At 40.5% G+C, this 144,179-nt stretch overlaps 7 protein-coding genes across 10 annotated transcripts; all 7 read left to right on the top strand.

The window, feature by feature from the left end:
* The first annotated feature begins 20,110 nt into the window (after positions 1-20,110).
* frmpd3 (FERM and PDZ domain containing 3) lies at positions 20,111-71,023 on the top strand. The gene is made up of 16 exons (XM_042493447.1): positions 20,111-20,147; positions 52,415-52,527; positions 53,611-53,765; positions 53,924-54,026; positions 54,318-54,363; positions 55,060-55,164; positions 59,403-59,510; positions 62,130-62,261; positions 63,229-63,348; positions 63,681-63,817; positions 64,367-64,493; positions 64,924-65,013; positions 65,270-65,449; positions 65,675-65,843; positions 66,525-67,409; positions 68,131-71,023. Exons 2-16 carry the CDS (start codon positions 52,487-52,489, stop codon positions 70,929-70,931), a joined length of 5,199 nt encoding a protein of 1,732 aa, XP_042349381.1. The 5' UTR covers positions 20,111-20,147; positions 52,415-52,486; the 3' UTR covers positions 70,932-71,023.
* Positions 71,024-76,286: 5,263 nt separating this feature from the next.
* On the top strand, positions 76,287-80,974 carry prps1b (phosphoribosyl pyrophosphate synthetase 1B). Of its 2 annotated transcripts, none has more exons than XM_042493691.1 (7): positions 76,287-76,601; positions 77,023-77,206; positions 77,931-78,029; positions 78,263-78,387; positions 78,567-78,740; positions 78,951-79,110; positions 79,852-80,974. In XM_042493691.1, the coding sequence occupies exons 1-7, from the start codon at positions 76,480-76,482 to the stop codon at positions 79,942-79,944; spliced, it is 957 nt and encodes a 318-aa protein (XP_042349625.1). In that variant the 5' UTR covers positions 76,287-76,479; the 3' UTR covers positions 79,945-80,974. The 2 variants fall into 2 exon arrangements, with proteins under 2 accessions (XP_042349625.1, XP_042349624.1); XM_042493690.1 differs by having other exon boundaries at positions 77,023-77,212.
* A 1,132-nt stretch (positions 80,975-82,106) lies between these two features.
* LOC121947730 (solute carrier family 25 member 53-like) lies at positions 82,107-83,237 on the top strand. Its single transcript, XM_042492819.1, has 2 exons — positions 82,107-82,181; positions 82,352-83,237. Exon 2 carries the CDS (start codon positions 82,359-82,361, stop codon positions 83,235-83,237), a length of 879 nt encoding a protein of 292 aa, XP_042348753.1. The 5' UTR covers positions 82,107-82,181; positions 82,352-82,358.
* A 1,875-nt stretch (positions 83,238-85,112) lies between these two features.
* On the top strand, positions 85,113-90,227 carry tmsb1 (thymosin beta 1). The gene is made up of 7 exons (XM_042493799.1): positions 85,113-85,217; positions 85,737-85,851; positions 86,941-86,972; positions 87,414-87,513; positions 87,812-87,843; positions 88,175-88,274; positions 89,766-90,227. The coding sequence occupies exons 2-7, from the start codon at positions 85,749-85,751 to the stop codon at positions 89,801-89,803; spliced, it is 405 nt and encodes a 134-aa protein (XP_042349733.1). The 5' UTR covers positions 85,113-85,217; positions 85,737-85,748; the 3' UTR covers positions 89,804-90,227.
* Positions 90,228-94,936: 4,709 nt separating this feature from the next.
* Positions 94,937-109,564, top strand: zgc:66447 (SLAIN motif-containing protein-like). Of its 3 annotated transcripts, none has more exons than XM_042493289.1 (9): positions 94,937-95,078; positions 96,160-96,806; positions 100,499-100,635; positions 103,098-103,220; positions 105,712-105,852; positions 106,086-106,415; positions 106,557-106,700; positions 108,159-108,444; positions 108,557-109,564. In XM_042493289.1, exons 2-9 carry the CDS (start codon positions 96,169-96,171, stop codon positions 108,609-108,611), a joined length of 1,854 nt encoding a protein of 617 aa, XP_042349223.1. In that variant the 5' UTR covers positions 94,937-95,078; positions 96,160-96,168; the 3' UTR covers positions 108,612-109,564. The 3 variants fall into 3 exon arrangements, with proteins under 3 accessions (XP_042349223.1, XP_042349224.1, XP_042349222.1); XM_042493290.1 differs by having other exon boundaries at positions 94,937-95,202; positions 106,560-106,700; XM_042493288.1 differs by having other exon boundaries at positions 94,937-95,202.
* Positions 109,565-110,854: 1,290 nt separating this feature from the next.
* znf711 (zinc finger protein 711) lies at positions 110,855-118,619 on the top strand. The gene is made up of 8 exons (XM_042493408.1): positions 110,855-111,004; positions 112,656-112,737; positions 112,860-112,958; positions 113,290-114,150; positions 114,766-114,912; positions 115,019-115,198; positions 115,490-115,624; positions 115,735-118,619. Exons 3-8 carry the CDS (start codon positions 112,880-112,882, stop codon positions 116,913-116,915), a joined length of 2,583 nt encoding a protein of 860 aa, XP_042349342.1. The 5' UTR covers positions 110,855-111,004; positions 112,656-112,737; positions 112,860-112,879; the 3' UTR covers positions 116,916-118,619.
* A 5,379-nt stretch (positions 118,620-123,998) lies between these two features.
* kctd12b (potassium channel tetramerisation domain containing 12b) lies at positions 123,999-140,499 on the top strand. Its single transcript, XM_042493217.1, has 2 exons — positions 123,999-125,553; positions 139,922-140,499. The coding sequence occupies exons 1-2, from the start codon at positions 124,710-124,712 to the stop codon at positions 140,497-140,499; spliced, it is 1,422 nt and encodes a 473-aa protein (XP_042349151.1). The 5' UTR covers positions 123,999-124,709.
* Positions 140,500-144,179: the final 3,680 nt, after the last annotated feature.

Below are 144,179 nucleotides of genomic sequence, written 5' to 3'. Positions count from 1 at the left end.
GCAATGAGATTGTTACATCACAGAGAAGTGTACCACTAACCACCCAGCAAAATTTGAATGATTAAAAAAAAAATCAAAGTACACAAAGTATACAAAATTAGGTTTAAAAATCGTGAAAAATATTGTGAAGAAATTAGATGTATTCTTTGCTCTGAGACACAAGAGGCATGTCCACTGAAGGAACTGAAAAAAAGCACAGGATGCTGCAAAGCAATAAACCCTGTTAGCAACTAATGCTAGCACAAAGCACACAGCCACAGCTGTGAGCAGGAGCTCCCTGCAGGTCAGGTAGCAGATTCAGGCTAAAAGACTAAGAGGTATGTTAGTGACAGCTATTTTGCTCATGTTATTATGACTGTGGCATTTAACATATTTATTCATGTATTTATTGACTGAATGAGCTACAAGATCTTGTTGAATGAAGTGTAATGAGCATACAAGATCACACTGATGATGCTATGCATACTACAGGGTGTCCCACACATTCATTAATTCGTAGCAGCCAGCCACAATTAAAACATCTGCCGCCACATATTGATTTTATATCTTTGGAATTGGACCATTTATCAGGAGCACTATTAGAGTTTATATACCATTTGATCAGCTGATGCACCACAACCTCCACGTGCAGAGTGCACTCTGGGTACAGACTGAGCAGCAGAACGTCAAACTTTACCCTTTATTGTGCTTGGGCCAAAAGCTTGCTTTTCTTGCCTCTCGGCAGCTGCTCCTCTAATCCATCGAGCTGATTTGATCAGCTCTGACCACAACGACAGATCAGTTACCCACCATGCAACTCCAACACCTCAGATTGCCGCTGAGGAAAGAGTTGCGCTTGCACTGTGTTCCAGGACCGTAAAAAACATCCCAATTTAGATTGAACACACAAAATGGTGAAGGAAAATGCAAGATAAAAACAAGATAAAAAATAAAATAAAATAAAAAAAGTACACTGACTTAAAACATCACAGATTACAGGTAAAAAGGATTTAATTTTATGTTACTTAATATTTAAATACCTGAGCAAATTGTCATTTAGACTGTGTTGTTCAGTATAAAAGCGCTCCTCCTCAGCATTAGCCTGATCGACTGTTCACTTATGAAGAATAAGTCAGGCTTTTCTGTAGTCAAGGGCATAGAGACTGCATCGCCACCTGATGAGGAGAAACTGGTGCGTGATAACAGCCAGTCATTAAACACAAACAGAGCTAATCTCCTCATTATGCCACTGTTACATTGACTGACTCTTAACCTACGCCACCGCTGCAGACAAAAACAGCCACAGCAATGTGAGGATTAAAGTTATCCTATAGCTTTAGTGACAGGCTTTTTTTCTTCACTTATTCTAGTGGTTAGGCTCTCTGAGTACAAACCATTTCATTTCAGATGGAGAGCAGCACTGAGTCATTAAGTCCTCTCAGTGCGTCAGCACATGAAGATCTCTTCAGAGTTATCAGTGAGGATACATCATCTTGTTGAATTGAGAACAATTTCCTGAAATGGAAAGCGAAGGCTTCTCATTCTCATTACGCAGTAGTGACGGTCCTCGGTATCATACCTCATTAACATAACTCTCTCTACATCTACTTGCTGTACTCCATTTTATTTCATTTGACCGGAGATATGTAAAAGTTATAAATAGACTTTGTCATGTAATCTTACTGTTGTTGGGTTTTTTTTCTTTTATTGTGAGTCTGACCTTCATTCTTTGTCCGTATATTAAAACTTATTTCTGTTTTGTGGCCTAATCTGCGAAAGGAAAGCAAAATATGCATATAACACTCTTTTTATATATTTTTTAGCTAAGTTAGACTACCATATTAGAGATAACAATATATTTTGTGATTACTTTTGATTAAATAGTTAAAGAAGAAAAGAAAACAATATTTGCTGATTATGGGACTGTACCAGAGTTGCAAAGGTGGAGAGAGCAAGGCTGCATCTCATATTTCATATATTCTCTGCACATGGTAAAGCACAACTTTATGACTGACTACAAAAAATTAAAGCCATTGAAGCCATAACAACAATTTATCTCTTAGGGAAGGCTGAAATAAAATCTGCAGTTAAAAAAAAATAAAACACCCTCCACTACTAACCACGGTTCCGTTTGTCTGTGACTAAGGAAATCAAAAACAATGCATTCTTACACAGTGACTCAGTATGTGCATCATCATGTTAGAGAAGCCTGTTTTTGCAGTGACTTTGTTTTGCTGCATTAGCACTGTCTATTGTGACGCTTAGAGATCAGTCATGGTTGTTACATTATCCATGGCGACTGGCCAAGTATATGATCCACTGTTAACAATTATTGAGTCTGATAGGCTCAATCAAAAAGCATATTTCTTAATGACACTAACAGAACAGGTTCCAGTTTAAGTTAAGTTTTAGTCTAAATGCTGCTCCTTGAATTATAATATAAAATCTATTCAAGAATCCTTTCTGTGAATTTTCAGTGTGCACAACAGTTAAAAAGGTCCGCAGATTGTGTTTCTGTGACCCTCTCTGTGTAATAGTTTTCTCTGGATGACTAGCTAGATGGCCTCGAGCTCTTCAGTGGGCCAAATCTGTTATGATGCAATGCTTTTACCACTTTCCCTTGAGACTTGACTTTTAAAGAGTTCAAAGCAGTGCCCTTTGAAGTATAAAGTATTAAGTTCTAGTTTATGTTACAGAGCTACTCAAGTTTACACTGTGGTGCTGTACAGTATGTCAGTGGACTCATGTTCCCAGTGTGCTGAGGGCCACCTGAAGGTTTCTAAATTTAAATACATAATTAATACATTTATGGAAGTGCATGCAGGCTAGTCTGAGTCCTATGTCAAAAGTCCTTGTTGTTTTATTTCATATTTAGTCAACCTCATTCCATTGTTTTGTCAAGATTTTATCAACAAAAGCTCTGAGCATTTGCCTTATCTTAGTCAAAGAAAGCCGTAACTATTTTAGTTTTAGTCCATGAAAACTGTTGACTGTTGACTTTAGTCATCAGATTAAATTGAACATTTCTGTCAATCCTTTCCAACCAAAACTAATTTTTTTTGTCAGTTTAGTCATTTCACATAAGATTTTATGTGATCTTTTTTTTTTATAAAAAACAAATGATAAATGACTAAGTGTGCAGCTTTGTAATAACTGTCTGCTCCGGATGTCTGATGGTATTAATTTAAGAATAGATCCAGACATTAAGCATATTCTTATTTGCATATTTACTTTGAACCAGCACAGGGCCAGAAACACTACTCTGAGCTAGTATTTAACAATGAGAGCTGTACATACAATATGTGCTAAAGGGAAACTACTTTCCATTTTCAAAATTCATGCATGTTAATGCTATGATCTAAGGCAGTTCAAAAAATCTTAGTAAGCATGAACAACTCTCCAAAATCCCAAGTGCTAAAAGTCAAATTTTTGATATCATGTGGTATAAAGTCTGGAGCTGCTCCAAAGACAATGAGTGGTAAAAATATTTTACAGATGACAATGAGAGCACCCAGTTTCGAGTTTTGAGAATATGGGTACATTTTCTGTTTATGAACTGAAAACATTACAACAGAATTAAGATCATTTGGGTGTAATAACAAGTTACAAATTAAAAACAAAGAAAACAAAGATTCTGTGGGTCCGCAAAATAAAGGCTCTCTTCGTAGTCTTGTTGGAGTGGCTCCTGGCATCAGCTTTGAGACGTACCTCTCTGATTTCTGGCTTTGAGAGAGAGAGTAGCTCATGTTCACAAATATTAATTTAACTTTACTAGACCATGGAAAAAATATATTGGAGTTCAACTTGAAGTTATTCTGAGTCCCCCTCACTGTGCTGATTGTGTGCTGCTAGTGTAGTACATGCAGCACATGATGTGGGACTACTGCTGCATTGAAAAATTTAAAAAACAAAAAACAAAAAAATATATATATTCAAGAGAGACTTTAATTGTTTTTACTTTTACATGACATATTAGTCTCATCTTTTTTGTCAAAAATATTGCATACTGATACAGTCACAGTTATTAAGAGACGTTGGTTTCCTCTCATCATCATCTCATCTTAATCATAGTGAAAAGGTCGTTGGCAAAGTCAGTTTTTATTAAAAAAATTAATACAGATTCAGGTAGCGTAGATGGCTAGACTTATATGGGTTGAATAACCATCAATTATAAGTTCGAAGGGACAACAAACAGACTCTAGCAGATCCATGACAGAAAGGAATCAATGCAAAAAATAAGACACCCACAAGTATAAACTTTCACTCCCACATGTACGCACTGTTTTTGTTGCTTGAGTGCAGGCTTGTGAAGTTTATCTCATCCTACTCGGCCTCTGCATGTTTGTTTTCCATCATAATCTAAAAATACTATAAATATTTTGCAATTGGCCTGTTTGCACCCCATAAAGATATCAAATCTTTAGCATACTAACTTTGATATGTGTGGGTGAAAATTAAAAACTGAAGCGTTCCAAAATCCTGATAAGCTCTATCAGCCACTGTGTTATTAAAGCAAAACTCATCATGTTCCCACTATGTTTCTCATCTATTGCATATTTTTACTGCAGAAACATTATTTCAGGGATTGCTGGAGTATTAACAAACAAAAGTTTTTGTGGAAACTAGATATTATATGACCTAAAAGCTCGAGAAATATACACTGCAGATATATAGAGTTCCCCAGAAATTAGTCCTAAAACACGGAAATAAGTTATCATTTCAGCACCTCCGGTTCCCTCACCCTGAAAACAATGGGGTTTTTTTTAATGGGTTTTTGGTTAGAAGCCTGAAATAAGGTCTGTGGTTAACACAAGCTTAAGAGGCTTTCACATTTTGTTCTACAAAATAAAATTCATCAGTATATACCCCACTTGCGAACTGTAGTTTGTATATAGCCTAATGTTAGCGTTTTACAACTGGCAATTACATTTTGGCTTCAAAAATTGGAAAATGGACGTTCATTTGTGAAGAATATTTTGTAGAACAGAATGTGCAAGTATCATAAACATTTGTTTGCCTATTTTCTGCAATGATCCAAAATCCAATGGAAAAATCCTATAGGCTTTTTGAAGAGGGAACCATAGCAAAGCTAACTTCAGCATCAGTCCGTCTGAAAAATGTCATCCCTGGGGCTCTCTAAAAGCCCTTATTTCCAACATAATTTCTTGTTTTATAAGAAAGAAGGTTAAGGGTGATAAAGATATAGAGAAGCAGAAGTGTAACTGATGCATTTAAAGCTATGTGTTCAGTGATATGACATGATGATAAATAGCCTGCACCTCAAGATCACCCAAACTAACTAAACTTTATGGTTTGCAGCACTCAGTGTAGCAAATGAGTGAGTAACTCTATTTTGAAAACCAGTCAAAGGTTAAGCCGATCATTTGTAATCAAAAGAGTTTTTTTGATTACTCCAAATTATAATTGCAAATCACCAGCAGTTGGATGCGGCTTTCTTCTATAACGCGGTGCTTTGTTGTAAGCCACAGCAAAGTACAGCGTGAATAATAGTCATTTTCTCGGCACAGAGTATCTAAGTGGTGGTGGTGCGGGGGTTTATTTTGGGCAGTGGTTGACATTATAAGAGAAAAGGGGAGAGTGCACTGAAAGAAATGATTAGTCACAGGTGTTCTGGCTGCTGACGTAAACTCCTTATGCTGGTCACAGGGTACGCTCATGTAATATAGGACAGATACAGAGCTGAGATGAGTGGGCTGTGAAAGATACTATGATGTATGCACTTTTACCTGTTATGTTTAGATTAAATATTTCATAGAAAGTGCTTCTGGACTTTTCATTGGCTTTCATAAACGTGGACAATGATTTTTCCTCTCTCCTCTATATTTACCTGTTGAAATGTGTGCTCTTTATGAAATATCATTACAGATGAATGTAACAGTACTCTGGCAGTTGGACAAAAACTACCTACTAAAGCAAAGCAATGCCAGAGTCTCTCATTTCTAAAAAAAAAAAAAAAAAAATCAATAAAAGCAATACCCTTACAATTGTTTTTATTGGACCATGATTGATTACGGACTGTTCTAAAACTAAACCTATCTAATAAAGTTGGCTTTCCTAAGTGCTCTAAACAATTAGCTATGAGGAACAATACAGCATACAATACAACTACAGTATATATTACTGTTAGTTGAGATGTATTCGTTCACAGTTTTGTTGTGTCAAAGCGGAAGTTGGGAGCATTGTGGTGGTTTAATTTCGTGTCCATATTATTTAATGTTTTTTTTGCTGAATTAGCTTGTAAAATGGCAATATTCTTTTAGAATTTATCTTTACATTTTTATTACTAGGGTGTTCTGTTTAATGTCATTAGAAGCTTTGAGATTTCCATGAGGTCAAGCATTTTCCCTGATGAAGGTTAAAAGACCAAAAGCTTGGCTTTTTCATTAAATAAATACACGGACTATAGCGCGCAGAGTCTTTCCTTCTCAAGATTTAAATGGGTACTCAAGCAATTTAGTATAACACTTCAATAAAGTTAGAGGACCCACAAGAGACAGATTAAATACGAATGGTCAAAATAGGAGCAGCAGAGCCAGAGATTTCCTGGCTTTAAGTGCCAAGTATGAGTCAAGCTCAAAATACAGTAGATCTTACGATCCCCAACTCAATGACATCTCATTTGACCCTCCCCGCTGCTAAATTATCAATTTTCAAACCTTCAAACTCCAGAACTCAAACCACACAACATATTCTCATAGAGGGTTTGGATGATGTCTTACAAATTAGTGTCCCACAAATGATGTTACATATTTAACGTATAGTTATGTAATTAACATGCATTTACTGTGATTAGGTTGAGAAAAGGAAACATGATGAAGGCATGCTCTGAAATGACTCAAACCTCACACCAGACTTCACATGGTTCCAAGCACCTGTCTCCTAGGAAAAGTCCTGTGTTTTTTGATCCATCCAACCACCCCAAAGTACCTTCTAATAAACCACTCGCTATTGTTTTATCTTTACTCCCATCAGGGCATTGGTCATGTGACTGCAGCCTCACAAAATGTCCATTATGTATGAATTTCTGGCTCATCATTACATGGGATATGTACAAATTCTGATGCATTACTTTTTATAGAAAATAGCTGTCCTGAGAAGTAATCTATTGTTCTGGTCTTCTTGCACCTTAGCATTGAGTATTGCGTTCCATGACCCATGTTTGTCAAAAACGAAAAATTTTAGCTGAGGATCTCGTGTTTTGTATGAAACATCTTGAGTAACAAGAAACCATGGCTGTTAAATGAATGCAGTGGAGTAAAGAGTACAATATTTTCCTCTGACTTGTACTAAGTACTTAAGTACAGTATTTGAGTAAACGTACTGATTTTCCTTTAGTCAGAAGAAGATATTACAGATGCCAAAAATGTGAGCACAAAAGTTATTTGTTTTGATTTCAAATGGAAAGAGGTTGAAATGGATAAAACTGCACTGCTTTATCTCGCAACACCGTTTTGTTTGCAATTTATAATATCTCTTGGGATGCTAAAAGCGGATGTGGGATCTGATATTTTCTTCCAGATCTACAATTTGAATAGCCAAGGCTTAAACCTCAAGCTTTTTTGTTATTTTGCTGTGTTGTGTTTAGACACAAACAAGCACAAGAGAAGCTCTGAATCTCAAGGCCTGCAGGGGACAACACAAAATAAATTATTAATTCTTCAGACTCAAACTGAGCCTTACTTTTATTTCTTAAAATCAAATAAACAAGCTGCTGTTAGCTGTTCAATCTTAAGAACATCCTGCTGATTAGACAGTAAAACAACAAGATGATTTAAAACACGTCATTTGCTTTCATGTGGAAAGGTGTTTATTTGGATCCCCATATGTTGTTAGCTTGACAACAACTGACTTCATGATGTTATTATTAAGTTAGGTACACTGAGGACCAAGCCAGAACCAACAATTATCTTGGTAATTTGGATAATTCCAAAGACAAGTGAATATCAGGTGTCCCAAGACAGCAGCCAATTTTACCTTATCTCTGAGATGTGCAAGGAATTAGAAAGTGGTAATCATCTAAAGACCTCCCAACAGCATCACACACACAGACTCTCACACACTTTATTCTGACGAAAGGCTACATTAATTAGTTGCCTACCTCCTTGTTCAATGTTCTCCTTTCGGCCCTCTTTTCCCTCTGTATTCATTAGGCAATCATGTATGACTGTCCTGAGGTGTAAACATCATGCTGCAAAGTAAATCATCATAATGAGCCGAGGAAGGTATATGCAGCTGGCTCAGGGGAAAAGAGTCTGTATAGCTTCTGTACATTACCGGTGAGCACTGTTAGTTATTCGTGAGTACAATGTATTTAAAAGGCTAATGGAGCATATAGTATAAGGAGATAATACTCATGTTGCTGTAGTCGTCCGCTTATAAAATAGGATGCAGCGAGTATCATCTGATCTGTGCTGTTTTAAAAAAAGAAATACATAAAACACCAGCAGCTTAGGGTTTTGTGACATTTCCTTTTCACTAGTAAACCGGATTTACATCCAGAGAAAGGGGGTGTTGCTTAAACAGTTGATGTTGTTTTGACATTGTGAGGCTTGTGTAGAGCACTGGTGGTCCCCAAGGAGTAACATGTATTACTGGGAGGGAGGAGGATGCCAAGGACATAATGTTTTCAACCTTGTCTTTAAATGTTGGTCAGCAAGATATCTAAAAACTGTATTTAGAGATTTCAATTAAATTTGGTGAAAGACTAGGCCATTAGCCATGGAACATATCATATCTATAGGCTAGCAGTATTTACAAACCACTTTATGTTTGGGTACATAACTCCTGAACTATGAGCCACAGGATCCTGTATTTCTTGCTTTAAGACAAATTTATCACTATACTTAAACATACTAATATAAATCTGTAAAACAATTTTACAGTCAATCTAACACCAACTAAATTGTGTAAATGATTAAGATGAGACCTTAAAAAACAAGTAATTTGTTTTTTGATATCTCATACCATTTTACAAACAGTTGCCAAATCTTATAGTTGTGGCCCATCTGACATAAACTGCCTGTCTTTTAACAGGCTGAGCGACAGCAACTAAATTTGGATGAGATACACACCAATCAGGCAAAATATTACAAACACTAACAGCTAAAGTGGATAACAGGACAATGCTCCATGCCACACCACAACAATTGCAATGGCAAGAGGAACATGACAAAGAGCTCACAGCATCAACCCGGCCTCCCAATTTCCCCAAATCCCCATCTGATCTGCGGAAAGTGTTGTAACAAGTCCAATCCTTGGAGGACCCACCGCGCAGTACAAACCATTCAAAGAGTCTGCCGCCAACACTCTGATGACACCTCAGGACACTTCAGAGGTTCAGGGAGACCCCACTGTGGATCATTTGTGAGAACAGTCTGTGACACAGCCATTATGTTGGAATAGGTCTTTCAATCATCAGTTAATCACTAACTTCGTTTTTTTTATGGTTTGATGAAGGGCAAGCGGTATAGAGTATTTGTTGAAAAAGCTACTGCTGAAATTAAATTTGATGAGAGTGGAAAGAGTGCAATAAAGGTGAGGTATAAACCCAAAACAGTGAGCTTAAAGATGCTAAAATGCTGAGAGAGATAGCAAAGTCACTTAATAATTCTCTGTGGGTTCAACACTGTGAGGTACGCCTTTCATATTACACATAAAGAAGTACTGATAAAAGTATTGATATAATCTGCCCATAGCATAACCCTCTTGTATAGTGCATATTATGGTGAATTTCTGAATTAAAATGCAGATAAAACCTTTTGAATTATTGCATATTGCTAAAATAACAGGTTTAGAGGGTTGTAGAATTCTTGAGTGCTTTCTATTTTTTTCTTTTGATATGAAGATACTGTACAATAAAATCATTTTAAACAGGGATCTACAAATCTCTTGTATGCAACTCAGATATAATCAGAATGACATATTGGTGGAAGTTACGACTCTAATAGGTTCAACAATTACTATACTGTCACACTAAAATACTAAATATATTTCGGTGATATGAGCTGCTTTACATTCTCGTCATTACTTCTCAATTATTTATGTTTCACACTCCTAACACAGTCATTTCCAGTGGCTCCTCCACAGAGTGCTTTTCTGCATATTTGCAAATAAAGTCCACTCTCTCTCATCCAATTTCCACAGACACTTGTGGTGCCTGCAGACCTGTCAACCTCTCACTCCCACAGCGAGCAAAAACTGGCTGCAGAGAACGACCCCTGGGGACTAACTATCTTAATTAGCAAGTATTCCTTTTTCCAAAGTGAAGCATGCCACAGCAGAGGGCACCATGAGAAAAGGCCAACCCGCAGCTTTCCATTAAAAGCTTAAAGGGGTTAGGAGCTAGCAAGAACATCTAACAGCGGGATGATCAAAGACTTGAACACAAATCAATGTGTATTGTACACATGTGAGCACACACATACTGTACAAATGTGTGTGCTGATGTGCACAGGCACATACACATACAGTACGGATTCACAGGCTTGTATTAAGTTGAAACCATTTATGCTTGAAAAGCAGCTGGGCCACTGAGATATCACTGTGTCTGGACACTTCAGCAGGTTTATTATGGATATCCAAATTCAAATAGCTTTCACTTTTCTCCCCTCACATGCATCCAACAGTCCCATCGGCCACAGCCATGGCGTTATCCAGTAGAAGAAAAAAGCCAAAGCACCTGCTCTTATGACCACAGAGCCTTTGAAGGCATTAGGATGCATATTGACAATACAGAACCCATGGGCAATTACTGGCCTTATCTTCCTGCCTGACAAACAGTTTGCTTCATTACAGGCTTTTAGCTGACACCTTACCTCAGCCTTCCCCATTGAATCATCACTGCTAATGCAAAAAATGAAATGGCTAAGAGGTTTGTTAAATATATCTGAATTGTTTAACCATAATTTTCCTCCTTGATAGTCCCTTTAAAGCTTCCATTAGTGAGTGGATGCAGTGAATGACAATTGAAGAAAGGACTTTGGGGGATGCAGAGGAGGAGGAATATTTAATGCACTAACTTCTGAAGGAAAGCGAAGAGGTGGTAGTTTAAAATTATTTCAAGTATATGACAATTACTAGAAATAAAGTGGACACTCTTTCCAGCCTAACCATGTGAAAATAATTTCCACAAAAAGATTGCAGTTTTGTTTTTTATTGGTTGATTCATTTATTTCTTTGTGTCATAAAAAATATCCTGAGCATATAAAATAGATCATGCCAAATTCCAGAGGAACTAATTTCAGCAGCAGGTTGTGGCTGCATATCTTGATTAAAGAAACACTCAAATGTTTGTCTATGTATGTTTGGGTTTAACAGGGAAATTCTTTAAAGTAAGGGCGCTTGTTTTCCTCCTTTCTCACCCATCTAGGATGTCCTAGAGATAATAGTGTAGTCTAACACTCATGGCACATGGACGTGGTAACAAACGTCTGCCGCAGCATGTCTGCCGCAGCATGCCCGCAGCAGCGCTCGTCCACTGTAATCAACTAAAGCTGCTACACTGTCAACCAAAGCAACATTGTGTGGCTCTTCTCTAGTCTTCCGTAGCTGGTCTATAAAAATCAAGTACAATCTGGTTAAAATTAATCAAAATGAATACCTCATTATGCCAGAGGCAATGTGAAATAGCACAGCAACCTTGTGGGTGTTTTTTCATTTCACATTAAAATAAATCAATCAAATCGATGCATCATGTTGTTAAAGCGATTCAGTTAATTAATTCAGTGCCTGTTAATATAGCCTCTGCCTCCAACTATTGCATAAACAACTGCAATATTAGTTGGCAAAACTCAATATGCACACAGTGGAACTGGCAGCAACCACACACTACAAAGACGGAGTCTGTGTAGCAGGTAAAATACCCAGCTCTGCCTTGCCTACATGATGCGTCATGTCTGTGCCCCATGTATTTTGGATATAATTCTGTGGATGGCTTCCACTGAAAAAACACTCAGTGATGACGTGCAGGCATGTAGTCGTTCATTCACCACGTTTGCTATCCATTCTGTTGAAACAGTCTGCGGAGAGATGCTGTCCACGGTGCTAAAACGCATTCACCAGAGAGTTGCGGTTCATGGTACTGTAACGCATTCACCGGAGTGTGCTGTCCATGGTGCTGAAACACATTTAACATAAAGATGCTCTCGATGGTGCTGAAAAGCATTCATCAAAGAGGGACTGTCCATTGTGCTAAAATACGTTCACCTATGAAATGCTGTCTATGGGTCTGAAATTCATTCACCAGAGAGATGCAGTCCACGATGCTGAAACATCTCTGCCAGGCAGTTTGCTATCCATAGAGCGAGAACATATTTACCAGTGAAATGCTCTGAAGTACGTTCACTAAAGAGATGCTGTCCATGGTGCTGAAACATGTTCACTAGGCAGTTTGCTGTCGGTGGTGCCATAACATCATTACCAATGAAATTCTGTCAATGGTGCTGAAATACATTCACTAAAGAGATGCTGTCCATGGTGCTGAAGTGCATACATTACACAGTTTGCTGTCTGTGGTGCTGAAACACATTCAACTGTAAAATGTTGTCCATGGATATGGTTATTTTTTAATGTGGCTCTAGCGTGTCCATTGTGTCCACTGTGTCCACTGTGTTGACTGTGTTCACTGTGTCCACTGTGTCCACTGTGTCCACTGTGTCTGTCTCTGTCTGTCTACTAACAACAAGTGACTTAATATTTTGGTCTGGTCTTAACAGTCCATCTCAGCTCTCATTCAGCAGAATGAGTTTCCTTATCTTCTCCTTATTTTCCTCTTTTTGGTTACAAATTAAGGTTCAGGCTGATGAGCTAATAAGCTCTAATTACTGATGACAGCTAATTCTATATGCCATGAGACATCTCATGATGTTACCATAGTAACACAGTGGGTGCTAGACTTGTGGGTGTAGTGTTGATATAGGGATGTTGTGTGCAATATGCGATCCATTAATTAACTATGACAAAAATCTGAAAATGTTCAAAGATAATAGTATTCTCCTGGCTTTGAGCATTTTCATTTTGCCCAAACCCTGGTTGACCTTGTTTGAATGTAAAATGGACAGCGGCATAATTTTGTGGATACTGTAAGCATCAGGTGTATGTGATATGATCAGACTTCTAAGAGAACACAGAGTCAAGGCTGTGTTTGCCCTGGCCACAGAGATAACCTCAGTGGAGAGGTGTGAAGGAGAAGGAAGCATAGGAGTGAAGGTGCAGACAGACACTGTTTGCACAGGACAAATAAGAAGTGTTACAATGTGTGTCCAGGGACAGGGGGGTAAAGAATGCAGAGACGATAATGCCAGAGAAAAGTCTGGATGAAATGGACAAAGGGTCAGGCTCTGTTTACTGAAAATACATGTTGGAAGATGGATGAATAGCAGAAGGAGATTAACTTTAAAGTAAAGGGAGATGAGTGAGTGGAAAAAAGGAGGATTAGCATCATTTACTTGAGAGGAGGAAACTGGGGAAAAAGAGGGATGAGATTAAGGGACAGAAAGGTGAGGGGCCTTCTAAACATTAGGATATGGATAATTCATGTCACCAGGTGGTGAAATGACTTGACTATCTGCCTCTTTCAGAATTTAGCAAAGCAAAGGACGAGCTTTGCACATTTTGAAATCAGTTGGCTGAACGTGAAACTAATTACATTTCACCTGCCTTGAAGCAAATGTCTTCTTAGAAGACAAAAACATTACACAAACAAAGAGATCAATCAGGGCCGTTGAAGAAAAGAACTAAACAATGACGTTAAACCTTGGATTTGGAGATTCATATACAAACATGCTAATATTTTTTTTTTTTTTAATCACTTAAGTCAACATTCTGTGGATGTTGTTTACTTCTTCAAGTTGCACTCCTCATGTCTCCCTTCATAGTTTTTCTCTAACTTTACATTTGCTTTAAAAGGTGATTTCTTCAGAGAACAAACAAATGCATTGAGTAAAAACTCAAGCCTGTGTATGCAGGAGATCAACCTCCTAATCCTGACTGAGTCTTAGTAGGAAAGTAAAATATTAGTTTGGACTACTAAAAATCTGTACCCTGATTATCTTGATCCCAGATCTTTACCATGAACTTTATTATGTGTAGCAAGCGCAATACCATTGTAACTGTAACAATGAAACATCTTGTTGACATGTGTATCTAAGCATATATGCCACAACCCACAGCAAAAGAGATTCTTTCAGTAATTTCTTGTCAATAAAAGTCAGTGGCTGTATGCTTGAGCGATGGAGTGGTAGCCTGTTTTCCAATAATGAACATGTGTTCCATTCAACTACAGCCTCCAGCAAATACAATTTTATAGACTTTTCTAGACATCAGTGATGCCATTCATAATGCAAGTGGAATGACTAATGAATGTGAGACAGGTAAAAACAATTATGATAACCATATTATTTTGGGGGACTGACAAGCTAAAAGAAAAGATGGAAGATACATAGGGCAAAATATAAAGGGGTGTGTCACTGGTAATAAAAACTATGTCAGAATTTTATTGTGATGCAGTCAAGCTTCATAGGTTGGAGCTCAGCGTTGCAACAAAGTTATCGTTCAGTAGCCGGAAGCATTATATGTACCAGAATGTCTGACTTTTTCCTTTACAATGTCAATAAGGTGCCATGAAAATACAGAAATAAAAAATTGGAAGCTTCTTTACCCTTTTCATACGTTTTAAGAAGCAATTCTTATTTTAAAATTACTGTGCTGTATTTTTACATGGTAATAAATATACATCTCCAGCTTCTAATTGTGGTTTTTTTCTTTGTCTCTCTCTCTCCCTGAATCAGTATCGGTGGATTAGTGAATGCCACTGGGTGTTATGCGAATGCTAAGAGGTCAACAATGTATTCATATTTCCACAGATCTGTGAATTGTTACCCCCCTTGCGTACAGCATTTCTGCATATTCTATCCACTCTTTTGTCCAGCTCTGTGTTGTGTAAGTGCTCTTTTGACACTTTCAGCTAAAAAAAGCCACAGTGTCTCCGGACACACAGATCCGCCTTGGTGTCCGTAGCGGTTAGTGAATCTAATTTGGTACTATGGTATTAGATGCTGGTCCCTGCTATGTACAAGCTAATGAAACATTTAGACATACTATTACAGGAAGCACCACTGGGCCTTGTTGGCGCTAATTAATATCCTCCTACTTTTATGTCAGATCTGATTCTTAACTTGGATTCTACATTGTAAAAAAATCCTCCTGGGTCAGTTGTAAGCAGCAGTGGGAGACGGTTATGTATGCGTTCTCCAGGTTCCAACGTGGCTCCATCTTGTTGTGCCTCCTGCGACCAGAGCTGCAGGCAGTCTGTTTTTGAAATGTCCTTTTTGTGCAATTATAAAATAAATGTGGATGTTTTTTGAGCCCATTAAAACTGGAACACTGTGCTCGGCAGGAGCAGAGTATCAGTCAGTCTGTATTTAGAAAAGTGTGATGAAATATTAAATAAGGGCATGCTTCAGAGATTGGAGTGTCATTACTTAGCTCAACATCATATCATGAGATGTACACTTGATAACACACACTTCTACATCAATACATAAACAATAACAAGAAAAAATATTTAAAAAATAATGGGATTTAACGGTTCAAAAAAAGTGTAAAAGACAGTGGTGTCATGGTACAGTGCATTTTTGATACACCAAAAACGTAGAAATGCCAGAGAAATGTCTTTGATTTTCTAGTGTAGTCTATTTTTTTTATGTTATTTTAAGTGACCCATCTTCTTGGGAGTCTTTTTAGCATCACGCAAAACAAAAACAGCTCCTTGTAACATCTATAGTATTGAGATTATTGTATAATTATTTATTTTGTACTATTTTGTAGTATTATTTCCTTCTTCTATCTCTTTCTATTTTTCTGGACATAACAATATGAATATTTTTACATATAGTTATATAGCTTATAGTTTATGTATAGTTATATATAGCTCAATCTATTTAGCAATAAAAGTGAATCAATTATTTTTCAATAACTAATGGAGAAGGGGCAGGATTTAATAATTTTGTATTTCTTTCCACTCCTTTTCGGATATGTCTGTATATGTGTGTATATTTATATGTTCATTCTTTCCTTTCCTGTTTTTATGTTTGTTTTTCATGTTCGAAATAAATTTCAATTCATCCATTCATTTGTTATAAATAAATACAAACAAAAAAGACAGCTCTGTTTCTGAAATGCCAGAGATTTTTTTTATGTATTTAAACAAACATCATAATTTGGAGAAAAATAAACTTGTTTTTTGGTACAAGGCAGGTCGGACTGAAACAGGCTCCTGACAGAATATTGTAGAGGGGCTTTATTACATTAAGCATGTCTGTAAAGCCTGTATTTTAAACTACAGAGTTGGGTTTAACATCTGTGGCTAAAAATGTACCAATCACCACTGTGATTTCTTTGTCCCTGAATCAGTTAGGAGTGGCTGCCTAAATGCTGGAGGATTAACTGGAGCTTGTCGTGTATGTGTTGCTCCTTGTTTTTGTCCAGTTCCACCTACTATATTACCACAGATGTAGCCTACTGTCATGTAGCAGATGTGACAATTCGGTGTTTTTTAAGAACCACTCTCGGCTTCGCCCTTATAAGTCAAAGCAAACTAAAGTGGCTGCAAATGCCAAACCTGTAGGTTATGGGAGGATCTTCTATTTCTGGTCTATTAATGGTGTAACTAACCATCTTGCAAAGGGTTAGCTTAGTGTAGCGTGCCTCCAAGTGTGTCTCATGGGAGAAGAATGTAGTGTTTTGGGGTTTGGGAGGGGCAGACAGCTTGTTGCCTGTTACATTGTGTGGGCTGCCTTGTTGAGGGCAGAGGCATTGACAACATAAGTTCAACATAATAATAAAGTATAAAGTAATAAAAGCCATCATACAGCAGGAATCCTCAAACATGCAATGAGTACTGAGATTGGGTAAAAACAAGTAATATACAGATAATTATACATTCTAGAAACACAGAAATACCTAGACAGATATTTATCCATCATTAGTCTCCATAATATTAATCATCACTGTCATAGCAGGAATTACTAGGGACATCATGTTTCAGTCACTATGGACATCATCACCTTAGCTATAAAAGAACAAGACATTTCCCCCACAGAAGGACACTGTTACTGCCCAGTTTCAGCCACAACCTGAGAGAAGATAGAAAGAAGACCCACACACTGCAGACTAACTTATTACTTCACTCCTACTCAAACAAACAGACATGCAGCAACATGAATAAACAGGGTCACACAGATCAAGAAAGTAGGACACCGAGACTAAAATTGCATTGGCAAGAACCTGAACCTGTGAAATAACGATAACACTGGAGTTAAACATTACTATATGAAGGGAATGACTCGCCCACAGTAACTGGGCAAAGCTTGAAGGAAGGCTAGTAGCACTGTGGTCCAATATTTTTATGAGTGGGCTGCTGTTTTAAAGCTCACATGCATGCACAGCTCACATGTAAGCACACACTTGATACGATACACACTCCTGACAGAGGTTTATTCCAGCTGTCAAGGTGGCAGTAATGTGCCAACAAGGGCAGAGAGTAAACGCGGGTTCCTACAGCTTACGGCAAGGTAAATTTGAGACTTTTTATAATGTTTTTTTTTTTTTTTTTATACCACTGGGAATTAAATTGAAAAGCTATAGCACAATAATCAAAATTGAAGGGAAAAAAACATGAACTGACATATCTGATATTCCAAGAACATTGTGCAGAAAAGGTCGTCTACTCCCTAATTTGACATGAATGGCTGGTGTTCTGTAGCCATTTTTATACACGCTAGTACCTTCTGTGTATGCGTCTATATGAATGTTCTTCGAAGATCTGTTGCTATGGACCCTGGTGCTGCTATTGGAGATAGTGTTAGAGACGAGGGTAGAACAGAGCTGGAAAATACCTGCTGTTTGTTGCTGTGTTTTTTTGCCGATTTTACATGTTGGATTCCACTTCCTTTATTCCCAAGAAGTTTTTTAAAAAAAAAAAAAAAAAGACTTTTGCATAAAATACACAGAGCCTTGTATGCGTTTCCTTGCGCTGGTTTCAGTCATGTAGTGAAAGCAAAATTTCTTTGAATTTGCATTTTCCCATTTCATCCAGGTTACAGTGACAGCCAACTAGCAGACAGTGAATCCTAGTTTTAAAAAGTAGATGTTACCAGTTATTTTGAGATTTCACAATGCAATGACAAAAATATAATTCATGAAATGTTATGTTCCATGTGTTAGCAGTTTTAAGCCTTTTAAAGATTGACTTAAGATATTTTAATAGCAATTAAGCCTTTATTTTTAGATCTTTGAGCTCTGCCTCTGCTGTGTTTATGTACTCGAAAATACCTCTGAATTTTGAGAGGGAAAACAGAATTTCCCAAAATGATACAAAGGGGACAAACACACACATACACACACACACACACACACACACAAACACACACACACACACACACACAAAGCCACACAGAAAAAACTTGGAAAGTCAGAGTCAGCTACCACCATACACAGATTGCAATTCTACAAGAAACATGAATGTAATGTGAATGAATGTGAATGTAAACAACAAGAAAACTCCTCAGAGCACCTCTAAGTTTGTCCAAATATTTGCAAATAGTTGATATGCTTTACCCACACATGCAGAAGTACATCACAATATCACTCCCAGTGATACAGCAGTCAAGTTTGATTCAACACGTGTGTGCATTACTACCAACAGACTTGTGCAATGTGTCAAGTTGGTCAAGTCGGTCCACTGTTTGCTTTCAATACACAGCCTTCAGTCTGGTTATTGAGGTTATTTAGTCAGTTGACTTGGTATATTCTGTTCAATCACAAAGTAAATTGGTGGCAAATGAAAGAATCTTAAAGGAGGGTGATATGCTTAGGGCAAATGAGGTTAATGAGTGTGGCTTCAGTTGCAATAAAAAATATAATCGAAGACAGACACACTGTGCCAAAACAAATGAGAGATCGATAATGTTATGCATTAATGCCCTGACACCAATCCGTGCCCAGAATGTAACAATCTGTGTGAGCATTTAAGGGGTCAAGCACACAGGTTCAGTTTTTTCTTATCCTGTGATAACGTAGAACAGGGGCCTGGAAAAAAAAAAGACTTTGAACCATGAAAGTATGCAAACAGTTTGATAAACATCAAGTGAGTTATTTAAGTGAGGGTCAGCTCCCTCTTCTGAAAGTTTGCTTGTGATCTCATTTCTAATTACAGCAATCTTATATTTTAAGAAAACTTGAAGTCATCAGCAAGAGAGAGCAGTCATTACGAACTACAGCGGCACAAAAAAGAAAATTCAGCATTCAGCCTCATGAAATCTGCATTTTGACTGCTCAGAGTCCACATGAATTATTTGTTTATTAGTTTATGATCACTCCGTGCAAAACAGACTTCATGCCTATAGTCATTTAATCTCCAGTTTTAATAAGCTATAAACTACAGCACTGGGTTTTTGAGTTGTTAGCAATCAAATTAAAAGAGTGTGAAACAAGGTGGTGTTCAAAATGCTGATACTACAATATCAAGGGTGCCGCAATTTGAACAGAAGCAGCACAAACATCCACCTGTGAATCTGAATTTCAGCAAAACAGCTGGTTTAGATATTTATATTATATTTAAAGATATTTAATATTACATATTTCTACCTTGACAGCAGAACTCACAAGGTAATTTGTGTTTAGCTCTACAGGACATGGACGCACTGAACAGTGATATCACTCCAAAACCTGAGCTTCTGTAATTAATGGATTTAAGAATGAATCTTACAAATTAATAAATATTTAAGCTAAATAAAACCGCTGCGCCGACTTCACTCACCCACACACTATTATTCTTAATAGTATTTAAATATGTCTCACAGTTTTTAAATATAAATCTATTATTCAAGGGACTTTCTATATATTATTTAACATTTTTGCTTAATTTTTACCTGTTTTACAGGGCCATTTTAAGTACCAACACTGATGCTGAGCAGCTACTTGTTATTCAGCATCTACTTTGATGAGCACTCAACTCTTGTGTTTTTGTGTCTCTCAACAGGAAAACACCCCACGGACCAGTCGCCTGTGTGTGTGCGTGAGCACATGTGGGAGACCCCTGCTTAAAAATAAAAAAACAACTCCTGTCCACCAGTCAGCATTCAGAGATCGTAAGTAGACTTTTAAACCTTCCCTTTTCTCCAAGGTTTTTATGAGCCAAAGCTGTACATGGTTTCCGAAGGATACTCGTGCTAATATCACACTGTGAGATCATTTATACAGTAGAAAAAAAGCTAAACCCAATTCAAAGCTATAAGGACTATTAGAAAGAACATGAATCATACGAAAAAAAGATTTTCGACTTCTTCCGCTTCAGTTTGATCTAACAAAAGGATATAAAACCTAATCTTACAAGGATTAAATGATAAATCCTTTATCAATGCGAGCCATAGGCAAAAGCTATACAGTTAAATTGTGCTTAAATGCATAACCTCTTTCTCGCTGACTGATCATTCTGCTTTAATAGGCCGTTTAAAATAAGTCACGCATAATTATTCCCAGTGCTTTACCCTCTAACCTTCTCACTCTCTCTCTCTCTTAAAAAGAGACATAACTTATATCCTGTTAGAGGTTACAAACTCTGTCTTGGTAGGAAGCCTCTGTTGTCATGATATTGCAGTGAAGGTATGATCAAGCAGGTAGCAGCAGTCTCTGTGTGTGTGTATGTGTATGTGTATGTGTATATGTATGTGTGTGAGTGTGAGTGTGAGTGTGAGTGTGAGTGTGTGTGTGTGTGTGTGTCTGTGTGTGTGTGTGTGTCCTCTGCAGCTTTTGCTCACATCTGCAATTCTGCATTGATTCCATGCCAGTGAGCAGAGAGCTGATGCAGAGTGGAGGGTTCTCTGTTATAGCCAGGTACATCAGCCAATGGCTATTGCCATAACGGGATGTGTGTGAGGGGGTTTAATAATGCTGCAGAGTAAATGACTGCAGTCAATACAGTATCATCAAATGTGCTGCAGTCATAAGCAATTATGTGGAAATGTACTGTTTATTTGCAATTAATGCTACAATAATTATTACTGATATTTTTGTTTGTTTTAGAATGAGGTATAGCCTATTGAAGCATTGTTTCTTTATTGTGTTAAGCAAAGTGGAATTGAAACTAGTTTGCAAAAAGAAAATACTAGTCAACAATTGGAATCTTTCCTTAATTAGCATATAAAAGACAATGTTCAGACATCAAAAACATGCTGTTTATGCCCACAGCGCTTTGGGATTACAATCAACTCATGGGCCCAGTTATTCTCAGAGAGGTGGCCACTTATGCTTGTTAGGACCCCCTCAGTGCAGAATCACTGCCGCATATTTCATCACCTTGCTTTTCAACATATTAACATAGGTCGAGAAGCGGGTAAAACTGAGATGGAAAAGCCTGCAGTGCTTCTATTTCAGCTGAGAGTGGGTAACATGCTGAGCTGATATTTACAACATCTTTGGGAGATGTTAAGATTGTAAACGTGCCATCAGGAGCTGTCAAAAAAAAAAAAAACATTCACATCCCCAGTGGCTGGAGTTCTGTGTAAATGTGTCATTTTATTTCTGCTGATGAATTAATTACACTTCCTATACAGACTGCAGTTCTCAAGCATGCTAACATGCTGATGTTTAGCAGCTGTAATGTTAACCGCATTGACCATTAATCACCATTAATTTAATAATTTGATAATTAGCATTAAATATACTACAGCTAAGTTTGGTTGGCGTTAGTTTTGCAGGTAAACCATGAGCTTTTTTTAGTCTGGAGCAACTGGACTGATGGACTAACAAACAGAAAAACATATCCCAGAAACACTATAAAGTTTAATTTAAAGGTACAATTCATACCCAAATTAAAAAAAAAAAACACATATTTTCCACTTACCTGTAGTGCTATTCATTGATTTATTTATCGCTTCTCTTTGGTACAAACTACTGAGTGTTGGAGATGTTGGCCATAGAAATGTCTGTTTTCTCTCAAATTGAATGGAACTAGATGACACTTGGCTCATGGTGCTTAAAGCACACATGCACACAAAGAAACAAACAACCAAAACAAAAAACTCCATGGCAGCAACAAGTTACACAAGATAATCAACAGATTTTGTTGCGAGCAGCTTCATATAGACACTACTTTCTTTCTACAAAAATACACCCTCAAAACATTTCACTGCGCAGAGAGAAGTGTGCATCTACTGCTAGCTCACTGAACACTGAACTAGTTAACGTTACAGCTCAAGGTGGACACTGTTAATGTTTACAAATTACGCTGTCATGAGCACAAGCCCTCAGCTATGAGTAGATGCACATTTCCTTCTGCACAGTGATGTGATTTGGGGTTGTGGTTTGGTAGAAAGAAAACAGTTCCTACATGAAATTGCTCACAACAAGGTCTGTCGATTATCTTGAGTAACTGGGTCATGATTTCTTATAAGAATAATTTCTGTTGAGTTTTTCAAATGCATTTTTTGGCACTTAAGCACCACAAGCTGAGTGCTATCTATGTCCATTATATTAAAGCGAAAGCAGACAACTCTGCGGCCGATATCTGCAACACTTGGCAACTCACACCAAAACAATCCAGACTCAGAAATAGCACAAAAGGTAAGAGGAAAATTGTGTAATTTTGATCTAAGGGTGAACTGTTCCTTTTGATGAGAAGCAAATACATAGACTTTTCCCTCTAACTGCACAGCTGCATATTGTTGCATTCCAAAACAAAAGTGCCCCTCCTAAATATCTTAGTGCCGCTGGAGGACCATTTCACCATTTCAGAGAGGTTTAAGTAAACTGTGCTGAGTGGAGGAGGCCACAGAGGAGCTGGTGCACCAGGGATAGACAACATAGATGCAGCACAAAAAAACCCTCTGTGATCTGCCAGGGGGGAATATAAACAGTTAAGCATATGGAAGGGGCTGCTATCACAGGCAGAGAGAGGGGAGTTTGTTTTTCACCTGCATCTCTACGTGTGTGGTATGCATATGATGCTTTTGCGGGAACATTTCTGATCTGTTACCTTCAATGATTTATGAATGCATGTAAATGCATACTATTGAAAAAGAGGAAATACTTCTTACATACTTCGCAGACACCTAATCACATGCAAATGTGGCTAAGCTGGAATGTATTGGACTCTTACCTTACACTTTCCGCACTCTATTTCTTAATAAATGAATCAGACTGATAACTCTGGGAGAAATGGATAAACAGACAGTAACCAGGACTCCACAGAGGCGTTAAATTATTTGAGCCACCCTGAGACAGGTTAGAGATCTGCTCAGAGGCTGTACATTTTCCAAAGATAGATGCACTTTAATACAGTGAAACTGCTGTTAAACATTGAGTCACAGTCTCAAACAGCTATCCCCTCCGGTTAAGAGGTCTCTTTTTCTCTGTTACTGATATGGGAGCTGACCTGATTCAATGGCTGTATTGATCAAATTGATTAAATAACAGTCTGCCGTTTGACTTTATTCTGTGGAGATCTCACTTTTCAAGGAGCTGAGCTCTGCTGCAGGACCGCAATGCATTTCCCTGCTGTACAGACTCCAGACACCCTGCTCAAAGTTGTTAGAGCCGACATCAGTCAGACAAGCCCATCAAAGGCCAGTCTGGTATCCTAGTGGGGAGCATTTACCAGTCCAAAACCAGCAGACTGATCCTCAACCTCTGCTAGATTCCTCTTATCTAGACACCGTGACCTCTTGTCTCGCTTCATCCCTGACCTCTCTGTGCATCTCCTGCACCTGACATTTACTTAAGGGCTGCACCTCTACTTCTCCCTCCCTCAGTTTTCAGTGGATACAACTTGTTTTTCTTTTTCTTGCTCTTTGCAGTTGAATATTCTGTGATGGTGAGCTTACAGCAGCCATCAAACACGATGGATTTTTCTTATCTCTGGCCCCTTGAGTGGAGAGGCTCTGAGGCCCCTTGCATGTCTTTCTTCTCCAGTTCAGATAGAGAGATGCCAGCCTCTTTGGGGGCGTGAACACAGCTGAGCTTATGCCAACATGTTGATATCAAGAACTGCTGTAAATATTGAAGCAGAGATTGCTGTTGCTAATCATCGCTGGCAAAACGGTGAAATTGCAATCAGTCGATCACAGGTAGACAGCGCCTTTTTTTTTTTTTTGAAAAGCTGACTGAATTTAGGCCAGGTCTTATTCTGTAATCCTCCTCTTGATCTCAGCGGGATCTTCACACTCAGATAAAGGCGGGATGTGTGTGAGGATGCCGCTTACTCGTGTGTGTGTGTGTGTTTGTGTGTCTTACAAGTGTACATCAGTGTGTGTGATCGTCTCCAGACTCATCAACATGGTGCTCGTCTCCTGTCACAACACTGTCTGGCAATGAGCGGCTCTGTCACACTGGGTGACACAGCACTCCAATTAATCACAGGGAAGGACCACTAATGAAGTCATTATGTATTCTGAGAGTTTCATCTTGACAACCACTTTTCCCACTAAAGGAATGACTGATACAGAAATACATGTGAAAGACTTGGGGCATAGTGGTAATGGATTTACAAAAATGGTTTTGACAAGTAAAATGCAGCTCCGAAGAGGACGTGGTGGACATTAAGTTTTACTTCATCTCTACAAGTGCTTAATTTCCCCTTTTCTGCTACCAGTGTTATTAATTTTGGTCTCACCTTTCAAATATCAGTTAAGAGTTTCTTGCTTTTCTTTTAATGGGTCTAAGTACAAAGTGCTGAAGTACCACTTTCACCTTCAAAACTACAGTACATCATGATCAGAGTTAAATTTGTGTCCTTCTGTCTTTGTTCATGTTGCAATATCCACATCAGACCGTCAGTTTAGGCTGCTCACACCAGTAATGCAATTTATAAACCTCTATACATTCAGTACCATCATATACAAATGTTGAATGAACCTGTGTTCATGTGCTGTCGGACTAATGGAGAAAATGATTTCTCCACTAATAGAATTCATGTGAACGCCGCCTCAAATCAGAGCAACACCTCAGAGAGCAGAGAACAACATAAAATGACCTAAATTAGTGAGAAAAGTTATTCCTCAGCATTAGTCTACTGTTATGTCCCAGTGTGACTCCAATTTCCAATTACAAGAAAGGCCAGTTATACAGTAGTTATCAGAAATCAAAGTTAGCAGTTTATCTCAAACATCAGAGTTGAGCCATGACCACAACAATAAACAAAAGTTAATATTTTCAACCCTAAACTTTTTATGCAAAAAAAATTAAACAAAAGACAAGCTTCCAACTTGAGCTCCTAAACAATCTGAAATGAGAGAAAACATGGCAATGACAAACAAAAAAGGGCTCTCACTCGTACTAAACAGCTTTAAAGTGCTCTTACATTTACAGTGACAAAAAAGGAACAACTGAATATTAACAAACTGATAGCACTACAAAGTTTCAAGCCTAAATAAAACACAAACTGGTAAAACGACTTTTCTACAGCTAATACGTTTATTAAAAAAATTATCAACATACAAAATGACCCTGGATAGTAATATAGGTAAAGCAATACTTTAATAGTTTTAGGGGATGTACTGGTGTAGCAACAAATCTGGGGCAATATCTGACTGTAATATAAAGCTTCAAAATGTTGCCACCTTTTCTTAATGTTTCCCAACTCTGGAAATGAGACCTGAAGAGCACGTGAATGCAGTATAAGTTTGAAAAGTTTTAGAATTTTGGCACAACCAGAAGAAAATATCACAAAAGGTCCCCTCCTCTTAAACACTGATTTAATTAAAAATTGGAGTGGACTTTACTGATCAAGGAACAAAGGAGGGGTAATATTGTTTGATGATATTAAGTGAGAATCTGAATACATACTATATTTTGGCAGTGAGATTTTGGTATTTCGATTTAGATTTAAGAAAGATGTGTATATATTAAATGGAGAAATAAACAGTATTCCCGACTGAAGACCGGTAATTAAAAAACAATCATATTTAATCACTATAAATGATCTCCACGGTGCAAAAATAGTCTTTTCTGTTTGTTTTTTGTTTGGTGTTTCTGAGTTAAATAAAATCATGCTGTATTCCCCAAGCAACCACTTCTTAAGTTGGTCCAATGGGATGTAGGTTTCCAAGACTTAAAGAAGAAGAATGTGCTCTTATGAAGAGTACAGGCTGAATGCATGAACACTAGAATGAATTACAGCTCTGTCCTGTCTACAAACTTCTCTAAGAAGTTGATCCAATAATCTCTGAATTTGGCATGCAGTGTCTTTGGAAACTCAAGACTTAAAGTTATTAAATGACTGTTGGCACTCATAATCGTTTAGCTGCCGTGAGCAAAACAAAATGAGCCTGAACTTTTAGAAGCAAAGTTCAATCTTCAAAACACTTGACACAACTGGCCACAACTTGTAATCCTCCCTTTAGCATACCAAATTTCCAGAATGTTCAAATGTAAATGCCACTTCGCTAATCAGTACTCATCGCTCTATGGTACTTTTCTTAATTCAATATTTTAGGCAGTTTTGTAAAATGATGCAAAATGCAGCAACGCCCGGCCTATACAAATCACTACACTGCTGACTTGCCTCACAGTTCCCATGGTGCTTGGACCTGCCAAATGCTATTCGTGGCTACATATTATTTAACTCCTTGGAAATCAGCAGCTTGACGGCGCGCAGGGACGCCCACACATACATACACACATTCATATGCATGTGTGTGTACATAACAAAGAGATGGCACAAGAGAGAGAGAGAGAGAGACAGACAGGGAGAGAGAGAGAGAGAGACAGACAGACAGAGATAGAGAGAGAGAGACAGACAGACAGAGATAGAGAGAGAGAGACAGACAGACAGAGAGAGAGACAGAGAGAGAGACAGAGAGAGAGAGACAGACAGACAGAAAGAGAGAGACAGACAGACAGAAAGAGAGAGAGACGGACAGAGAGAGAGAGAGAGACAGACAGACAGACAGACAGAAAGAGAGAGAGACGGACGGACAGGCAGACAGACAGACAGACAGACAGAGATAGAGAGAGAGAGACAGACAGACAGAAAGAGAGAGATAGACAGACAGAAAGAGAGAGAGACGAACAGAGAGAGAGACAGAGAGAGAGAGACAGACAGACAGAAAGAGAGAGAGAGACAAACAGAGAGAGAGACAGAGAGAGACAGACAGACAGACAGAAAGAGAGAGAGACGGACAGACAGACAGACAGACAGACAGAGATAGAGAGAGAGAGACAGACAGACAGAAAGAGAGAGACAGACAGACAGAAAGAGAGAGAGACGAACAGAGAGAGAGACAGAGAGAGAGAGACAGACAGACAGAAAGAGAGAGAGACGGACAGAGAGAGAGAGAGAGAGAGACAGACAGACAGACAGACAGAAAGAGAGAGAGACGGACAAATCCTAGACAGATTTATTGTAGTAGAACGCAAAGAAGATAAAGATTATGGATGGAGCTGCATACATGCTGAGATGCCAAACACACACACACACACAGATGCCTTTTTTCTTCTAAATCAATCATGTTATTTCTCAAGTGATGCCATGTGACATGTACTTTAATAGGACAAGCAGAGCAGCCTTGCACAGGTCATCTGCATCCCACCGTATTTTACATCACTATGCATACATGTGCACATCAGTATGTTCATGTACGTGAACTGAGCACAGCTGAATAAATAAACCAAGCTTTACACAAATCCCAAATCACAATAAATGTCATTAGCATTTCTATGCTTAACTGTGAATTCAAGGACATGCATCGAATTAACCGATGTAAGCCTCCAGGTACAGTATGTGTTGCTAGAGTGACATATCTTCACACTGTTGTTCATTTCTGCAAAAGATAAAGGATGAGCAAAAGAGAAAGAGAGAGAAAAAGAGTGACAGAGAATAGAAAGACCAGCATGGTAAGAGGATGATGTTGGTGTAGAGCTACATGCAGATGTAGTCTTGAGGGTTCGTGCAGTGTATCGTCTTACTCATAACCTGTCCTCGCTCCTCAGCCTTCAGGCTTACAGCTGCTGCACTGTGGAAATGACACTTTGCTCCATGCTCAACAGGTTGCTATGGTGATCACCAACCTGAGGAATATGTAAATTACAACCTACCGAGTCCACAGGTATTTTAGAAAAGAAAGAAAAGTGAGATGCCATTATGGTTTGTAAAATAATGATGGAATGGATTCGATTAACTCCCCGATAGTCCTTTGAAACAACACTGCGTAAAGTTGTGACGTCAAATGTGATGAGTAAAGGGATTTTTACATTATGAGTTGAAATGATGAGATGCTTAATCTACTGGCAGGACATGTATCACAAAATTTTGATGTGTGATTAATAATTTTTTAAGCAAAATAATATTTCATAAGATAAATACTGCTTGTAACTTCCCCAATGTGAATATTTGCTATTTTGAAAGTAAGTTATTATAGTAACCTGAATATCTTTGGGTTTGGGGGCTTTTGATTAGATCAAATAAGCAATCTGAAGATGGAAACTTGGGCTCATTGTTTTTGGATTTGCCTTGAGATTAATTGATCATAAAAATGTTTGCATGTTTTTAGTGTGCAACCAAAATATTAAGTCTGTATTAAGGCTCTGTTCAGAGTTACACAACAAAAACAAGTGGATATCAAAGATAGAGTGTGTTTCTATAAGAATAATAATGAGAGAAAAAGTCATGAAGCAATTTAAAATTTCAGTGCAATATCCTCAGTATGCCTAATAGCATAAGGAGGTTTAAAAGGATAGTTTGGGATTTTTGAAGTGGGGCTGTATGTGATACTACTTATGTATAGTCAGTGTATTACATACAGTAGCTGGTGGTCGAAGTGCCCCGTCTGTTTCTGCAATCCGGAAGTGTGCTGACCACCAGCTACCGTATGTAATACACTGACTATACATAAGAATCTTATACAGCCCCACTTCAAAAATCCCAAACTATGGCTTTAATGTATCCACACAAACTATTCAACAATAAGGATTGCCCTTTTTCCTGTCATGCTAATAAATCTAGCAACTCACTTGCCTAGTAAAAAAGAATTAAACACATTATTTAAACACATTATTATTTTATTCTGGAGCTGATGATGGAAGGAGCTAAAGAATGAGCCATCTTGCTTCCCTCTCATGTCATGTTGCACATGCTCAGTAGCGATCCTGCACTCGTTAGAAAATGGCGGTTGGTAAAGACAAAGTTTATGAGCTGAATGGCAAGCGAGGAAGGGGAAATGTTTCGAAAAATGCACATGTAATGATAGTGAGTAGTAATCTGACTAAGTGTGAAAAAACTGAGACATGTCTCAGGGTCTCCTCTCAGGCTGATCACCATGTTTTGTAAATGGATAACCATTGTCACAATGTACTCCTTTACACTAAAAGAAAGCAAAACATTTGCAGGTGTTGTTATGTATAATTTGGTATGTGGCTTATTAACTAAAATGGGTTTGACAGCCCTGACCTAATGGATAACAGAATTTATGTAGGGGGAAGTAAAAATTGACCTCTGCCAGGTAGATTCCTGATCCACTTGCCTGACTAGTCAAAAAAAAAACAAAACAAATTAACACTGAACCCTAACTACTGTTCCCATGTAACACAGAAACACATTTTGGGCTTTCATATATATTCATGCCTAAAGACTTTTCATCCTGGATTCATTATTCTGTTTGCCTGTGTGCTCCTTCTCACACAGACACACACACATGCTTGTGCACGTGTGTGTGTGATGTAAAAGCTTTCTGGAGCATGAAATAAGCTTTCCAGGGGAACAGTGAAGACGAGAGGGGCCGATGTCCCTTGCTATTTCTTAATTAAGTACACGCAACTCTCATCTTAAAAATCGTAAATGTCACCTCAGAGCTTCTGGCTACCGTTCCCCTCCTTCCTCTTGGTTATGGCTCTTAAGTAAAATGCTGGCGCAATCTGAGTGATGCAGCAGCACTTGGCTATACTCTTAATAAGACACTCTGGGTGAAGGGCTCTGTCGCTACAGCGGGTCATTCATTATTTTGTAATCCCAACAAAAAACTCAAGAATGCAATTTTGTTCCTAATGTCTCAGTGGGGAAAAAGCAGTGTATCAACTGTCACAACATTTCCCAAGAGTTTCTCTTCCAAACATGTAAATAGATTCTCTTTCTTCTCTCTCCCTCCCTCTGCCTCTATATCGCACTCAAGGAGGTGTGATGTTGTTGCGAGTGATGTGTGTGTGTGTGTGTGTGTGTGTGTGTGCTCATGTGCGTGATGTGCTCTGGACTGTGATGAGCCGAGAGGAGGCAGCTCAGCGATAAGAAACATATCAGTGTTCAGCACCTGCCTTCCTGCCTGCCTGCCTCCTTACTGACTGACTACACAAGCAGATTGCATGTGGAGTCCCCTCTCATTGTCACAGCTAAAAAAAATCCCCCAAACTAATGATGAAATAAAGTGAGAGACTTTGAGACTCTGTTTTGCCGATGAATGCATTTTGTCCACGTGTGCAGCGAAAAATTAACCACATCAAACAAATTTTAGTTGAAACAGAAATTTCATCACTTCTTGTTCTGACGTGAGATCAATCCTGAGGAAAGATGTGTGTAGTCGTGAAGGTGTGGCTTTGAAGATGAAGCAGCCCCTAGCCTCAAAAACAAACATTTTTGTCGGAACCCTACAAGCCTCAGTACATTTGTCACTGTGTAACAAAAAGCTGCAGTAATTTTGCTGACAGGTAAGCTTCTGTGAGGACTGTTAGACGCCTTTCAGCTTGTTTTACCCACCCTGTAATGGCCCTGCCAACACGGATCGTGTGTCCCAATACATACAGCTGCTTTTATTGGGACACAGTAAATATCTTGTGTCTTTTCTGTAGCACCTAACCAATTACCTTGAATGGTTCGTAAGCACATATTCCATCTTTGTGGCAACTTTGTGCTCACTTTGGTTTGGTTTGTGTCTGTAGCTCAGTGAAGCCACAGAGAGGCTATCAATGTCATTTAGTACACAGTATCACAATGCACAGTTGTTGATTTTCTTAATGAAATCAGACGATCAGATGAAAAGGCTTGAGCAGCATATGCTTGCATGCCTGTAAACATCTCCGTCTTCAGACATTGCTACGGCTCACACCAATCACAGTGTCTAATTGTATCAGCGTAAAACAATATTCCAAGCATAACTTCTCATGTTAAATTTTGCAAACCATAAACAAAGTCATCTAATTTACTCACCCGATCTCTGACTTCCCTGCCGTTCATTCCTTTCTCCAAACAACCAAACACAAAATGCTGTATCGTAACCTCTCAGTGCCCCTGTCACAACACCACCACTTTGCAATCAACTTTGCTTTCTCAAACTTCACACACATGGCTGAGCACACGCTATCACACAGCGTTGCTGAAGAGGGAGAAGAGACGAGCTGTGACAGGCCCGGGGCCTTGAGGAGAGAGGCGAGGAGCAGCCAGGGAGCACCTCTAAGCCACTTAACACCTTCGGGACATTCACAAGTCCTCTACAAAGATGTGCAACATAATATTGAATGTTAGATGTGTCATTAGCGGCATCTTCTATCACCCTACGACAGCCTTTGCACCTAATTGTAGAAAGATGAGTGCATTTAAGAGTGTCATAAAAGAAATAGGGAAGGACAAACTAACATTCCTAAGTCAAAGAACAACCGAAATTACAACACAGTGACAAGCTTACAGAAAACAGACGTATGCTTATTATCTGTGACTAATTAGACTATATTTCTCCTTTTCTCACCCTCACCGTCATGACACAAATGTTCCCCAGTGCACTGTAGGCTCAGTGAACCACTTCTTATGCAGTACAGATGATTTCGTGGGTTGTACCCTTGAAATGGTCCTCCTAAAAGTTCGATATGAAAGACCACCCAGAGCATTACTTCCAATCTTGTTGATTATCTCCACATTCATATCGATTATCACGTGGTTCCCTCCCCCGTCATACTCAGTTATCACTCTGTGGTTGCTGATATGGAGCTACATTATTGATCGCAGCCCATTAACAGGGATAAAAGTGCACAGTTGCCGCCTGATTCATCACAACTCATGGGGGAGCCATCACTCAGTGGGCCACCTACACTTGCAACTGGAATAAACATCCGTCCACAGGTACACTTCACATCGGGTGCCTTCAATAAAACGAATTCTCAGAGTTATTAAATCATACAAGAGCATAAATGCTGCTGGACTCTTCCCAAAGCAGAGCTGAACGGTGACAGGGGGTGTACTTTTTTGGTGAAAAACAAAAAGGAAAAATTATATGACATGCTGTCTTTTGAAGATCTTTATACAGTAGTCTGCTTTCCCCATTAATTGTACTGGATGAATGACTATAGAATTATTAACAAAATTCAATGTGCCATTTTGCATCACCAGCTGGAACAACAAATAAACATTTGGTGGTGAAATGGTCAATAAATAATTGCTGCAGAGGGACATTGCCATTGATCGGAAGCAGTGGCTCGGCGCAAAGAGAAATTCATTGAGCATACTTATTTACTCTTTGTAGGATATCAAGGAACCGTTTTTTCACATATTGAACACCCTGACTAATGCTAGCAAACGAATTACACATGACAATGACAACCGCAACCACAACTGCAAGCAGTCAGCGGTTCTGCTTCACCGTAGCAGTCAAGCTCTTTTAGATACGTGCACCACAGCCGGCTACATATTCCTCTCTCCTCTCCTCTGCCTAGGGTGCATTAAATGGATTAAAGCACTAAGAGCAGCCAAGCATATATTCATTTCCTCCACACTGAGAGTGAGAGCAGTAGACAGCAGACAGAATATTATGGAGTGTCACAGTCCCTGGACCATCTCGCCAGATCAAAGATGGAAGATTGAAATAGAGAACAGAAGAAGATACAATCTTCTTCATTAAGCAGCTTTGATGCAGTATTGTTTGTTTGCTTTTTATCCGACATATGCAGGAGCTACCACACTCATATGGAGGAACAGATATGAGCAACTATGTATTCTAACATAATGGGAAAAAAATGTGGTATAAGCAAAAATATATTTCTTTAGACAACTTTTGGTTGTGGTTCTACGTCATGAATTAAAGCTAAGCGCCCTGACACACCAAGGAAACTGTCATTGATCAGTCAGCATTGGGCCTTTGGTGAGTGTCTGTCACCCTAGTTTCATTGTGTTGTGCAGTGTTGGCACTAGTCAGCTTTTTAAAGGCCGATTCAGCACTCTGAATTAACGTAGAGGTTGCGGAGCCTGTCAATGATTGAAATGACTGTGATTGGCAGTTCAACTCAGTACACGAGAAGACAAACGGAAGTGAGGAAGGCAAAAAACAAAGTCAAGTGGACATCAAAACAAATTTGTTACTTAAGGAAAGATTATTTTTAGCCATTGAGCTTTAAAGCAAAAACAGTTTAGAACTGTCTGTGTCATTGTTTGCTGGCACACAGTAAATATCCTTTGTTATTTCACCATCAGGTTGGGTTGTTGATGTGCTAACTGTCTAACTAGCATCTTGAATGGTCTCCCAGATCCCCTTTTTGAATGCTGAATACAGAGTACTGCCTCCTGCTGGTATGGAGAGTTATTTCCTCTCACAAAGCTGCAGAACATAAATGCTGGTTGGCTGCTGACTGTAGTCTTTGTGGTGTGTTCAAGTGCAATTTTCGGCCAAGACACAGGTGACGTGAGGCGACACAACAGTCAGCATTCACCATCACTAGTTGTTAACATAAGTTAGAAACAAAAGCAGGCCTATGTTGTGTATAAAGTCTGTGGGCTGAATATTTTTCTGCAAGACTGATCAAATTAAATCTGCAAAAACTGGGGACCTCTGTTAGAATAAAGTCACTGTAACAGCACAGGATTTAATCTAATCACTCAACTCTCCGACCGCCACCTGATTTAAACCTTGATTATCTCCACTTATTGTTCTGTTACAATACACAAGCTCTTACACTCAGCAATAAGTAATAAAGAGCAGGTGGCTATGGATGGTTGGGCAACAGAGATTTGGGTTTGTGTCCTGGTCCCCATGTGTGATTAGTGTTAGGGCAGTTTCATGCCAACCACACAACAATGAATAGATTGTGTGAGGAAGAATGCATAATGAAAGGCAACAAACAACACTGCAGTATTCTGCTGTGCTTGAGATTTTCTACTTAAGTATGGGTAGATTCAGAGAGAAGAGTAACAAAACTCAGAGAATTCAGAAATGCACAAAATTAACTTTTCCACCATTCTCCCCCTAAGCAGTGTTTGTCGTCATAACCTCTGCCTCCTGTCAAATAACAATGCAGATGGATGGGTGTTTTGGAGCTCGGTGTATTTGATGTCGATGCTACTTTCGGCAAAACCTGTAAAATATGTGTAATGTGGGCTACCGGTCAGTAAGGCAGCTGCCTGAGTGAGAACAGCTGATCGCTGCATTGGAAGTAATGGCCTCAAGCAACATTTTGGGCTTAGAGTGAAATTCACATTAAGCTCCTAAAACACTTGGTTAAGGTCAGGCAGAGATCTTGGTTAAATATTGAAAACATCCCGTGTCTGAAACTGAATCAAGATCACAATCTTTTCACTGACATTAACTCAGTGCTTTGAGCAAACCTAACCATAAAATTGCTTGTGTTTTATTGGCCTGGAGTGGATATTGTGAGGGAAAACAAATTAATTAGAATATCTATTTCAACATAAAGTGAAATGATGATAGTACAGAAGAGATGATGCAGCACCACTGTTCCAGACAGCCCTCCAGCCACAATAGATGCTGAATAATACACCCAAAAGGCACCCATAAAGGTTGTTGATTTAATAATTAATAAAACATTTGAATTTGTAGATAAATGGAAAGATGCGGTTCTGAAAACAACCGTGGCAGCACATTAGAAAACCTAAAAAAGAACAAAAGCCACATAGTCACTGTACAGTGCTGGACTTTGGTCCGAGCTGAGGCAGGGGAGGAGTGCGGCCTGGCTGAACCCAAGCAGACAGGCAGCAGGGGCATGGTAGCTCAGCAGGCCAGATAATTACACACCCTGATGGAGCGGCCACTTGGTATTCTCTGCACACCCACTAAAACATACCAGCACTAGATAAGTCAGTAGTAAGGGAGTGAGACTGAGGGGAAGAAAGGGTGGGGAGAGCTGCTTCAGAAGCTCCCAGACCAGCCAGACCCAGACGGCAGGGAGGCTGCGTTACAAATCAACCGCTTACTGCGCTCTCAACACGCTATGCTAAACGCTGTGTAAATAATATCAAAATCTTATTTAACTCAGTGATGTATATTCTTCAGAATGAGTGCAATCGCCTCGTCATGTCAACAAACTTGAGCGCTCTCCGGGGAAAAAGCAGTAATGACAAAGAAAGAAGATGCACCTCAGTGATTAATGTGATATTGGGGCAGAGCAGGGAGGTCAGACTGGATATTGTGGGTAATGAAGTGTGGCAATGGTGAATCCACACCTTGTCATTATTACATGTAAATGAGAGATATGGGCAAAACTGTTGTACTAACTGTTGTTGAAGCAAAGCTCATTTAATAGTCTCTCTTCAGCTCCTTATTTTGCTGTTAAATACAGAGGAACATCCCTTTGTGTGCAGTTAGGCACAATGCATGAATTAATATTACAGAGAGAGAGTTTGTGGAAATGCATCTGAGTCAGAATATTTGTTTACACTGTGTGATGCATAGCTGAATGTTAGTCAGGCACACAAATATAGAAAATGGGAGGGTGTGAGAAAGGAGCGCACACTGCAGGCAAAGAGCACTTTATTGGTAGTCACAAAAGGGCGGAGCTGGGAGGGGCATGCGGGTGATATCTCATGGGTGGCAGCAATGGGAGGAGGAGGGGGGAGTCAGCCGCACTGTATTTGGTAGAGAATGAGTGTCACTCTGTGTCGTTCCGCTGTCAGGCGAGCTGCTGAGAGCTGTGTGCTTCACTGAAGGGTGACAGCAAAGAGACACAGCCGCACTGCTGCTGTCACGGCCACTCTGCCTCTTAGTTTTCAGCTGTGGGCAGCTGGTTGGTGGAACTGGCTGCAGGCTGCTGGACATGAGTGGCTTATCATGTCATTTTCACTACGTAAGTGAAAGCTAAAGCCAACTATTCGCTAATGGGTTCATTTACACAACCATTTGCACAAAAAATATGGAAGAGGCTGGAATTAATTTAGTAAAGGTCAGGTGTATTAGCCCGTGGTGGGAGCATGGTCGCAATGCCAACACTTAAAACTTCTGTCTTACTTACAGTAACTTGAAAGGTTAGGTCAGGTAAATAACAAGAAATAGATCAGGAATGAAAGTTAAAGCAGGTACACAATCTGTACAGTGTAGAGTCCCCGTCAGAGCCTAGGCGGGTTGGTAGACTTTAGGGAGAGAATAATGCTACGGGGGCCTGACTTTCTCCTTTCAGCTCCTGACTGATGAATCAAATGTAGTCAAGTGGAACCTCCCCAGCCTGAGAACATAGATTCAAAATAACCAGCCTGGGAAACTGCATCTCCTTGCTATCTAAGACGGATTATTGAACTATGACGGGTGGTTTTTTTTCTCTCCCTGCGCTGCTTTATCACTTAGGAAGTATTCCACGTTGCTTATTTCTCTGCTCCAGATTTCATTTTACATATTTCTGTTTTACTGCCCTGCAGCCTTATTTAGTTTTTAAACTAATTCTCTATCACTGCTCTACACTATAATTTAAAAGTAAGCAAGCACACCCAAGTACATGCATACACACACACGGAGAAGTGTTGGTGTTAAGATATTTAACAGATAAAGGGTTAAATGCATGTAAGCATATTATTTAATCAGGTTTAATTCAATAATACAGCATTATTTGTTAGTTGTTCCTCCTTTTCATTTCTTTTTAATTCATGTTCAACAAGCAAACATCTGACTCAGCATGTCCCACAGGGTAACAGGGGAATTGTTCTCTGTGTCTGCTTCTCATTTATACTGTATGTGCTTCAACTTTAGCAGTCTGCCATGTCATGGATGGGTAAAGTGGACTAAAATGTATGGTTAATAGGAAAGCCTCTGTGGCATTCGCCAAACCCCAGTGCTATGGAGATGCAGCTCTACACTTGGCAGCTTCAACCTCCCTCATGTAACAGCCCACTCTTCTTACTGGAACTTATATGCAGCTTATAGTCAACCAGATCTCAGTCTCAACTCGGCAAATACATACACATGGTCAGTGGCCACTGGCGTCAGATACTGACACATGGAGAGAAACCAGGCAGCTTGTTTTTTGATGCTCCAAGCGACTGCTGTACAATAAAGAGCAGGAAGGCCCGCATACAATGAGCAGGAGGACAACTGCATGGATCATGTCCCATGTGAAATCAAAAGTCAATCAAGTTATTTTAATAACAACATAGTGTGTAATTTATAATATACTACAGGGATTCCCACACATTCATCTTTTTATGGCGGCCTGCCATGATTGAACATCTGCCGCTACCTATTGATTTTATATTTTTGGAGCCAGACCGTTCAATTAGGAGCACTATTGGAATATATATACAGTTCGCTTATTCATTCACCACACTCTTGGCTCAGATAGCAACTGTACACCAGACGCAGTGAAAGTAAAACTTAACCATTCATTGTGCTGGGTCTGAAATTCTGCAGCACCTGCTCCTCTCGTCCGTCGATCTCATCAGCTCTGAGCAGATCGACAGATCAGTTTTCTATACAACAACTCAAACTCCTCAAACAGCAGCTGCGGCAATGACCAGTTTCACCTGTGATGCATTCACAGACTCACAAAAACATCAGAATTTAGAGAGGGAGCACTGAATGATAAAAAAAAGGGACACAAGCACACAAGAGAGCCGCCCACCCGCCCCCTTCGCCAAACATACATTCCAATTCTGTGTGAAACACTGTATTACGCTAGGGATGTCTGTAATGACACATCACATTAGTAAAAAACATATTTATCTTAAGCCAAACCATAATGTTTTTGTCAAAACCTGCAATGTAATTTTGTTGTCTCAACCTATGGAAGTGAACCTAAAAACAATGTTCCTTACCAACATTCTGAGTTTATTTTGACAAGAGGCTGTACATGTTTAACAAGCAAAAACCATGCATTTCTTGTGAAAATGTACATTTATTTTAAAGAGACAGAATGCATGTGTGCGCATAAATTGATATGTTGTCCTTTACATCCAAAACTGACACTGGAGGGATATCAGAACGTCATGGCTTGATGTGTCAGGCCACTGATCAAGCATTGGTATTTGGCGAGTTTTTATGTGGACAGGGAGTATGGCATTAAATAATATATTTCAGGTATTCAGACTATTTTTGATTAATTGCCAAATGCGTAAAAAGAATAAAATCTGAATTTGGAATGTTAAAGTCTCTTGTTCCCGGCATCAGATCATTATACAGTGGCTCAGGTTTAAATGCTGAACTCTGGAGCTTCGGAAAGTGACTGATTTAATAATAATAAAATATAGTTATGAGGGCAAAGCAGTCGAACAAAAACAGGAAGAATGCCGACACCGCTTTGGCTTTCACCAGACAGCACCGTCATGTTTGCCCTAATATTTATGACCTCTACAGAGATACCGCAGTCTCTGGACAGCATTAAAGCCTGCCCCTTGCCCTCTATAAATATTTTCTTTATGGCCAGGGAAGTGAGGGAAAGTCGTAACAAGCTATTACATGGATGAGCTGCATTTCTTATCCTCATCCTCTTTTTATCAACCAAGATCCTGCTCAGTGACCTGCAGAGACCGTCAGAGCCGAACATCTGTTTGGCTAACCTCCTCCACCCATCTTTCCTCAGTGACCGATCGGCTCTTAACCACCGTGCTGATCCATCACAGCTCACTGTCCCTTCTCTCCATATCTGCCTGTCTGTTCGTCTGTACGCCGGAGAGAAGGCCAGGCTATTGATCTCTACTCAATGAAGCAGGCTCAAGGTCTTTAGAGCAAAGCTATGTTTTAACTTACTCTTGCTGAAGGAGAAATCTGCTGTCAGACAAAGTTTTGCTACAGTGCGACAAGGTCTGTGCTGAGCTGTGGGGGCCCGCTCTCAGTATTAATGGTGCAGCTTCGAAGAACTGAATTATGTCCTGAACTTGAACTGAACGTAAAGCAATCACACACAAAAACACACCCAATAACTATGCTCAGGGACTATGTCTATGATCAACAACAGCTGGTTTACAGCAGCCTGTGGCGGCTAAATTAGAAACAAGGTATCATTGTATCACTACAGGGACTGACAGTGTCTCTGTTTGCCTAGCGGAGTCAACAGTTTACAGGGCTGCAATTATTTTCTGTACTAATTAATCTGCCAATTATTTTCTTGAGTAACTGATTAATCATTTGATCTAGAACAGCCAAGAATATAGTCATAATTCTCCTGTTCTGTCCTTCTAACAGTACAAACCCAAAAGATATCCAGTTTAGTGTTGGACTGATGGACAATGCCACCGTTCATCATCAATGGTTCAGTCATCGACCACTGAGCATGACATTGTAATTTAAAAGCCCCAGCCCCTCTGTCTCCACCAACACCAGGATGTAGTGGCGCCAATGGCAATCATTGCATGCTTATAACGTAATCTGATTTATCTACCAGAACTGTAAGCTGCCAGACAGGTGAACAGCAATTGTCACCTTGTTTTTAACATTATATAAACATCACAGGTTCAGGGAGGAAGGTCAAAAAGTGACAAAGCACCAGTCTGAGTAAGTTAATTTTACTTAAGAGGCTTTAACACATAAAAAAGTCATAGTGTAGTATGAAATCCAAAACAGTAGGGAAATGTTATGGTATATTATGTTTTCCAAAATGGCATGAAAACATCTTTGTATAGTATGTCATCAGAAATATCATAAAAAAGTCATAGGATAGTATGACATTCAAAAATAACAAAAAAATCATAGTATGGTATGCCGTCAAAAAGTCATAAATATTTCATAGTATAGTTTGCCATTAAAACCTTCATCAAAACTTAATATAGGATTTTATCAAAACTATAAAAAAAAAAGTCATAGTATATTATATTGTCCAAAATAGCATACCATAGTGTATATGACATAAAACAGCATCATCATGTAGTGTGTCCTATAAAGTGCAAAAAAGTAATAGTACAGTATGTCGAGAAAAGGTTTTTAAAAATTTCATGGTATAGTAAAGTGAGAAAACAGATGCAGAGGCAAAGGGAAGACAAGATGGACGAGCTAATAATGGTAATGTTTGGAGTCCGCTAGAAACTTACAAGAACAGCCATAAGAAAAATTGTGCCTGGGTTAACTTTTTCACCAAACTGCAGATGACTGGTAAATTATCAAAATATGTAGAAATCTTTCAGTGTTTTTCATTGTTTTGAAAAAGTATGCAGCTACAAGCTAGTTTGTACCTCTGCCAGTGTTCAGTGGAGCACCTGCCTTTTATCACAGCCACGGATGGTGGTGGCAGTAGCCACTTTTAAAAACGCTTTACCTTTTGGGGGAACGCTCTTGGAGGAAAGTGGTTTTCAGTGCAGTTACCGTGCAGTGCTGTGAAAGCCCATACAATGCATACAATACTCCACCTTCCACCTTCTCTTACCTTCTGTCTGTCTCTCTCTCTCTGTGTGTCTGTCTCTCTCTCTCTGTGTCTGTCTCTCTCAAACACAAACACACTCCTTCCTTACTGTCTCTGTCCTTGTCTCTGTCCTCAGTTCTAACAGTTTGGCTACTACAATGCATAAAGTTCGCAGTGCGTGGGTCAGGTCGGGTTCTACAACAATGTCATCATCATCACAATGTTTTAATGTGGACATTGTAATATGCCAACTTGGTGGATATCGCTCAGACATAATTTAGTCCATAACAATATATGACAGATTCTACCAGCAAATATTCACATTTGGGAAGCTATAACAAATTATTTATTGATGTTTTGCTTGAAATGACATAAATATTAGTAGATTATCAAAATTTATTACATTATTGCTAATTAAAATTAATTTTCTGTCAACCCAGCTAATTGACTAATTACCTTACTGTTTCAGCTCTATTTACCTTCATCTACGAGAAGACATGATGCAAACTCTAGAGACTTCCCTATGCTTGATGATAGATCAATTTGAAAACTGCATATTTTTACCTTGTGAATGTAAGAAAATGGTTAATAAAGCCAATTAGAAATCCCCAGAGCCAAGGTGGCATATTCTAATAACTGGTTTTCAGCAGACAGTCGAAAGCCCCATGGTATTCATACACATAAATAAGTAAAACATTGAATCCTCACACTGCAGAAGCTGGATAATGAGAATGGTTGCTTGAAAGTTCCTTCAAAGACTGAGCCGATTAAAGGATTATTAAATTAGTTGTCAGTAAATTTAGATTGATTGACCATTTAATCACTTCAGCCCTACATGGCCCACAACAAATGCCAAAAAATATTTTTTAAATTTTAAATTAATTATTTTGTGATCAGAGTAAAATAAGAGTAGACACAGCAAGTAAAAGTCAATATAAGAGACTCAGACCAGACACTGACATACAGAGCATGGTGGTGTCACTCCAACCTTTGGTCCCTTCAGAACGTCTGGCGCCAGCTTATGGCTACTCTTTAGCAGAGAGGTTGTGGGGTTAATCTGGTCTGCAGACTGTGCACTCTGGTAGGTGGGATATTAATTTCCATGTTGTGTAGAAGGTCATGTGATGCAATGATCACATGAATGCTACAGAAGTGACTCAGAGGAGCAGCTACATTAAAGAGCAACAGGTCACCCAAATCCTGTATGGTGGAACCAAGAAGGTCTTCAAACATTGACCAAGCAGAGGTTGCTTTTCATCATGGTTTTTTATATCAGGATGTGCCTGACAGAGATCACAGGAGAGTGACAGGGTGCCAACTTCTGAGTTTTAGCCAATGTCTCGATTGTCTGATCATGTCTTTAGGCTCATTCAGTTCTTGCAGATCTACAAGAAAGCTCAGACACAAAGGTCTTGTCAACCACAGCATGAAAAATGTTGAATCAGTAAAGGCAGTACAAAAGATCTCTAGCCTTTATCACAGTAAAGAAATAGAGGTCATTTTAAGCACTCTCTGTGGATACATGTGAATAAATCACTGATGTGTGACAGTCGTAGAATCACCTGTTTATACTGTTCAGATAAAACTGTAGGACGTAGCATAATAAAGCCTGTCTGCCATCATTCATCTTCATTTGTCTTAGTCGAGGTGCTAACAAAAACAGAGTAAATCAGAGAGGAGGAAAGAGAGATGTGGAGGGAGTTCAGTCCAGGTAAGCACGATCCGTGTGTTAACAGAACCACAGTTTCATCTGAAATCTGTTTTCAGAAGGAGGGTTTGTTTTCCATGTTTGCATTTCTACTTAATGGAATCTGGAGAGGAAAGTGAAATTATGGGCTGTATCCTCCTCAAGGTTGTGAACTCCATTGTGAAGTAGTCACATCTACTCCAAACCCCATTCACCTTTTCAGATCCTTCTTAACCTTTGCTTTAATCACCTGCACCTCCAAGACTATCTTACTCTCTCATAGATTAACATCTTGGAGAGACGCACGATAAACAAAACACCCAAAGGAAATATCACTCCTTTGTGATGTCATTAACTTTTTTTCTAAGTTTGCCGTTGTACGTCAAGAGGTAGTCTGCTTTGGTCATTTCCACACTTACCGAGTAGGGGTCCTGAGGAACCCTAGTGATGCAGCAGTGTCTTGTTGCCAGTTTGTAACACTGGTTCTGGATGTCAACCCCCACTAGGGGTCGCCAAAGCCAAGGACCAAGGACTTCTTATAAGAAAACTTTTTATAAAAATATATTGTTGGCCTAAATCTCAGCTTTTCATTAATTTCTGCGAACAAAACTATATTAAATTGAAATTTCTTAAAGTTTAGATTTTTATTTAAGATATAAACTTAATAAGATATAAACATGATAAGGAAATGGTGAAAACCTGAACACAAGCTCACAGAGCTTTCACTCTCTACTAAACAGCCTTGTCCTGCAGGTAAGACAACTAAGGAGTTAACAGAACAATGCCCAAGTATTAGAAAGAAAAAAAGCACAGAATTTATCAAAAACAAGCCAATTAAGTTTGTACGACTTTAAAAATAAAAATATACATAATATTGTTTCAAAAATCATGTAAAAAGTCCCTCAAACATCAGGAATACTCATCTCTGATGCCACATTCACAGGATTCATCTGCTAAAAATGTATCCCAATTGCTCTTTTTACACAAACTTTCTGCAGTTATTGTTTACATAGTTTGGGTTGATTGTAGAGTTTTATCTTCTTTGACTATTCATTGTTTTATTTATTGGCATTATTTTGATTATAACTGATTTGAATATAACTCAACCTTCACTCAGGTGCACAAACCAGCCTTTAACCTTGAAAGACATAGTTATTTCACATGTATCATTATAATTATTAGTAGTGACTGATATGAAAATTCATAACGTGATAACATTTTTAGCCATATTGCCCCGCTCTAAATACAATAAGATCATCTGTACATCAGTTTGTGCCTTTTAAAACACAAATGTGTACTTATTTTTACCAAATCTTTTCTTTCAATTAAGCTGCCTCCTCAATCTTCCTACGTAAAAATCATTGCGAAGGTACAATCATGTATCTGCTCAGAGACACTACGCAAAAAACAAATCCACACTCTCATAAGAACATATATATACAAGTAGGCAGTGCCATGCATACACACCTGTGTGGCTGTAAATACACATTTTAGTGAGACTAAGCAACATCTGGTACACATCTGACATAACAACCTTTTTGTCACTGAGTGATAACCAAATGAACTATTCCAACCCTTCAGGCGTACTGGCTCAACATTGGACAGAACAAATAAAGTAAGTGGCTAATTGTTTGACACAAGACAGGTAAAGAGCTCAACAACTGAGTCAATTGTCTGTAAACATTCAGCAGACATCTTCCACACAAATTACATCCTGAAGAGCCGATCCCCTCTCTCCTTTCTGCATCAATCACCACTCAAGCTGTTGCTTTTGCCCACAGCCACAATCCATTTTCAAACAGGCAGCCAGCTTTGGCTGAAGTAGAGAGGCTAGGTGGTGACAGACGGATAGTCAGGCAGTGACAGAGGGGTGGAGGGGGAGCGAGATTAAACAAAGAGAAACAGTATAGGTAGGCAACAAGCTCAGAGAGTGAAAGTGAGAAACCAGTAAGCAGCACTTTCTAAACGGAAGCCATCTGGCCCGACAAGGGAGGTCATTTGTGTGAAGAGAGGAAAGGATGCAGCCATGCTAGCAGGCAGACCAGCAGGTGACCACAGCCAGATACAAACAGAGAGATGGGTCCTGCAGCTGCGCAAATCTTTGTGTCTGTATCTGTATTTCATATGACAGGAATGACAATTGGGTGGAACAAGCAAGCAGCCAGCATGTCAAGTGAGGCTTAAAGAGATGGAGTTTGTATTGTTTACCTGGTAGTGGGGATAAGAGAGGTTGGCTGGAGAATCTACCTGCAAGAGTGGGAAAAATTGGGAAAAGCAGATTAGATGTGAGATAAATTGAGGAATCACTCAATGTGTATGCATGAGTGTCAAAGGTGTCAAAAGTATATGACTGAATTTGCATAAAACTGCATAGTACAGAAAGGACGGAAGAAGAAGGATTTGCAAAAAAGACGGAAAAGCAATGTTAGCCACTTCCAATTTTCGTCAAAGGACTGCCTAAGGTTTTATATGATCCAATCCTGGAGATAAAATACACAATGAGAAGTTTATCAGTAAGGATGTTCAGGACTGACTTTTATATATCAGCTTTCACTTTCCCCACAGAATAAATTGTCTGTGTTGTCCTGCAGGATTTCGGCGGGATTGGCCAGGGCAGCCTGCAGTGACAGAAAGGATTAGGCCCAATGCCGATGGCTTCATTTGATTGGCTCTCTCAGTGCAAAGGCCTGTCTGTCACCACAAACCACAAATCCTTTCAAAAAAATAACACAAATATTTTTGTTTTATCGTAGCCAGCAATTGAAAACAGATTGAAGACAGTGGCGACAATGCTGCCAGATTGACTTTCATGTTTGCAGCTTCCTAGAGGCCAGACATGTGACAGGCAGAGTATCTTTGTCCAGGAAGGCTCATTTCACAGTACACTAGGGGAGATTATTGTGTCGCCTCTTTCATAATCCTAACAGGATTTTTGCAGATTCAAGGATTTGCTACATTTGATACGAAATGTTGGCAGCCTGCACTCTAGCTTGACAGAGGATTTTTCAGTGATTGAATGGAAAGTATGAGTATGCATCATGACTTACATACATATGTATGTAAAATTAGATATCGCAGTAATTGATACTGAAAGATGCACCATCTTTACGCTGCATTATCTTTTCTAGTGATTGCTGTCCAATTTTTTTTTCAGTCATGATTAGGATGCATCTTGTCATGCAGCAGATTAAAGCATTAACAAGTTGCTTAGATCAGAATTTCCTTCCATAACCTTCTCCTGCATAAGAAGACAGCAAATCTGTCTTGGACATATGCAGACATCGACTGCTACACATCAGCTATTAAGCACTGCCATTGGCTTGATCATGCTCTTATGTGTATTTGTTTAATTTGTCTGTATCAGCAGCTAACAAATAAGTGTGGAAATCACCAGAGGCCCCCCAGCTACAATATTATCACAATACAATATTATTGGGATTAATAATGTATTGTAATATGTTGAGTATTGTTATAAAACTAAACTTGCACAACACTGCAAATGCTCTGATAAAGGCTTTGTGCCGAAACGTGCAAGCATTTGTTTATATTGATGTGAAGCAAATAAATAAGTGAAATGAGAGTATTTTGTCTTCCTTGACTTAAAGACTTCAGATGTGCTACCGTTTCAATTTTCTGGAATAAGCTACTAGATTTGAGTTTTGGCACTCCACTGAGAATCCCAATGCTGAAGCACTACCTCTTTTTCTAAATATTGTGATAAAATATAGTGACATTTATTACATTTTTTAACTGCAATTCATGTCCCCAAATTCCTTTTGGGACTTGTCAACATCTGTTTTATCTAACAGATAAAGTTGTCAGTCTCTCACTTCATTTTTATTGCAGTAAGGTGTACCTATTGGACTGAATAGCAAGTTATTTCATTATTCTATTATGCTAAATGTTTAAATTGTATTTGTAAATCAATAATTTCTATAATAAAAAAAATCTATACTTGCCATCTGTGTATTGATAGGATATTGCCACACAAAAATATAGCGATATTATGCTTTATCAGTTTTTCTCCTCACCTCTACTTCATGCATATAGTACACATTTGGCTAGTAATTAGTCTAGTTTTAAATAGGAAAAATATTATTTGTTTTTGGATAATTCTCGTGTGTGCATTGTTATAATGTGAATTTCAACAGATTGTATGTCTGCTGTGTTTCAGACACCACTGATGTAACACACATTTTTGATTACTATTTGAACCGAAGTTGAAGAAAACACTCTGAGTTAAGGGCATGCTTAACTCAGGATCACTATAATAAATTGCTCATGTGTGCAACGTGTATGGCACGACTGCTTGTATATTCATGTCATCCGACACTGTCCTCTTTAACTGTCTGGCTATATTCCAGTGCGGGTAATTCATCACTAAGCCCTTGACCATGGTCAAGCATCAAAGAAAATACTATCGCCCTGATTGATTGCAGTTTCTGATTGGACTTGAAAGAAATTACCTTGTAGTGACTTTGAGGGTACCTTTTTGGATATTAATCAATTTGCACAAAAATCCTTATTCTTTATTTATTAAATGACTAGCTATAGACCATTTATGACTATGTTTGACTGTTTCTTTGTGTTTCTTAGCCAATGTGAAACAGCAACTGCTGTCAAAATGGATGTCAAGTTTACAGGCACACTAGCAGCTCTGTGAGGCTTTACTTAGACAAAGCAATGCTGTTACACTAACATTATCTCTATCTCTGCTAACATTGAGCTCACATGCTCATAAAGACTATACTAACATGCAGATGTTTTGCAGATTAAAGTTTACTATGTTTACCATCCAGTTTAGCATGTTAGCATGATAACATTTGCTAATTAGCAGAGGTGTGAAGTCATTGTTTTGCAAGACACAAGAAAGTCTCAAGTCTTTGCCCGAAGTCGGGTTGCAAGTGATTTTTTCTAGTTGAGTCTAAAGTCATCAAATGTATGACATGAGTCTAACTCTAACGGACTCACACCTTGGCTAAATAACAATAAACATAAAGTATAACTAAGGCTGATGTTAAAATCAATAATTTCAGGTATTTGGTCATAAATCACAGGATTGGGAGAAAATAAATAAAATCTTGAACAGATGATGGTGCAATACATCAGCTAAGGAGGTCACCGACGTTTTCAGGAATAATTGTCTGAAGACCATGACTGTAAGTAAGCAGTCAATTGACCAACACTGGCGTGGATAAAACCTTGTTGGCTCTCTGAGTAGCTGTAACCATAACAGGCCTGTAAAACTTACTGCCATGACTGCTGCCACACAAAGCTTCAGCTTACATGATCAAAAGTAATAAAAGTCTACTCAGAGCAGTTTTCTAACATGGTTCCAACACAAATTAAGCAACAGAGCTGTATACAACTACAGTAACGAAAACTCCTCGAGGGAAAACCAATATTGGATTGAATTGACAAAATGCCAGCGCTGATGCTGATGTATTCTTATGTTCATGAATTATTTAGCCAGCTGGAGGATATAATTTCAGCCTGTTCATCTGTCTGTCTGTCATAAATAATCACTGAGATAGTTCTCACCTATTGTCTGGCTTTTCAAGGCAATGATCCAATAACATACAGTCACTTACGACTCTCCTCAATTTCCAATTAGCGCTGCACAACTCCCAAGTTTCTGCAGTTGATTCCATCTCTGATTCAAATTACAATTTATAATTCAGGCTTTTAAAAGACGCATCTAATCAGAGAGATTAACAATTAGTGCAACAGTAAAATAAGTGAAAATTCCTCAAGCATCAACAGGGTAAGTAGCCAGATAATTCAGTGTGCAATGTGGAAGTGCTATGCTAATTGTCACTGGAATTGACTCTTCAATTCCTATTAAACCATAATTAAGAATCTACATTCAAGACGTAGCATCCAAAAGGCTAAGCCGCAGCCACTGCATGTGGGAATAGGCTAAACTAATTAAGTCTGAATAATGTTGCACAAGCAGAAATAACATTGCATTCATTTACCCTAAATGCATAAATCAGTGTTGTCGAGCTCAATGTCCTCCATATGAGTTCGCCCGTTGATGAGTTAGCCATTTCAATAAATAGGCTATATACAGTTCTTCATATTCTCCAACAATATTCCCTATTAATGCCTTTAATGAAACTTATAAATGCTTAGTTGACCAGGCATGACATTTATATCTCTTTAAGCATGTGTATCACCAAGGTCTCAGCAAGATTTCTAGAGGCTTTATTTGTATTAAAGGATTTATGTAATTTTGAATAGATATTTTCTGTGGTTAATGTGAGACAGATGCACAATGAAATAAGCTGCTCTTCAGCATCTGCAGCGTCCTCTATTAAGCAAGGATCACATTAATTATTTCAACAAGGTGTAAACACGCCCAACAACAACTTAAGTGCAGTTCTGATAATAAATTTAACTGAAAATTAAGCTAAATTTATAGTGGAAAAACAGCTGAGCAAACTGAGCAAAGTGCATTGGCTGGCAGCACGGACTGTAAGTGCAGCACAATGCAGGACAGCTACGAGAGGCAACTTATTCACCCTCTTTTCAATGGTTCTCAGTGGTATGTCTAATTTTCATGCAGCTTTCAAGCTTTACTATTTGTATTCAAAATAGCTAAGATGTCCTTCATCTTTGCTCTCAGACTAAACTAATTTGCCGTCTTTCACGGCAAATTTCCTGCAGAGCCCATTCAGTTTCCACAGTAGCTGCAGCAGCTACAGGCTGTTGCACTCTTCACCATTTCAGTTCCACAAAAACATTTAAACATTTTTGAATGGGCTTCATTTATGTAATTCTATTTAACAAAGAACATTTGACCATTAGTTATTTTTTCTGTTTTAGACATAAGGAATCTGGGTTTCATCTCAGACTTAATTCTCAAATAATGTGACAATCTGCCCATGACAGGAAAAGAGAAAAAGAAAAAGCCAAACAAGAAAGAGAAATTAAAGTTTAGCATTGGATTAGCTGAGCTTATTTAATTATTATTATTACTTTTATTCTTGTCTCATCTTGTTTGGGAGTAGACGCGTATACAAACACTGCAGATGTATACCAACTTGTTTTATTTCTCTTATTTCTCTAACAGCTTTCGTATAAATTATGGCTTTCGTATAAATTATTATTATTATATCATACACTGAGCTGCCAATTATTAGGAACACATTTCAGCTACATTTTAGTTAAAAAAATATGCTAAAACTCTTTATGTTGCTTATCATACTTATCTCTCAGTGTTTTTAAAAAAATGTTAGAAACATGGCATAAACACAAACTACAGTCTTCAGCATTAGAGTTGCATCAACATCTCTCAAGTAAATGATAAACCTTAGATTTCTGACAAATTATTGGTTTGAGGCTGGGCTGGGCATCATTTAAAAAAATGTCTATACCAGTACAAATACCAATACCCTTAAAATGATACTAATACAAACAGAGTACTTCATTTGATACCTTTTTTTCCTAATTTATTTGATACCCATCATGTGAATGGAAGCGTTCTATTGCATTAAATGCCACCATATCTCACAGAAGAATAGACGCATACTTTCGAACGTTTTGGTGGCACCTCAGCTACCAAATCTGTTTAAAAACACCGCACTCGCCTTCACCACAACATAGCCTGTACAGGTTGCAGCTGTTTCAGAAGGGGGCCAATCACATATCGTATGAAATCGAAGAATGCTGGAAGTGATTGGCTGCAAGCAAAACCATTCAAAAAGTCTTTTTTTTCTCGCTCTAGGTACAAAAGGGATTGAATGAAGGTATTGTTTGACTTGAAAAGTTTCAATACTACCTGTTACTGGGTTATTTCGGTCGATACCTTCAAGGAAATTTTGGTAATATTCAGTACAGACACCAAGCCTTAGTTGTAGCTGTACCCAATAAACTGGAAGCTGGTTATAAAGATGCAGAGACTGACTGACTACTTGACTGCCTGACCGGCTTCGTCCCTCACTCCGTCACACTGTAACTGAAACTATTCAGTAATGTTGCTGTGTGAAACGCAGCGTCCCTCCAAGCTAATGATAGCCCCATTAGAATGCAGGCCCGGGAGGATAATAAGTGAAAGGTCATTCTTCGTGGACCCTGAGGCCTGGTGAGCTGCTGCACACTGGGACACTGGAGGAAGAGCAGGTATGTGATGCCGTGACCTCTGGCGCCCGAGGAAATGTTGGCATCTGGCCACAGTGGCTGCGGGGTGATCGGAGAGCAGTCACATCACTATTCTCATCCACCCACTATCGCTCTGTCCACCCGAGCTTCAACGAGCAACGGAGAGCTGTAGTCATAGCAACGGGCAGGCCTGCCGATGCCCTTGGGGATCATTTCTTGACAGAATTCCTTGGTGTCCTCTCTCAGTAAAAGGTCTGCCCCTCTGCTGAATGGCTGTTTATCTTTGCAGACGTGCAAGCTTCAGTGTCCCCCGGCTACCTTCATCGCTCTCCCTTCTGTTCACTTCCTCCTCACCACTTATTTTGAATGTCAAAACTCTAAATTAACTGTAGACTTTAAAGCTGTAAATCCACAAAGCCACAGGGCAAAAACAAACAGAGGAGGACGCATTTCTGTTTCTGATCCACGCATGCTTGTGTAACAACGATGTTGGTGGCACTGCACAAGTTCTAGCTATAGTTGAGTTTTCATATTTGGTCTTGATACATACAAAAAGACTCATAATGCAACAAAGGCTCTATGGATATTGGACAAAGTTTAAGTGTAGGCTTTTCTCAACAAGGATTTTTCTATAGTCTCCTTGCTAAGGTCAAATCTTGGCTTCTCTGTACTTGAGAAGAGGTGCTGAGGAGCTACTGTCAATTCATAAATAACACATACCTGATGAACGGCTCGTCACTGGCACCTCCTTGAGGATCCAACAGAATGAGTGTCCTTCCAGCAACTGGAGAAGGAGACAGATGGCGGCAACAGGAAGACATTAGAAAGAAGGAGAATAAATGGGGAGAGAAGGTGCACTGTCAGAATCCATTGGGAGAATCAAAGGAGAAAATAATCATTCTCAATCAAAAACATCTAATCCTTTTCAGAGGCAGAACCAGCTGGTGCAGCGCCATTTGTCACTGCTGTGCACCTTTGATACAGACAGATGATCCTTTGTAAGTTAGCTGAATATTGAATACAGAGATTTTTATTCAAATCTAATCTTTTTAAATGATTAGATAATTGAAATTCAAAGCACACGTAGCATAATGGATTTTTAGTCATGGACTGAGCTCAATATGAAGCCTATCTACAATGCATCAAGCCTCATCTGATACCATGATACAAGGTAGAGATCAGTAATGCATCGCTGGAATTGTAAATGAGCCATGCTCCCCCATAAGCCACTGTTATCAGAAACAACAAGTGACAAGAATATGAATCCGAACTATTGACGATTGTGACTCAGCCCCCTGTTACTGACAGTTTGTTCTCTGCCTGTGGCACTCAGAAAGGTATTTGCACTCAAGTTTATCCCTGCATAATAATCAACAGTGCTGCCGTGGTCTTTTTCTGTGTCTCTGTTTTAGCTCATCTGCACCAGTAACATCACAATCAGTGTCTCATCTTTAGTCAGCGATCACGAGTCCTGGATCACAGCTATCAGCCTAAATATCTGGCTCTCTTTCCCCTCACACAATCATTTCTTCCCTTTTTTGTTTAGTCATTTTTCTGCCACAAACATGGAAACCCACGTGCTACATACATATTGGCACTCAGTCTTTCGGTAATCTTGCTCTCACTGCCTCCCACACAGGCATCTGTAAAAGAGCATGTGTGGTTAACAGCAGTTGCTTGGTCCACAGTGAGAAAGGCTGGCATATTCAGAGACCTTAACGTCTTACATATTCTTGTGCATTATGTTATAGGTCGCTGATAATTGCCGTTTTTCTAAATGCAGGCCTCAAATGTCAGATGCTTTTAGCAACGCAATTGCCTTCATTTTTGCTTTCAGCTTGTGCATTTTTTCACAACAATACAGAACCTTGTGAGAAGCAAAATCTAACTTGTTGACACTGGAAGGTGTCTGAGATTGTAATCTTAAATGTTACATATTTCACCTCCACATCTAACATTTTATTGTTCTGTGCAGCAGCGTTCCAAGTTGCACTTAGACAAGTTGTGGTTTCAACACAGAAAAACCTACAAAAGAGTATTTTGGCATCCTTAAGGGAAAACAGGGTATCTTATTTCTATGCTTGCATCCTTTGTGTCCTCCTTTCTATTGTGCAGGTGAATGATTGCGGAACAGAGAGCGGCCTTTGCAGTGCGACCCTGTCCCATGCTGCTCCCTCCTCTCAGGGGATGGCCAAGGTCCAGGATGGACACACGAACGCATGTGACAGGTACACAGTGCAACACCTGACCTTGACACTTGTTTTCTCTGCACAGAGAGAATATTCCACTAGAATTACAGCCTTGTGTTTGTATGCCTCTGCAAACCTGTCATGTTGCGATTACAGTTTACAACATTGTCTGTAAAAACATGGATGCTTCACACACATCTTCAACCCGGCAGCGCAAAAGATCTATAGCTTCAGCACAATTTCAAGGTGGACACCCACGATATGTGCCACCAATTCAGTATCTGACCCAGATGTGGCCAGTAAAGTGTTTTTGCTGAATATTATGATGTCACAGTTAAGTTGAGCTTTGACCTCTTGGATATGAAATGTCATTACTTCATCATTTTATCCTATTAGACATTTGTGTAAAATATTGTCATAATTAGCCTACAAATTATTGAGTCATGGAAAAAACATGTTTTATAAGGTCACAGTGACCTTGACCTTTGACCACCAAATTCTAATCAGTTCATCCTTAAGTCCAAATGGACTTTTGTGCCAAATATGAGGAAATTCCCTCAAGGCCTTCTAAAGATATTGTGTTCACGAGAAGGAGACTGAAGCAAGCTCACAGTGACCTTGATCTTCAGCCAACTAATTCTAATAATTTAATTCTTGGGTCAAAGTGGATGTGTATGCCAAATATGAAGAAATTCTCTCATGGTATTTTTGATATCACATTCACAAGAAGGCAACATACAAGGTCACAGTGACCTTGAACCTTGACCTTTTGACCACCAAATTCTAATCACTTCATTTTTGACTCAAAATGGACATTTGTGCCAAATTTGCTAAAATTCCCTCTAGGTATTGTTGAGATATCGCGTTCATGAGTGAGACAGATGAGGTCACATTGACCTTGAACTCTAATATATGACCACCACAATCTTATCAGTTAATCATTGAGTCCATGTGAACTTTTGTGCTAAATTTAAAGAAAATCCTTCACGGTGTTCTTCTTCTTGGACTGACAACCCGAAAACATTGCCTCCAACCACAGCTATCGCTGGTGTGGGGGCATAAAAAATGCATGTGGATATTTATTTGTGTTAATATTTATGAATGTGTCCGTGTGCTCTGCAGCTCTGAAATGTTAGAGGAGAGCCAAGATGGTATGGACAGTGGTACCCTAAGTCCTGCCTCAGCTCGACACGTCACCATCCAACGCCACCCGACTCAAGGCTTCGGCTTCATTGCAGGCAGCCAGAGGCCTGTCATTGTACGCTCCGTCTCTGCTGGTTAGTGTGTGTGTGTGTGTGTGTGTGTGTGTGTGTGTGTGTGTGTGTGTGTGACTAAATGTGAGAAGGAGATCCTATGTTGACACAAATTAAACTTTCCTTTTTTACTGCGTGTATATGACTTTGTATGCTGGCTGTGTGTTCCATCTGATCCCTAGACGGCCCCTCCTTTGGCAAGCTTCTCCCTGGAGACCAGATCTTGGCTATTAACGAGGAGACGGTGAGCGACGCGCCCCGAGAGAGAGTCATAGACCTTGTAAGGTAACATCCTTTACTGTCCCAGGAGGGAGGGAGAGGGAGGGGGAGGGCCAGGGGAACAGCAACACTGGTAGGTGGAAGTAAAGAGGACATGGGTGAAGAGGGTGGATCAAAAGGAACCAACTGCTTATTATTGCCAGTGATGCGTTACATCAACACAAACCAGAGGATGAGAGTCCTTCTACAGCTGAAGGACAATGAGGATATAGCAGATACAAACTGGCAAAGCTCTTCAAATGCTGTGCTGTCCATGGCGTTATCTAACCCAGTCCACTCTCTGTTGTCTTTCCATAGACGCTGCAAAGACACTATAGTTCTCACTGTGCTGCAGCCCCATCAGGTAGTACAATGGGACACTCACTCTCTTTCATGTTGCTCTCCCTCAGGATTTCTCTTACTCTTTATCAGTCTTAACACTTTTTCTGTCACTCTGAATCATACAGAAACGCTGTATAGTATTCTGTTTCAACAGTGCACACTAATGCAGTGCAGACATACATTAGTATTCATAGCTATGCCTACACATTAAGGTATCTTTTTCTGGTAACCCCTTTCAGAGCAGCTCCACAGTAGGCACATAAACACATACACGAGACCTTATTCAATAAAAATTGTGTGTGCATCCATCCATAGAGAGGAAATAGAAATTTATTTAGCTGACAAGCTAAACTGGATATTTTTAGAAGATGAAATACTGATATTAAAATGCAAATAGATTCAACTCTGATTTATTTTTTATAATTTGGTAGCTCCTATATTCATATGCAACGGTTCTGCAGGGATTTTCCAATGTGTTGGCTCTAACATCTTTATTGTGCTCAGACCACCAAGCACAACAATTGAATAAATAATTAAACTTTTAGCAGGTGAGTTTCATGTTAAAAGCAGGTCTTCAGTTGTCGCATTGCAGCAGCATTAGCGGGCTCTCTAACACACATCTCTTAAGCACTGGCAGTCACAGGAGCTTTTCTTTCATTGATGTCTCTTCTTTCAAGCTGTTTCACGAGTTCCTCTCACTCCCTCTTCTTATCCTCAGTCACCTAAGTCTGCCTTCATAAGTGCAGCCAAAAAGGCCCGCCTGCGAACCAACCCGCCTAAAGTGCGCTTTTCAGAGCAAGTGTCCATCAGCGACCCAGACTCAGTAAGTTCAACTAGTCGTGTCTCTCTGTGACACGTGCATGCAAACACATGCTGTTACCCTGAGCATCTCGCTCCCGCTGCACATTTCTTTTGTTTGATCAGCAAGCGCAAAAGCCTCAAGTATCCTCTGTCTATCCTAATATGAGTCTGAGCCATACCGTGTGTATGTTTGAGCCTTTGGCCTATTGGTTTGGCCTGGAATAAATTGCTTTCCTGACTGATTTTTGACATGATTTTTATTTTATTTCATATTTTATATTAATCATAGAAAAAAAACATTTAATAATTACTTTAAAAAGGTAGGGTGGTTTTTCTGCTCACAATGAAGGTGCATTTTGCCACAGAGAATATGGGGTGGGATGAAAATACAGTGGTACACAAGCTGTCACCTGTTCCCACACATTAGGTAGACAAAATAACAGTTTATTTCGCAGCTCTTTATTCAGAATACATTATTTTGAGATATTGGGGGGAGAGGGTACTGTAGATTTGTTTTTTGTTTTTTTTGCTAAATGAAGAGCAAAGTCTAAAGAAACATAAAAGATTTATTATGCAGGAGTTTCCTAAAAAACAACGTAGAGACATTATACAAAAGCAATCCCTCTTGATCATCACTTATGACTCACTAAAAGTGTGTGGTGTTGCATTTATCTGCAAAAACTGTCTTCAGCCTCTGTTTTCTTATTTTCTTCTGACTTGCTGTTTTCAGGACGTTTTCTGGGCACAGCATGCAGATTAAGTTGAGACTTTATAGAAAGGTAGCAACTGGGTGCCAGATCATCAAAGAGTAAAGCTGCGTTCATACAGAATCCCGCAGACAGCAAACCAGATGTCATTTTCGTGAACGAGAACAGGACAGTAAAATTAGGTGAGGCCAGCAGAGAATACCAGCATTGTAGATGGCATTGTTGTCCAAAGTTAAGAAATTTTAACTTTCGGCTGTCATTCGAAAAGGAATTTTCAACCAGACATTGCGGACAAAACATGGCCGATCTGGACAATGAAAAGTATTTATTTTGGTGCAGTAACACCCTGAACTGTATGATCAAAAATTTTAATTCTACCAAGATACAAGAAAAGCGGACATATGGCAGGCGATCAGTGCTGAGCTAGGTGGACTAATTTTCTTTACATTTCAAGGGGAATTTAACAATAATTTAAAGTTTGCAATAGAATATGAAGAAAATGCTTCCTTTTATGGCTATGTAAATTGTTACAATAATGAGTGCACACATTACATTTTCCAATTAAAGTTTGATTATGGCGTTTACATGATGGAATAGTTGGGTCTGGGTGTGTTTGTCTGATTTCGAGAAATTCAATTTAGTCCGATTTCAGTCGGACTAACATCATTACATGTATTTTAAAAGTCCAGTTTTTGGTCTGACTAATGTATAATTTGACTTTTTCTAACATCATGTAAATGTACTGACTGGCTTTTTTTTAAAAAGAAAGTATACAATTCAGCACCTCTCCACACAAGTATTTTCAGTATAGTACCTTATCTCTTGTGTTTAATCAAGGATCTAGGGAGGTAAGGGTTAAGGGGGGTTACACTATAAATAAAGTGGGAGGCAAAAGATAATAAGCAACAGACAATCAATAAAGAATCAGAAGTTGGAGCACAGGGTATTTCATCATTCTATTTTCTATTTACACTTAATGGAGGAAGGTAGCGAGCGGGATTGCTCATCACATGGACCACCAGGTCTCTGATAACCTTTGGACAAAGCCAATGCAGAGTGCTGGGCAGACAGCCTTGAACTCGCTTTTCATTACTACTGATTTAACCATCCACTCTACCCTGGCAGTACAGGTCGTCAGCATCATGAGAACCCTGAGGTTTCCTTTATGAGATCTAAATTAAGGTGCTCTCACAAACTAGCAAAGGCCATCAGTTCTATTTATGGCTTGAGCTATACTATAGGAGGGCTGAACAGGGTCTCCTCTCTTTGGAGCTGTGTCCACCAAAGTGTTTTTTTTTCTGAGGCCAGTGTATTTTTTTAATTATTTGCAATTGTAGCACTGCATATATCCATTATGCTACAAATGTCAGTGGTGTGACGAGGTGCCAAGCATCTTCTCAGTGATGAGCACTGCACGTTTGGTGTTTTTTCCTGAGCGCTGAGGCGTGACAAATGTTCAACTTTGGGTAAAACATTATGCTCCGTTTTGCTGGCCATCCACTTACAGTGGAGGCGGGGCGGGACATACACAAAAAGACCAACCATCACATCTTACAGGGACAAGTTCTGAAAAACAATGAAAAGGAGGAGAAATATGTCAATATGCTGCACACACCAATAAGCCAAAACAATTAAACCACTGGCTTGCAAAGTTCAAAGGATTTCATTACAATGTATGACCCACTCCAGCCCTCGAGACACCACTGCAGGCCACTAACACCCGCTCAGGGCATCAACACCTCATGATGGCAATGGCCCCCCAGCAGGACAATGCAACATAACACACCACCAAAACTGTTCAGGAATGGCCCGAAAATGGTGACAAGGAGCTCAAGGCATCAATCTGACCTCCAAAGTCCCCAGATCCCAATCTGACTGAGCATGTGTGAGACTTGCTGGTACCCCAGAAGTATCCCTGATCCACAGTGGGGCCTCATTGGATCAGACTTCGCTCTGACCTGACACAGAACCTTAGAGGGTTTCCAGTGGTGTCTGGCACCAGGGTGTTAGCAGCCGATCCTCTGAGTCTTGTGGGGTATGACCTGACAAACCAAAGTAACTCAGGTGAAAAAATGCTGTGCCTTCTCAGCACTCTTTTGTGCTCCCAGCTGGGCATTTCCTGACGATCTTCAGGCATTTTCAGCTAAAAAAAAAAAAACGCTTTGGTGAACACAAGGCCTTGCTCAACTAATCTCCCACCCTGTTTCTCTCTTAGAATGTGAATCCATTTGAACATGATTGGCAAAGATCAGATGTTCCTGCCACTACCCCCCAAGGCAAGGCAAGACATTTCTAATCAGGAGCCACAGGCTGCTATTGATCATCTGAAGACTTACCAGTGTTGGCCTTAAAGCCTGGTGTTTGAGAAAAATAAATGGGGAAAGAGATAAGGCCATGGCAATGAGCTGTGATGTTCCTCTCCTAAAAGTTTCCCTGCATGTGACAAATCCGCTCCAGCTCTCCCTCACTAACAAGAACAAAGGTAGTGGCTCGTGATGGGAAGTGATAGACCTGTTTGTGGCATCTTTTCACTGGTTCACCCTCGCTTTAATGCTGCAGTATGGAAAAAGATCTGTTGACTCATAACTCAGGCTTTAGTCGCTTCCAATCTGCACAAAAGAACAGCTTGTTGGGCCTTCTGAATACTTAAGTTCTCCAAAAACAGACTGCCGGGCATCTGCTGTGGACACAGCTCTCCATTTCAACTAAATGCATTTTCTGAGATATATTGTTGTAATAAATCCACATCCCTTTACTGTCATGAGTAATGTCTGCCTACAGTTCTTACAATGCCCTCCATCAGATAAAAAAACAGAAAGAGGAAAAAGATAAGGATTGATTTTGTTTTGGCTCGGAATTATGGTGTAATTCATTTGGGCTGCATCCTTGCTACATGTCACATTAAACCCTTAGGTCTATCTTATCACATTAAGAAACCTTTTCCTCTGATCACAACGGCAGTTCTTTGAAACTACATAATGGGAACTGAATCATTTGCTTAAAAAGCCCTCAGCAAGATTAAAAAACGGGGGATGGGGGGGGAGGGTGTCTGTCACATCACATCACATCCTAGCAAGAATGAGCTGAACTGCATATTATAACTTTTCTTCTAACGAGGGCTTTGAGTAAAAGCAGTAACCTTGAATCAGGCCTCTCCTCCACTCACGAAACTCTGTAGTGAATGCTTTCACTCCAACCACCCAACTTTATTGCATGGCATACATATTGAATGGATAGACTGGAGACACTGAATAAGCCCATCTTTGATCCTGATACAATGCATAGGGTGGGCATCCTGAGGCAGAGTTTTGCTTCCTCTCAGTCTGTCCAGAGTTCAGTTAAAGTACCCCTCCATTGTTCACATCTTCGTTTCTTAACACTCCTCCTAAAGCGCCTCCTTCTTTTTCATTTGTCTTGTCTCAGTAGCAAAGCACAGACCTGCAATTACAGCTGTGTTTGTATTGTACAAATAAATACATGTTGGCACATTCTCACACATACCATCATTTTTCTTCACTAAACCAAAGCTGTTTTCTCCCTCAATCTCTTTCAGACAATGCTCAAGGACGACTCCTTGCTACTCATACCAAATGTGCTGAAGGTGTTCTTGGAGAATGGACAGATTAAGTCCTTTACATTTGATAGCCGTACCACTGTTAGGGTATGTATTCACTGCAGTTGTGCACATGGAAAAGGCAACTGAATTTCAACATCTGTGTGATTTTTGCTGCCACCAGCAGCTCTATAGCTCACTTTGTTGGTTGATCAGTCCACAAACGTTTCCCCACTCTGGCCATATTTTTGCCCTAGGAGACTGATATTTAACATGGAGGTCATGTGTGTGTATGTGTGTGAAACTGTGTGTTAGTGTTCATGTCAACTGGCTAAAAGGGGGCCATGGCAATTAGGGATGTAACAGTACATTGATCTGGATCTATATATTTATTCAATGATCAACTATCCAATATCATCGATGGAAAGTAAAAACATTAATAAATCATCCTCAAGACACACCTTTATTTTCAAAATTCCTTTGGCATGTCTGTGTCACCATTGCTGCCAAAGCACACGTCCTTGCTAAACATTTAATGGTGCTTGCACCATTGCACCAAGAAAAAGACAAGAGAATACTTACTGATATCATCACATATTAATCGCAGGCACCTCAGTTAAATCGAATCAAAATCACATTGTGGTAGACTTTATGATATCGGCAAGTACCGCATTGTGTCCAAAGAATGTGCATAATATTGTGTCGCAGTTTAAACTTATGATCTACACCCTGGTGATAATGGGAGTTGCCTATCGCAATAGGTATATAACTTCCAAATCGATTAACAGACTTCCTTGAGATATTGTGGAAATATTGATCATGAGCCAAAGGACAGGTCAGATTAACTGATCATGCCAACAGGCAAAAAGGGGCAACACACAGATGCATGTGTGTACATGGTTGCAGCTATTGCAAATTCACACTTGTTGTATTAAGCCGTCATAGTCCAGTCTGTAATGATTAACCCTCAGGTAATTATCAGTTCTATGTAGGATTTCAGAGACAACTTTACTGTTTTTGTTCACTCTCCCCATTCTCATCAGTGGCATTTTTCAACAAAAAAAACCCTCTGAAGATTAACTGTACCGTGCCAGCCCAGTATCTGAACATAGTGGAGCATTTAGCAGCTGACAAGCTGAATTTCTCAGGGGCTGTTAAAGACCAAAGCACAGCTAGACAGGAGTGACTCCAAATTAATGATAGCGTAATTAAGAAATGTTTGCTAACACACACCTTAATAAGGTGATAATGTCAAGGTTGTGTTTTCAGCTTGATGCACTGCCAAAAGTTGGCTAAAAAAATAATTACTCTAGGTTTAATATTTATTCTATTAGAAATAAACAAAACATGACGATTTCTGATTATTTTCTTAGGATTTTTAACATTGTGTAACAAGGATTGAGGCAGAGCTTCATATTAAGTGTTTATCAACCCCGGCAAACATGATTTCCTACATATTATCAAGGTCTGTAACACATAAATTAACTACAAATGCTTCAGTCCTCAGTTTGAAGTTTATACATATAACAAGTGTTTTTTGAGAGAATGAATAGAAATCTTTAATTCTAATTAATCTTTAAGAATTTGAAAATCTAGATGATGAAAATCTAGATGTTATGTAATCAAGACAGTATAGCAACAAATAAATTCAATCAAGCAGAGGTCATTTGTGTCTTAATGTCAGCCTCTAAGATGAGTCTGACATCTCTGAGCAGACTCATTAAACAGACTCTATTAGATTTCACAAATCTCTCCTGTGCTCTTGGAGGGAGAGTGAGGAAGGAGAGGAGAAACACGGCAGCACTTTAAAGGGGAGATGGAGGAAGCTAACTCCTGTCAGCCTAATTAAATGGAATTTCAGCATAATAAGAAGGCCCAGATCAATAAAACAATGCCACAGATTAAATCAATTCCACAACAGGATGCCCAGTTATATGCCTATTAGACTGTCTGTCAACTAAAGAAGCTTTCCTGCAGTATTTTAGGCTACAATCTATAGCATTCTGTAGCTTCCCCAGGTGGCGTTTAAAGCAAACCGCACAGGTCAATACAGTTAAAACTGCTTATCCCTGTCTTTCAGAGACAGCTGTTGCATAGGTTACATCAAGCAGTGTCAATTAAATTGCTTGCAGACTGCAAACCATTAGTGTACTTACTTTAAAGCTCTTAATGAGCCTCCATACTTAGTCTTACAGGCAAACTATGGCAACAAATCACTACAATAGAATCCTTTTTAATGTCCATGTCTCTAATATATTAAGAGGGCAAAGAAATAATGAAACCTTATCCTCAAGCATAGCCCAGGGTATGATGTGATAAACTGTGACTTTCCCCTCAGACTGTGTTCTCAGTACGTTTTAGAAAGAGGATATGAGAAAAGCTCTAAATCAGTATTCACAGATACTGATCTACACAAGAGCTAACGTTTGCCCTGCACACACCAACATACAGAGATTTTTTTTTTTTTTAAATAGGATGCAATGCACTGTGCAGGATAAAGAATATCTGGACCTATCCTCAGCACAAAATGACAAATATAGTATCAAGGTAAAGAGCCAAAACAGATCACAAGGATATCAATTTGACAACAATTCTATACAAACACAAAGTGAATATGGGGTGGAAAATAGCCTCCATACATCAAATATATATATTTTGCTAGAGAATGCATTCTTACTGTGGAAATGTACTTCAATGTCTAATCGGTTTTCTCATCTCTTCTTCCAGGATGTGATCTCCTCCCTGCAAGACCGCCTCTCACTGCGCTACATTGAGCACTTTGCCTTGGTGCTGGAGGCAGGTGGTCTGGACCAGAATCAGAAGTTGCAGCTGCTGCAGGACAACCAGCCCCTGACACATGTAAGAAATCAAAATAGGGCAATTAGTGTAAGATTTGTGTCAAAAAAACCAAAACAAAAAAGACTGAATTGATATATGTGTTTGTGGGATATACACAGCCTAGTCAAACAATGAAAACACTTGAATAACATTGATCATTTTGTTACCATGCAATGTTGTGCTGTTATGATGTTGTGTAGTGGGCTCCCTAGCAAGAAAATGCACCATCCCAAACGGCAAAAAATCCTCTGGAATCACCCGAGGAATGTAACAAAACTCTCAAGGCATTGACCTGGCCACCCCTGGAAAGTAAACAGCACAGAACTGATACCTAAGGCATAAAATATTTCCACAAGTCAGATGATTCTGAACACTGAAACTGGGATTTTGGGGTCTAAATCACGTCTGTTTCAGCGCAAAATTATTTTGTATTCATACTTTGATTTTCAGAATGCAAAATACCCTCTTCACCTATGTAAATTTACATTCAGGGTTCCCACACATTTTCATAGGCAAAATTTCAAAACTTTTCTATGACTTTTCAAGGACCCCTAATAATTTGTTTTTCTTGACCAGTGGTTTGTTGTTGTTGTTGTTGTTGTTACATATATGACTCAATGTTCAAACATAATTCAAACATAATTTCAGCTATAAATGAGGGAAGAAACAACGCAAGGAGAAAAATAAATGTACGGTGGTCAACAAAACTTTGTTACGTCGACAGCTACAGAAAATAAATTTGTCCTTATACAAGATTATCTATCAGAGATTACTGTAACAATGTCTGTAATCATAACCCAATTCCATGACTTTTCTAAAACTTTCAATTTTTTTTACTAATTCCATGACTTTTCCAGGCCTTGAAAATATGATATTTTATGACTTTTCCAGGTGTTCTATGACCATGGGAACCCTGTACACAATGATATGTGTGACTGATGCCAAAGATATAGCTGGTTATCTATCTGATATTGTCGTATTCCCTCAGGTGGTGCATAGAACCTATTTCCAAGGGATGAAGTGTCTGTTCCGCATCTGCTTCTTCCCCAAGGACCCTGCAGACCTGCTGAGGAGAGACCCTGCTGCATTTGAGTACCTCTATATACAGGTACTGGATTAAAGGGGGTTTAAAAGGATGTCACTCAACCTCATGACACTGTTGGAGAGCTTTCTCCTTGAAGAGCAAGGGCTTTGCCTTCTTCAACTGATTTTACAGTTATAAAAGTTATATACATCCAAGTCAGGCTTTAGACATGATGACCCTGTGGCAAGCTCTCCAAAAAAGCTTTCACATTAACTGATATCCAACAGTCTTATGAATTTTGGAAGCCGTCCCTGGCAATTAAACTAATGATTCGACCTACAAAAGAAGTCCAGTCTTTTAAGAGTGTTGTTTGCAATCAACTGTGTACAAAACAACATTTCAACATGTCCTTACAGAGTCGCAATGACGTCATCAAGGAGCGTTTTGGCATGGACTGGAAATCTGACATCACATTACGATTGGCTGCGCTCCATATCTACATCACTGTGTCCTCCGCGCGGCCCAATCAGAAGATCTCTCTCAAGCATGTCGAGTAAGTCCGAAAACTAAGTTCGCTTCCAAATGAACATGTGAGAAATTACACACAAGAATTGAAGTATTGCATTTCTTGCCTCATTAACAATTCTGTATACCATATCAGCAAGTCCCAGAGTGAAGTTTGTTCATTCAATAATGTCTAATTGATTAATAATTAATCCCAATAGTATTAAAAACTCAAATTACTCAAGGATCATTTTCCCGGGGTCATTATGAGAGAAAGAAATCCATTGCTTTGTGAAATTACATCTCTCCCTCAATTTGCTCATTTACACTTCAAAACCTCAACCTTGCAAGTAATTAGCTTCTGCCATCACAAGCAGGGAAGCAGAACAGATCCACTGTGCCTTTAATAGACACAGGGTGGCCATGACAAGCTGGGGGTTAAACATGATGTAAGTTAGGCTCATTGTGTCTTCCAGTGGTACGATGAAAATTCGTCCTTTAAGTTATGACATGTTTCCCTGGACTCTGAATAACTACTCCTCTGTCGTTTTCCCTTGTGTCTAAACTCTTCCATTTCACCCCTTGCTCTTGATTACAGAAAAGAGTGGGGACTGGAGCCTTTCCTTCCCCTCACTTTACTCCCAACAGTCAAGGAGAAGAATGTGTGCAAGAGTCTGTCTCAGTTGCTGAAGACCTACCAGCATCCACCACCATCGGGCAACAAGGTTCCTCCATCTAAAAAATGTCAACACTAAGTATTCATTGTAACTATTTCCACGACTGAAATATTAAGGCATTTCTTTGTAGATGATTGTACTGCGTTTGTTTATACTGCTATTATAATACACTTGTAAGCATTGCAAATGTATACAGATCTCTCGCCAAACTGCCACACTCTTGATGACTATGAACATTTAAATCTCAACAGTTCGCTGATTCTGTAGAGATTTTAATTTATTGTATTCTATGGTTGTGTCTGCTTGATAACTAGTCATTTTTATTAGGACAAGTCCTTCATTTCTATAGATGGAACTGTTGCATAAGACCTGATGATCCACATCTGTGGCTCAACAGTGTCCCCAAGAGGACATAGGAAATGCTGCAGGAGGACTCCTCTCAGATATGAGCTTTTCTTGTTTATCATTCTGTTGACAGGTCCCTCCACTCCAAGGAAAGCTGCAGTACATGCGTGTACTCAATGACCTCCCACCTTTTGGTGGAATACTGTTCCACACTGTTGGACTGGTAATACATTTTTGAATCTTTGTGTATAAGAATACAGAAGGCATGCATCTCTTCTACTTAATAGAATGGTCCATTCATTTTCTTTATGTCTTCAAAGCTGTGCATGTAGTCAAAAAAGAAACATGCTTTTTAAATGCATTGAATTAACAATTTAAGGAAATTGTGGATTTTGAAAGTCTTTAAAAAAAAGTATTTGACGTTTCAATATATTGTAGTAAGTGTAGGTAATTAGCTTTAAACTTCTTGTGTTCTCCAGGATGAGAAACAATCAGCTACAACACTACTGGTGGGTCCTCGCCATGGCATTAGTCATGTGATTGACCTGAAAAACAACCTCACAACAGTTCTAGCCGAGTTCAGTCGGGTTGCCAAGATCCAGCTGTACCGAGAGAGCCAGGGAGTGGCTCGTGTGGAGGTGACAATCCATGAGGCCAAGGTATTACAATAACATGGTCTTCAAAGATGCGCACTCTCTGATAATCCCGAGACACAGACCATTATGCTGGAAGGAAAATATGTATTTTACATGCAATCTCTTTAGAGATTCCATTTTAAATGTATAAATGCTAAAATTATAGAGAACAAAACTGCTTTGTAAATTCTATTTCATCAGGTCATTACAAAATGAGCAGGCAATGCTCATTGCCTGTCTTCTAAATAGTCTCCTAATTCCCCTCCCTCCCACCCACTGCAGCCCCTGGTCCTGCTCATGGAATGGCCTGATGCCAGTAACTTTGCATGCCTCATCTCTGGCTACTACAAGCTGTTTGTAGATCCAAAACGGACCATCTACTTCCGGACCCCTGGTCAGTCTCAACTGACCAAGGCAGGTATGTTACAAGGCTTTTTGATCTATAAAGATCCATTTGGAACAAATGGTCTGATATACACTCTATACTCTATTGTTTACTTAGGAGCTTAGGATGAAACATTCATATCACCCATTTAGAGTTGTACAAGTGTCTTTCTTTCAGCATCATATTGCATGTCAGGCAATATTTGGTAATGTTCATTATATGTTCTCCCTACATGGACATTGATCTGCTTCTTCATTGGCTGAAACCATTACCTGTAGTAACCAGGTTATTCTGGAACTACCATCCCATGGCGCCCTCTGCTGTCTCTCCTCTCATCTCAACTGTGATTCATTAGAATGGGATTCTTCATATTTCTTTTTACCAAGATAGAATAATGTGGAATTTTACAGTTATTTTGGTTTTTTTTTTTTAACTGCAATCATAAATATTCTGTTCAAACATGAACAGATCCTCTGCCATCTGCTGTCTCAACCCGAAGTCCACATAAATGAAGGATCATCATATCATCACATTCCACAAGAATCTAACCTCCAACCTTAAACAAACTTCAAATTTCAACATCCATCTCTGAAATAACAAATAATCCCCATGTAACCACCAGCTGTCGCCTCTGCTTTCCCATCTGGATCTTCTCTATCCCCACTAGTTTTTAACACCTCAAACTTTCCACTGCTCTGACAATTCTATCCTCAGATTACAGAAGCTCCCACCATGCTCACCCACGTTCTGGGGCAACCAGCTTGCCAAGTGGAGGGCGCCGAGGGGACGAGAGGGAAAGCTCACACAGGGAGTCAGGGTCCTCAAGGGCCCTAGTTCCAGCAGAGCCTCAGCATCTCGGCCTATGTCATGTCCACCTTCGAGAACAACAACAATTTCAAGAACTCCAAACACACGCTGAAGCTGAACTCGACATCAATGAAAACTTCATTTCCCATGAGCCCCCTGGGCGGCCCCGCACAAAGTCAGATCCTACACAACATAGTACAGAGGAAATTGCTGGGGTTTTAGAGAGCCCAGTAGTGGAGAATGCAGGATTCAGAATCCGAGCCCAAACAATGGGCCAATCCCAGAAAAACTCCCGATACTTCTGTGACTCCTGTAAAGCCAGGCATAGAGCTGAGGGTCTGTCAGCAGCAGCAAACAGTAGTGGGAGCTCGGGGAAACACTGCTCCAGTGCTTGTGCCTCTCGAGATGGAGGCGCTGTTGACCTTATGGCCCTGCCGCCCCCAGGGAATGAAGAGGAGGATGAGGCAGATGGTGGTGGAGAGAAACTGCAACCACCACCACCTGCTATTGCTGCCCCACCACCTGGCTTCAGGGACAACAGCTCAGATGAGGATGACCCAAAGAGAGGGAGGAAGGCTCGAACCAGTGCCAGCCCAGGGGTTGCCTCTGTGAAGCTGGCCCAAGCCAAGGGAGATGTGCCTGTGACATTAATTGATAATGTGGCCACAAGAACAGTGCGAGATCATGCCCAGGAGCTTGATGATGCTCTGGTGTCAACCTTACAGGCACTAGAGGCTTTGGCAGCCTCTGAGGACTACCCCCATCACCCACAACAGCCAACACAGACTGCAGGTCAACAGCCTCAGTCATCCCATGGCCCACATCTCACACGAAAAATTAACAGTAGTACTGATCCAATAAAGTTTACAGTTTTTTATCCACATTTAACAAATTTATGTAATACAGCTGTACATCAGTTTTTGTTATCTTTTGAAATGAAAAGAAAATCCTTCAATCTTAATTCTGTGGTAGCAACGCATGTGTAATAACTGCATAAACAGCATATAATTAAGATAGAAGGTTCAAGACAACCTCCTATAGGACGCTGGGCAAATTTACCAACAACCCAAAATAGAATATTAAAGTCGAGCTGAAAATTTTATGCACCATGGAAGCAACATAAACAATATCCAATAATTACACAATGTGATATGTATTTGAAAGATAAATGTCAACTTAATCATTTAGATAGTATGGTCATATAACAGGAAACGTGCTAGTCATCTGCATGCAAAACCTATAGTTCTTTAAAGCTGGATAAGGTAAGCCCAGTGGTGTATATCAGTTTGAAAGGTGGATATAAATATGACCCTGAAGGACTGGTTTTGGGAGCAAATTAAATCTATTTCAAAATTATTTTTTTGCTATTTTACAATCAAGATGAGTCCACTCAATGGCAAATGTCTGTTTGATTACTGAATGACACCAGTATGACATTTTAATATCTCTGTGTAAATTATGTATGTTGTTTTATGATTATCCTAACAATGTGCTGTGTTGCTTTCCTCCTCAGGGCTGATTGTCTTAGCTGCCATTACACCTGAGTCATCATTGGACTCAGGCCATGAAACCAACTCCTCTGAATTGACAGATGTTTCTGAGATGGTGTCAGCTATGAAGCAGAACCAGAACCAGGCCTATCTGTTGGCTCACCATATCAACAAAGAACGTATCCTCTGCCGCCGTGACTTTCCCCTGGCTATCCCTGGCTGCACTGCAAAGACCATAGGGACTGGGGCCTTCTCTGTGGGTCAAATTCGTGCTGGCTGTCCACCCAAGCAAGTAATCCTTAGCAAGACGGTTCCCTTTAAAGTTAGTCCCGGTCAAGACTCTGCAGTACTCAGTGTTGTGACAGAGCAGGGGGGCAATCAAGACACTGCTCAGACTGAACAGAAAGGAGAAATGAAAGCAAACTCTGAGTCCACCAAAGCAAACACCCCTGATCCCCCTTCTAAATTACCTGAAGAACTTAAAGTGTCTGGTGCTTCACTGACAGCTCGAGTCAGTAAAGATCAGAAGTTATCAAATTCTTCTGGGGAGACACAAAATGTTTCCGAGGGTATAAAGGGGAAGACAACATCACCTCTGAATACAGATCCTAGCAACAAAGCCTTACCTATACTCCTACCTATGGACAGAACTGCCTCTGCCAAGATTTCTCCTACTATTATGTGCCAAGATGCCAAGACTGCCTCTAGTGAGACCATGAAGCCTTCAAGCTCTACAGAACTTCTGCCAGTTGACGACCTTTTCTGCACATGCCCAGTGCAACAGGAGCCTGGGCCTCAACTAAGACTTAAAGACCCACAGGTTCAGAAGATAGTGGTATTTCAATCCTCCTCCCCCACAGATGATGAGCGTCTTCGGGCCAAAGGCCTCCAGATTGCTAACAGTAAAGAAAATGCAGTGAGAGTAGGAGCAGATCCTAGTTTGGCAAAACCCAGCCCTCAAATACAAACCAAGTACTCCCCTCGTTTGCCCGTAAAAGCAGAGAGAAAAGAGGCAGCTGACAGCAAGACTGAGGGTGCCCAGGGCAAATCCCACCCTGAGCCTCAGAAATGCCCCATAAAAACCTTACCCATTTTAGATGATCTAACAACACCTAGCCCTTCTGTAGATAAGGTATCCACTCTCCCAGCAAGAGACTCAAAGAAGCAAGGCACTGGTAAGGGGAAGTCCCAGCGCAGTGCCCCTTTCTTGAGCTTCAGAAACCTTCTTTCAGCAACCTTCCCAGCAAGAATGCGAAGAGAAACAGATGAGCGAAGGGCTCAGTTGCAGAAAGTCCGCCAGTATGAACTAGAGTTCTTAGAGGAGCTGCTGAAACCCAAGTCATCCCAGGGAGAATTTTTGCCCCAGGGATCCTCACCTGTGCCCTCAGGCACTCCTTGTGCCTGCCAGCTCCGCACCAGTCCTGTCTTAAAGGCACCAGGTATTTCCAGGGAGCAGCGGCGCAGCTGTGACTGTAAGCGAATGTGTCGAGGCATGCGACTACCTGACACACCAGTTGGCTCTTCAACAGAGACACAACACAGAGGCAGAACTATCTCGAAGACCCCACCTGCAGTCTCCGAAGTCCCTCATGCACAAGGTGGCACAAGGAGACCTCAGACCTTAGAGATCAAGACCACACGAATACGCTCTACCAGCCTTGAGTCAAGAGAGCCGAGGGGAGAGCATGGTTCCTGCTTGCCCACCTGTACTTCTCAAACAGATTGCATGGGAGCGCCACAATACAAGAAGCTCCAGAGGCGATACAGCATTGGAGAGCTGGATAACAGTACTAGTACACCTGTGTATGCAGAGGTGAGGCCCAAAGCCAAGAGTCTAGAGAAGGAGATGGAGAGAGTGAGGGCCACAGGGCTGAGGCTCCCTACCCCAGTAGAGCCAGTCCACACTCAGTCCCATCAGGTAGAGGGGAAAGGGAAAAAGGGTGTGTTTTTCATTCAGGGAGAGGAGCTACTGCGTGAAAGCAAAGAAGGGACTAACGAGGTGCTGCTGACCCTGCCCAGTGAAGACAGTGATGACAAGGATAAATGCTGCTCATTCTGTTTCTGCTACAGAAAGTGTGAAGCAGCAGATGAAAGCAGTGAGAAGGATGAGCTCTCATACTCAATACCCCTTCAGGTCCTTCCAGGCATGGAGCTGGACTCACGTACCTTTCCTGTAGTAAGCAAAACGCTCCAGGTTCTTAATGCAGAGGACTGCAGTGGGGAGGAAGAGGAGGAGGAAGAGGAGGAGCCACAGACACAAGAGATTGATCTGAGAGCCTGCGGTACACTGGAGGGGAGCCTATCCCGGGTACAAGCTCTACAGGGGAAAAGCTTCAGCTTGCCTGATGGTTTCCTCAATGCCCAGTTGGATGCTAATGAGTTGCTCGCCATTCTGCGTCAGTGTGCTAACAGCCCACAAGCTGAGGGCGAGGCTCGTCTTCAGCCCTCACAGATTGCAGAGTACAAACAGGAGCTGGCGGTGCGCTTCAAAGAATTCAGAGCATCTTGTCGACGAGTTGCAAGTGTTGAAAAAAGCCCAACACGAATGCTTGCTGTTGTCACAGCCAGCTTTCAAGTGCTGTGTGAACTAACTCAGACCTTCATCAAATTGGTCAGAGGGGTTCGTTCAGAGACCCAAAGGCTGCAGCTGTTGAGAAAGGTTGAGGAAGTAGCCATCAACTACACGTTGCTTCTGCGTGCAGCAGAGGAATCAATGGGACACTCAAGCAGCTTGCCGACAAAGACAGTGAGCCCTCAAGTCTCCTCCAACATCAATAACATGAGCTCACTCACTCGACCCATCAAAACTCTGCCTGCCCAGTGAGAATAAATCTGGCAGGGATGTAATCAAAACAGTCCAGAATGTGGGTGACTACTCTATCCAAATTCATCATTTGTTTATTGTTTACATTTTTTACAAGACATGCAATGACTCATCCTCAGTAAGAATTGCAATGCAGCTGTTCCATCCCATGTTTACAGGCCCTGAGGTAGCCTCGTGGATCTTGTTTTGAAATATAAAGATACACCAAACTAATGCACAACGGAATAAGAACCCTATAACAGACTGGGTGATACAGGGCTAATCACCTTACATCAATATTCACAATATACATATGTCATAATAGTATACTATTTTATATGTAATGTATATTTGAGTTGTGTCTACTTAGCAAATAATATAAAGTTTTGTGAAGAAAAAAGTAAAGAATATATTTGAAATGTATAAGAGAACTATAAAGATTATAATAAATCATCAGAAATAAATGTATGCTCTGGACAAAAATACTTCAGAGATCTCGTCAAGTAGCGACTTCTGTAAATTGCATAGTCCAAAGCGTTGGTTGGTTAGATGGTGATGTGTTTTGTTTGTTGAATTTTCTAACTGTTGTAATGCAAAATGGAGATCTCTGTGGGCTATGTTGACAATGTCAGGCATAGTGATACGAGAGTCAAAATGTAAGTGACAGTGTTGGAAAATGACAACCGTGAAAGACGAGTATGACATTTTAAACTACACTGACTGACAGAGGCCCATTCTCTCACTATAAAAGTGCAGGTATGAAACACACCTGCTCAGGGCTGACAATGTAGCAGAGACTCGAGTCACAGTCTTATCCACTATACAGAAATGAGTGTCGTTACCTCACTCAGCTGTAGAGAAGGAATACCCACACTGTACTTAATAACGCACAGAGTGTATTTTACACCATCACTGATCCATGGCTCACTCACATCTCACTTGTCGTGAATCATAGTTTTAAATATAGTCATCCACTTGCAAGTGAGTAAGCTTATCACTAGAATTTGCACAACCTCTGAAATTAGCTCTGAAGTTGAAATGTATCTTTTAATGTTTGATTAAGTGTTTTTTATTCACTCTGCTGCTGAAAACCTCACTTGAGTCCACACCACCAGTTTTACATACTTCATCACCTCAAAGCTAAAGCTTACCCGTTTCAAAGGATCCTTTGTTTTTATTCAGGTTTTCAAATACAGTATAAACAAATTTGCTTTCTATGTGCTGTTATACATTGTGCAATCTAGCAAATATATAAGAAACACACAAAGTAGTTTTCTATGTATTTTAATAAAACTAACACATCTGTTTTCTGTCTGAAATCTTCTTTGTGTCTCATCCTCTTTTTGGTGAGAGGCTTTATAGTTGTCCTGGCCTAACATGTATACCAGACATACTGTTAAAAGAAAGTGCTGGCCAACCAAATTAAAAGGGAACAACTGGGCTGCCACTAGAAATGTGACATTGCTGTTTCTTGTGCATAAAATATTGGATAGCCCTTTTGGACAGTGGTTCTTAACCTGGGGGTCCCCATTCCCAGTAGGGGTCAGCAAAGCTTCATGGGCCTTCTTTATTTTTAAAAGGTTTCTTGCACCCCTTAAAAATAAAGAAGGCCCATGAAGCTTTGCTGACCCCTACTGGGAATGGGGACCCCCAGGTTAAGAACCACTGTCCAAAAGGGCTATATATATATATATATATATTCTTACAGTTAATGTGTTCACTGTTTGGGTTAATTGTACAGTTTATCAGACATTTTGTATGCATTAAATATAATATGAAATACCAATAAAATATGTCACTTAAACAGTTTACTTAATTATGAAAAAGGGGCCCCTTGAGGAAAAAGGGTGGGAACCACTGCACTAAGGGGATGTGACATGGTTCCCTCGTGAACCGAATTCACAGGTTTATAAAATAATGTACATGATGTAAACATCCAGCCTGAGTTGGGGTATTTAACAGCTTGGTGGTAAGAATCTAATTTTAGTATACTTAGTGCCATATAGTGAATGCTTGTTGAATATTTGGAAAACACTATCAGTTGATTAGCTTGATAAAAGTATTTTCTAGCCAAATTATGACTCAGTACTGTTCTAAATTTGAGCCTCTTCCATATTTTTGTTGATTTAATCAATAGTTTCAGCTTTACCATTATTCATTAATTTCTTTGTGTGGCAATATGAGATTTCATTAATTTATCATCAAAGCCCCCCACATGATACTTTTCATTTTACACTGAGACTTTGAACATCAATATTAATCAGAACACCAGCCTAGCTGCACTTCTTTTCTCGGTTTCAGAACACGTTTGTAGTGTTTACAAGCACTCTCTTTTAACAGTTTGTCCTTCGTTGTTGATGTGGCATTTTCCATAACCATATGCAGTGTTTTCTCTTTCACTGTACTGCATGTTTACTTTTACATATTAGGCTTTCAGGGGCAGAAACTTTGACAATTGAGGGTGATGAATACTGTTTGTACACATAATTTTCCAGTTCTAAGTGTAGGCAAAAATGAAAGGCCATGGTGGCAATATGTTAATGTTTTGCAAATGATATTCAGAATGGAAATGTATTATTCTACACTGTAAATAGTACAATAAAATATTTGAGAGAATAAGAAACACTTTTAAAACATTACCTGTAACATTAAGATTTATCCAAACTCTTCGCTATTTTGTAAAAAGGGAAAGATAAAACATGTCTGTAAGGTAATTTATTTATAGTAGTAATGTAACATAGAGACTAATAGCAAAACATATATTTTAATGAGTATATAACACGTATAAAGCATGGGACATGTTTATTTTTATAAACAAAAATATCAGACTATGTTCTCCCATCAGCACTTGAACATTTTAACATTCTGATAAACATTTTCTGTGGTTGTCATTGTTCAGTTGCTTTGCTAAACTGTGTGGATTTGTCTGTGTTTCATTCACACGATGAGCCCGTCATGGCTTAATCCATTGTTTCTTTATGTGCACCTATTCATTCCTGTCTTTATTTACTGTCAATGATCTTGTCGTCACTGTGGTCTCCTGTCTGTGTACAAAGTAACTCATGTTTTACAAGCAATAAAGTATATTATATAAAGTCTTTCAGAGAATTTGGAAATGACATTGCATGCAGAAAACTTGCGGTATAGTGACAGGGTGACTTCAAACTAATTACGTCATTTGAAAGATAATAGTCTCTCTCGCTGCTGCCAGCAAGTTCTTACTGCTGCGGTTGCGTCATTCATATACCTCTGGCAAAAACTAATGTTGACTCAACAATGTAAACCTTGACACAACACCTACAACTGACAGTAAAACGGTTTTGTGTTATTTACATTTCAGATAGGTTTAGGCTACTTAAAGTGGGATTTTCTGTGTTATTCCTATTATTACTAAGCCTGAGCCAAACCCCAGGAAGTCTCTTTGCCAAAAACACTGTAATTAAGTTGTACAAATTTACAAAACTGGATACATAGTCCAGTAAAAATACAGCGTTGTGTGGATGTTAGAGCCTACAACCAGTAGCGGAAGAAGCATTCAGTTCCTTTACTTAAGTAGAAGTAGTAATACCACACTGTGAAAGAACAAGTCCTGCATTAAAAATGTTACTTAAGGAAAAGTAACTAAGAATAATCAGGAAAAAGTACTGTAAGTATTAAAAGGACCAAATGCAGAAAAAAATAAAAATATTTCAAAAGAACATTAGAATAAAACATCCCCTAACCTCAAAATTATTAAAAAGAAAATAGAAAACACACTCCCCAAAATGCAAATTTGACAGGAAAAAAACGTTTTAAAAAAAACGCAAAATTATCTTATATTTAGACATATAGCTATAGGAAAAATAAAACACAGAAGCTCAAATTTTAAAAATAAAATAGGAAATGATTTAAATGGTTGTAAATTCATTTTCTGACAGTCAGCTAATTGGTTAATCAACTACTCATTTCAGTTGTAGTTGTATAAACTGTTTGGTAGTTTAATTTATACCAAAACATATCTTATACACTCTTGTTAAGTTCTAATGTGAAAATCTTCATTTGTACCTAAAACCTAAAATTACCTAAAAGTACCTAAAATTTGTACTCAAGTACAATATTTGAGAAAATGTAGTAGTTACATACCACCACTGGCTATAACACTCAGAATATTAGGCCTTCGCACCAACCAAACCTAAAGTAATAGTTTATAGGCTTTATTGATAATAGATAATATGGCATGTCACAGGATAAAAAGTACGGGTGAAAATAATTAAATTAATGATGACTGAATCCACTTAGCTGCTTCAGTTTCAAGGCCCTGGTTTTGTGCATGCTCACACACTGTCTTGGCTTACTGCCACACTAGCATAGAGCACATCCATTAAAGTTATTTCATTTTCTTACTATGACTGGTCAAATATCTGCTGTGAAAAATGCTTATACTTACCACTTTTCCGGACTGCATTTTGGTGAAGTACAGTCCCCAAAGTTCGCCATGTTGTCTCTGCGGTCCCCAAGGGAATGCCAGGCTCATGCAAGATGTTTTTTAAAGTTAGTTTTCATGACAACACAAGGGGAATATGCACTTTTGACACTTCTGAATTGAGTATGCTACGGGCTGTCTACTTTGTATAAACCGTATCCAACACCGAAGCTCATAGAGCTAATGTGGACGGTGTTTTGGCGTTTTGGTGGTGTCCTCTACGTGCCAGGAAAGCTGGTGAATATTCTCGAAGCCCACATTTCCAGCGGACGCACATTCGTAATGTTTAACCTGATTAAAACTACTGCACTAGAATAAACAAGGGCTCTGATTAAAACCATTAACTAGCGTCACTATTATCCGTGTGTTTTGATTAAACAATTTAGAAAATAGACGATTTGTCTGCAGCAGTAATATGTATAACTGAAGGGGGAGCTCACAGTATTGAGTGCTGGATGTGCCTCGCTCGCTCAAGCGCCTTTCTAAAAAAAAAAAAAAAAAAAAAAAAAAAAAAATCAATTCTTTATTGAAAAACACCATACATACAAAAAGAAGCCAAAAGGCTGAGGTAAAAGAAAATTCAAAAATAACAAAAATAAAAATGTCTTTATCCTGCAATTGGATTGTTTGTCCACTTCTCCATCTGAAATAAAGTTTAATATCCACCCAAAATATTCTGTTATACATTGTTATTTTTAAAATGGCAAGTTTTTTCATGTTCTGATTCACAGAACGTGCAAGACTGCTATTATTAACCCGGACTCTCTCAATGTCTTTTTGAAAGATATATTTGATGCAAGATTTTTAAGGAAACCTCTTCATTATTAAGCTCGCGCGCCCCTGTTCTTGGCTCCTCTGTCCAGAATGACGTCATCACGGCAGAACGTAAGTGAAAGCGTGCGCGCGACCCTGGGAGGAAGAGCCGCTCGCATGATCTGTGGGACATAATGGTGGATAGGTAGGGAACACACTACGGCTCAACAAGAGTTGCTCATCAACTGTTGACCAATTTCCAGTTGTTGTCTCGTACCCTTCTCTTCTTCTGACTCGACAGCAGCTCGTTGCCGCTGCCCGCTCGGACTGGACGACGCCCTGGACCGCAAGAAAATGCCGAATATAAAAATATTCAGCGGTAGCTCACATCCGGACCTGTCTCAGAAAATAGCAGACCGCCTGGGTCTCGAGCTGGGGAAGGTTGTTACGAAGAAATTTAGCAACCAGGAAACATGGTGAGTTATTAAGCGATGTGGCCACATTAAAGAGGCTTATAATCAGAGGTTTACCTGGTTTGCAAATGTTGTAGTCTAGCGACATGTAACGTTATTTAATTAAAAACGTGGTGTCACGGTGAAATTGCCGCGCGGTGTTGTTAGGAACTTGTAGTCCACGCATGGCTAAAGACTCGTGCTAGCTAGCCGCCTGTCTGGTCAGTTCAGAGCAACAAAGCCACTTAAGTTGTCTCAATAAACTGATACTATAATGACATTTCTTTGTATTGAGACTGCAAGTTTCTGACTCAACATGTTGCTCTTTTACTCAATTTAACCCATGTTCAGATCACACGCCATTGTTTACCCTGTCTCATCTATCTCCATGGTGTTTTAAATGGCATTAAGTGCTGTTTGCCTTGTCACCTCTCTCCTCTGCCAGTGTGGAGATAGGGGAGAGTGTACGTGGGGAAGATGTCTACATTGTGCAGAGTGGCTGTGGGGAGATCAATGACAATTTGATGGAGCTGCTGATCATGATCAACGCCTGCAAGATTGCCTCTGCCTCCAGGGTCACAGCTGTCATCCCCTGCTTCCCCTACGCCCGGCAAGACAAGAAGGACAAGGTGGGGGTGAGGGATATCTGTCTAATTACTTCTGTCATGCCATTTGCCATCCAGCATCATGACGAGAAGCCTGCAGCCATGTCCATAAGTAACCAAGGCATATTTGCTTTCTGTTTTGGTTTGTTTTCCTTCCCCTTTTCCTGTATGCATTGCTGAACCAACTGCACTTTCCATCTTTTTTTGTGTTTAGCTCATAGCTATTTGCTATTTCCCTATTATTTGCTCTCATTCCAACAGTTTAAGGACATTGCATCATTTTGCATGAATAGAATGTTTTGCACTTTTTACTGCCAAATCTTAACTTTAAATAATGAAGATGTGAGACTAGATATCATCCAGGATTTTGTTCTGAGTTAGTTATAAAGTAATACGTGTATTTTCCCTGTATAAAAAGCCATACTTACATACAGTTGAGCCAAAAATGTTTATTTTAACCTTATTTGTGAATGTTGTAGCTGAGTGAAATGAAAACAGAATGCCTTTCAAGTGCTGAGTCATCCTATGTTCACACTAGTAGATTTTGTCTATTGCTCATCATAGAATTGAAATTAACAATTGTCAAAGTAAATATATTTTGTTATTATGTTAATTTTAAAGTCCAGAGTCTAAAACGTTAACATTTAACCAAATGGCTAAGTTCTCGGTTAAGAGTTATTTTTAGCAACAAGCCTTGCTTGCCAGTCCACTTATTCCATGTGACTGAAGAGATCTATTTCCATTGCAGAGCCGTGCTCCTATCTCTGCCAAGTTGGTGGCCAACATGTTGTCGGTGTCAGGCGCTGACCATATCATCACCATGGACCTGCACGCCTCACAGATACAGGTGAGCAACACAAAACAGACCTAAACAAAAGTGTATCTCATTCAATATCATGCCTCTAGTATGTGTTTTGGATTATATGTCACCTACATAAGAAACCTGAATTTCATAGCCTTGAGTTTATATAAACAACAAAGGTCAAGAAAGGACAAAGGGAGATATGAGTCTTCTGTTTTTCCCTCTAGCCACTGTGCATCTTGTGACCCCAGTCAATATTTCTCTATTATCTTTTCCAGGGATTCTTTGATATCCCTGTTGATAACTTGTATGCAGAGCCAGCTGTGCTGAAATGGATCAAAGAGAACATCCCTGAATGGAAAAACTGTACAATTGTGTCACCTGATGCAGGAGGAGCCAAAAGGTATGCCCTTGCCCCCTTAGCATACTGTAGGAGTTTTACCCTTGTGCATCTCCTTTGGAATTTACTTAAGATTAAACTTTTGTGTGCTTTCCATATCTCTGACAGGGCTCTCATGTGATGTGTACACACTTGTATGTACACTAGCCCAAACTCATTGACATTATACTTTCCCTTTGCAGGGTCACGTCAATAGCAGACAGATTGAATGTGGACTTTGCCCTTATTCACAAGGAGAGGAAAAAGGCAAACGAGGTGGACCGCATGGTTCTCGTCGGAGATGTGACAGATCGGGTTGCTATTCTAGTGGATGACATGGCTGACACATGTGGCACAATCTGTCATGCTGCTGACAAGTAAGCACCTTTATATACCTTTAGTGGTAAACAAATTTGGAGCATAACAAAAGACTTGAGCACAGTCACAGTAGCCAGTGGTTTCTATGGTCCTGATGTCAAACTAAATCAAAAAAGGATCATTATTGTATTCATTTTGGAGATCTCTGTTTCAGAATATATATCCATTTGTGGTGATTTGTAATGCATTATCATTTTCTCTTCATTTAGACTAATTTCTGCTGGTGCCACTAAGGTGTATGCCATCCTGACCCATGGCATCTTCTCTGGCCCGGCTATCTCGCGCATTAACAATGCCTGCTTTGAAGCTGTCGTTGTCACCAATACAATTCCTCAGGAGGAGAAGATGAAGCATTGTCCCAAAATCCAGGTCAGGATACATCACTTATCTTTGTATATGTTAAATTGTAACTGATCATTTTGATTATCCATTTTACTTCTAATGTCGAAAACAGGCAATGGTACAATTTCTCAATTTTAGAAGCTGGAATTTTTTTAAGTTGCTATTTTTACTCCTCACAAAAGTTACCAAAAGCACGGACATCTAGACAACAAAAAGGCTAGGTGCCGGACAAGAGATAATCCAAGAGAAGAAAGAACAAAGCACGCACTGAGCATTGAGTATAAATTGTCACGTCGTTTTCCTAAGCCATCTGTATTTCGGTTCTCTCGCTCTCTTCTTCAGCTCTCTTCCCCACACACACACACACACACACACACACACACACACAAAACAGGGCTTTTGCAGAGCTCCAGGCCTTGATTATTTAATCACAATTTGCGACCATGGAACACAACTGTGATTTGCAAATGCTATTAATATATCAACTGGAGAGCTGTTAGTTTGTTTCCAGCTTAAAGTGAATTAATCATCAAGTTTAACAGCGCTGCAGTAACAGTCTAACTTAATGAGTGGTAATGTGAGCAGGTGAGGCGTGGTTGTATTTGCAGAGCTCTGATTGCGACTATTTAGTCAAATTTTGCGACCATGGAGCACCAGTACAGCTTTGAAATCTTTGCAATATATGAACTGGAGAGCTGTTAGTTTGTGTCAGTAAACAAATAATCCAGTCAAGTTACAACAATAGCATCTTGTCCTCTCTCCCTCCAGGTGATCGACATCTCCATGATCCTTGCAGAGGCCATCCGTAGAACTCACAACGGCGAGTCTGTGTCGTACCTGTTCAGCCATGTCCCCTTGTAACAAATGGTATTTAGCATCTACTGTGTGCTGTTTCACCAAAAAAGAGAAGAGGGAAATCCCCAATCCAAACACAACCATGAGCAAAGATGTTCTGCTAACTAACCATGAAAAAAGCAAAGAATGAACTGTCATGTCTGTTACTAATGCTGACCCCACTCCCCTGAGTCCCTTCCTCCTTGAGCAGTGTCCTGTCATGTCTGGGCACCAAAGCAATCGCAAGCTACTAAGTTAGGCCAGCATATTTATTGTACTTGGATAAAAAAGTGTTTATCCACCGTGAACTTTGTCTTTCTTTTCATAATGTTTAGGCACAGAGTTTCTCCTGACCATTGCCCCTCTCCAGGAGTCATTTCGATCTGTTGTCAAAGAGCTTATATCCCTGGCAGGCTCCAGTGGTCAGGAGAAGCATCTGCCCTATAAAGCTGTTACAGTGCTTTTTGTTTAAATGAACGAGTGTAGTATTTCATGTTGCTCCTGTGTCCTCTGCTGTTCGAAAGATTATTTTAATTAATGAAGTGAATGTGTATTGAACTAGTTTACAGTGCCACTGAAGCTCCACTCAACCAAGAGTGCCTCAACAGTCTGAAACAGAATGACTTTTTTTCCTCCAGTCTCCTCCTTTCTCCCCCTCCTATTTGTCTGTTTATTTTCTCGCAAGATGAAGAATTTTGACATGTTTTATCAGGCTGTAAAAGATGTTGTTGGGATGTTTCTTTCAACTCTTGAGGTGCCCTTCATTGAGTGGGGTTCTCCCAGTGTCCAGGGTTTACCCTCTCGAGGTTCAGCATTGAAGGTCTTTCTATAGAAAGCTGTCGGGTTTTTAGTTTGGGGTCTCTGCAGGCTGGAGCTTCCTTCAGAAATGTTCACCTGCAATTTTATTGTTTTTCATGTTGGTCTTTTTGTATGTCTGGAGGAAGGATTTGTCATTAATGTGCATATTCCAAACCTTTGTGTTTGCTCGGCAGGGTGAATGCACTGGTTATTTGAGGATGTGTTCTTAATAAAAATTAAATATGCGTAAAATCTTAAACCTGGCACTTGTTTTTTTCTGATATTTGTACAGACATTTAAGCATATAACTATTTATAATTGGCTTTTAACTCAATATTAAAATGTTACCAAAATTCAATTTTGTTTATTTAACATACAGTCATTTTCTGTAACCGCTTATCCTCATAAGGGTGGTGGGGGGGCTGGAGCCAAACCCAGCTGTCATTGGGCGGAAGGCGGGGTCCACCCTGGACAGTTCGCCAGACCATCACAGGGCTATTTAACATACAGTGCACAATATATTTATTATAGTGGCCTGAAAGCTCAGGTTCATTTGTAGCCCCTGGACAGAGATCAATGAGTATGTTTACATAGACATAAGTAACCCGTTTATGATCAAGTTACTGGAATTTCCCCTTACTGCATTTGAGCATGTAAACACCATATTCCAAATATGATCAAAACTGGGATATGCCCGATAAACTGATTATTTATTTCCATGTGATCGTACTCAGTTAGATGATGTCCTAAATATGTTTTTATTATTTTTTCAGGGGGTGACCCGAAATACTTTACATTCTTTAATTAAAAGCCTTTGGCCTAAAGCATTTTTGTGAGGAAAATCAATAACTCAGTGTTGTAGAGAAGCCTTTAAGCAGCATTTACACTAAAAAAATAATAGAGAATTTAACAATGAAACTGAAAGTATGAAAAATCAAAATACATGTTAAGCTTATGTTGTCTATTAGACTCCTAACGTAAGTATTTTTTGTAAGTTCAGGAAAAAGAAATCATGCATGTCTTATAATAGTGTGTTTTGTTTGTTTGTTTTGTTTTTTTACGTTGAACACACCCTTAATCCCAAGAAAGAAAATACTTTGATTGATAGACAAAAGAACCAAACGTCGGCCTCGTGACGTGGAGCATCTTGACCAATCGTCATTCTAGCAGAGGCGGGCCGATCATGCCGGCAGAGTAATGCTCAGTGCACGGTGTCGTCTTGATCCCGTTATACATCGTCGGACGAGGTTTGGCATCTATTTCGGGTACAGACGAGGGGGAAACGCGTTGCCATCGTAACTGGACGAATTACCCGAAATTATCTCTCCACGTGCAGTGTCGAAGAGAGACAACAGACGCGAGTGGTGCCTGTAACTTCAACAATGAACGGAGGGACATCAAAGTAGCCACTACGGTTTATATATATTTTTCTTGTGCTTTTTTTCTGCCTTGTGACAGGTGACTGGGTGAGTAAATTTCATCTATGATTTGTCTTTTTGGTTCTGATCACAGACTATAATTCATGTATTACATTCATATATTGTTTAAGTGCATGGATTTCTCTCCTGATGGTGAGTATCAGACTGTTCTGCATCAGAGTGACACTGAAGTGATTTGTGATTTAATTTTTACTCAGTTCAAGGATGGCAGGAAGTCCAGACCATAAACAAAATGAAGAGGGCCTCGGGGACACAATGGTACGTTTCCACAGCTACTTGCACGGAGGGACCTCCAGCTTGCTATCCACCCTCCCCACCCTCATCGTCTTCCCTGTCTACAAAATTGTTTTTCGTCAACAAATCCACAACACCCCAGTGCACCAGGCAGTGGGACAGCTCTACAAAGAGGGACCTGTGAAGCTCTACAGGGGCGTGGCCCCACCATTACTGATGAGGACTCTCAATGGCACATTGCTCTTTGGCCTTCAGGACACCCTCCTGCATCAGCTCTTGTCATCCCAAAATGTCATCTCTACCTCTGTCCTGCCTGCTGTTGCTGGGTTTGGTGCTGGTATGGTAGAAGCTGTGGTTTTTACCCCCTTTGAGCGTGTCCAGAATGTGTTGCAAAATGGACAAAATGACCACCGTCTACCCACCCTGAAGAGTGTTCTTGTCAGGCTGAAGTCACAGCCGCCAGCTTTAGGGTACTACAGAGCGTTACTGCCCATCACAGCCCGAAATGCTATTGGCAGCTCCCTATACTTTGGCCTGAAGGGGCCAGTGTGTGCAGTTGTGGAGGGACAGGGCCTCCCTCCTTTGGTTTCCTCCTTCATCTCAGGGACGCTGACCTCCATGGCAATCAGCTTGACACTTTACCCTCTTTCTGTGCTAGTGGCAAACATGCAAGCGCAGGTGGGAGGGGAGGTGAAGGGGGTCATGGCTTGTTGGAGGATGCTGTGGGAATCTCGGCAGCGGAGTGTGGCTCTGCTGTACAGAGGAGGTTCTCTGGTTATTTTGAGATCATGCATTACATGGGGAATCGCCACCGCTATCTATGATAGGCAGCAGAAACATTCAGGCTAAAAGTTGGGAAATTTTGATTATAGTGTTTGTTTATTATCCATAAATCAGTGCATATATTTTAAATAGGTGTGTGTGTGTGTGTGTGTGTGTGTGTGTGTATTTTTGCCACTTGTGTTGTACTCACAGCTAACTCTCATTTTTCCCTGTGAGTTAGTAGCCAATGACAGAATGCACAAGCAAGTTGAACGTGGTGTGCGAGTATTTATCATAAACCAAAGTTAAATATATTAATTATAGAAATAAGGTGCTAGTGATTCACAGGTGCCTTTTCTTTTTATTGTTTTAAAGGAGAACTTCACCAGTTTGACTTATCAAGTCAGTTTACTCATCATGAAAAGTAATACTCGTGCTATGAAAACAGTTGTATAAGGTCCTCTGTAGCCCTGGAGGAGTTTTGCTTTTGTTCAAGTATTTTATTACAATGTAGAAAGAAGAAATGGAAAAGTCTCAGTATGGAAAAAGTATCCATAATTTTAAGATTGGACCCATATGATGGATCAAAGGTTGGGATATGTCAACTTGCTTGATCTTGATCTGTCTCATGGAATTTCCCTTTGAGTGCATAAAGGGACATGGATGCATGTTCAAGGTGTATTATCACTATTTTAATCTTGAATGATTTAAATATTACACATGAAGTAAAGGCCAGGAACAAGTAAGGCTGGACACAGTGGCTCAATGGTCAACACTGGTGCCCCTCAATAAGAAGGTCCTGGGCAAGAATCTGTCCAGCAGGTGGATCCTTTCTGTGTGGAGTTTGCATGATCTCGCGTGTCTGCATGGGTGTCCATAGACATGCGGGTTTTGTATGTTGGAAACTAAGCAAGTATGAAAAGTATGAAAACATCCTGTGAGTGTTTGTCACCAGAAGGACTTGGTGGTTTCACATTTGGTCCGTTTGCAAATGTGAAAACACCCTAAAATCATAATGTAGCTCATTTAATAAATCTGTGTCTGTTTGACTGTGGAAGTAAAATGTCAGATGACTGTCTGTGACCTCAGCATATAACCTACCTGTGAAATGAATGCTGAATGGTTTTAGGGACTGTTTGTTACTTATGAGTGGTGGGGTGGGGGCATCTCAAATCATTTTTAAGCACTCGAGAGGGATTTGTGGTTTCATTTTGGCTTATAGGGGAGGAACATATAACTTTAAAAAGTTATATTTTTTAATAATTTCTATTACCCCCTGAATCCCCAAACCCACCAGCAGTCTTAAAGTGCATGTTTTTCGTGTGTTTGTTTTTCTATCCTTTTTTTTTTTTAATTTATCAAAGCAAATTTTCAACAGTCCTTAAATAAAAGTGGGGCGATGAACGCTTCATTCAAGACACATAATCAGATCTTAGCTTACAATAGCCATATTTCATCAAAATCACTTAATTCCATATGTCTCATTGTAAAAAAAAAAAGCACATAAAATACATTTTGCACCATAGAAAAATTAGAAGGGTCACGTTTTTCCAGCTGGTCACTCAGGGAAAATCATGGGTCTCAGCCTCAGCCACTACCCTCCTCTGATAAACAACGAGCAGTCCCTTATAATAATTATTATTGCTGAATACAGGCTTATTTTCCCTCAAAGTGCATTAATAAATAGTCCTATTTGTCATGCATTTAAGTGGCTTCAATGATTATTTTCCTACCATTTAAGATGTCTTTTTTATCAAACTCTTTCATATCACAAACAGTCCACTAGATGGTGCTGTGTTAAAAATAAAACCATCCAGGTCCACTGTGTGAAAGGCTCGGTGCTGTGCATTCTTCCACGCGGGGGCAGCTATTTCCAAGGGTCAGCGTGTAATATTTCAGGGAAGTCAGGAATCAAGTGTATCCAATCAAAATTCTTCCTGTGAACTCGAGGAGCCAATCAGAGCCAGAGCACAAGGGCGTGTTGTCTCTACTTAAAGCGTTGTTGGCTTTGAACAGATTACACAGACGCATTTTACCTGGAAAGGACGTCACGCACTTCTACACAAGGTAAAGTAGCTCTGAATCGTCTCTGTTTATCAACTCGTGCGCTCAAAAAGACACCTTATCATAGTCATGTAGCGTAACGCATACACACTTAATGCAAAGACGTAGTTTTTTTTTTTTAATGTTTCAAAGGCTTGTTGGTTTTATTCGACGTTTCTGTCGTAGGCCCCAAACTTTCCACAATGTTAGGCTACTGTGTGGTTAATCGGACTGTTTTAATGTGGGCTGTGTAAAGGCAGGATGTCTGAGAGCGCTGCATTCCTCTGCAGGCAAACCGTTTCACCCTATGCATGTTGTTTCTTGTGACTGGATTACATAACTCCGGAGTTCAGCCCAGTACACTCTTGTTTTTAACTGGGGTGGGGCTTGATATGTATACCTGTGACGACTGCAGACAACATACTGAGTGATGAAACGCTAATTGGATCATGTGCTCATAGGCTATATTCTCATGCTTTGTTAATAGTCAAAATGTGTGTTAGATAATTTTTTTTTTCTCCTTCTCCAACTTTTCTTCAATAGAAAACATCCAAAATGAGCACCACCCATCCAGCCTCTTGTGACTTGAAGGGATTTGATCAAAAAAAGCTCAGGAAGACTAGTACTTCAGAAAAAAACTCTCTTCCAACTACAGGTGGTAGGTGTCTAACAGCAAATAAGTGCACTCTCAATAAAAAATCTGTATCATCTGCCCTTGATCAAGGTTTGTTCAGCTCCTTGTTCGGCATAGTTAAACTCCTCCCCGCCTATTATTATGAAAGGCAAACATTGTATTACTGATTAACTGCCAGTACACACCCAGCTACTGGAGAGCTGAGCGTGTTTCCCCTACTTAATGCCAACCTGTTAAGTGGTAAAGCATAACCCCACCCCCATTTGTGTAGTGTAAGATCTCTGTCTCTTAAAGTATACATTAAGGTTTATGCTACCCGGCACTGTGGGGCTGATATTTCGTCGAGAAATGAATTACAGATGATATACTGCACAATGCTAAACCTTGTTCCCGTATTGTGGGGCTTATACTGTCCAGTTTCACTTTGATTTTAAGCATTAAAGTGAGACTGCTGTTGGGGTCGAGTTCGCTGTGTTTTACGAGAAGAGTCTGTATGAACACTGCCCTGTTGTATTCATAACCTTGTGAGTGAAAATCTTCTGACAGCTTCATGGCGTCATTGTACGACTTCCCATGCCTTAAACACGAGTTCACCAGTTCAATTTGAACACAGCAAATGTCTCTTGTGTCTGGGAAGGGAGCTGTCTTAATCTGATGAGGTCATAGTGATGTAATCAGGGTTATGAGGTTATGCTTGAAGACTACAGATTTTCACAGTGAGCCTGTGTCACACACTGGGAGTGTGGAGTTTAATACATGCAGGCACGTGTCAGACAGGCATTTATCTGATAACACATGTTGTTGAGCATTATAGGACATGTAGGATCCGCTGTTTTTGGAGCTAACCCCATACTAGACACAACATTTAAGATATGTCTGCCTCTGTAGCTTTGATTTTGACTATTATTTTTTTGAAAAATAAGTCTCTTGAGATACTCCCAGTGCTGTGGAAGTGCAGTCCTGAATTGCTGGAGTGTCTTTTAATTATTTGCACTTTGCACTAATCTGACCCCCATTGTTCTGGTGTGTGTAAATCAGAGTTGGGGCTTTAAACTGAGTACAGGAGGATGATGTTCATCTTTGTCTCTGTCTGTCTGTCTTGTAATCACACAGTGATTGAAGATGAGAAGAGAGCCCAACAAGAGGAAAGTACCTGAAATGCATCTGTCACAGTTCCTCTCTTTCAGTCATTCCCTGTTACCTGCTTTTCCTCCTCTTAGGAATCCTGTCTATCATCTCGGCCTCTGTCCTCTGTGAATTTCTCCAATACTGTAGAGTTACAATCAAAAACTGCCCAGAAAACATGGCTTGATTTTTAGTTTCATACTTCAGGAAAAATGTTATGCTCTCATCAGACCTTTTTTCCCACCCAGGCGCTCTTTCCCTGCAAAACTGAAGTATCTCATTTTCCAGCTTCACTTCCCTTTGGTTTGCTTGTTTTTTTGTTTTTTTTTAATAACTGTATGGGATTGCACTGCAGACAATTTTTTTTTGCCTGTATTCTCAACAGGTCTCCCACGCAATATTAAGTCAAAATCTGCATCTTGATTTGAATCATAATTTTGGCTCTCTCTTTTCTCAAACAGGATGCCTGCAAAAAGAAGATCAATGAGCAGGTGGAGAATTGTGATGTCAAGCTGAAGAAGACTGAAACACGCGAAAAAAACTCTCTTCCAACTACTGAAGGTAGGTATTCAAGATTACAAATAGAAACTATACAAGAACTCCAACACAAACTTTGTTTAAATGACTTTTAGCATGTGTTTAATGAAAGGGAAACTTGGCCAATTTTCAACAAGCTTTGTGTCATTGCAGCGTGGGTCTTATGTGTAAATGTAGATTGGTAAACTTCTCTCCGTCTTACAGCACCCCAGTCTCAGAACAACAAATTCTGACCAATGTATGATGAATGTTGATCAATCTTTGACAGCTCAGTTATAGATCGATCACCTCATCTTTGTCTCTCTTTCTGTTAATTGCACAGTAATTAAAGACGAGCAGAGAGCCATGGAAGAGGCAAGTACCTGGAACACAACTGTCATGATTTCTCTTTCAGTCCTTGCCTGTTAACTTTTCTTCCTCCAATGACGATTCCTGGAAAGGAATCGTCATATACCTCAGGGAAAATTTTACGTCCTCTTCAGACATTTTTCACACCCAGACGCTCTTTCCCTGCAAAACTTTCATTTTCCAGCTTCACTTCCCTGTGGTTTGCGTGGGTTGTTTTTTTTTTTATAGCTGTATGGGATTGCACTGCAGACTTAACACATCTTCCCATGCATGATTGATAGTCAAAATCCGCATTTTGATTTGAATTATAATTTCTGCTCTGTCTTTTCTCTAATAGGACGCTTGCAAAAAGAAGATCAATGAGCAGGTAGAGAAATGTGATGTCAAGCTGAAGAAGGCTGATACACAAGTGAAAAGCAAGCTTCCAACTTCTGCAGGTAGGTAGTCAAGAATAATAATAGAAGAGCAACTGCAGCACAAACTTTGACTGAATGCCCATATGTTCAGTTAAAGGGACAGTTGGCTAATTTCCAACAGTTTGTGTCTCATTACACTGTGGGTAGTATGTGTAAATCAAAATTGGTTGATTTTAATAATTACGGACAAGAGAGCTTGGTTTTTTGGGATTTATTGTGACAAAAAGCCCAGTATTTGTGCATTTTTGTTTCCTTCAGGTTTTAAGCTCTATTTATTTTTAAACAGAACTGACAGGCGAGACAGAGTTGGGGGCCACCAGTTGAATAGGCTTTTTAGTACAGGATATAAGAAAGTATAGGTGTAATGTCATTAAAATAATTATGATATAGGATAGCAAATAACTGCAGTAGGGGTTGGCCAATGTCTGTTTTTTGGGAGGTTTTCGGGGCAGATAATAATTCTAAGTATCTAAGGAGACCGTTAACTGATATTTAAAATCACAATACATTTGCAGAGAGGGAGAGATTGATAATATGAAGTTTTGACGAAGATACAAAAAAACATAATGAATGAGTCATAAGGCCTAATGTTACTGTGTATTTTCTCTGGTTTTTCATAAGGTGTATGAACTATACTTTACGTCTTGTGTTTGAAATGGCTATAAAAACGCAGCGCAATGAGAATACAAACTATGATAATCTGGTCTGCCTGTTTTACTTTGATTTTGAAAGTTCACTTTTTAATGTATCTCTTGCGAAGTTTTCAACTTTGTGATAGTGCAGTGCTAAATTGATAGAATAACCACCTCTTTAATTATTTGCAGTCCAGTCAGGCCACATTTGATCTTTTAGAGTGAAACTGAGAGGGGGAAACCTGTTTGCATAAGTCAAAATCTCGCCCACCATCTAGAAAATGTGACACTGCAGCTTCAGATTTTACTTGTTGTGTGGTAGTTGTTCAGAAGAAATGAAGGGTGCTTTTAGCAAGAAAATCCAAATCATCTGTACTTGATCAAGGTTTCTTGAGCCTCCCTCTTCTGCATAATTCAATTCCTTCCACCTAATGCTAAAACCATTGATTTATCAAATGCCGCATCAACCTCCATGGCTGAAAAGTGAAGCTACTGCAGAAGTGCTAAAAACTGCAGTTCATCAAATGACCACTTGAGGCTGGCTCCAGAAGTGAGTTATGTGTACAGCCTGGTCTGATGTGTTACCATTAGGGTTAGCAATTTAAATTTGTGCAATTAGAGGATTAATGGAAACTGCCTTTTCCCAATTTGCAGACGTTTTTGGCAGCTGCTCTTCTTTGCGTTATATGCTAACTTAGCTGTCAGTTTAATGCAGTCACTAGCTCTGCTGCTGGCTTTAAAGGAGAGACGACTCTATAACCCCATTCAACATTTGAACCTGTTTCTTGTCCTGACAACAATTAAGGACTAATCTTTTTTTTATCTCCAGACTTGGGTACACATTTATCCCCTCATCTTGTCTCTGTTTTTGATCACACAGATATTGAACAAGAGAAGAAATCCATGAAGGGGAAGTAACTGAAACATCGCTGCCATGATCATCCTCTTTGAGTCCTGCCCTGTTTCCTGCTCTTCTTCCAATTAAAGTTCCCGTTAATCACCTCTGTCTGATTTCTGTACTGCCATGTTAGAAATGTTTGGGCCGATGCTATGGGGAAAGATCTGCCAGTATTCCCAAGTAAAATAATGCATAGGATGTATTCTATTTGGGTGTTTCCATGCTGTTTTGATAGAGGTGAACAGAGCAAGACAATGATTTGACAGGGTCAAGGTTTACTTTAAAAAGGGGAGAACTCATGAATTATTGTATAAAAGAAAATCTATCCAATATTTTGCATTGTAAACACTACCACAAGTATCCTTGTAAATGTTGCCATTCAGGAAATGTTCTAAAAAATTACATGATCTGTTTTTTTTTCAATAAAAATGTACGTCAAAAGTTTTAAGTTGCAGTTGTATTTACTTTGTCAAACTGATTTCTGGTTCAACTGTTGTGTTTTTGAAGAAAACAGAATTGTTTCTAATGTATGCTGGACATGGTCTAAGTAATTTTCAACCATGGGGGGCAAACAAAAATGAAAATAGTTGCATTTAAAGCTACATTTAAGTTCAGGTAATGCAACATGTTTCCCAATTGTCCTCACAAGACCTCAGGCCAGGGGTAACATGGCTGCTTTGGATAAGCAGGGAAATTTGAATTATAGTGCAAACAGGAAGCGGCGGTAAAAAAAACACAAGTTAAATATAGTTGGGGTTTTTTGTGTTTTTAAGGACAGGCTGGGTGGCTAATTTTACATTACTAAATGATGTAAGTACAGATACTGCACTGTTTAGCATATACTAGTATTGCATGTGAGTGATGAGTGTAGATAGTAAAACATGAAAACAAGATATAATAATTAGGCTGAGTTTACATGATTGTACGTTTCAAGTACAGATGTTGCACATTTGGTAAATACTGATATTGCAGATGAGTGTCAGTTATCCTCTGTGTGGTCTGTGGGGAGCAGTGTTGGTTAAGAGTATAACAGCAGCAGGAAGGAAGGACCTCCAGTATCTCTGGTTTACACACCAGACATGTTGTCTATAAGGGATGATAACTTCGCTGCCAGGGGGCATGCCAGGATATCTATCAGTCTGAGTCTTTTCCTTTCAGCTGTCGAGCTGCTGCTGCCCCAGCATATCGCTCCATAGATGATACTCAAGTGGTAAGACAGGAAAGCAAGGGTAGTTTAAGTACACACGATCGCCTGTTCAAGTCATTTGTACAGCTCTCAATTCTCGTTATGATCTTTTGTCTTTACCAGAAACATGAAACTGCACTCCAACATAAAACTGAAAAACATCACAAAACAGATTAAATGATTTAAATAAAATTGTGTAATTGAGTATAGTCTTTAACTTTTTAAGTTTAAGTTTTTAGGTATTGGAGGCTAAAAGGGTAAAGGTAGAATTTAATGTCATTACAATAAAAACCTTATGTATTTAGCACTTTTAAAAACAAAGTTACAAACTGCTTTAAAAAAAGACTAAATTAAAACGTAAAAAAAACCCAGTTAAAAGCAGTTGTAAAAGTAATGCAAGCTAGATAGAGAGAGCGTAAAATATATAGGATAAAATGAGACAGTAAAATAAATTAAGAGAAGGCCTTTACAGGTTTTAAGAGATAACATACCGATGAAAGTGAGTTCAGGCCAAAAACCCTAAATAGCATTTATGAAAGTGTTTTTTTAGACGAAATTAAAAGATGATCCGCTACTTGCCCATCTGATCACCTTAAGGAGGTTGTTCCAGAGACTGAGAGCCCTTCATATACAGTATGTACCATACAGGGGAGAAAACAATGCTCCAGTGTACACAAAGAAACAAAAAAGGTACAAAGGACATTGAAAAGCAGTAGGCAAGAGTAGGAATTAGACCCTATCAATGTGTTTCCCTGTCGAGTCAGCTTGTAGTAGATGATGGCACTGCCCTGTTACTTGATGTTTGACAGGGAAGACAAAGGTCTTAACTAAATGTCTGTTGCAATGTCCAAGTTGCATTTTTGAATAATAAAAATGTGATCCCTGTTCACATTGGTTCACACACAGCCTATTTTACATTATCTCCAAATGGTTGAGTCCTACTCATCCAGTGCAACCTCCATCATCTCAAGTTACAACAGGTCTTAGCCTGCTGAAGAAAAGGGAGTGGATCCATTGTATGTGCAGCACATTCTACACTGCCAACATGATATATAGTTCATGTTAGAAAAGCCGGATTTAATTTAGTCTCCTGATGCAAGGGCGTCACATTTGCTTTTTTATTTTAAATGCATGTAATGTATAGCAAAATGTCTACATGAATCTTGTGTCTTTGCAGTATGGATGTTTTTTAGGAGCACCATATTGAGGAAGGAGAAGTGCATGACATTTTTTTTCCTCATACCCTGTGTGGATTCACTGCTGGCTGTGTTTTTCCACAGCAAGCCTGTTGAGACATGCTCACACAACAGCATGCAGGCACTTGAAAACAGACATGCAACGCATCTAATTGTCTTTTGTTGACATTTAGTTACCAAAAGTGGCACATATAAAACTTATGCAGACTTACAATTTCCCTTCAGTTTGAAGGAAGCGAAAAATAAACTACTTACTTATCTTTGAGGATCAGGTGTGTCTATGCACTATAAAAATAGCCCAAAGATTGCAGCACATGAAGAGAACGGATGCATAAGGACAGCTGGAGGCAGACTCAGAATTATGATCGTATTCAGTGTCCTTAAAATCATTCTTGAGCCATACTGAAAAACCAAGAGATTCATCTGTGATTTAGGCAGTAATATTACACTGCTTATTAATAGATACACTTGTATTTTTACTTCCTGCTGTGTTCATTCAATGCATTATCCTTACATCAACACTGTGACATTCACACGATTGTTGTCTTGCACAAAACTAGTTAAACAGGTACTTTTAGTTGCACTGCTACTTCCTTATATTTACCTTGCCGAACAGAATAGACCAAGTAAACTGCCAGTCTTTTGCCACCTGCTGAAGACAAAGTTGAATTTTGCAAAATGATCAATGCATAAACTACAGTGTGCAATGACATCATATCATTTGTTTGTTTTTAACAAATTTTGCAGCAGTACTTTAGTCAAGTTTATTGCAGTGGGTATAATGTGAATGTCAAGGGGTGGGGGGGCCATGACCACCCTGATACAACTTTTGAGTGCTGCATGTAGTGTTAGGTGTTAGATGTGTGAAAGCAAGAAATAGTACACTGGAGGGAGGAGAGCGTCGCAGCCAAAGAGCTGGGGGTTATAGCCTGAAAGAAACAAGCCCAGGTGTTCCCAACTATGCAGATCACTGCGGCCACCAGGTAGACTACCTGCTGCATTAAAGAGACAGAATAAAAATCACTCTAACCATGTCTGCTTGAAAGTTTTAATCGCTAAAAACATACCTGAAATATCAACACTGTTTTTATCTCACAGCCTCTTAAGTCATTTGTGTCCTTCCCTCACTACTGTTTCTTTCCATCTAGCCACCCCTATGGAAACATTTCTGGAGGTGCAAAGCAGCTTCACTTAACCCTGCAGTTAAGAAGTAAGAAACAGGGACTTAACTCGGGTCTCAAAGAGCTGCTTTTTATTTCATGGCCAATCTGAAACCCACATTTAACATTCACCACTAGCTGACAATTTATGTGTTAATTTCCTCCCTGCTCTGATTGCCAACAGCTGTCTGCTGTCATGCGCACACACACAAACTGATATTGTTTTGGTTTTTTTTTGGTGGCCAAACTATGTTTTGCTGCAGTCCCATCCAAAGCGGTTCATTGTTTAGCTTCTGTGCTGATGTTGAAGACTGTTTCTTCGTTGATATGTGTTACCCCTTTCTAAACCCGACCCAAATCCTTAAAGAGACTGTACTTAATTTATCAGAGGAGGAGGGTGGCTGAGATGTGACTTTTTTGTTTAATAGAAAGATACTACAATTTCAACCAAATTATCAGGGTGCGTTAGTCTGACCTCTAAAAATTCTATTTGGTAAGATTTCAGTCAGACTAACATGTTTGTGTAATATCTGATTTAAAAGTTCAGTTTCAGTTGGAGTTACACAGTAATTTGATTTTTCATGTAAACATACTGACTGAGCTGAGCAGACTGGGGATAAGGAAAGACAAGAGTCTCTCTCCATGCTCTGCAGCATGTGTTTAGTTTGTTTTCCAATGTTATACTGTAGATATTTTTTTTTCTAATTCCCAATTTCTTTGTGGAAGTTAAAGGGTTCTCTCTAACATAACATTTTCTCAGTTAATTAAAGTTGTATCTGTTGCCGGGCCCAACTTATTTTAACAACGAGAATTAAAACACTGAATAAAATACTGAAACAATAAATAAGGAGAGGGTAAAAAAATGAGGGAAATTTACTAAAGAGGCTGAAAATGCCACACAGTATTTAGTGTGAGCCTAGGACTCTAGGACACAGCAATCCATAAAACAAACTAAAAAAAAAATGATAAAAATCAAAAGCATTATTTGATTAAAAGCATGCCACAACATGCAGTTTCTGACCCGCTCACATATCTGAATCACTTTTATTCACCAAGGTCTTCTGTCGCTATTCCTGTGCAATGAAGTGACTATTATATCAGCTGTGGTACTCAAAGCATGGAAAAATCATTTTCATTCATTTTTCCCTCTCAGAAACAATACCCTCCTCACTCCTTCCTGGTGTCTATATTAAAGAATGACTGCCATTCTCTGTTACTACTCATTGCAGATAACATATTTATTGGCTTTCTTCTTGTTTTTAACCATTTATTTATAGCAGTTTTATCCAAAAGGAAAACAGGACCGATCATTTTTAAATCAAGTAGGACAAGGACAGTGTCTACAAAGAAAAAATAGTAAATGAATAAATAACAGCCATCGTTATAGTATTAAAATAAACCCACGCCCTTCCTAAAAAAACAAAGACAGGAAAAAAGACATTAGGGCACCAGTACAGTAGTGTGTAAACAGCGACACCTAACGGCCAAACTGTAGATTACAAAATTATGTTGTTGCAGTACCAGATGTCCACCATAGGAGGCGCCAAATAACAGCGAAAACCTTCAGGAGGAGGGGCGAGCGCTGCTGCAGGTCTGTTCACCAGAGCTAACTAAAGTCCATCAACAAGCTAGTTAGCAGCGATATCATGAACGCTGTCGGCAATCCTCTAGCAACAAGAAAACATGGACTAGCTAACTGAGATTCATTTATACAGTGTGTCGACAATCACTATCGTGCCGAGGACCATTTCAGGTGGGTGTAATTAGCTGCTTCATTCATGCGGTCGCTGGTGCACAGAGGAGTTTGAGCTCCGAGTGGCGGGCAAGCTCAGTCATCAGCTCGCTGGGACAACTGGGACAACACGGCTCTCTCACCGGTACGATTGTTTTGCTGTTAGCATGCTAGCCGAGCTAACATTGACTAGAGTGCTAAAATGTACATGTTGGACTAGATATATTGCATTATAGCAGCTGTAGTTTCACGGATTTTACGGTGTGCATCTTTCTCTTGTCGCTAGCTTCTTGCAGCGGTTATTGCAGTTGCAGAGTTAGAAACGATACGACGAGAAAAAGAAGTGATCATCGTCATGTAAACACTGGTGATGTTAACCTAGCTGGAATCGGCTAGTTAATGTACCAGCGGCGCATTGATACCAGAGCTACTTCATGTAACTACGGCCAGCGGTTTTTCATGTGTTTGAAGTAACTAGACATATTTACTGTATGTTTTTTCTGTGGTTGCCATTTGTTGGGCTGCTGCAAGTTAGTGCCCATCTGGTAATAGTGTAGTCAGCAACACAACCTGAGCTTGCAGGTAGTGCTAATGCATCAGGTATCATGAGCAATTTGGCATGTTTTCTATCAAAAACAAAGGAAGAAGGCTGAGCAACGGAAGGAGACCCAAAAATGAGCAAGAAATAAGTAAAACAATATACTGAAAAACTGAAATAAAATGAAAAGAAATAGAACCATTAAAAAAACCAAGGCAAACATGACATGGGAAAAGTGCTATAAAATATTGTATTAATGTGTCAACATATTAAATTTTTAATTGTGATAATTATAAATATACTTTTCCCTGAGCGTTTTAAAACATAGTTTGCTACTAATTTCTTGCAAATTGTGGACCAGTTCTTTCCTAGTTACTACCATGGGTTTTTAAAAAAAAAAAAAAAAAAAAAAAAGGCACTTACTTGCTTAATGTTCAAAGGTTTAAATCTCTGTGTAAGGTGCTCACAATATAAGTGAAGTCACTCTAGGTTTCAGAGGGTTAATATGTAGACTCGCAGTGTACTTCATCATGTAAATTATAATGTTACTCTTCCTCCCAACAGAGTAGGAGCATGGTGGTTCCGGACAGTGCCAGCGTGGTTCCCCAGGCTGACAATGGCAGTCCTGCAGGCCTCATGGAGAGCTCCAATCCCGGATGCAAGGAGGAAGAAGAGGTGGGTCAGGACCTGGCGGGGGTGGAGCTGGAGGAGGTTCGAAAGCTGCAGGAGCTTGTGCGTAGGTTGGAGGTCCAGAATGAGACCCTTCGCAACAGAGGGAGCAAGACGATCATCCACAGAGGAGACGGCGACAACAGCAACCTCACAGCCGCTGTCAATATTAATGAGAGTTTGACTTGTGAAGAGGTGAGCAACTCACACCTCAGGTTGGAGCACAGTGGCAGCACAGACTTTGAGCTGTCGCCCCCTCAGGACAGCAGCAGTGGCGAAGAGATGTCCCCTCTGCCCGTGGCCAGTAGGCTGGAAGAAGAGGACGAAGAGGAAGAGGACCAGGGTCCGTGTGGGGGCTTTCTCACCTTGACCTGCAGCAATGGAGCGGGACAGGCCCAGACGCCAGAGAGCCCCTCTCAGGAAAGTTATGAGTCAGAGACACTTGCAGAGAGCGACTCAGGGGTGGACCAGTCTGCACTGGATGAGGTGGATGTCCTAGATTTGGAAGATGAGTGTGCAGAAGTAGAGGACGAGGACAGTTGGTATGTTTTATTATCTTGCACAGCCTGTCTCTGGTCTCGAGTTCTGCTTTTACAGCCACTTGTTAGGAATATTCAACCTATATTTTGTGTGCTTAACCTAAAAATTTGCAGCTGTGAGAGAGATAACAAGTAATATGTCCCAGTGCGCACGAGTTACCCTCAGGGGAAGTTGTTTTCTGCCAACATGAGCTACAGCAATGCCACATTTAAAGTGTGCATGTTGTGTTTGCCTGTATATAGGTACGGTAGCCCCTTCAGCCAGATGAGTCACTTGTGCTTTTCTTTTAATTTTGACCTCTGATTTCAAAGTGTGTTTCTCCCCCACAGGAAGTGACTCCACGCTGAACTGTAGCATTGGGTTATTCGGATTTAAAATTAGACTTATTTCTTAGCCAAGACAGAAGCTGCATTTTTATTTTCCTTATCCACAAAACCAGGGAAAGACTTTTCTTGTACTTTAAACACTTTGCTTAACTTTTGCAAACACTTTGAACACCAGCTCAGGATATTTACTGCAATCAGGAGGAAATGATAAGGTGTAGTGATGGAGAAGAGAGAGCTAAAAACACACCAGAGTGATGAGGAGGAGGCGGTTAAAGAAAGGGCAGCCAGCCAAAGTGAATAAGTTCAGAGGCGGTTGATGTGAATACAAAAGTGAGAGGCTGTGGATTGTCTTTTCAACTTGACTCTGAGATCTCTGACCGAGCGAATAACAGGCGAGACTTCTCTGTGACCTGTTTGGCAGGTTATGATAATGAAGACAAAGCGTGTTTTCACTCCCACCTGTCTAAACCAAGCTTGAATAAAAGCTTGATAAGCATCAGAAGAGTTTTCACAAGCTGTTTCAAAGAGAAAAGCTATTTCAGAAATTGTTCTGATAATGTTTTTTTTCAAGTGAAAAAAAATCCAGCACAGATCTGCATTCTCTAAGCCTGGTTATACAATGTGCTAATGATCAACTAAGCCATATCTGCGTTAGTTAATTCCTGAATGCAGGTCAGGTTGAAGCTCATAAAAACAGGATGAACTTTGCTTATTTCCTCCAGTTTAATTGGCAGTATATAATTACCCCAAAGGAACACTAATAGAGGATTAATTACTATTAATCCATGCTCATTTCATGCCAGAGTTCAGTCTAGACATGTTTGTTTATGCTGTGTGCGTTGCCTAAAACAGTTACCATATTGTGTTCCTGATGGCTACTTGAGCTGCTTATCAGCCAGACCATTCACGACTTATTTTCGGTTTCACATCATTAGCCATACCATATGTGCTTTGTGAGGTTATCATAGCCAAAACATCCAGTAATCCCAACGGCGACATAATCTGATCTGCTCTGGGCTGGATGCTGCAACAGCTTAACTGCTTTGGGTGGGATTGCACAGCATGTGATGTGAGGGCCCCCCTGTGTGACCGGGCTGCAACACGGACACAAACACTGGAGCTCAGAGCAACCGCGGGATCTGGTGTTGTGAGTTTTAGAGTCATACGATCAAATCTGTTCAAGAGAACAAAAAAATTGCCCATGGCGCAGTATCCACAGCTTCTTCTAAATAATACTTCATAGACTCGATTAGATTAGACAGGCAATGTTTCAACCCCATCAGGTCAATTCAAAACAGCCATGTGAATGTCACTCCTGCTCTAAAATTGTGGTTATTTTTTCTGCTGGATGTTTCTTTATAGTTCAAAGCTATATTTAAAACCTTCTGTTTAAAGCCAGTATATCTGCACAGTAGCAAATTAACGTTAGGCCATTAATATTATTAGTAATATACCATATGAAGAATTAGCTTATGGTGATGGTTGTGTAGGATTGTTTCTGTGTGTTCCAAACATTTCCAGTAACACCAGAGTGCTGTAAAGTCCACGCTAAAATGTATTGAAAAAAAGGTAAACAAGACTTGGAAAAAAGGTAAACAAGACTTGGAAAAGTCAGAAAAAATCAAATAATACTCTAACATAAATCAAGATGTAATTGTGATAATAATATTTTAATGATTTTAATAATTTCTTGCAATTAATTTTTTTATTTATTTATAATTTTCAAGTTGCTCATTCTCTTTTTCCCTTTTTTTTAAAAAAAGAAATCAAAGCAATTGTCTCAGGGTTCAAAGGTCTAAATACTTTTTAAAGGCATCTGCACAAGAAAGGTGATGTTGCTCCAGGTTTCAAAAGGTTAATGAAGCGGCCTCACAGCAATTTAACAGCACCACAAATTACACTTATTCACCGAAAAAAAGTTTATTCAATCAGAAAAGACTAACCCATTTAACCCGCCGAATCGCTTTATTAAAAGCGATGACAGGCATTCGACGCTTCATTCAAATTCCCCAATAGAAACTTTAATTGTTTAAAAAAATGGTACAGCCCTATTACTTATGGAGATTGATTTGTAAACGTATAAGCTTAGCAAAATAGTGTTTCTGGCCTATTAGACTCTTCACACAGGCTTAAACTTCAAGCCTCTCAATTTACGCTCCTCACAATGACACAGTCATAAATAAATTTCCTTTTCCGTCTACAGAAGTTATCCAACCTGTTGTGTGATGTTGCTCCTGGCAACACAGACACAGATTTAACACAGTTAAATACAGATATTGGTGTTGACTTCATCCACAAATGCTGCTCTTCTCATCTCAGATATACTGTAATGTTATTGTAGCAGTAGGTTGTACCAACTGTAGTCTGGTATATATATATATATATATATTTTTTTTTTGTTTGTTTTAGCAGCTCATGGAGCTACTTTTGCAGATCTGCATAAAAGGCAACAACCAGGTGTCAGCCTGAGACCAAAACTCAAAAGCACGCAGAACATGCGTCATTATTCCACATCAAACATAAGGATTGTGTGTGAACGAAGCAGCTCCCGCCCCCAACACACTGCGAGAGAAGCTGTGCTCTCTGGCAGGATGTGTGACCTGATTATTGCTCTCTATATTGTTGCTCATTCCAGTGGGAAATGGGTCCTTTTGTGTTTGCCCAATGGGAAGATGATTTGTAGTTGATTGGTCCAGAACCAGTCAGTCCGGGTCTTTTGTGTATCCAGCTCAAAGGATCAGCCCATGTGACTGCCGGTTCAAAGCTTGTGGTGAACTAATGGCTGTTTGCTCTCGCTGTGGCAATGCTGGACGCATCTTAGAGGAGACAGCGGAAACAGTGTGTCAAGTGATGCTTTCAGATGGCGACATTGTGTGGATGAATAAAAAACCGCCATGGCAGGCTGTTTGTTTTTAGATGAGATCGTTTCTGGCAGTGGAAGTCAATGCACAGCTGTTTCTTAATATAACACTGTTTGACTGTGGATGGCCTGTCATTATAGGATGAACTGGAGATGTTAGGCTGGATGTTCAAAGATGCATTACTTACTTACAGTGTTTGCTCACTACCTGTTTGATCCGATCACATTATTCACTTTAAACAAAACAGCTTTTTTGTTGTTTGATGTGAGATCCTTGCTGCTTCACGGTGTACTGTTGGCGTAAAAGCTTTCAGTGGTTGGGCGTCGATTCTGTCTGCCTGTGTCTCACAAGCATTCTTGCTGTGCATGGCATGCTCAGTACTATTTCGTGCATACCTTTCAGCCCAGTTCAGTCCCATCTCTACCTTACTCTGCCTCTACTCCTTGCCATTGCTCCCGTTTCTGTTGGTAATGGTTTGCTTTCTGCTTCTCTGTCTCTTCTCTACAGGTTGTATGTGTCTCCAAAAAAGCAAGTTGCAGATCAAGGCCCAGAGTCTCCACTGAAGTGGTGTCGGCAGGCTCTTGACCACCGCAGCCCAGAGACAGAGATCGCTTGTCGGACCCTGATCAGCCGTTTGGACCAGAGTATGCATACACACGTTTTTTGCAATAATCCTTTGAAATGTCTGAACAAAAACATTTATTAGTCGTGCATTTTAATTGATTCCCTTTATAAACTCTAAGATTAACAGTCTATGCTAGAAAAAAACAGCTTTCATTATAGATACAGGGTTCCCACAGTCATTGAAAACCTGGAAAAGTCATGGAATTTCACAATCAGCATTAGTAAAAATCATTTAAATTTTGGGAAAAGTCATGGAATTATGTCATGTAATGAAATTTTGTTGCAGAAATCTTGGTTAACTGTCCACATAATGTAACATGTAACAACAGCAAATTAATTTACTTTAGCTCTCGACGTAGTGTAATATGCATCGACATGTGACGTTTTGCTTACACATTTTTCTTCATTTTCATTCCACCTATCCCTTCATGTATCCCAGCTGGCTGAAATTATGTTTAAGTTGAATAGAGTTTTAATCTGGTATGTTTGAAAAATGCAGATAAAGTGGGGCAAAAAAAAATATCATGGGCCCTTGAAAAGTCAAGAAAGACTTTGACGGTCTTTGAGTCACATGTTGCAGCATTCAGGGTGGTTTGCCTAAATCAAGATTAAGGCCGCTGGTTAAGCAGAGAGACAGTCTTCCCTCCCTTTTGTTAATGTTCTGCTTTCTTATTTACTGCTCACCTCATTGTGCATGTGCACAGATCTGTGTGTGTTTTGGTCGCACAACAATGCCGGCGCGCTCAGTGAATGTGTACATGATGTATACGTCTCCATGTGCGGACAGAAGTTTGTGTCTGATCCAACAGAGCCCATGTATTATTTATCCCGCTCGCAGCTCCTACTTCCTGCACACCGCAGAACCTGAACAACAGAGCTATTCACACCAGGGCTGAATGACATGAAGTCATGGGCTGGGTTGGATTACCTTCCTCCCCGGGTCAGCTTTCCTTTTTAAAACGGCAGCACTGGGCCATGAAACTGCCTGTTGGTGTAGAGAGTGGAGGGTGAGCAGTAAAGATGAATTGAACAAGTTAAAAAAAAAAATTTTAGTTTTGGTAAATTGCATTTTTTTTTTGGGGGGGGGGGGGGGTGGGGTGGGTGATACAGCACAGTATCACATTATATTTTCTGTGATAATGTTGTTTTGATACACGGATGTCATTATTCTATAAAATAGCATTATTGTTGCAAATTTTAATTATATTTTTGTTGGCCTGCTAGAATAACCAAATGAATTGCTTTCAGATCACTAGATACATTTTGCTGCAGTAAAACAGACTCGAGTGAGATGAACAAGCTGAAAGCATCACAGATTTTCCTTTGGGGATAAAATTTGCAGTTGAAAAAAGGCAAAAAAATTGCAATATATCTAAATATATTTTTTCGCAATACCTGGTGTATCGCAGTACATTTAAAATTGCAATAATATTTTACCGTTACTTAAGTATTGCGATAATATTTGATTACGTTTTTGGGGAGCAGCTAGTTACAGCAGTTAAATTACAAATAAATATAACTATTAAACAGTTACTGAGAAAAAATGGCTTATTGGCATATTTTTGGTGAATGCGAGTCAGCAAAGCTGTTTAGACAAATTTGAGCACAACATTCATGCACTCATGTTTTTAGGTTTTTTCAGTGTTATTGCCTTGCTTAAAACATTTGTGAGAAAAGTAATCAAATAGTCATCAAATGTAATAAGTTGCACAACCTTGAAGTAAATCAAATACTTATGTAACTTATTACGTATTTATCAGGGTAACCAGTAATCTGTAAGCTATTACATTTCAAAAGTAACCTTCCCAGAACTGTTTGGTCATTCCTACACCTAATAGGTATGCAAATATTGCAACGGTTTGTTCTCAGAGCTCTTGTGTGAAATTATGCACACCTACATGTGTTAGAACACTGAACATCAAACTGTCTACATATTTTTTATTACTGTGTTTAAAGCAGGAACTCCGGTGAATCAGTCTGCATTTATCTATAAATGAATATGAGTGATTCTTACACTGTCTGTTGTCCACAGCAGCTTTATACTGTATGAAAAACTTCTCCTTCAGGTCAGTATACACCTGCAGGCTTCTGATCAAATATTAACTTATGTTGATGATCTTGCAGCCTCTGATTGGTGATGTTCTGCACTAGAGCACAAGGCCATTACGTGCAGCCATGCATTGCATTAACCTTCATCAAATCACATGCAAATGACACCAGGCTGCAGAATAACCATTTACCTCGACACATATTTGTTATATGTGTTATAACTCAGCTTTCTGTCAGTTTATGAGGGTGACACTGGATTACTGGAGCTCATTAATTCCGCTCCTCACAGACTCCTTTCCATTTTTTTTAAAGCTCATATTTTATTTTTGAAATGCATTATGAACCAAATGCTCCAGTCACATTTTGATACGGTGTAATCATTCTCTCTTTATAATAATTAATGTTCAATCCTTCCTCTCCTGTTTCCTGGCAGCATCTCGATGGAGGAACATGTACAGCAGCCCATCAGCAGAGGCGGGCTCGGCCGGCTCAGGCCTGATCTCTCCTGGGTACCACAAATCAACTAACAAATCCCTACTAACCTGTGGCAGCTCAGGTATGGCATGACATTAACACACTGTGCTCCTCATTTTCTGCTCAACACAACAGTGGGATGACATCAATTATTGTAAGGATGTAGGTCAGTTGATATGTGTGTGCACTAATGCATCAAAAATGTGTCCCCTCGGGATCTGAATGTTTTTTTTCGGTTTTTTTTAGACTATTCTAGCATTTTTGCATGTTGACTGTGTGTCACATATACTGCACATTACTATTGACCGTTTTTCAAAACATACCCTAACTTTTCTAGATTGATTTTCTATTGCTACCAGGCAGCCATTGTTTACTATTCATTTCATTATTTACTCAATTCAACAAAGAATTCCCACTTGTGTGAGAAAGGCAGTTCATAGAAGTGAACATTATGCAAGGTTTTCTTTCACAAAAAGGTCTGATTTCAAAGATGTAGCTCTGTCTATTTAAAAAATGATTCAAATGACTATGCATTGACGTAATTGCCAATGCAATTTCTGCCAACTAATTGACTCATCAAGTAATCATTGCTGTGATCAATTGTCTATCAAGCAGGTTAGATTCTTTTGAGTTGCTGTATTGAAATGAGTGGGAAACAGTGTGCACCTGGCAGGTAGAAAAACACACCTGTAACACTTTGGAAGGTGGTCAGTGATTATGTGAAGTATATGCGGTTTGTACTTCATGGATAAAAACAGGTGTAATGGAGGTTCTTGGACAATGCTAACCTGTGTGAAATGTATTTTGCTGGTGACCCTGAGTATGCGGTGATTGTTACAGTAACTTTGCACTTTTGTTCCTCCTCACATTTTCTCACAGTACCTGACACTTCACTGTGCAGAGACAAACAATGCTGATGTTGTTATAAAAACCCTGTAAATAATACGTCTTTGCATGAACTTGTAAATGCTTGGCTTGTGGGTGGTGATCCTGTCTAATCTCAGACTTTTTACATAACCAAATGCCCCTTGGATGATGATGTCACTTCCCGTTTGTCTCAGTCTGAGAGTAAGAGCTGTGTCAGACGGACGCGCCTGGCAGGGGCAACTTTGCATACAGCTTTACAGGGCGTCAGCAGCAGACAGTCCTCTCTTGTTTGATGCCGCTGGATGAGTAAAGTCTGGGTTAAGAGACCTCTTCATTTAACTAAACCAAATGTGATTATCAAACACAGATTTGTCTGCATTCACACCTTAGATTCTTTAATATTGGCCAGATCAGTCAGGTGAATATAAAACTTAAATCTAAAGTTGTCCTGATAAAGGCAGTGCTGCGTGTGTGCTAGTGCGGGTTGGGTACCAGAATCAGCACTTTTGAGGGTCCTGACCGAATTATGTTGTTGCTACTGAGTACTGATTCGTCAGTGCCAAATTTCGATAGCTGAGAGCATATCTGGGTGATAATGTTGGGTTTAGCTTAGAAACCAGCAATGGAGCTCCACCGAGCAGCCAGGTTAAACTTCAGACAGAAGGATAAAGTACCTCAATGTGGGGAAGTCTTCCACGGAGCACTGTGGCTTCCCAATGAACCAGAACTGAACCAGAATCTCTGCAGCACTGATCTGCCACAATAATTTTTCTTTTCTATATAAAACATCACCCCTGCAACTTGTTCAAAAAGTAAAGTCTCAAAAATCGCTCTAAATGTAAACGCTATCCAACTCTAATGTTAGTCGAGGTGAGGTGAGTCATACCTCACACACCTCCAGCTGACTGTGACTGATCGAACCCTTTTGATCCCGTATATTTTACAACTTAAAAAAACTTTTTTCATCAACACTGTGATGTGCTTCTTAGCTTGATTTCCTTGAGGTGATAATACAATTCTATGAACCTGATCAATCAGTTCCTGCATCTACTAAGAGTCTGACTGAACCTGTCGGCATCTTTTGTGATCAGTTCAGTTACCACATAGGTGATGGCTAACATTTGTCATACTCACTTTATGGTGTGAAAGGGGCCATTAATCAAGACCGTACTTTATTAAAGCCTCATATCAAATGTGCCGCATCTTGGGGCTGAGGGGATTTTTATTCTGTGAGGCAATCTTGGTTTGAAAGCTAGTTATCATGCTGTGATATGATTGTTCTGTGGCTGTGCAGTGTCAGGTTTAAACCGTAGGGAATATCTGTTAAAAAGGTTTGTTTTAAAAAATGTCAAACTGAAATAGTCTGATCTGTGTTTTTGAAGGATTATGAAGGGGCATTATCATTGTTCTTCTCCATCTGAAGAACCCTTTAGCCGTTATACAGGGGCTCTCGCGGATCCCTAAAAAGTCTTAAAAAGCATTGAATTCATTATTCTAAAAATAAGGCCTTAATTGGTATAAAAATGACTTAAATCCTGGTTAAAAAAACAAACCAATATGTTTCCCATGGCCGTTTTTTTCAGTGTCAGCTGTTATTTGAAAATTTAAGGTAATTCCCTCCAACATTAGTGGAAACAACTGTGATTAATGTTATTTCTGTGTGAGGTGCAGCTTGTTGTGACAGGTATCCTGCTGTGTTTCTACAGGTGTCACAAGCGTGCACTCAGCCCTGAGCTCACAGTCCTCCATAGACAGTGAGCTCAGCACATCAGATGACTCCATCTCTATGGGCTATAAGCTGCAGGATCTCACTGATGTCCAGATTATGGCTCGCCTACAGGAAGAGAGTGAGTAATATTGTGCACACGGTGTGCTGGATATCACATGTCTTTTTATTTCCACATTAGGACGAGCACAGGTAGTGTCTTTGCAAATATTTTCTGACACTTCAGCAGATCAGATCTGTATTTTGACTCTTTTTGAAGCTTTTCTGTGATTGTATATGTATCTGCATGCACATTCATCTGCATGGCTTCCTGTGTATGCAGTTTCTTTTATAACTCTTGATTTTTGTTGTCAGGTCTAAGGCAGGATTATGCTTCCAGCTCAGCATCTGCATCACGCCGCAGCTCCACAGCCTCTCTGCAGTCCCTGCGCCGGGGTTGCACCTACAGCGATCAGGAATTTGACAGCTACAGCCTTGAGGACGAGGAGGATGAGTTCTGCTCCATGCCCCAGCGACGTCATCGCTTCACGCCCTCGCCCTTAGGCTCACCCCGGTGCCTATCTCCATCCACCTCCAACCACGGTCAGGAATACAGCAGCCGACTCGGGGCTCCACGCACAAGAACACCAAGAAGATCTCTCCAGGGCCCCAGCGCAGAGCTGCTTAAGTTTGCCAAGAGTGAAGGTAGGCTTTATCCAGAAATAATTCAGCATTCATAGCCCGGGTCAAGAAGATCAGAGCGATCATCACAGAAATTCCTCGTACAAAATCTGTGATGATACACATACTGTTGTTGCTAAATGTGTAATGTATGTGTGGTTCCAGAAGAGTTGAGGCACAGCATGCCTAACCTGGCCCCCCGCACCAGCCTTCGTTCCCTGGAAGCAGTCAGAAACAGCCGCAGCATGGAGGCTAACCTCCAGAGCTCTGGCAACCGCATGTCCCACCTGACTCACTCCCCCTCCACAGGTAACCCCTCCCTCCTCACCTGCTCCGCACCACTCCTCTAATACAATAGCACCGGCCTTTGCCTTGCATTGTAGTGTCACTTTTGTCCTACCACCTTACCTCCTCCGACCTTTGCATGACCACAGGTAAGGTTTGATGAATATTTGGGAAAGTTCGGGTTAAAGGTACCGTGTGGAATATTTGACCACTACTAGCTCCATGGAGAGCTTTTTTAATGAATTGGTCCTGATTTTGCGTATAACTTGCACAAGAACACACACGTGGCAATGGTTTCACGTTCTTCCACTGATCTACAGATGGCAGTAATGCACCAAGTAGCGCAGTGAATAAGATGATTGCTAACAAACAAATGGATGCAATGCAGGTTTCAACATTTTCAAAAAAAAAATGGCTTATGAGGCAGGAAATGTATTCACCATGTTTGATAGAGTTTAAGGATACATGCAATGAGTTTTTGGTGAATGTAAACAGAAATTTTGTAAATGTAAAAAAATCTCAACAAGGAACCTTTAAATATAGATGTTTTTGAACCTTTACTGTAGGATTTTCAATATAAAACAACTCAGCCATAAATATCTTTATAAATAGAAAAGTCCAAAGACTTCAACATTACTAATAAAATAAAACACATATACACAGCGATGTGAGGGTATACTGTTACCCTTGAGGTACTCTAATGCGGACTACAAATTCTGAAAAATATTTGAGTCTTATCCTTATTAGAAAACCTTAACCTATCTAAGTACAATACAATTATAATTGTTTTATCCAAACATTAATTGTCGGTGATCTGTCTGACTTCCACAAAGGTAGACCTTTAAATTTTGTAACTAACCCTGCCAGTAGGCACAGTTTTGTTGATCTTTGAATGCATTATATCTTCAAAGATAAATTCAGATGCTTTGAATAATTGTGAATGTACAGAATAATAAACAAAGTTTTATGTTACAACTTTTATGTCTTTGAAGGACAAGAGACATTGATATAATCCACCCCCCCCCCCCCCAAAAAAAAAAAATCTAATATCAGTCTGATACATTGAAAATGATGTATCGATGTAACCTTGACAATCTAACCCTAACAAGTCATCATCTATAATGAACTCACTATATGGGCGACAGCTACTCCTCCCTCCCTAATCACTTGTCTTCCTTGACATACTTCAAGTAATGTAAGTAAGTAACCCTCCATTCACCTACCTGCTCTGTGATTATTTCACTTCTTTACTCCAGACTTATCCTTGATAGTCCAGTGCAGCTCCTCTAAGGTTTTCCTACAACTCTTACGTGCCATGATTGGTGTTTGAATTTCAACTAAAGCATATTTGTCTTTTGTATGTATCATGCATTTTGTAGACCTTACATTTTTTGCATATGTTAATATTTATTTTCTTTCTAAACTTGTCTGAAAGGAATAGCTTAGAGTCTACAATTCCACTGTGCCTTTCTTCTCCTCAAGGTATGGCGTGTAGTCGACTGCGTAGCAGTGGACAGTCACCTCTGTCGCTGCGGACTCCAGTTAAAGCTGTCACACCTGTGGGCTCCATGGCAGCTGGTCGTCAGCCCTCCAGAGGTCTGCCTGTTGTCCAAGCACCACCTGCAGGAGGGGGCCGCAGAGTCCAGTCCCCAGGCTCTGCAAATGGCGGAGCCTACATACCTGGAAGAGCCTCCACCGGGGCCGGGAGGGCTGCTGTGGGCCGAGGACAGGCATCTGTTAGGGGGAAACTTTCACAGCCGCCCAGGAGGTGAGTGCTTAAATGAAAAGCTATGAAAAAATGGTGATAAACTGAGGAATATCAACACAACTTGATACTTTGGATCTTGCTTGAACGAAGACTAACTGTGTGTTATCGACAGGTCTTTGGGCATGACTAAAATGTCAGATGAATCCTGGAAAGATGGCTGTTACTGAGTCTGACTGCTGATGAAGGACGTTCACTGCTGCAACCCCTGACCTGACCTCTCCCCGTTACCTCTCACTGTACAAAGAACACAGCCACTGTGTCCGCAAATGTGTCGTACAACCTCTCGGTCCCCAATTTCAGACTGGAGCTCTGGGCTGCACTGGATCCATAGTCAAGACTCATCTCCTTACCCTCGCATGAAACATTGTCAACCCACACAAAGAGGCTGTGTAGGCAGACAAGAAGGCACACATGCACACTCCACTTGTGATATGGACCAACTCTTGAGCTTCCAGAAGATTTGTTTGTGTCAATTTTACTTATTTTTCTATGGTAATTGTGAGAAACTGCTGGAATATTAAGGGTGGTATTACCGTTCTGTTTATGTAATTGATATGAAGACATTTTAAATGAAGATATTGATGGTTTGTTCATTTTCTGTGTGAATTCCTACTAGATGAAGGTGCTGAGTGTTGCATGCTTGGTTTTATTGGGGTTCTTTTTCCCTTATCATTGTGTAACTGCAATATGACAAATCATCCATGTTTCCCCACAATGGTCTGCGTGAATCATGAATGTTTGTGAAATATCTTTAGATTTGTGTTGTATTTGTGTTTTGCTCTTTGCTTACACAGCAATGCAACTCCTGTAAACCACACTGCCCTTATAAATGATACAAAAACAGAAAAATATGGTTTGTGCCAAGGTGCATTTCAGCTGCAACACTCTTTCTAATTCCAGAAGAATCTAGAGTCATTTAAGGTACTGTTATGGTACTGCATTTTGCAGGCCTTTTTACTGCATATCTTAAGGTGGTTTTGAGTGTGCTTTTGGATACCACTGTAATAAAGAAAATGTTTATGCACGAAGGCCTTGTGCCTTAGACAGCTATGCACCCTCAAGCAGAGTGCCTCTGACAATTAGGAGCTGTAATGAAAATGAATAATAAAGTCTACCCTGAAACTGTAATTGCAGCATTTGTTCATTTACATTTATATACAGCACTGTGCAAAGGTTTTAAGGCACCATAAACTTTATCTTAGCAAGGTTATAATGATAATGAATGATACGTACTTATTTCTCAGTGGTCTCTTTACTAAAATACAACCAAAACATACAGGAAATATGTACACAATATTAAAAATACAAATATTTCAGAAAAAAAGAACTTCCAACAGGCTAAAAGTTGCAAGTATTTAGTGTGACCTTCCTCTCCAGTAGGCATGTCTTGAACTCTTGGTAAGACAATATGAGAAAACCTCTAGATAGTCTACTCAGGAGAGTTCAAGATGTATTGGCTTAAGACTGAAGAGGCCATTTTGTGGTGACTTTTTTGGTGTTTAATGAATTGTACATGTTCTCTGTATTGTTTATATCTTAATAAAGACACTTAGACATAATTATGTATACAGTACTGTACAAAAAGTCCACATTAGATTTGTTGTAATGAGGATTTTAATGTATCTTCATTAAGATACAAAGAGTAAAGAGAATATGGACCATTCATTAAAAGTGACACATGGAATCGTACAACCATAACAAATAGTAGCTCAGTCAATATTGACCTTTGGACATGCACTGAATGCAACCTGGTATAGAAACACCAGATTACTTTTGTAAATCTCACATTGTCTGCCGGAGTACAAGACATGCAAAGTGGAAAGGGGGGTCATACTAAATACTTGGTACTTTAACCTGTTGAAGTTAATTTATTCTAAATAATTTGCGTTTATATATTGTGTACACATTCCCTGTAGTTCTGGTTGTATTATAGGTTAGAGACCACTGATAAATAATTATGTATGATTGTTATAACTTGCTAAAATAAAGTTTAAGAGTTTTGCTAAGTACTACATGATCCATGCATGCAAGGTCTGTTTGCTTCACATCGTAATTAGCCAGCAGCAGCAGCAGCAGTGTCGTCAGCATCTCCCGGATATTTCCTCGGTGCGTGACCAAACCGCCTCACAAATGACTGCTCGGCGCTGCCCACCCCCTGTGACAAAATGGCCCACAGGCCTCGTCCGCGCGTACAAACTCTGAGTCTGCAAAACCATTAAAGTTTTTATTTCCTGGTGTGATAACGTTTGACTTTTGTGTCTCCGAACCGGTCTCAAATATGTTCCTATTATGAGAATGTCTGTGTTAATGTAACTCTGCTCTCTTATGCATGACGCAAATAGTAAGGGATCAGCGGTAAACGAGGCCACGCATTGTCTGCCCCCCGCCCTCCCTCTGCTTGTCAGGAAGCAAGCTGATTGGCCGAGGCCTAGCAAAGGGTGCCCGGGGATCCAAAACTGCAGGCCGCACTTAGCTTACCGTCAAAAATAAACCAAAACAATAACAGACAAAACTGAGAAGGGGGAGAAACACCGATAGAGTCAGAAGACAACGCTATCAGGTAAATTTATTTTGAATCGGTTAGAAAGGCATGTGGAATAAGACGCAAGGGCCCAGTCGGCCGTAGCGGGCCTCTTTCAGCCTTTTGGAAAAACAACATGGAAGATAATGCGGCACAAGCTGCTTCACCTAGCTTAGCAAGCTAGCTAGCCGATCGGGCGGCCGTCGTCGCTCAGATTAGAGCGATACGCAAACGGTCGATGTCATAAGGCATGTTAGTTTGTTGCTTATACTGGCGACTTTATTCACACTGTAACGTTGTGTTGAGTTGTGGTGTAAATGATAAGACAAGATCGGTTGTCGCATTTCTTGAGTTAGCCATTATGCTAAAACAAAATGGCGCTCGGAGGAACAGCCCTAGCCTGCTTGCTAGTTAGCTTTGGTGGGTGGAGGGCGGTAGCCGCCCTAGTATGCATTGCATAACGTCTGCGGTACTTTCATTGGCGGCCATAAAGTCGGAGCATGTGTAGTTTTGTGCAAAGAGTCCAGAGTACAAGACTATTTTAAAACGACAACTGCGGCAGCACTGCGTTAGTGTAATCCCAACTAACTAGTTTAAATTCGCGGAAATCAGGGACCCATAACGGTCACTACATACTATTGCAGACATTTCATATTTGGCTCATTTTGAACCGTCATGTGACGGGCCAGGCATTTCCTCCCACATAAAAACAACCAAGTAAAGCTCTTTTCTGCAGAGAAATCAGAGCCGCTGCCTGTAAGCTCGTCCTCCAGCACACTAAGTGGGACAACCCTTTGTCTCAGCTGGTTGAAGCCATCAGGCTCAACCAGCTCCAGGTGTATAGCTGCATGTCCTCAGGTTGAAGCTGCGTGTAGTACTCTTGATAAGCAATGGATGGAGCCCGTGGTCAACAACACAACTGCCCTCCTTCTCAGTGGCAGCAGATAGGGGTTTCTGTATCGTATTTAGTTCATTCACCTTTATTTTCAGTGTTGGAATGTAACTAAATGCATTTACTCAAGTACTGTACTTAAGTACATATTAATAGTAACCGTGCGTTACATGAGTATTTTCTTGTCATGCCACTTTATACTCTTACTCAACTACATTACAGAGGGAAATTTTGTAACATTAATTTTTTCGTCACTACATGTTTTCCAACTGCTTTAAAGAATTTACAAATTAAGATCCTAACATAACAATCAAACAAGAAGAATTAATATGTTTTTTCTATTTTCCTAGTGACCATTTGGAAGTTTGGGGGATTTTTTTTCAAAAAATCATTTTTTGGGGGTGTTTTTTTTTTTTTTTTTTTTTTTTTTTTTTTTTTAATATTTCTTCACATTGGGTTCTTTTATTTTTCATACTTTAAGTACTTTTTCCTGAATATACTCACTTACTTACAAAAGTTACATTTTCTATGACAAACTTTTACTTATAAAGAGTATTTTCTCAGTGTGATAGTAGTACTTCCACTTAAGTAAAGAAACTAAATACCTCTTCCACCAGTGTTTATTTGTAGTGGCACCAGTGCCCGGTGTATAAAGCTAAGCCCGTGCAGAAATGCTGTGTGTTGTAATGTCTTTACAACACAGGAGACTACACTTAAAAACTCACTACCCCTTTTTTGTTCTCTCCCATTATCAGCACAATGCTTAGGAGTACCAATTGTGTGTTTTTTCTTTGTCAGAGGGCTTGATCACCTTGATGGAAGGAAGAACATCAGATATCCTATTGGCTGTATTCTAAGGGTTTTGTCAGCAAATGTGAAGGTATGTATTGAATACTAGACAACGCAGTATTGTAAGCTGGTGATTTCACTTTCATTTTTAGTAATGCAAAGTAAAAAAAAGTGCAATAAAACAGCTGACACAGTCTACACTTCAATTTTCAGTCTTTTATCAGATTGAAGACATGGATCAAGGAGGAGGGGTGTTGGAGCTACACACTCAGGAGCTGAAGATGCCCCACGCTATGATCATGCAAGACTTTGGTAGGTAGTCAGGAAGGACATGGCAATCATTTCTGCATGTAACATGTAGTCTAAGACACATTAAGATACAAATGACAGTAAAATGAAAGACTATAGATCTTACGGATAAATTCTGTTATTTCTTAAAATAATGTTAATTATCACAATAACATTACAGGTCAGTCTAACATAGCACACAAATAAATAAATAAATAAGTGATGCACGTTTTAAAACATGTGACAAACTGCACTGATGTCTTTGTTTTTGCTAGAGAGTGAGAAAAATGTGTTAGAGCTTCAGTTGTTTCAGATCTCTTTGTCATGCACTCCTCTCTGTGTCTTGTGTTTACAGTTGCAGGCATGGGGGGTCTGGCTCACATCGATGGAGAGCACATTGTGGTGTCTGTGCCCGAGGGTATGCTTCTTTCTGACGTGATGACCGACGAGGGCATCCTCTTGGAGCATGAGCTCGAGGTGGAAGGCCTAGAGACTCAGGTGGTTCAAGGCCTGGAGACAGAGGTGGTTGAAGGACTGGAGACAGAAGTGGTGGAGAGCTTGCATGCAGATGTTGAGGGCTTGGAGGCAGAAGTGGTTGAAGGGCTACAGACGCAGGTGGTGGAGCTGGAGGCTCAGGTCGTCGAGGGCCTAGAGGCTGAGGTGGAAGTGGAGGGTCTGGAGGCGCACGTGGTTGAGGGCCTGGAAACTGAGGTAGATGTTGAGGACCTGGAAGCTCACGTTGTTGAGGGCCTTGAGGAAGAGGTGGAGGTGGAGGGTTTGGAAGCTGAGGTTGTTGAAGGCCTCGAGGTAGATGTGGAAAGTCTCCAGTCTCAAGGGGTGGAAGCCCATGAAATGACCACCGAAGACATGGTGTCGTCAGAACACAGCGTGATCATGCCTGAGAACATTCTGGGCACGGAGGTTGCAATAGAGGAAGCTCTGGACTCCCATCATCATCACGTCCTAACTTCAGACCTCATCCAGGACTCAAACCACCACCATGATGACATGCCAGACCAGGTGTTTGTGGCAGAGCTGCTGTCTGAGCACCAGGACAACACTCTAGACCACCAGCTTGTGTCGGAAGGCTTGATGGTAACAGAGGCCAACTCTGAGACCATAATCCACGAACAGCTGCCAGCCGAGGCCGTTCCCCTGCAGACAGATGAGGATGATGATGCAAGAAGCAGTTCTGAAGATTACCTCATGATCTCCTGTAAGACAGCTTGCATTACAATAACTTATATTAATAGAGTGACCAAGGGATGATGTTTTTCTGTCAGCCAACAAAGCTAACGTTACTCTGGTTCCCTCGTCAAAAAGTCTGTGGAATTTTTCCATTGGATTTCGGATCACTGTAGAAAATAAGCCTTGTGATAAACAAACATTTATGATATATTCCTGTTTTTTTTTCAGCAAGATAATATTCACAAATGAACACCACTTTCAGGATTTTTGAAGCCTAAATGCAATTGAGAAAAGTAAATGGCTATTGATAAGCTAAAATGAACTACATAATGGACGCATTGCCCCGGCTGTGGGGCTGTAAAGCTGTGTTCAGCAGAGTTCTGCGAATTACTGACATATTTAATGTTGTAGAACAAAAGGTGAAAGTCTCTTAAGCTTGTGTTAACCACAGAACTTATTTAAGGCTTAACAAAAAAAACATTCAAAAAACCCACTGACTTTGAGATGAGGGAGCCGGAGGTGCTGAAATGTTAATGGATTTCCAGGTTTAAGGACTCATTACTGGGGTTCTCTGTAAACACTGTTATTATGCAATGTCATATTTAATTATTGGCAATTTCTAAGTTTATTTGTGTTTCTGTAGTGGATGAGGTGGGGGAGAAGCTGGACATAGGAGACACTCCCTTGGAGATCAGCACTGAGGTAATGGAAGACAAGGAATCTAAAGAGGAGGACGGATCTGAGGTCATCAAAGTCTACATTTTCAAAGCTGAAGCAGATGACGATCTAGGCAAGTGACTTAATAAATAAACAAATCATTTCAACAGTGCAAGTAAAGTTATTCTGTGATTGTAGGTCATGGCTTTAATTGAAATGTAATTTGTTTCTTTTTCCAGGTGGAACGGAGGTAATAACAGAGGATGATTACCAGAATGGCCATCCGGACCTGGAAGCGGCATCATCGGGCAGACTGGGAGTTGGCCGTGACAAGATGGTCTACATGGCAGTCAAGAACCATCCAAAAGAAGAAGAGGATGATGACGATGACAGCGATGATGATGACGATGATGATATCAGTATGTTCCTTTTACTCGATTTTGTCAGATAGGCTGTGTGGCTTTCAATCAGAAGAAGGTGTCAACCTTCAGTCTTTGTTAAAAGAGATCAGTAAAAGGAGGCAGCTGTATGCCAGCATACTTAAAAAAAACTTCCTCAACAACAAGATGTTTTTGCCTGTTTCTGTGCGGTGTGTACTGCCAATGTTAAGGTTTAGATTTAAAACGTGACAGTGCCATAGAGAAATGTTTTTGTCCCAACAGAAAGTGTCTTCTACCCTGCAGATATTGAAATCTTAACTGTCTGTGCAGGTAGTACCATTGATCAGGTGAAGAATGGAGCAGCTACACAATTTCTGCAAATCCGAGAGGGAATGGGCGCCAACCGTGTCCTCAAACCCAAAGCTAAGAAGAAGAAGAAAGGAGACACACGGCAGTGTCAGACTGGTATGAGCAGCATAAAATTCTTGAATGATGAGTATGACTTGATCATGAGCATCTGACACTTTTAAAAGTTTGTTAAACAATATTCATTTTGCCATCATCGTCTCTTACAGCTGTTATCATTGGACCAGATGGCATGCCTTTGACTGTCTACCCCTGCCACATATGTGGAAAGAAGTTTCGCTCAAGAGGCTTCCTCAAATGCCACATGAAGAACCACCCGGACCACCTGCTTAAGAAGAAGTACCAGTGTACAGACTGCGACTTTACCACCAACAAAAAGGTCAGTTTCCACAACCACTTGGAGAGTCACAAGCTGCTGAATCACAACAATGAGCGCTCTCCAGAATACACCGAATACACACGGCGCTACCACGAGTCCAGCCCCTTGGGCTCTGACAAGCTTATTGTCAAGGACCGGGAGCCCAAACTGCATCACTGCAAGTACTGCGATTATGAGACGGCTGAACAGGGCCTGCTCAACCGTCACCTGCTCGCCGTGCACAGTAAGAACTTTGCACATGTGTGTGTTGAGTGCGCCAAAGGCTTCCGCCACCCGTCAGAGCTGAAGAAACACATGCGGACCCACACAGGTGAGAAGCCCTATCACTGCCCGCACTGCGAGTTCCGCTGTGCAGACCAGTCCAACCTAAAGACTCACATCAAGAGCAAGCACGGCGCAGATCTGCCTTTCAAGTGCAGCCACTGTCCCCAAGCCTACGCTGACGCACGGGAACTTCAGCGTCATATAGAGATGGTGCAAGGCCACAAGACCCACCAGTGTCCACACTGTGAGCACAAGAGCACCAACTCCAGTGACCTGAAACGACACATTATCTCTGTTCACACCAAGGACTTCCCCCATCAGTGTGACGTGTGTGAGAAAGGCTTTCACAGGCCCTCGGAGTTGAAGAAACACGCAGAGACGCACAAGGGCAACAAGGTGCACCAGTGCCGGCATTGTAACTTCAACGCTCCCGACACCTTCACTTTGAGTCGCCATATCCTGTCCTTGCATACAAAGGACCTCCCCTTTAAGTGCAAGCGCTGCCGGCGAGGCTTCCGGCAGCCCGCTGAGCTGAAGAAGCACATGAAGACGCACAGTGGTAGAAAGGTTTATCAGTGCCAGTATTGTGAGTATAACAGTACGGACGCTTCTGGCTTCAAGCGCCACGTCATCTCCATTCACACCAAGGACTACCCTCACCGCTGCGACTACTGCACCAAGGGCTTTAGGAGGCCTTCGGAGAAGAGCCAGCACATAGCCAGGCATCACAAAGACATGTTGATGTAATGCCATCGCACACACAAACACACTCCTCTTTCCCGAGTAAATCTGTGTCACACACCCAGAGGTAATTTTAGTGTATTAACAAAGAAATGACGGATGTATGCTGTTGATGAAGACGACATTATAATTGCCGTTCTGTGTTCTGTGTCGTAATGGGTGTAAACCTCCTCCCCCAGGGGTAATGCGAGAACACGTTTTAGATGGGGGTGAAGTCTGAAAAAGACAGTGTGTACACTGAGTGGGACAGCTGTAAATTGTGTTTTGTTTTGTTGCAGAATCACATATGAACATATATTCAGGGTCTCAAATGTCTATATTTTTATACCCACTCAGCTGAAATGCTGCAAGATGATGACTGTGTCCTGTAAAACAGAAAGTGGTGCTTTGTGAGCGTCATGCCAGTTCTTCAGATGAGGCAGAATGAGTACCGGTGAAGTTTGCCCTCATAGTACCAACTAGTATCTCTTTTCCTTATTAACCAGCTTTTAGCTTGACATTTGTTTTCAATGTCACGTGGTCTTAAAGGGGCAGGGCCATTCATGAGTTCATAAATGGTTTTGAGTGATGCTGACACACATTACGCACCTTAAAAAGATATTTCATTAAAAACAGTTGACCTTCCATCACTTTGGATTTTCCTACCAAGCCTGAACACTTGGAGTTCCCATTAAATTAATCATGTATAATATAGGCTGTATTCTGTTAAATATGTCTTAAAAGTTGAATCAGTCTGGTCTGATCAGCAGTGTCTAACAAAGGAGAAACGGTGCAGTTGGTATTTTAGTAGAATATCCCTTTAGTGTACACCACACATTTCTGACACAGAAGTCTGCTATTATATCTGCTACGATGGTTTCCGATAGTTCACAGGTGGAATAGCATATGGACTTGACAGATGGTTGGCTTCACGTTTTATAACCCCCGAATTGGTGACATCTGACAGCCACTGTAAGTTGCGTATGTGTGACGTTACCTATGACACAGATGTGCTCTCTCAGCTAACCATTTGATTGCAATCATGCCTTACATCTGTTGGTCTTTATCCCCTCAAGCACTGATGAACACAGCTAATCAGAAAATAAGTGATTTTTAACTCTCAAACATGCTGTATCAATACCATTCTCTCAGAGATTGTGTGTTTGAGTCAGTGGAAAGCACTTTAATAACTTTTTTGTATTTTAATTACGTGTGTGTACATATATAGAGATATATACATATATCTGTATATATATCTATATATATCTATATATATAAAAACCCTAGATAATAAACAATTACAGAGCTTTGTGAGTTGGTAAAGGTAAAGATTGTTTTGAGTGTTCTAGCAAGTGAGCGCGATCCATTACTGCATCAAAAACTGAATTGTCATTGAAAGTGGTGGGTGAAACCATTTATTGTTTTGTTCTATGGATAAGTGATTGGGTTTTGTGTTCTGTTTGTGCTCACTAACAAGTTTCCCAGACCCTCGTCCTGCAGTCCCTAAATAACCCCACCCAGATCCCAAACATGGGATTATTCCCCTTGAAGTCAGTGGTCATCATATTGGCATTAGTCTTTAAAGTATGCACATATGCTGTCTCCATGAAATTAATTGTGGTATATATTAAAAATCCCTGCATTTCGTGTACCTTAGTCTATATTTTCTTTCAGTCTGATTGTGGATAAACTACTGGTGGGGAAGAACCAAAATAAACAATTATCTTTTTACGCTCTTTGTCATTTCTGCCATCCAACCAGGAATCACCTTTATGTAGCTTTACATGGCCCTGTCAGCGGTTTTATTATCATCATATAACACAGGTGCAAGCACATATATATAATTTACACATTCGGTCACAGCAGATCTGTATTGTATTGAAGCAATGTCAACATTTGGTTCACACTCGTATCACAGATCGTCCCTTAAATTCACTTAAGAGGAGCACACAGAATCCAGATTAAATGGTTCTATATGTCCTCATTTCATTTAGTAGATTTGTAGGCCCATGGCAGACAGGACATCATGCAGGATTGTAGTTCAGCCACAATATTAAAACCACTAACAGGTGAAGTGAATAACATTGATCATGTTGTCACATTGCAATGTTGTGCTGGAAAACACTGAGCTGTACTGCCCAATCTAGATACTTTTCCAGTAGACAGTACAGTCCTCCACTTCAGTTGGCTGAATGAAATTGATTCAGTCAACTTAAAAACTTCAAATTTAAACACTAAAGCCTCCAAAGTTGTGTTCATTGATTTTAAATCACTCTTCCAAATGCAGTCCTGCATCCTTAATAGCATCTCCAACTCAAGTAGATTCAACACATACTTTACATGTGCAGATCTTTTAAGTGCAAAGAGAGTTCAGAGCCTCACTGGTTTTGCAGAAAGCAAAAACAACAGCACAGGTTAAAAAACATATTCTCTCGGTCAGAAAGAAGAGAACCAGCTGACACAGACCGTTCTCCCGCCTGCACGGGATCTGAATTAGTTTCCCCAGAAAAGTTACAGGCACACAAATGAGTTTCAACCGGTTTTAGGAAATCAACATACCGGCTTTGCATAATAGCTCTACTTATCAGTCCGGTTGTTTATGTCTAGGATACACATTTTTGTGTCCACTGATTCAGAATTGGTGTAAGGGCAGTTTAATTATGACTGCTGTTAAGTGCTCAGGTGTTAGAAGGAGGACAAAAATAAGAAAGGCAAAGGTGTTACTTATAAGATCAACAATAGCTCCTTTTTTCCACATGGGCCAGTAAACCATCACAGTGTGAGCCAGAATGCACAAAACCAAGGCAAGGCAAATGTATTTATAAAGCACGTTTCATACCCAGAGGCAACCCAAAGTGCTTTACAGATTAATCAAGTCAAAGTTCACTGTAGCCCAGTCACATAGCATGCCCCAAAGGGCTGGAAGAATAGTAAATTCAATTTCATTTTTCAATTGATGTTTAAAGTCCAGTGTCACAAATCATAATTAGCCTTGGAGGGTTTTACAACATACCAGCACACTGACTGTGAAGCAGCTAAATCAGCCATCATCAATTTTATTATTTACACCTTTTGTGAAACTGTCAAACATGTCCTCTATGAAAACACACAAAAAAGAGAGTACTGCATAGTGACCCCAAATGGTCTCAATTGAAAATGCCCCCCTTTCATGTTAAATAGGTGTTAACAGCTCTGAGTCTACATGTGGCAGGATCAGTTTCAGCGCTGCACTTACTTAAAATTCAGACAACTTCAGAATTGGTGGTAGCCAACAAAGCTAAAGCTCAGTCACAGAGATGGTAATGAATGTGGAGTCACATTTGTCAAAGTCGTTAGGGAGGAAATGATTGGTTTGGGAGTGGCCCTGGAGAAAGAGGAAACAAACATTGATTAAATGTTTTGGGTGAAACCACAGAAAAGCGAGGAGAAGCTGTGATTGAATCAGAAAGAATGCGGAGTGATCTGATCCAAAAGTTTGCAGCTGTGATACTGTGGGTGTGTGCGGGCTGTCCAGGCGAGGTGGCCTCCCTCTTTGAATGTCCACTTTAATTTCATCAGTGTGTTATTCATCTGTCACAAGGACTGCCGTCATTACTGACTCGGGCTTATTATTAAATAAACAACTGGATCTTTTTCCTCTCCACCGAGACTCACGGGAGACTCTTTCTGCGCTTTACAACTGTGTGTGTCGCTGAGATGCGTAGCAGTCGTGTCTTGTTGCGCTTCCTCATCGCCCGTCTTGAAAGATGTATGATGCCTCATACTGAGGGAAATGAGGCTGTGCAGACGGGTCCACATGGGCACCGCAAACACCTGATAGATGCAACAGCCTGTTCATTTTTTGTTGATCCCCCAGAATATCTCATAAATCACTTACTGGTGCAGCTGTCAACAGAAACGGCGGAGAACGCAGAGATCAATATGCAGACACATCCACAAAATCCTCCCTAAGTAACCCGTCTTTCTCACCGTATTATCCAAGAATTTAGCACGAGTACATCGGGTTGTTTTTCCTCTGAGTACACGCGATTAAGCAAAAGCTGTGGCAGTAAGTACATTTTCCCATTTCCTGGTTGAGTATACTGAACCACTATCTCTCTCCCAAGCCTCTTCTCTGCCTATTTTGAGTCAGCCGAGCATCAAACGCACACCTAACAGCCTCTGAAGGCCATCACAGTGATGAGAATTGACAGGCGTACACGGATAATCCAGCCGCTGCAGAAGGTCAAACTAATTTATTTGATGCAGTCGTTTTGCCTATTTGTCTGAAGATCAATGAGCTATTGTGTAGATGTGATTAGAATGATGAAACCGCCAGTAAAAATCAAGGGTCACATGCTGATCTGAGTGATACATGCACACGTATTTCAGCCATTTCATCATTTTAAATCACTGCAATGGGTTAATATTTGACAACAATCCCAAAATATTTTGATATGGTTCTTCATCAGAGCATATTATTTTGGATTTTTTTTTTTGACTGCACAGCATTCTGGGCATATTGCTTGTGCATATTTCAATGAAGGGAATGGCAAATGGAGCCGTGGGACTCATTGGCAGACAGCACGGCCATATTACCTCCAGATCCTGCGGTGGCCCACATAACCGGAGTGGTCCGAGCCAGATTGTCGACGACAAGGCTGTAAGTGCTGCAAGCCAGCTGGAGACTGCGGGGCCTTCGGGGAAATCAGTGCCAGGACGCTTGGAGACGGGCAAAATTGGCCTGCTGATTAGTTAGACAAAGGACTGTGTGGCGGACTACACATGACAAGAGAGGGAAAACGAGGGAGACATTGAGCATAAATATCAGGCAGCCTGTTGACTATGCAGGTCTCTCTGACTCACCCATGCTCCTTATTGGTGCAAGTAAGATCTGCCATCTCATGTTCCTCAATCTGAAAAATTATTTCCAAAAGCCAATAAGTGGGCCTTTGAGTTTATGGTGCTATTGAAAATGTCAAGAACAACTTTCATGCTTAATGTTTAAATGTAAAAAAAAGGTGCTATGGATGGAATTGTAACAGCTACTGAGCTTGCTATGATAACTGAGTCCTGACTCAGTGAATGTGACAAGGAGGGAGTCCACACAAGAAATTTACTAAAAACAATCATTTTAAAAAACAAACAAACTACAGATTGACTTAAATGAACAATGAAGTGTGCAGATCAGCAACGTCAGTAGAGAAAGCCACGCATGGATGTTTGTCAGGTGTGCTGTGGAGGTGATTAAGGTGCAAAACCAAAATGCAGTAACGCAAGGTGGATGTGTGCTGGAGGAAGGAAGAGAGCAAGTTAACACCTGGGCCAACTTTTAAAACCTGGAAGGCCCAGGTGAGTGCAATCAAGGCAATAACCCTCCAAGATAGTGGAGACAAATTACTCATGCAATAATGTGTTCATCACTTGATGGTTGTAGTTGGTAAAGGTAAGACTCGTTTGAATACATTTATAGTAAATGAGTAGTTTAACCTTATAATGATAAAAAATCATACTTTATTACTTGACTTATGTTTTGAATTAAAGGTCCAGTGTGTAAGTTTTAGGGGGATATAGTGGATTACAGATTGCAACAAGCTGAAAAATTCCTTCAGTGTTCACTGTTTTTACCTGGAGCTGAATAATTCAAAGACGTCTCTTCCTCACCAAAACAAATGAACCAGGTAATTTAAACCACTAAAATACCTGATTAAAGCAGTTTCACGTGATAAATCATTTTTTTCTCCTACACTGTTCGGCATGATGGAGTTGGGCCACTCTTCCCTGCACCTGCCAAAGTGTGCTCACCTATTTTCTCTGATAATTACTGTGTTCTCCCCTTATTTCTGAAGCAGACGGTTCTGAGGTTTTCACCAAGGACTGAATTATCCGCAGAGGTAATAGCACACATATCTCCTCGAATCTGACACATGGACCTTTAATAATATTAATCTATACAGTAACTCAAGCTGTCAAATAAATGTTGTGGAGCAAAAACTATATTTTGGCTGGCTAATATTTACCTCTAAAATGTGGTGGAATAAAAGTATACAGTGACAGAAAATCAAAATATTCAACTAAAGTACAAGCACCTAAAAGAAAATTTCATCAAGTACAGTACTTAAGTAAATGTAATCAATTACTTTCCACCACTATCTCAGTGTGTGTGCACTGAAGTGTTCCCACATCAGACTTGTCTCTGAACTGCATACTGGACCATGAGTGGCTTGTGATGTCACAAATCAGGCTCCTACACAAGTGCTGAACTCAGATTTCAAGGTGAGCGCAGAGAAACATAAGCAGATGAGTGTGAAGAAATCCCTGTAATGTCAAACTCTGCACATACATCATTCTGCAGAGAAAGTCAAGCGTCCAAGTGAAGTAGCAGACACATTTTAAATGGATTGTGGCTTAAACGGCAAAAATCACTAATGCAGAATACCAAGAAACTCTTGAGGCATCTGATCAGAAGCGAGTTATTTATGCTCTGGCAAAGAAAAACCCTCCCTCTTGAGTATTCACTAGATGTCACTGTTATCCCATCCTTCCAAGAGACACTGTCTGCACTGATTACTGAGAATGTAGCCAAAAATAAATTCATCAAAATTAAATGCAAACCCATTTCCAAGTCGGTGGCGGGGTTTAAATGAGACTGGGAAAATAAGAATTGGGCAGTATAATTATTTTTGCTCTTATTGCGCACTGTTTATTTAGTCCAAGAAACAAATGGGGACATTGGGAAAACATGCATGAATAAATGTTGGGAGCACATGTTTGGTTGCTGTTCTCGTCAGTTTATGACAGTCCTATTTATGGAATGTATGAATGAATAAATTATGGGGGAAACTAAAAAAAAAAAAAAAAAAAAAAAAACAAGGAGAGAGGCTCCTTCAAATGGATTCTGTTTGTATTTGGGGCAACTATTTACGCTGAACTTTCAGTGAAATCATCAGACTTTATCTTCCATGCGCTATTATAGTAAATACAGTTAAGGACCTATCTATTTACACTGCTCTCTGAAGACAGGTTATTTTGACCTGGATCCAAGCCGTGGCGCGTCACCGCAGGTGGGCGTGGCTAATCGGGTGAATAACGCTGTATCCCCCGTTACGTTGCAGCAGAGTTACCGTCTGACACGAGAGAGGAGCGGAGGGAGCAAACAGCTGAGCGTCTCGCGCAAATTTTAACCGCAGAGTGATGGAAACCATTGAGATCTTTTTGTTCACCTTCCTCACCAGTCACTACTTCAGCAACGTCCTCATAGTCTTGTGGCTTTACGTGTACGGGATACCCACAGATCTCAGCAACTATGGATTGCCTCAGTGTTGAAGTTGGGCCACCTGATCCTGTTTGCGCCAGGACAACCGAGCAAAATTAGAGTAAGAGAAGTCGTTATGGACAGTTGTGCAAATGGTGCATTTCCTGCTCAGAGAACTGGTGTCAAAAGCAGAGTTTCAATCTCAGGATATCACATCTATGTGCGCGTAAAGGACGCGGACACAACGGCTCCTCTAAACGCTGCTTGAAATACCCCGCGCTATGTTTTAGCAATAATGGGAGAACGCTGTAGTTAGAATAGAGGGTGTGTTTATGGGACCATTTAGTTTCTGCCGGCTTTGATGCAAGAGTGGCGGCCAGTTTTTATTGCGCGCATACCAATTGTGCGCTGCTGCAGATTAGCCGCTCCGTTACCACAGGCGATCCACCGCAGCAGGACCTGCAATCTTTGACAGCAACAGGCCTCATCAACCACTGTGAAAATCCCTTTTCAACTCCTGTTATTGAACTTGCTCCACAATCAAGAGAGTTTTAAAGCTGCACCCAACTGTGAGGCAGGAGCAAGCCATGGCTTTACCAGATAGTGGCATATCTGGAGAGGAGGTACCCTTCCCAGAGATCATAGAGCTCAATGTTGGTGGGCAGGTGTACATAACCCGCTATTCTACCCTCACAAGTGTGCCAGACTCCCTGCTATGGGAGATGTTCAGTCGGAAGTCAGCCAAAGGACTGGCCAGGGACACCAAGGGGCGCTTCTTTGTGGACCGTGATGGTTTTCTGTTTCGTTACATCCTGGACTACATGCGGGACCAGCAGCTGGTTCTTCCAGACCACTTCCCTGAGCGCGGGCGTCTGCAGAGGGAGGCCGAGTTCTTCAACCTGCCAGAGCTTGTCAAGCTGCTGGCGCCCAAAATCAGCAAGCAGAACTCTCTTGGCGACGAGGGATGCCAGAGTGACCCAGAGGACTCGTCACCTGGGATTGACACGGCCCGCAACCTGGGCTCCCTGGGTGCTGCTGCTGCTGCCTGTGCCAGCTTGGTGCCAGGTGCCATGGATGGCAAACGCTCCGGGTTCATCACCATCGGCTACCGAGGCTCGTACACCTTGGGCCGTGACAGCCACACCGATGCCAAATTCCGCCGAGTGGCACGGATCATGGTGTGTGGGAAGACCTCTCTGGCCAAAGAGGTGTTTGGGGAGACACTGAACGAGAGCCGTGACCCCGATCGCCCCCCTGAGCGCTACACGTCCCGCTACTATCTCAAGTTCACCTTCCTTGAGCAGGCTTTTGACAAGCTGGCTGACGCAGGCTTCCACATGGTGGCCTGTAATTCCACAGGAACCTGCGCCTTTGCCCATGAGCAGACGGACGACAAGATCTGGACCAGCTACACTGAATATGTGTTCTACCGTGAGTGAGACTTTGTTCCCCCGGTCCCCCCACCCTGTCTCCAAGTGCCCCCCTCTCCAGCCTCCAGCCGTCCTGTCCTTCTCTCTCTGATGGCTTCTGCACCAGTAGATGTACCGTAGATGTTGTGCCCCCTCCATCTCTCTCTGCAGCCTCCAGCTTTTATCCCATGAACAGCTGCTGCTCCGACTCTTCATACCTTTTCTGCAGGTCGAATCTGCAGCCCTCTCCCTCGATCCCAGATCCAACCCCTCATCCTCAGGTCCAGCTTTTCCCCTTGCTTAAACCACCGCTCCATGTAGTTGTAGTCTTCGGCCACAGCAACCCCACAGCCTCCCCTGCAGAGACTTCTGTGTACTATTTCCCTTTTGTACTCTATATATTGCATCTGCCTTGGTGAAGCACAATACTGTATCCAAGAGCTAATTTTGTTAAATAAGCGCCCCGGTGTGTCTATATGACTATTAAAGCAGTCATACCGGCATAAGGGAAAGGGCTTCAAAGAGCGGCCATGATGTACAGTGCTAAACTTTGCCTGCTTACACGAGCAGATCGGACTCTCCTGCTCCTCTGAACTAAATTACCAAATAATTGGACATCTGATCAGCCATGAGGGACGTGAGCGGCCCTAGCACAAGAAAAAGTGTAACACAAAAATCTTATTTCCTTCAGTTTTTATTAAATGTGTCCAGTACCATGTGGTTGGGAATGTGCCATACAGTATCTGTTCAGTTGTGAATGAATGAGGGTGATTATGATAATGCAGCCACATGGACAGGGAGAGGAAAAAAAACATGCTTTTTATTTTGAAAGGGAAAAGTAGGTGTGTGGAGTTTCCTTTTTCAGAGACACAGATTGTGTGGCAAAACAGCTTTGATAAACAATGATGAAAGCTCAAATATCATGAGATTTCGTAGTCAGAAAGAAAAAAAAAAGGTTGCCAGATGAGGTTTGCGTATTGATTGTGCAACGGAGCCTTCAGTATTGTAATCACCCACACTGGGAGGGCAGAGGAGATGGAAGGTGTTACATCACTCATAGCCCATTGCTCTATTTTTTCCCTCATTGTGCTTCTTTGACACGTCTTTGCTCAATTACATATTTAAGAGTGTCTTTAAAGTGAAGTACTTCTCGGGGCAGGCTCTCATTATGACTACATGTTGTTTTCCATTAAAAAAAAAAAAGAAAAACAGAAAGAAAAAAGAAAAAAATGTGGTAGTCACCTTAGCGGATCACGTTTTGAGTGTTCTGTATACAATGATGTTATTCTTAATACTCAGTTTGGTATTAGTTTAAGCTGTTACATATTTGATGATAGCTCTCACTCGCTGTAAGTGGATAACCACAAGAAAGGGTGGGATGACGCTGAAGTCAGCCAAAGCCCAATGTTTTCTCACTACTGTAGCAAGGGCATTGTGAGGGCAGTTTTTAGCGAGCAGGTGAAGGAGTTAAGAAAGACGGTCGTTTCCAGATACAGCCTCAGGACAGGTCTGCACATCATATACCTCAGACTTCAACGCAAACTGAAGGCACTTGAGATCCAGCTGATGACGTGAGAATGCAGACAAAGTTAGAGAAATATCCCAAATGTAGATAAGAGGTTGAATATAAGGTGGATTCTGAGCTGAGAAGCAGCCATGGAGGCAGTGTAGTGCAGGATTTCTCCTGAGCTAGGCGGTGTCAGGTTGTAGTTTTGGCAGAGCGTCTGACAGTGACAATAAATGTATTCTGAAATGTCTAGAACCCGCAATGTTGTGTTTCAGTGTGATGAAGTGCTGTTGACATCTAAGTCAATATGTTAGACCTGCTGCAGTGTGTCGCTGCAGGGGCAGACGACACTGAAATTAAAAGTGTTCAGCACAACAACAACAGAAAAAGCAAAAATGGATTTGTCAATAAAATATGTTTTCTTTCTATTTGGGTTGTATTTTCCATTCATAACAAGAAATGTTTTCCCAGCACTGAATGACAGTCAGTACAAACCATGAGTAAGAAAGTGGTACATGCTCTGATTTTTACTGCAGTTTTAATGTTTAATTTCCAGCAACAATACAACTCAATCACAAGTAAACCAATTCAAATTTTCATCCCACCATTTCCTATTAAAGGAAATGTCCTTGGACATAAACTCTACTTCATATTAAATGTTCACTCTACCCTCAGGCGACATCTCCTCCCATCTGCTTCCCCACTTTTTCATTTCTCTCAGCCCAGTCTTTTATCGAGCAGTTGACCAAAAGACAGTGCCAGGATAAAAATGAGGACATGCATAGATAACAGGCTCTGTTAAAGCAGCGTACAAACCCTTATTTTGTTGCCAATAATTGACCTAATTAGCACTTACAGTAAAGATTTTAAAGCAGAATCCAGGACAGTGAATACTGTAGTTGTACGGTCTTCACAAGATTAAAGACAGTGTTTGTCTTCTCAATAATAACACGGCATTTTCATCAAAATATAATTGGACATAATTTGAGCAACAACCGGGGTCATGTTTAAGTAGGTGAGGCAGTTTTATGACTCAGTTTTCTTACCTAGGGATTATCACATGCTAATTACCTTAGTATAAGACCTTCAAACCTGATCTCAGTCTGGCCTAGATAAAAGCATAGCTAATGAGCTTCACAAAAAACTGTTTAAACATTTATGTGACCGCTTTCCTGGAAAACAGACGATTTTTGTTACGGGTCTGCAATGCATGACGAATCCTCAGAGACGGAGGACAATAATGTGCCTGCAGTGTCTCTTCAGCCCAAACAGTCACAGGGTCCTCAGTCACAGTGCTCCAAGCAAACCGACGCACCTTGGGAGTGCCAAGGTCAGTCATTAGCACAAGCCTGGAGAGACACACGCCTCATGTGTAAAATTTCAGGCGTCCTGAACCTCTCTTTCGCTCTATACCTCCACGAGTCGCCTTGAGACTCGACATTCAACAGTAAATGTGTGAGAAGTGTTGACACTCCGACAGTGAACAGCGGCAGCAGCCAGGTCCACAGGCCAAGCTGTGATGAAATGCTGCTTGGGTTTTTTTTCCTTATTTTTTTTTTAAAGCTCTGTTGTGAAACTTGTGGCTGAGAAAGTGTAGCCCGCCTGTCTTGCCTGCCAAACAAGAAGCAGGCTCTAGCTGTGTCACCACCGTGATATGCTTGCTCTATTTAGAGTGTTATAATAAAGATATTTTACAATGAAATTTTGCTTCTCTGTCTTTTGGGGAAAAAATCAAAATAGTAGATTGTATTATTTGCACACAGCACACAATTTAATCAAATCTTTTATTTTCGTTTTACTTATACATGTGGTTTGAAGTTAGCAGAGTTTCTCAGTGAGCTTGTGCAATTCATTATTTAACTCTCGCCATGCACAAGCACAAGGGAAATGCACCCTGAGAGCACAAGGCTGTTCTCTCTCCCTCGAGGCGGTGATTTGACCCATGGCGTGTTCCTGTGGTGCTATTGTCACTCTAGGCGGCTCTACATGGCAACATGCCTTGGCTCGGTCTGCCTCCCTCTCTTAGAATGATCCCCTTGTCTCGTAGCCAGCTGGGTCATCATCGTTTCCCCTGTTTGGAAAAAGAAAGGAAAGAGAGCAGGGGAGGACAGGAGCGGATGTACGTGAAAGGAAGAAAAAGGGACCGGAAAATGGGGCAAGGAAGCGGAGAGACAGTGAGACTGATAACCTGGTGGAAGCGAGATGAGAGTGGGAGAGTATTTAACCGGGGAAGGATTTGGTGTTCCCATCTTATCTCTCTTCCTGAGCAGCATGAAATGCGTTGTTATTCGGAGAGGTGCTGGGCTGTCCAGACAAACAAAGCCGTCACTGGGCCGTGTTGTAATGTGCTCCTCTGTGGCCTGTCTGCTCCGTCAACACTCACACAGAGATTCAGTTACACCAGACAGATATAGATCCACAGGATTACTCAGTATGGTTGGGATAAATATTGATTCATAGTGAGATTAGATCAAAAGAAAGGTGGAAAGTGATATTTTCCAGCAGAAAAATAGATTGTCTTTCTCATGTTTAAGTGAACTGTGCCTTTAAATTGACTATGAGCAGCCCAGGTTCTCAGTTTTGCATTCTCTTTTATGAATAGACAAATCACATGAGTAATTGTGACAACACAGAGCTCCACGATGAGTCATTTTCTCAACATCTTACACTGAATGTGTATCAGATTTTGTCTGCATGCTGCTGTTTCTTTTCATTCAGCTGCAACCATCTGTGGCTCTGTGCTTGTTTATGTCTTTTTCAGCCTCTGTGTTTTGTCTACTTCAAGATCTGTGTGCCAGTATACTTTTTTGGCTCTGTTTTTGTTTTCGTCCTGGTGTTGTGCTTACGTGGATATTTGGCGGACAGACAGGATGAGTGTTTGTGTGGATGGGTCACTGCTGGGTTGGTATAAGGGGGGGCCACGCAGGGGCAATGAACTAGGTGCACTCCCTGTCTCACAAATATGCTGAGTGGGCAGTTTAGCTGCTCCAAACACATACATGCAGAGAGGGAGGGAAGTTGCTTGGAGAAGATGTGCAACAACTCTCCCGTGTGAGGCTAATGACTTGGAGCTGTGAGGTTTTAGATCTAATTGGCTGCCTTCTTTTCACTCTTCTTTCTGTGTGATCAGTTAAAAAGGCATTAGCAGGCAAACAAGCCATTTGCCTCCCTCGTGCACTCTTGACAGCAATAAACAGGGAAGTCCATGCTAGTGTAGAAAAGCATCGTTGCTGCTAATTACCTGGGAGTAGCGTCAGCCAACAGGAGCATGTAATGGGGAGCTGGAGAGAGCATATGCGGCAGCCTGAGGCCTACCACTGCTTTCTCTATATGACATACAGCTCTACATGCCTTTTGTCCATTTGCACATGTAAACGTACGTGAGCTCCAGCCCCTCTGTGCTTGTCCTCGACGACAACATGGTTCGCCCACGCTGCCGTGTACACCCACATGCAGAGTACAGTAGCGCTGGCTTGGGGCAACTTTATTTTATTGTGTGTTGGGTTATTTATAGTGGACCAGTCATGGAGTCAGATGTGTACCGTCAGTGTGCTGCTCTATCCTCCAGCATGGGTGCCCCACTTCCCCCTCCTCTTTTTCACACATGTCTCCTGCAGAGTGAAGCTATCATGCAAGGTCAAGGCTGTACATAAGACAGGAGACAGATGTGGGAGTTAACAAGAGAAAAGGAGCACATTAAGTCACGAGTGATAGTACAGTACCGAATCTCTGTTACTGTTCCTCTCTCTCTCTCTCCACATCGTCTCCTTATTATTCTCTTTGACTTCACCATATTTTCGCTTCTCTTTTAAGCTCCAAAACACAGAAAGAATAACTGACAGAGGAAAGCAGGAGGGATGTGCAGAAATACAAAGAAACAGTAGGATGGGAATGAGGGAGCATGAAATTAGTTAAAGGGAGTGAGTCAGAGTTTCAGAAGCAAGTTGTAGGATTAAAAAGGAAGGCAACAAAAAGGAGAACTCAAGAGGCAAAGTTCCTCAGTGACAGGGCCGTAGCGACTGTGAATATGTGAAGAAGAGCATGAGGAGTGGGGCAGGAGCAGTTTGAAAGGAAAAGGAGAGAAAAAAACGAGAAATGGCAGATTGGGCAAAGAGAGGTGGAAGTTGTGGTAATAACAGACGGAAACAGTTGGAGGACAGTTGACCTTCCTCTGCTAGAGAAAGCTGCAACTGGCATTTAAAAGATGTCAATTGTTCACTACTAATACAACATACAATACATACAATACAACAGCTAAATGCCATGGATGCATTAAAGGCCAACAGGTCCCCTAAAGCCACAGCCTCCATGAAGTGACAAATAACACTTCGTACAGTGACCCAGTGTTTTTTAAATATTCACTATTTCATCTTATTTAACTGTGTACGTGTGTAGTGAGCTAGCAACCCCACGTCCCTCCGCCTCGCTCCCTGCTGCTGTGTACTGCTTCCCAAGAGAAAGAACAGTTAGCGGCATGTGAAACGGACCTTCTGTTGGCGGCTGTAGTAGCTCCACTTCTGCCAGTGCAAACCTCCCAGTGCAATGTGTCACAATTAGCTGGTGGCCAGCAGCAGCCCTGGGTCAATTTGTGTAACGGCAGCAACAGAAAGCTTTCTGAACAAGCATGGAGTTGGGCTGATGCCTTAGTGCTGAAGTGTCTACTGGCTGAATTCGGGTTGCCGCACCCGCTGACTGGGGGGTCTTTCTTTTCTTTTTATTTCATTTATTTTTGGGTTCTCGCCTTTATTTGACAGGAAAGCTTAGAGTGAAAGGAGGAAGAGAGAGGGCAAGGACAAAACCTTTGTACAAGGGTCGCCTGCTCTAGCAGGTGAGCTACTGGGCGCCCCGATTGGGTATCTTTCCTCTGAGCTGTTGCCCATTCTTTTTCTGTTGAGGAGGTCTTTAGCGGCGGGAAGTGAGGCGGAGGACACACTGTGACTCGAGGGTTTAGCTAATGCCGCAAAAAACATGAACAAGAAGCCACAGCTGTGAGCCGTTTTAGCTCCAGTTAGCAGAAGGTTAACCATTAGCAACACTTTCTCTTCATCTCTGAAACACTTGGCTGATACTGACATGTGTTTTATGTTGTTTGTTTTCAGACTCTCTTTTAGATTCTGTGTTTGATATGTGCTTCTTCCTGTTTTGGTTCACTTTGCAGAGTAGACAGTTGTTGCCAATGCTGGAATAGCAACTTCATCTGCAGGATTTCCCGCCAGTGAATCAGGCTTTTACTGAAAAACATGCACTTACATCTGCATTTGTAAAACAGCCAGTAGGAATGCCCTCTCTCTGACCTGTGATTGGCCAAAGTCTTCCATCACAGGATGGATTCTCTAAAGCCTGAAAATGGAGCCAAGAGGAGGTGCAGATATCTAGTGTTCTCTCACTCCAGCTGAATTACAGGATGCCTAAAGTTGATTGTGGAATTCTTGCACAAAAGAGCCAAAATTACACTGCCTATTCCAGTGTTAAGGGGCTAAATGGAAAGTAGGAATAAATATTTTGGCCATAATTAGTCCCACTCATACAGAGTCTGATGCAATATATATATTTTGTATGTTTTGTTTGATTTAATCCTAAAGTTAACAGTTGCACAGTGAGCCAACATGAAGTTTCTGTACTAAAAATTCACAAAGTGATTACAAATGTGGGTCCTTTGTAACAAGGATTGTAAAATTATTAATTATTTACCCCCCCCCCCCCCCCCTCTCTTTTTTTTTATTTTTTTTTTTATTTTTTTTTTTTTTACAGTTTTTATTATTGAATATATCATTTTATGTTGTTGTTATATGTGCTGTTATTTTATGGGTATATATTTACTAGATTTTATTGATCAGCATTGTCTCATTAGGATGGGTACACTGTATGTTTTTATGGATAAACAAATTGAACTTTAGAAATTGGTGCTTTTATGTAATTGTGCCCAGAGGCCCATAGTCTCATGATGTGTTTACAGCTGATGATGCTAAAATTTCTGTCTTTGCAAATGAATGTCTCAAGATGGCAAATTACTTTAATCTGATGAGTTTTAATTGCATGCCATCAATCACCGACAGAGGGGGAAAAAAGTTTCATTTCTTTATGCTGATGTAATCTTGGCACGGAAAATTTAGAATTTATTAGTTACACTTCATGTATTTAATGATATAGTTACTTCTAACAACAAAACTGGTATCATTGCTGTGGAAACAATGTGTAAGCGCAGGGAGTAGTCACTTTGTTTCAGCTGATCGAATGTATCCTGCTTTAAGCAGTGAGTTTTAAATGTGTCTGTCAGCACTATGGGATTCACCTCGGCCATCTGGACACTTGGGCTCTAATCTGCCCCTCTAATTATCAGTAATCTGGACAGCCTGGTTTGTCCTTGGTGCTGCAGTCCTGGGAAGGGTTGGACCCCGGCTGAGGAGAAGCAGGTGGCAGGGGGGCTGCAGGCTCTACAGGGGCTGAGGGGTGCCAGGATGGGCTTTAGGGTGCTTAGACAGGCTGGTTATGGGCTGCGGCAGCCAGGCAGCAGCTCAGGGTGTTTAAAGCAGGGGGGAAGATAAAGAGGAGGCACATGGAGCAGGTGAATCGGCAGGACACTTGGATCTAACATTTGTGCAAGTCTGCAAAAATAAGAATCATATAATGGAGTTTTCTGCTCCCAAAAGAATTCTGCAGGTTACTTCCCGATGATTAGCTCACAGGTTTCTCTTTCCCCCTTTCTGTCCTCTAACCTCTATGCTTTTCTTACTTGGCAGCAGCTCCCAGGTCTCCAGCTGTTTACGTCACGCATTTCCTCCACATTATGTAGACTGACAGATCTGTAATTGCTCAGAGACATGTGAGTACACTCTGGTGATTTTGATATGGACGACTGTGCCTGTGCTGCACCTTGTAAAGTTATTCGGAAGAATATAGCCTTACAACGTCTGATTATGTTTTTGCTCTGATGGCAATCAGAGAGGGAAAAGACAATGAATGAGAAGACAGTGGGTGGTGAGGCCCTCTCCGTCACTAGGCGCCATACTGATCATTTCACAAAGCAGATGTTGCATATCTGAGCTGAATACGAGGTCATTAGATATAAAACATGCTGTAATTGCCAAAACTATGTAGCATGAGCTCCCATTAGAGCAGCAGGATGGAGCCATATGTACAACTTCACACTTCTGATTAAAGGCTCGTCTCGGTCTAAGAGAAATTACTATGCATTGGTGTAGCTCGGGCTCCTGCACGTCATTGTAGCGTTACCATGGAGATGATGCTGTCCTCTTGTTTGCCAGTCTTCAATCCCCGGGTCACAACACCTGTCAGTGGCCACTGTGAATTTTAAGAAGTACCCACAGGCTGAATGACCTAGTCATATATAAGGTAACACAGAAGCAGCTGATACATTCATTTTTAAACAGCTTTGTTTTACATTCATACATTGTGAGGTGTTAAAGTCAAACTGAAATGACATTGTTTTTCTGACTCTATTTGTGTACTATAATGACACTGCAGCTATTTTTCAAATGAGGATCTTTGGACATATTTGAGGAAACAGCATCTAAGCATCATCTTGTAGAGCCTACAAATGCTGATAAAGTTTTCCCCCCTTTTCACCAAGCTTGCATATATTTAATCGTTATCTTTAGGAAATTTAGGATGTTATACAACACTGATCATTTGTAAGAACCCATTATGCTTTTGAAGAAACAGCTTAATATTTGGGGAAATACACTTCTTTGTTGTCTTTTCGAGAGTAAGAGGAGAAAATGGATCCTACTGATGTCTGTATTCTAAATTCAAACCACATTCACCAGTCGACTCATTAAGATTAGCTAACACTTTCTCACTTCCAAACTGTTAAATACAAGCGGCAACCTCAGAGGCTGAGAAATGAAGCCAAAGTGGAATTGCCAAACAATGTAGTACCTCAAATGGCCACTTGAAGCTGGCTCCAAAACACATTAAATCCCCACAGACCTACATGTTAAAATGCCCAAAGTTACAGCAGAAATAACCATGTTTACAGCCTGGTACAAACAAAACAGTTTGGGCATTTTGACATTTAAATTTTATTAAGGCCTAAAGTTATACATATTCAATAATTTTATTTAATTTGTTATGTAACAGTAAATCAGTTAGTATGTCACATGACTTATGCCACACATGTCCTGTCATGATAAGTACATTACACAGTTTAAAAGACTCAAAGTTGACTTTTGGTTTCAGACGGGACAAACTCCAGTCACCAGGGTGAAATGCCGATGTATATTTGATACTACTTTCTTTCTACTACATTGTTGCTAGGAATGGATTTATATTGGAGATTGTTAGAAGACTGGTGCATAGCACGCTATAGGTATCAAAAGCCAAGAGCCTCTGACCAGACTGATGTATATGATGCCCTGGAACGAGAAGAGGTTGGATTAGCACAGTGATGACTTGAACCAATGGGAAACAGCTAGCCTGACTCTGACTCTATGCCTCCAGAAAGTTATTGCTCTTAGCCAAGAAATAGTCTGGCACATACATATCTACGGTGGCCCTGAGAGCTCAATGCACTGCAAATAAAACAAAGACATACAACTCACAAAACAAACCACAAGCAAATTAAGAAAAAAATTTCACCACCACCACAACAAATACAGAAATGCACTGTAAGTAGGTCACACTATAATGGAAACTGCTTCCAGGGAAGACTATTAAGCACATAGCTGAAATTACCCTATATGTAAAATGGACTTGCACAGCATGTGTGTTTCCATTTACACACTGGTGGCTGAGGCTACCATACAAGGTGCCACCTGCTACTCAGCTTAAACGGACTCACACGCAGATGGACTGATTTGGGGTTCAGTATTTTGCCCAAAGAAACTAAGACATGAGGACCGGAGGAGCCCCAGATCGAACCGCCGACCTCCTAATTGGTGGACAACCCGCTCCACTTACTAAGCCACAGCTGCATCCCACATGAGTCGAGTCACAACAAAGAGTAACCAACGTGTGCAGTCACAGAGAAACATAGGGAATGCCTGAGCTAAAAAAAGTTTTTAGAGCCCATTTAGCAGTTATTGTAACAATCATAATAATTGACACTGTCATTTGGCATCAAAATAATGTATGGGGTGCAATCAGTGCACTTATATCATAAAACTTTAAACAATTTTGACCAATAAGGTACACAAGTCTAAAAAAAATCACCAAGGATTGATATACTCTATGTACTACTGCTATTACTTAGCAAAAAAAAAAAAATCCATTTGACTTCAAAAAGAAAGCAACTCCTGTATGTTTTTATTAGGTCTGAATGAAAATACATTTTTTCCCCACCAAAATAGAGTGTTTATTTCAGTGCCTTCGTTGTCATAGTTGTTTTGAGTCAGTGTGTATAATACACAGTGTGATATGATTCAAGTAAAACATAAAGATTCAGGTGGGGTGAGACAACATTACACACCGTAGAGGAGACATTTAGTGACAGAGAGGTGCTAAACCCTGGCAACAGTGCCACATTAGAGTTGCTAATAGCAGTAATGATGGCAACAGAGGGATGTGTCACACTGAACAGATGGGAGAAACTGAGCGAGAGAGAGGAGAGGATGTGTGAGAAAGTGCTTTGGCTTTTGCATATATCCCTGGAGAAGTGGCCTGGGGAAAAGGGTTGAGTGCTCTCTTTCGCTGTTCTCCTCCATAAGGCTTAGTGATGGAGGAAAGCATGGAGCCCATCCCCCAGTGGATTATTCCTTCGACACTGTTAAGCCCCCATACTCCCACGTCCAGGCGGCCCTTTAAAACACATGTATTCATTATGAGAGGCATTGAATGCACCAAACACACAAACAGTGGAGCACATGTTTATGTCAACCCCTCCTTCCCCTACATCTTCTTTCTTCCTCTCTGTCTTTATCTATCCTTCTTTCAAATGTCAGTACATGCCTGGAATATAACAACACACACACACACACACACACACACACACACACACACACACACACACACACACACACATCTGCCTGCATACACACACATGCAAACACTCACTCCTACACATACAGTACGCACACACACGTGCTTATGCATGCATGCACAAATACACAAGAAAACACTCACTTGCTCTCACAAACAGGCACACACACACACACACACACACACACACACACACACTCGTATTCAGGTATTCAGAAAGCCAATGCAGTGGGAGAAAATTCTGTGCCGCCTCCATTTGACACAAGCAGCTTTTCCTGTTATATAAGATGGGTTACCGTGACGATGAGCCCCGTTGACGGAAAGAGTGTGGGGCCTTGTGTGTCTTCATATGTCTGTTTACATGTGAGTGTTTGGGTTGTGCATAGTATATTGTACCTGAGTATCTCTGCAGGAGCATGCATGAGAGGTTGTGAGAGTCATAAGTGTCTAATATGTTTCTCCGTTATAGCTTCACAGTGAGAGTTTAAAATGATGTTACTGTCGGGTGATGGAGTGCATGAGCAATATGCACAAAGAACTGTCATTAACTTGGTCTAAGGCCAAACTCATGTGGATACATTTTAAAATGTTTATGTATTGGATTTTTTTACAGTCCACAGAACATTTTCCGATTGTTTTCTCTTCAGCGCCCACATTGAAATACCACAACAACAAGAACAAGGCTCAGATCTCCTTTGTTCGGCATTTGCAGTGGTAAAGCTTTGCACTATTTTCTCCAGAGATTTTCTGAAATGCTATTTACTGTTTACAGAGCAGGCATGAAGTCCAGAGGAAGTCTCCAAAATGTATCATGTGACCAGAGAGCATGAGAATGCATAACAATCATACAGTGACATTCTGGATTGGCCAAGTTTTCCCAATTCACCCTGCAACACAAAAGGGGCAATTTTCAGCTGTGCTGTGTTTTCCATGGTCAAAAAACCCCCACAGGATTAGCGTGAAATGGAAGGCCAAAAAAAGACAAAAGATGAAATTTATCCGCTTTAGTGTGGACATGGGCGACATTTGCTGTGAGTTGCTCAGTCAATCTGAGGCTGTGTACCATCATGTAGACAGTGAAAATCAAAGGAAAAAGAGGGGCTGATTACCCGCTCGCTGGCTGCTGGGGGGCGGGGGGCTGTTTGTAAAGAAAGAGGGTACAATTCAAAATGGTTGATGGGTTTTCAAATACCGAGAGGTGCAGAGTGTGCATGTGCCACTCCAACTATTCCGAGAAGTTGCACCACAGCAATCTCCTCTGTCCTCACATAGAGATGAGATGAAAAATCAACATACCGTGAAAAATGACTTGTCAAGCTTCAGTCAGGAGGCTTCACGCCATCCGTTCAGTCACAGTACTCTATCTAGGATAATGCACTCACAGGCAAAGGTAAAAGGGAACTAAGGGAACTGAAATTAAATGAAACTGTCCTCCACTCTCCTTATCTCTCATTTCCTGTTCTCTCCTGCTGAGCTCCTTTCTCTGCTAATTTCTGTTTCCATAATGCTCCTATGCACTCTCGTGCCAGCATGTGTTTACTTTTGTACTCTGAGACAAAAACTGTGAAGCTCAAAGCTGAGGTGCTTGTTCCTGTGCCAGCAACACACTACTGACACACTTTGATAAGGCAAACAGAAAAAAGAGAAAGGTAATCAAATTTCTGTGTGAAACTCTACTGTACTATACTGAGACCTGAGTATGAATATTATTTTCATCATTTTATTTATCCATTTTTAAGGAATAATTTAACATTTTGGGAAATGCTTATTGGCTATGATGCTGAGAATTAGATGATAAGATTGGTACCACTCTCAGAGAGTTGTGTTGATTTTCCCATTTAAAGCTGAGGTAGGCAGTTTTATTTTGGCTTCATCTGGCAAAAATCCCATAAAAAACTTAGAGCGTATTGTAAGTCAGCTCGTTTGAAAGACTTCTGCACCTCGTCTTGGCTTTGTTTCAGGCTCTAGAAAATCAATCTTGTGATGGGAGACTTTGGCCGATCACAGGTCATTTCAGAGAGAGGGCATTCCTATTGGCTGTTCTTCAAATGCAGATGTGTGTGCATGTCCTTTCAGATGACAAAAGCCTTAATAAATGGCAGAGAATCCTGAAGAAAAAAGTATTTCAATTTTGGCAACAACTACCTACACTGCAGGCTTATCACAAAGAGTCTAAAAGAGAGTCTGACAATGAACAAAAAAAAACACGTTAATATCGGCATAGCATTTTGGAGATGGAGAGAAAATGAACAGTTTGCCTTCTGCTAACTGGAACCAAAGGCTCATGTTTGCGCCGTCAAGTTAATGTTTTCATAGCATAAGTTAGCAAAAGCCTCAAACCATATTGTGTCCTCCACCTCAGCCACAGAAGAGCTGGCAGCAGCTCAGGAGATGGACCCCCCCAGTTAGTTACCGCAGCAACCCACATCTAGCAAGTCCAGCTCCCTGCTGGATCACTAGCAGGTTAGACTGAGCACTGCTGCTGGCCACCAGCCCGTTGTGACACCCACTGGCCAAGTTTGAGCTGCTACAACCACTGACCAAAGGTCCGTCCCCTGAGCTGCTGCCAGTTCTCCTCCTGGACAAGCAGGCCACCCTGGGGGGAGCTAGGCGGAAGGACGGTAGGGTGGCTAATGGCACCCCACCTAATGCTAATTCTTGTCTCATTTCTGGTCTGATCAACACAGACAGAGGGAGAGGGGCAACATGGGCCTAAGTGAATGCACTGTGTGCAGCTGTGAGAGCAACCTGCAGGAAGGTGTATTTTCAAAAGTTGTATTTGACCTTTTTTAACCTTTTTCAGATTCCACCCTGCCCCAAATCTCATCAAGAAAAATTATGAGCATTTTTTCCCCATGAAGAACGACAAACGCTACCTTTAATTATGACTTTGCATAAAATGCAAATTTCACAGACTTTAATTTGTAATTCTTTCGTCCTGCTGCAGGTGGCTCATCACTGATTTCCAAGGCGATGCCCTCTGACCCCCCAGCTCTCACTGAAGTAGTGACCTCTCACCCTGACACTGCTCATGCTGAATCAGCCACAGCGGAGCCCAGCAGCACTGGCCGCACCCAAAGCCTTCCAGAAACCAGCAACATCACAACACTGGACATACGAAACCCGCTGCCCACAGACTGTCCTCCACCTCCAACACCTCCTCTTCCTCCCCCACCTCCTCTTGCTGCAGACAGCCCCGACCTCCCACCTCTTTCACCTTCAGTCCTGCCTCCTCCTCTGCCATCCAAACCTTTTTCTACCTCCAGTCCTTCTCCCTCGACACCGCCTCCCGCTGAGAGCCCCCAGCGTCCCACCACTCTCAACCTAAAGACGCTGCCACGGCCCACCATCAGGGAGAACGGCGGTCCCCCGCTGGGGTTAGATGAGGAAGAGGAGGAGAAGAAGATGCTGGAGGAGGATCTGAAGAAATGCATCGAGGACTTTAAAAAGATTCGCTTGCCCAGAGAGTTTCCGGATCGCAAGAGGCACTGGCAAAGTGACTTGCTCAAGAAGTACAATGCTTAGAGCGCTTTGCTGTGGCATCGTAGTGACCAGAACTTTGACAAGGATTTTGTAACAATGTGAGTGGTGGACTCCAGCTTTATACTGACGTTGCTCTGAGTCAGCAAGTTTACTTGAACCTCTAATGTAGTAGCTTTTGCATGTCAACATGACTAAACTGTTAAATTATGCGTAGCGCTTAGCTCATCTAGCAATCACACGTTAAAAGAGAGATTTGTCTTCTTCCATCGTAGAAAACCACATCCCTATAGAGATTGCTAGTGATACTTCTTTGTTCCACACAGCTTTTTGGAAACATTAAAAATATTTGAATCATTTTATTTCCGCTCATTCAGAGGATGATATATGTGATGTCGTTAATTAGACATTTCTGTCCTGCTCTCTTTGCTGTATCCACTGATCAAGCCACTGGAAAATGTAAGCTAAGTGTGAAATTTTGGGCATTTTGACCTTGCTGATGCAAAATAAAAGAAAGAAGTGAAATCTCTGGTGCTAATCATCTAAAATATCTCACCTCATCAATATTAACCGTACGACTTCAAAGCCTTTCTTCTCCTTGCCGCCTGTGATTCAAAAGCGCCGCAGTTTGGTTCATTTTGTGATTACATTATCTTCAAGCCAGCAACGGAAAGAATTCAGAGTGGGAGAGTGTGTTGTACCGGGAAGCGCAGTGGGTAATTACAGACGGCCAGCATGTGGAATAATAATGACAATAATGACTAGATGAGCCAGTGCACAGTGCCATTTGTTCCTCTCTCTGCTTTGCATAAAATGTTCAACCAGCTTCACTAATGAATCACCAGGTTGATGTATGTCTGTATGTAGTCCTAGTTATGGGATATATGGAATAAGTCATAATAAAATGAAAACTTTCTCCTTTCAGTCACCGTGTGAACTGATTCTCAACATTATAGTATTCATCCACTTAAAACAATTGTTTAACATTTTGGGAAACTGGTTTACTCTTTTTCTAAAAGGCAAAGATTGCCAATGCACTCATGTCTGCATTGCGTTCACCTCTAAACCGGCTCAATATCCTGTTATTATGACTCATTAAGGAGATCTTTCTATAGGTGTAGATTTCAGTGGGGACATGGTGGACACGCTTCCATTAATATTTAGAACATGTGCATGAGCAGAGGACTTTTATTTTGACAAAATTAAAGATAAAAAACTACATCCACCTTAGTTACTTGCTTCAGTGAATTTTTCTTTAAAAATTAACTGTCTTCAACCCTAGCATCATCAGTTTGGGAAAAATCAAGAGACAACACAGAGTATTTTTGAACTTTTGAAGCCTTTTGATCATTTTCCACCAGCACCCTGTTTCCACTAGAAATAATAACTCAAGCGAGTGACTATCAAATTGCTGTTCCCTTGTGATTTAAACAAACATCCATGAGTAATTCTGGGCTAATATTAAATTTCCAGACAGCAACAAATATTACACAGACACAGATAAATAGACTGGTGACTTATTGCATGTAGCTTTGAAAGCTGTTTTGTTGTCCCATTTTGTCTGTTTTGCCCAAATTACTTTCTCTGTCTATCTTATTTGACCTGAGCAGAACCGAAGTCCAACCTGCCGCTCTGATCATACTGACCCCGGTGGCCATCCACCGCATCTCTAGTTAGTCATCCTAATGATGTTGTCTTTTCCTGGAGCTGTCTATTAGCGCCATGCCTGCAGCTTGATGAAGTTCAGCTCTGGGTTAATATTGAGGTTAAGACATTAATCCCTAAGTGGTGGCTAAGAGGGAAGTTTTATCTCGTTAAAAATCAGACAAATAGAATAGTATTATCACACACACTGGTAACCGCTGAGGAGCAATAGAAACATCCTCTTGCTCTGAGAAGAGGATTAACAGCAGATTAGGGTTTGTCACAGCCTTAAAGAGTCTCTAAACAGCAGGCTATTCCTCGCACAAACTACACGACAGCGACAATTTATACCAGTCAGTCTTTGCTGAAATATTTCACACCGTCATCAACATTGAGGCTGACTCCAACTGGCTGAGAAATCCATAGAAAATATTCGACTTCCCAGCTCATTAGAGAGTATTGCCTCATCAGCTCCTTTTCTCGTATTTCTCATCTTTCAGCATTGGCTTGGACAGCGCGCTGGCTGGGCTCCCGGGCTCGGAGGAGTGTCGTCGGTGCGTGCTTGAGTCAGGATGCATGCAGAGGATTGAAACAACAAGTCTCCCTGACTTAAAATTCCTGTTTACTGTGGCAGAATGTGCACAGTCTGCTGTGTTGGAGTCCTGTTAGACAAAACAGACATCCCTGTCCAAAACCAGTCCTTGATTTGCATTTGGGCCCCTCCATAGGAATCCATTCACTTCTCAATTCTCTTTTACCCTTTGTCTTTTTTTTTCGGCGCAGCCCTCTGAAGCTGGCCTTTTGACTTATTATGGATGCACTATGAGGAGTTGATCTCTGAAGTTGATAGGCTCAGCCCTTCAACAAAGGGAATACTTGTGCTTTGAAATGAAGAGGTAAAGCAGTCTAGTGGGAACAGGACTGACAGAAAAACATTCTTTGACAGAATATCTAAGCATGAGAGATCAAACTTACGAATTGTAGCAGTGGTGATTATCACTGGACTGAGGTGGAGCTAACCATGGGCCTGTCTTTAAAGTCACTTCCTAAAGTTTTCACTGTATTGGCACTCAGGGGCACAGAGGATGAAGTCTGAATCAAGCCCTTCCCCTGTGAACGACAATCCAAGGCTAAGACTTTGACTGAATATTTCTGTCACCTGTTCTATTGCATCTGATTAAATGTGCAATTTAAAGGAGAAAAAGGGGGGGACTGACAGCGCAGCCCCTCCGTTGTCTCCAGGTAATGCCCTAATGACCACAGTAGCCTTCAGCAAGGAACGGATGTCAAAGGAAACCTGCCACTAACATCCTGAGCACAGTCTTCCATCTTCTCTCCTCAAATGTATCCGATTTTGCCTTTTTGCTGACACACAGGGTGCCTCACATTTGCATGAAAGAGCACCTTGCAGATTTATTTCGAATGGCCAGCAATACATTAGCATCTCATTTCTTCGGGGCGTGAGTTATCTTCAGCACTGTTGGCCCTCCTGACAATTAAAGCTCAGCTGAAAGTGATCCTTGTGATATACAGTGCTGCAGTGAGAGGTCTTTGGATATTTTAGCATTTCAGCAGTCAGGAAGAGTTTCACACTTAAAGATAAACTTTGTATGCAAGCAGTACGTATGTGTTAATGGAATGTGGCTTTAAGAGAGATAAGAGAACTGAGGCCTGATTATTACGCCTGAAATGGGAGTGCAGAGCGGGCAGTCAAGCTGTCTTACACACTCGCAGGTTCATATGGTGTAAAGATTTAGCAGCCTGCAGTTTTCTCATTATAAGTGGTTTGGTTTGACCAAGTGCTTTGTTATAATGACTCCTGGTTTTGAGCCACTAAACTGTAGAAGACGATTCATCATTAAAAATTTACATACACTCCGCTCGTTTCACTCCAACTGATTAATGCCATACTCCCATTATGATGTTATTAAACACTTTATCAGGTTAAATCCAACAAAAAAAAACTAATTTACACACTTGACCTACGAGTATGCACAGCCTGATTTAATTTTGTGGATGCTCCTCAAATGTAATGTACTGATACATAATCTTTTTTTTTTTATTATTATTTTTATGTTTTT

The sequence above is a fragment of the Plectropomus leopardus genome, chromosome 9, assembly GCF_008729295.1.
Source record: "Plectropomus leopardus isolate mb chromosome 9, YSFRI_Pleo_2.0, whole genome shotgun sequence".
Lineage (NCBI taxonomy): Eukaryota > Metazoa > Chordata > Actinopteri > Perciformes > Serranidae > Plectropomus > Plectropomus leopardus.
Note: the sequence above shows the minus strand (reverse complement) of the source record. Positions and strands in the feature narration are given on the sequence as shown.

Excerpts from the sequence above, each read along its gene's own strand:
- frmpd3 (XM_042493447.1), top strand. The coding sequence starts at position 52,487 with ATGGCCAAGGTCCAGGATGGACACACGAACGCATGTGACAG. Across the intron at positions 65,014-65,269 it reads TGTTCCACACTGTTGGACTG|GATGAGAAACAATCAGCTAC; the intron begins GTAATACATTTT and ends TGTGTTCTCCAG. Across the intron at positions 67,410-68,130 it reads ACAGCCAACACAGACTGCAG|GGCTGATTGTCTTAGCTGCC; the intron begins GTCAACAGCCTC and ends TTTCCTCCTCAG.
- prps1b (XM_042493690.1), top strand. The coding sequence starts at position 76,480 with ATGCCGAATATAAAAATATTCAGCGGTAGCTCACATCCGGACCTGTCT. Across the intron at positions 77,213-77,930 it reads ACAAGAAGGACAAGGTGGGG|AGCCGTGCTCCTATCTCTGC; the intron begins GTGAGGGATATC and ends TTTCCATTGCAG. Across the intron at positions 79,111-79,851 it reads AGCATTGTCCCAAAATCCAG|GTGATCGACATCTCCATGAT; the intron begins GTCAGGATACAT and ends CTCTCCCTCCAG.
- LOC121947730 (XM_042492819.1), top strand. The coding sequence starts at position 82,359 with ATGGCAGGAAGTCCAGACCATAAACAAAATGAAGAGGGCCTCGGGGAC.
- tmsb1 (XM_042493799.1), top strand. The coding sequence starts at position 85,749 with ATGAGCACCACCCATCCAGCCTCTTGTGACTTGAAGGGATTTGATCAA. Across the intron at positions 85,852-86,940 it reads CTCTCTTCCAACTACAGGTG|TGATTGAAGATGAGAAGAGA; the intron begins GTAGGTGTCTAA and ends GTAATCACACAG. Across the intron at positions 88,275-89,765 it reads CAAGCTTCCAACTTCTGCAG|ATATTGAACAAGAGAAGAAA; the intron begins GTAGGTAGTCAA and ends TTGATCACACAG.
- zgc:66447 (XM_042493289.1), top strand. The coding sequence starts at position 96,169 with ATGGTGGTTCCGGACAGTGCCAGCGTGGTTCCCCAGGCTGACAATGGC. Across the intron at positions 96,807-100,498 it reads GTAGAGGACGAGGACAGTTG|GTTGTATGTGTCTCCAAAAA; the intron begins GTATGTTTTATT and ends TCTTCTCTACAG. Across the intron at positions 100,636-103,097 it reads GATCAGCCGTTTGGACCAGA|CATCTCGATGGAGGAACATG; the intron begins GTATGCATACAC and ends GTTTCCTGGCAG.
- znf711 (XM_042493408.1), top strand. The coding sequence starts at position 112,880 with ATGGATCAAGGAGGAGGGGTGTTGGAGCTACACACTCAGGAGCTGAAG. Across the intron at positions 114,913-115,018 it reads TGAAGCAGATGACGATCTAG|GTGGAACGGAGGTAATAACA; the intron begins GCAAGTGACTTA and ends TTCTTTTTCCAG. Across the intron at positions 115,625-115,734 it reads CACACGGCAGTGTCAGACTG|CTGTTATCATTGGACCAGAT; the intron begins GTATGAGCAGCA and ends CGTCTCTTACAG.
- kctd12b (XM_042493217.1), top strand. The coding sequence starts at position 124,710 with ATGGCTTTACCAGATAGTGGCATATCTGGAGAGGAGGTACCCTTCCCA. Across the intron at positions 125,554-139,921 it reads CACTGAATATGTGTTCTACC|GTGGCTCATCACTGATTTCC; the intron begins GTGAGTGAGACT and ends GTCCTGCTGCAG.